This window comes from Mastacembelus armatus, chromosome 13, assembly GCF_900324485.2.
Source record: "Mastacembelus armatus chromosome 13, fMasArm1.2, whole genome shotgun sequence".
NCBI lineage: Eukaryota > Metazoa > Chordata > Actinopteri > Synbranchiformes > Mastacembelidae > Mastacembelus > Mastacembelus armatus.
In genome coordinates this window covers 16,447,241-16,590,539 of record NC_046645.1, presented here as the reverse complement: position 1 = coordinate 16,590,539, position 143,299 = coordinate 16,447,241, and the positions used below count along the sequence as shown (strand labels likewise).

Here is a 143,299-nt window from a genome sequence, read left to right as displayed (position 1 = left end):
AACAGGTCAGACAAATTTATGTGGTACAGGCTGTTGCTTCCTGATAATCCATCCCGTCGCTCCAGGGCAGGGAGGAGCTCGCAGACAGCAGAGTGAGCATCTTCCTCCTGTGGCCGCTACAGGAGTACAGATAGGAAGAAACAAATGATGAGTTCAGCACATAAACATGTTGATAATTCACCTTTAACCCTTTAATCTTCACAGCACAACATAAGGCATTCATGCCAAATGAAAATGGGGAAACCTTCTGATATTGGTCAAGGAATTCAGCATACAGCATGTCACTAGGATTTTTGATATTTTACTTTGGACTCACATATACTGGTCAAATGGGCCTTCTAATCCAGCCAGCCCAATGTTCATGTTTTGAAAATAGCTCAGATTTGAGTTGTCATTCTGCCATCACCTGTAGGAGAGGTGTATCAGCACGGGATATGGACGTAGGAGGACACTGGGACACCTTGGCTAGGTCGAGCAGCACCTCCTCATGGTGCAGGGGGTCCTGGGAGGTCCCAGGCTTCTGTAGGGTGACTACTATAGCACTGGTGTTGTCAGCACGCAGCATCCGCTGGCGCCACCGCAGAAGAGCATGGCTGACCAGCTGACGGGCGCTTGATACCCCACAGGGTGCCTGCAGGATACAAGGCTGTTATTACACTAACATGGACCAATATAAGATGCACATTACTCTGTTAGATTAGTTTTTCAAGTATTAATATAGAATATTTCCATCATGTGTGCTTCTCTAACCTTTAGTTAGAGAACAAACCTAGTTTTTCCTAATGTAACACATTCTCACCATCGCCTCATCATTGTTCTGACACATGGAGATGGCCTCTTGAGGTGGAACCATGTTCCAGAGACCATCACTGCCCAGAATGATGTAGCGGTGTTTTCTGGGGTCAAGGGTCACCACACTGGTGTCCGGCTCAGGAGAAACTACAAACTCTCCACTGTAGAAGTCATAGCTCCACAGATCACCTGTTGCAGAGAAAAGAATCTTTTCTTTTAAATAATACTTCACTGTAAAGGTCAGCACTGCACTGTCCTTAATTATGCATTTGCTGAGTACAGTTTCATGTATTGTCTCCACTCGTCCACTTTCTGTAGTTTAGGGCTCTTACTTAGTTAATTTTTAGTAAGTTAATTAGTAGATGTGTATAGTCTTGTATATTGTGTTACTGTCTTTATGTAGCAACATGGCTCTTTGAAGAACACTGTTTCACTTCAATATGTATTTTATTGATTGTACATGGTTGAAATAACAAAATCTACTTCACTTGCCTTGAGGTTGTTGGAAATTTCTGGCCTCACTATTTTGCACTTTTAATAATTCGGTGAGTCTGACAGAATATCACTACAGATATGACAGAAAACTCTAGATAAAAGTGCCTCAGTCCAGGTCTGTATTTCCAAATGGGCTACTTCTTAAAACTACAATGAAAAAAAAAAAAAAAAATTGTGTCATTGCCAACTGTAGACTAAAGCACTCTCTGGACTCTCTTCTCCAATAATAAGTGATATCTCTTAAATATTCTTTTACTAAATTGAGAGTATTAATGTTTTATATTCATTTAGTTTTTCCTGGACAGGCAAAAACAGTATTCTTCTGACCATTCAATGTGGCTGCTTTGTTAACAGGTTATTAACAAGGATTACTTCCTACCTAGAGCTCGGGCTACTGCCAAGAATGGTATCTGGTCAATGACTGTGCTTCGACGGACCGGGCCATTGTGACTTAGCCTTGGCCTCTTCCAGACAACCCTGTTCACCCCAGATTTCTTGATCACACTGTTAGCAAACAGAGGAGGGGAGAGAACAGATGAGCTGATACGTATTTCAAGCAAAGCATTCACAAATTTTAGAAAACCTGTTTTAGACATGGTGGCTGAGGAACAACAACTATAATTACATAGCTGCAAGTTTATTGGGTACACTGAGCTAAAACTACACATAATAAAACTAACAGTGGTGAAAGGAGCACCTTTCCAAATCTTACAAGACATCCCAGCATTATATCTCAGGTCTCAAAGAAATATGCATTTCCACTCAATCTCATTTTCCTATGACACCACAACTGAGTAAAAGAAAATAAAGAGATGCTCTCTGTCACATCCACAGCTAGATACAGCAAGTAATAATACTCTACTATGAATCTGACACTATTATGAATCTGGTGTCACTGCATTTTCTGTTCTAATATTCAAACTGTAAATCCAGTAAAAGATAGTGTCTATGTTCTTAGTCAGTGAGCGTGAACAGACTTTGCACACATTCTGGTTATGCTGGTTCAGTCTGCAAGTTTGCAACCTGCAAATCTACACCGATCAGGGTTATGTCCGTGACAGGTGAGTCACCAATCAGTTGCTGAAAAACTGCATGTCACAGTTTATCGACATATGACAGAAGAAAATGGTCTGCTCAGAAATGCATCACAAGAAACTATTATGAATTTACTTCACAACCATTATGCACTACATGCTGACATTTCCAACAACAAATGCACCCTCTTTACATCTTGTTATTTGTTATCATTTAAAACTGGATTATCCATATCTATATGTGTAGGGGCCACTATAATATTGTAACCACTTAAGACACAACTGTAAATACGTTTATTCTGCCATGTAAGTGCACATTTGGCAGTTGCCAAGCCACCTACGGGTCATAACCACAACAGACATACCATAGACAGAATAAATAAGGTAAGATAACATTCTGCCCTGCTGTTGCTTCTGAGATACTTCTTGGTTACATACTGTTACTAAATCGTTTTGTCTTATTTCTATAAATATCCTAATATTTCCATAGAATTTACACATCTACAGCAGTGTGTACTTAAACTTGCACCTTTAATTTAGTATCATAGTCTATGATCAACAGTTTGACAAGTTTTGACAAGACTCTAGCACTGAAAAGGTTTCATTATTTTGCAGAGTTGTGGTTATGTGTTCTGGGTAATAATGTACAGGCCAGGGTACAAGAATAGTCTTCCCAATGCAGGAAAGAGGCTCCATGAGAGAATACTACTAACATTTAAATGATATTTTAATAAAATGCAGAGACGGGGTTTCTTATGGGTTAAGGCTTACCTTCCTCCTAGACCTTCAATACGCTCCCTCTCTCTGGGTAGTTCAGGTTTGTGGTCTTGTGTAACTTCGACAGCTCTGATGAATGGGATTGAGGGGTCATCCTGCACCCCTAGAACCACTGCAGAATCACCAACGTGTGCCACATACATGCGGTTCCCCCGGATGACCACTACACTGGCCGTGGTGCCTGATGTGCTAGGGAGGCCAGTCATTGTCTTTGGCCATTCCGCTGAGTAAATGACAGTCAGAAAGTAAATGTATTGTGTAGTGAGATTACCACTTACTACTCATGAAGTGCTGCTCATGAACATCAGACTACACAATTAACAGCCAAGGAACATGACAGGAAGGAAATGCATACTCCTAATACGATTCTGTCTTTGAGCCAGGGACCTTTGATCTCACGTACTGATGATAACGTTAAAGTCAGTTCACTGGATGCAGACTGTCCCTGCAGCAAGTCTTTCCAGTCAGACATGCGCTTTACACACACTGTGTACACGCCACCTGTGTGTTTAACAGCTGATTAACAGCTGACATGCCCAGGCACATCCGGGCAGGCAGAGAAATAATATACATTAGCTACTACACAATTCAGTGGTGTTACTTGGTTAACGCCGGCTCTGCTCCCTGTGTCAAAACTATTAGTCCCATAAATGTTTTGTATTTGCACACACAGCAACACAAAGAAACGCTAAACATGGTGCTATGGCTTTTTTTTACCATTCACAGCACAGCTACGTTGCCGAACGAGAACGACTTTATTGACTCCATGTTCTGGTGAATTCGGCGCTAGCAGGACACCACGGTCCATAACAAGTAGACCTATGTAGTCTAGTCTAGTAAAGGTATGCCAAGTTAGACATTTAGAAGTGAAGATGAGGCACATGCGGGCTAAAACGGACCTAATGACAGCTGATAAGTCGTAGGTTAATATGTTAACATTAGGGTTTTAGACAAGTTAACTTACGTAGTTTTTTCCACATAGCGTGGTGGCAGGCTACAAATCCTTTGCGTATAGCAGCGCAGACCTCCCGATCACAGTCCGACCAGAACCCCCGCTGCTTCTTCATGAATTCCCACAAATAGTCTCTTGCAAACTGCGCAGCCTCGCTTCCACCGTGGCCGTCAAACACAGCGAAGAACGCTACGGACCGGCGGGAACGACTGCCCGGTTGACCTCCCGGTATAGACGTTTTCGCTGACGTACACTCGCCGTCCCTTCGGATAGATTCCAATGATGCATCTGTAACCTGCGGGGACACCACGGCTTCATCATCAGCCCGGTCTGGATGCGTATCCGCAGCTACTGAGCTCACTGTACAGTCTCCCCCTCCGCTCTCTTCTGGCTCGCCCGAAGCCGAATCATCTTCTCCCGGCTCGGGCTCTACTATGACCTCGGTCACATCTTCCATATATTTCCTGCCTCCTTGGTCGGTAAATACACTCACTCGCATCAATAATGCGTTCTCCATGGTTCCAGAAAGAGGTCGCTCCCCAGCTTTTATGTATCGTTAGCATATAAAACAACAAGAGAGGGGAGTTTATTGCAGCGACGCGTCCCGTCTTTGTTTATGTTCGATTGAAGTAGGCATGCTCAAACGTGTTGACGTCACATTCTGTCTTCTTCGAGCGCGTTGATGTGTCCACCATTACGGCTCTGTTGCCCTCTAGTGATTGGTCCCCGACCCCAAGCAGCGACTTGCAGGGATGTGTGTAAACTTATTAAAAATGTCTGTATAAACAATTGAAAAAATAATTTACGCACTTGAAATTAAATAAACAATGATTATAAGAGCGTGGTGGCATGTTGATGTCCTGCTTCAACATAGAAATTGTATCACTGATCAACAGGGGATCAAAGTGTAAAGTAGACTATGATGAAGCTGTATTATCAGGAGAAATCAATCAGATGTACAGTTAAAGTATCAGGTATCTCAAAGCTGTTAATCAACTGATATACAGTACTTTTAATAAGAGATAATACACTGGGAGGCCACAGAAGACCAGTGTTGCCAATTAATTACTGGAATGCTGAAGAAAAGGTGTAAAGTAAAATATTAGATCAAGGGATTCCCATAAGAAAATGCCTCATGAGCATAACCTCTCAGAAAAATGTGTTTTATTATATACAGTATGTTTTGAGATTTTCTGCTTCATTAACGCTGAACAAAAATAAAACCATTCATACCCACCTATTCCTATTTAGGGTCCCAGCTCTCTTTGGGTGAAATACAGGGGTACACCCTAGACAGGCCGCCAGTCCATCACAGGGCCACATATAGACAAACAACCACACTCACACTCACTCCTATGGGCAATTTAGAATCACCAATCAACCTGACATACATGCTTTTAGACTGTGGCAGGAAACCAGAGTACCTGGAGAAAACTCACGCAAGCACAGGCAGAACATGCAAACTCCACACAGAAAGGCTCCTGCTGGGTTTTGAATTAAGGACCTTCTCACTGTGAGGCAAGAGTGCTAACCACCAAGCTATAAGTAATGTTTCATTTTATCTTTTAATATGATTATATTATAATAAAGGTTTATTTTCATCTTAGTTACTAAGAACAGATCCATATGAGTGTGTTTTTTTGTTAAAAGGTCTTAATATCAGTAGCTATAATACATCTTCGGTTTATTTGTATCACACTCTTATTTTATCCCCCCAAATTAAGCTGAATTACTTAAACTTCCAAACGTGGGAGTATTTCGAACAATGTGACACAATGTAAAATTTTCAGCTTTTATTTGTCTGCATTCACATCAGATGAAGCATGAAGGAATTTTTACAATTTTTACACATAAACTCCCAATTGTAAGAAGAACTGGGCAATTTAACATACATCCATTAAATAATGTCACGTTAACTATAACAAAGAAAAATGTATGATCCCTTTGCTATGTATGATTACCTTCCTTCTTGTACATATATGCACATATGTGTGTATTTGCCCAATGAGGATATTTTAACCAAAATATCTTTTTGTTTGGATGATACATGGGTGGATAGCGTCTGTAGTGTTATGCTGCATCACTATATAAAATGACAAACATTTAAGAAGCAGAAGAGTAGAGGATGAAACACTATAACAGTGTTATGCATATATTACATGTACAGTACACAATAGAAAACAATTAAATGACTATAGCATACTGTATGTAAACATTGTGAAATCTAATGCAACTCTGTGCCACTAAAGTGAGCACTTCACTATTTAGCATCGACTGCACAAATACGTCATTGCGTCAGCGCCAGTGAATATCTGCGTCGGGAAGGGGGCACGGAACTGCTCTGGGGTCGACGAATAATCGGAGATGAAGGAGAAAGATGCAAAGCAAACAGCGGTTTTAGGGTTATAGAGGCGACACTGAGACAGTAGAATTATTTGTAACCTTACCGTAGAGCCAGTGTTATATGAGGACTCACGGAGGAAACGCTTTAATCGCGAGGTAGCGAGCGCAGACAGAGTTGGGAGGGCGGTAGCTGCTGGTTTTTGGAGAGGGAAAACAACATGGCTGCTGTGGAGCTCGAATGGATCCCAGAAACACTGTACAACACCGCTATCTCGGCCGTGGTGGACAACTACAGTCGATCAAGAAGGGACATACGCTCGCTCCCAGAAAATATACAGTTCGATGTGTATTATAAGGTAAGGTGGGTCTGATAGCTATCAGACTGTATGAGTATGTGTAGTCAGTTGCTAACGTTACCTGTTAGCTCAATGTCGACACTGTAGGCTAGCTAGCATTAGCTAAAGCTGCTTCTCCTAACACTAGCTAACCGTTAAGTTACCCCGCATGCGTTTTACATTGGAAATCTGCTGGTGTTAGTGTTTGTATGATGGACATTTGTTGAACAAGAAACCGCAAACGACACTGACTCCGTAAGCAGTTAGTTTTACCAGTGACCGTATAGCTAACGGGATTGTCAGCGTTAACATATCATGTAGCTACATTGAACTTGACAGTTTCTGTGGGTTTGCTGTTGTAAACGACTTTGTTTCGACCTACTTTATTGAAAGTATAATTTCTTCAACAGGCAGATTTACTTCTCAGCTGTCAGTTTGCCTTAGAGAGCACACACAACACAGCAAGTGTGATGTTTACGGTGCTTCTTGTTCCAATAGCTTTAATTGCCATATTCAAATAAGATGTAAAACTGTGCTGTGGTCGATCAACATCAGGGCTATAAGTAGAATTTTAGAAATATTGTTATTATGAGCCTGTCCAGGGTGTACCCCTGCCTTCCACCCGAAAGAGAGCTGGGATAGGCTCCAGCAGATCCCCATGACCCTGGTTAAGGAATAAGTGGGTATAGATGATGGATGGATGGATGACATTATGAGTGTTTCTTACTGCATTAAAGTACATTTGAGTTTGTTTACACAGTAGTCTAAATGTCATGTGAAAACAAAAAAAAAATGTAGATCTAAAAACATCACACACATACATGAATTTGTGTAATAAACATTCATGGCCTTTTCCGAAGTATGTAATAATAATAAAATATACTTTTTACCGACACAGAATATTAGCAGCAATCTCAACAACATATATCTTCCAATAAGTGTTTGAATGCAGCATTACATCTCTTTTGATGTGTATGCCGTTCCATTCACAGGTTTGGGTGTCAGTGTGAAATAATCTCCTCTAATTAAATTACGTAATAAATTCCTGCAAAAAGTGTGGTCCTGCCAAAACCTGAAAAAGTCTTAACTTAGTAAATACAACTAAAATTCCTGAAGGCTGCATATGAATTCCTATTTGTTTTTTGACTTGTCAGGATTGTCTGTCATATTAATAGTGCTGACTAGCCTGCTCTACCATATAATACTTATCACAAGGGTCCGTGTGATATAACCTAAATGTTGTTATCGGGACAAGTTTGCAAGTGTCTGCACAGATCCATTTGTGTGGATGTTTACTCTTGTGTAACACAAACTTTTAACTTGCATAAATAAATTAGTTAAGGTTACATTTTCAGTTAAAAATACATTTTCTGTTCTTTTTCTTACAATGATTTTATTGTATGATTAGCTTAACTATCGATTTCATTTGTAGCTCAGTGGGAGATGGATAGGAATAAGTGGTATGATACCCAGTGCAGTAGAGTAAGAGGCAAAATACAGTCATTTAGAATTTATTCTAAATCAAATCATGACATGAATTGAATTGTGAGTTTGTTGTAGATTCCCACCCATATTTTGTAGTGCACATATATGGGATCTTTCTGGGTATGTATACCTGAAATTGTAGTATGTACGAAACCATGTGTCTACCTCATCCATGCAGTATAATCAGGACTTTACACCAGTATTTGCAGTTATTCTGGCTGATTAGTCTTCTCGACTATCCTTTTTTGATACTGTCGTTCAGTGGAACAAGTACACAGTCATGCACTTAAAAGTAATGAGGCAGTTTTTGTAATTTTCGAATATATATCAATACTGATGCAAGTCTTGGGCTTGTGCATCTGTATGAAACTGTTAAGTGAAGCGTTTCATTTCTTTTTCTCCCATTCATGTCTGTTTTGTGATGCAAAAACCATTCTGTTGATCTTGTTTGTGGCTAAATGATAAAGCTCATGAAAAGCTCTATCACTGCTTGACTCTGAATACTGTTGATCAAAATATTGTATGAACAGGCATCTTAGAGGTAGATTTAATGGTAAATGTGTTTCCACCAAGACCCCCTTTTATATGGATCCATCCATCCATTTTCTGCCTCTTATCTGGGACCAGGTCACAGGTGCAGGTCTAAGCAAGGGTGCCCAGACTTCCCTTTCTCTAGACTCTTCCTCCAGCTCTTCTGGGAAATCATGTATAAGCTAGTAAAGTAGCCCTCTGGTATAGTAGGGCTGCATGAACTAATCGATGAAAATCAATAAAAATTGTTTAAAACAGTTGGCAATAAACATATTTATCACTTAGTTAGATCTAGTGATGTACCTGTTGACAATGGCACAGAGTGACCTGGTGAACACTTGAGGAGACAGAAAATGGCAGAGGGCCATAAAGATAAGACATTTCATGCTTAACCTCAATGTTTTTTAAGCGTATAGATTTCCCCTGGTGGTTATATATTGCCTCTTTGTCCTCCACACATATACACCATGCTGTTCTTATTAATCTGAATGCAGGTTAGAGTCTGTGTGAATTTAATGTTTTTCTTTTCACATATAAACTCCAGACAATGTCATGAGAATAACATCCAGAGATAGACCAGTTGATTTTTTATTTATTTTTTTTATTTTTAATGTTTAATTTTTTTAACTCATGTAGCACACAATGGGAGATTGTCCGGTGAGAAAATCAAACCAGGGGTTGACTGAAAACACTGATTCAGGCCAGGAATTTGACTCCATCCCATCCCAGTCCCAGACCACTCTGTAAATGCAAACACTATTGATGGACAAGCAGGTGGACCGTTGCTGTGCACTATGGCTGCTAAGTCAGAGAGACTGGGTGATGTTTTTTTTTTTTGGTGTCCAGAGTCAAAGTCTTGTTTGGTGCAAGGATTCTGAGAGGTCTATCAACTTATCTGATCTTATTTATGCTGCTATGTCACTACAGTCCACAGTAGACCAAACAACCCGCAGGTCACTGGGAAATGTCCTAATGCTCTAACAATTTGTCCACCACTGACTCGCACCATGACACTACCCAGACTTTTTACAAGGGGGCTCAAACAACGGCGTTCTTACATGCAGCTCACCAAGATAATGTCTAGTTTTCACGTGCATGTCTGAAAGCATTTCGCTTCATTTGGGTTAATAGCCCACTCACTTTTACTTGCAGTGTGAAATCCTAGTAAGCAAGTGCCTTTTGTAATGTAACAAAATTTAAGATCTGTCTAAATGTGGGCACACAAAAATAATTCAAGTTAATTTTAGCATTTGTAGCAAACTCTTTCATATTTTGACAATAAAATGTGAAAAACACAATTGATGATTAATCGATTGATATCAATTGATCGATACATTAAAGTAGTCATTTGTTGCAGCCCTTTAATATAGTTTAAGTTTTACTAAAAGGTTTCAGTCTGCATTTGAGTTAGGCTCTGGCTCTGTCACTGTCACAAAGATTTGAAGCTACAAGTGTAGTACCATGCATCTTACTAAATCTGTGTGATTTACTTGGAATTACATAGAAAATCACTATCTTAAGTTTTATTTGAAAATTCCCAATTTCACAGACTTTGATTCTTTCATACCTTTTTGCTCTCACTTTCTTTCTCTGTATTGTGCTTTTTTTCACGTTATTGGGGGATTCAGGCACTAATATGCAATATAGACATCAATAATACAATAAACACCCAATACATTTTGGACCATATTAATTTTGATTAATCGTATTAATTAGGTAGTACTTGGTTAAAACATAACTAACTTCAGAATTGGGCATCTGGACTCAGTAATTTGAACAAGATTATTTTGTTACTGTCAAACTCAATTTTCAAAACACAATTCACCACTTGAAGCTGCTTGTGAGGAACTGTAAAAGAAGTTTACCAGCTGTGGGATCAAAAATAATGTGGAACTGCAAACCTATAAAGACAAAATAAAAATGGTCAATGATTTATCAGTGGAAGTCTTTCACAGAATCTCAGATAACTCTGACATTAGAGTAGACTTAACCCTTTAGCTGCAGTTCAGCAAAAGTGGTACAAGTATTCAGATATTACTTAAGTAGCAATACTACAGTGTCAAAATACTGTTACACAGGTCCTACATTAAAAATCTGACTTGAGAAAAGTATCAAAAGTAAAAATAATACAGAATAGTTATGTTATAATTTAGAGTTGGGTTATAATTATTGATGCAGTATTGTGTTCACCCCTAATATTGCAGCTGGTGAAGTTGGAGTTAATGTTTCCTGTGTACTGTATACTTATAACTTGAAGTACTGTACTTACTGTTTGGTAGCTTGTTGTTTTTTCCATCACGGATCAGTGAAGTTCTATCATTATATTGTATTTCGCTTCTGAAAAGTCACTGAAGTTATCAGGTAAATTTAGCTGAGTAGTCAGTACGATATTTTCTTAAATATAGTGACAAAGTGTGAAGTAGCAGAAAATGGAAATATTAAAAGTACAGATACCTCAAAATTGTACTTTATACAGTGCATGAGTAAATATATTTACTTTCCACCACTGTGATTGGGAGCCAACTGAGGCTGGCTGTGTGCACCATGGACCCCCACCCTAACACCTTCCAGCTCAGTGCATTTTGGTGACAGACGACACATCAGCAGATTTTTTTTTTTTTTTTTCTGAAAAACTCCTGAACAGGAAACAGATGACAACAGCAGATTTGTTTTTTTTCTGAAAAACTGCTGAACAGGAAACAGATGACAAACACACATGTAAAACAAACTAAGCTGATGAATGGGAAAATCTAGTATTGCAGTTACAGATGGGGTTTGGTACCCCACCTGCATGTTATTCATTACAATATTTATTATCTAAGGACTCACACACACACACACACACACACTGTGCTACTAATGGAAGACTTGACATCTGTTGTCACTGTGTCATGCCCACCTCATCCCTCCATCTTTGTGTATGTCTCAGCTTTACCAGCAGGGCCGGCTCTGCCAACTCGGAGGAGAGTTCTGTGAGCTTGAGGTGTTTGCTAAAGTACTACGGGCTTCAGACAAAAGGTAAAAACATAATGGCACTTTGACACATCAGTTGAATGTGGTCTCCTAAAACACATGATTACATGCTGTTCAAACTGCATCAACAAAGTAGTAGATATGGTGGGATATTGTTTGTCTCATGGAAGGTTCTTACCAAAACTCTACCACTATTAATTAACAAAAGTACCTACACGAGAAATCCATGTAATGTTATATCAACCCCCTTATTTTGGCAGAATAAAAACATATTGCTAGACAACAACTGGACTTATGGTCACGCAGAAGTAGTATGTTCTGTGATCTTCTCACAAGGGTTTGTGAAAGTAGGCAAAAGTAACCTTGTTCAAAAATAGCCTGGTGGAGTTGAAAGCCTTATCCACGGTGATGGACCGCTTTGGTTAAGGTTCATTATGGATCTTCTTTCTATAATGTTATCTGAGTGCTGTTTGTAGTTGTTTTCAACACACATTGATAGGCTTAATGTGAATGAATACAGAATGGCAGTAGGTATCAGCACTGTAGCTCCTAATGTCCACATGTTCTGTCAATACTGCGGGCAAGTGTCTACAATGTAATAAACAATATATTAATCATCACTGAATTTATAGCTACATTCTTCATTGACATGATGCATTTCTCTGTCCTCCTCACTGTAGACACCTACTGCATCACTGCTTCCAGGCCCTAATGGACCACGGTGTCAAGGTGGCGTCAGTTCTGGCAAACTCCTTCAGTCGGCGCTGCTCTTACATTGCAGAGTCTGACGCCCATGTCAAAGAGAAAGCCATCCAGTTTGGCTTCGTGCTTGGTAAATAGTGAGCTAGGGGAGGGGGCGTGTCACCTAGAGATAGTGTGTGATATACAGGAGCAGGGAAACAATGAGTAAAGATGCTGAGGCTATTCATTCATTCATTAGAGATCCACTGGCAGTAATTGAGCCTACATCTGTAATAGGTTAATGGTGTAGAGTTGTGAGTCAAGAATTCAGAACACTAGACTTGAGACAAAAAACTACAGTAATTTCAAATATCACTGCATTTATTACTGTGAAGTATAGTTATGCATGTTCACATCAACATTTGTGCCACCAGATGATAATATTAAAAAGATTCTTTTGGGGTTTTATCCCAGCAAGTTAGGCTGAATCCCTTTTCCCATTCTGTTTACCAATTGCAGAACAGTCTGCATATACTCTGATTTTAATGCTAGAAATACGCTTCTCTCTCTTACCAGTCAGATTAGACCACATAGGATGTGTACCACATAGTTTTCCATGTGGGATTTAAGCTATTTTTGTGAATAGTCCTCCAACTGTAAAAGCATTAGACTGAAGAATCTTCCCCTTGATTTGTACACAGTTGGAGTAATCTCATAATTTTTCATCCTAGGTGGATTCTTGTCTGATGCAGGCTGGTATGGAGATGCAGAGAAAGTGTTCCTGTCATGCCTGCAGCTGTGCACGATCCACAGCGAGGTCCTTCACTGCTATCGGGCTGTGGAATGCTGTGTCAGGTCAGTCACAAAAAGCTGTGGGCATTCATTATGTGGTTCAGTATGTGTCAATAATTTCCTCAGAATTTTCTCAATCTCTTGGTTTTACTTATAGTAAAGCAAAGCTGGGACAAAGCACTGCATTTTTTTTTCTGGCACAGAACGGCAACTGGATTTAGTTGCCGGAGTTGACCAAAAGGCTTCCATAGTATGTTTTGCTACCTCTTTACAGGCTACTTCATGTCCGCAACGGTAACTGTAAGTACCACCTCGGGGAGGAGACATTCAAGCTTGCCCAGTCGTACATGGACAAATTAGCCAAACACGGCCACCAGGCCAACAAGGCAGCACTGTACGGCGAGCTCTGTGCCTTGCTCTTTGCTAAAAGTCACTATGATGAGGTACATGTCTTTCTCTTCTAGTTACTGACAATGTATTTTCTATATATCTGGTAGTACTTTTATTTTCAATAATGAACAGTAGTTTGTTTTACAATGTGGTGGCAGTGGTGTTTTGGCTACATTTTTCCTTATTTCTCAGGCGTACAGGTGGTGTATAGAAGCTATGAAGGAAATTACTCCAGGTCTGCCTGTCAAAGTAGTGGTTGATGTCCTTCGACAAGCCTCTAAGGTAACAGTCAGATTGGTTGACTATATTTAGTTACGTAAAAGCATGTTACGTGGTCACTGTTGGGGTACAATGTATGTGCAAAGTCAGACATATGATTGTGTGAAGTTTGACGGTGTCATTCTGCTGCAGGCATGTGTGGTGAAGAGAGAGTTCAGAAAAGCAGAGCAGCTGATCAAACATGCAGTGTTTCTAGCAAGGTAACCTGCTGTGTATTATAGGACTCAACATTATTCTTGTTCTTTTGCATATCATGGATTCTGATTGTTGTGTGTCTTACAGAGAACATTTTGGACATAAGCATCCCAAGTACTCCGACACACTGCTAGATTATGGATTTTACTTATTAAATGTTGACAACATATGCCAATCAGTTGCTATTTACCAGGTAAGAGTCACGTTCAACACACTTTTTTGTATTGTCATTTTCATTAATAAACTGAGAATTATGTACAGAGGCTACAGAAACAGCACAGTTTATGAATTTTAATCAGTTTACAAACATTTAAAAAAATTGCAGTTTGCCATTATGGGTTATTGAGTTTAGATTGAATGTAGAAAAATATGTACTTTATCTATTTAGAAAACCTACGATACAATAAAGTGCAAAAACGAAAGGGGTCTGTGTACTTTCTGGATCTATTGCATATCTAATTATAAGTGCTCTCTCTGTCCAAATTCCAGACAGCACTAGATATCCGACAGTCTGTGTTTGGGGGGAAGAATATCCATGTTGCAACAGCCCATGAAGACCTGGCCTACTCCTCATATGTGCACCAATACAGCTCTGGGAAATTTGACAATGCTCTGTGAGTACAATGACATTTACAAACTCAGGACTAAGCCTAGAGCAGCCAGTTGAGCACATTAGACATGTGTGCCCTTCTAGATGTAGTGATGGGCTTATACTTGACATACTGGTATCTATTGTATTATTTCTATATTATCTACAAGATTTTGTAGCTACATGTTTTAGGTATGTGATTTCATTTCACATAAGCAGTGATAATTTTTGACAATGAGATGGATTTAAAGACGTCAAAGATCCAAAGGAAAGATGTATTTTTGAATAATACACTGATACTGCTTTCTGTACAGAAAGAGCCTCATTCAAAATTGAGTATTGTTCTGACCTCAATGACCCTGACTCACTTTTGCAATGTGTGAGCTTCAAAACAACTTCCTTCAAGGGAAAGCCCTAACTTTCTTGGAAGTGTTTATCTTAAATAGAATGCATGTTTTTTTTTTTTTTGGTCAAGTGTGAGTTGTTGGGTCAGCTGCTGTATTTGTCTCTCAGATTTCATGCAGAACGTGCCATAGACATCATAACTCACATTCTGCCTGAGGACCATCTGCTGCTGGCCTCTTCTAAAAGAGTCAAAGGTAAGTAAATTTTTTGTATGGACAGCAAAATGGGGAATGTAAAGCAGGAACTCCATCTTCTTCCATCTTACCTAGTACATATGAATTGCAAACATTTTTAACTATACAGACTACCTGGGCAGTTTCTTTAAGGTGTCCACATAGTACTGTGGTAAAGGTTCTGGTGAATGGTAAATGTTTTTTTGCTGAACATGAATATGCTTGTAATAGCAATGTTAACTGGAATATATTGGCACTAAGTAAAGGTTACAAAGGTGATATGAAGTCATGTTTATATTACAGAGACTGATTGTGACTTGAGTCTCCTGTTAAAGTCCATATTTTGGTACCAAAGCTGACATGGTGCTGTGCTCCTGTCACATAAGTTTAATATTTGCACGCTGTTCTTTCTCTCTGTCAGCCCTGATCCTGGAGGAAATCGCTATTGACTGCCACAATAAAGAGACAGAGGAGCGCCTTCTGCAGGAGGCCCATGACCTGCACCTCTCCTCACTTCAGCTGGCCAAGAAGGCCTTTGGCGAGTTCAACGTCCAGACAGCCAAACACTATGGCAACCTAGGACGTCTCTACCAGTCTATGAGGAAGTTCAAGGTGTGTATGTTTATGTGCACACTGTGGTGATGCAGCTGTCCTTATGTGGACCAGATGCTGGTCTTCACTGTGTACATCACTGAATTCTAGAGTAGTGTCTTGGTTTAAGCTTAGGGTTGGTTGGGCAAGTCTCTGGGAAGGGGGGAAGTAAGTCAATCTAAAGTGTGTATGTGTGTCTCGATGCTAATTTTATAATTTTACCTGTCAAACTGACCGACACAAATAGATGGTTTATGCATTCTTATTAGAATAAATACATAACATGGGATCACGAAACAAATATCTGATCACAGTAGTGGTTTTATTATTCATTTTAATACATGGCAGATTTAAATGATAAATGTCATATTGTTGCAGTGACAGTAACATTTTAGTGTCTGCTCAAATAGCTAGAGATGTGTTAGTTCTGCCAGAATCCAAACTACCCAAATGAGAACTGAAAATGTTATTTTTGCCATCAGGGGACAAACTAGCTGGAGATTACAGATTGCAAATAAATGCATTTACTCAATGAGCCCTGCAAAAGCCAACACGTCACATGGTTCAGTGTAATAAAAAAAAGAAATGTCAGACTAGTGCTGTAATACTGATTTAGTCCTGTAAATGTTTTGTAAAATGACTCCAGAAGACCATCTAATATCTGACAGTCTCACATTATCATCATTGAAAATGTAATGGGAGCCATTTGAGTAGTATTGAAACCCTACAAGAATTATTACCAGGTTTCTCAAATTATAATCACAATCCTATGTTAAATGGCAGCCAGTGACTATAGAGAAGGAGTTAAATGTGTTCCACATTGGAAATAAAAATAAATAAATTAGTCTTTTCTTGTTCTGCTTTGTGTCTGGTTTAAATATGTGACATCTAAAAAGGAGGCAGAGGAGATGCACATCAAAGCCATCCAGATTAAGGAGCAGCTCCTGGGCCATGAGGACTATGAGGTAGCTCTGTCCGTGGGTCACCTGGCCTCCCTCTACAACTACGACATGAACCAGTATGAAGACGCAGAGAGGCTCTACCTGCGTTCCATCGCTATCGGTCAGACACAGGGAGGGACTGAACGGGCATCACTTTTTAATTGTATGGTTTTTAGAGGATAAAACATTTTATTGACTGAATGTTATGTTTTTCCATGCCCGGATGATGTACTGTAGAAATAATGTTATCTACTGAATGCTCAGTGCTGGCTTGCCTGTTCTCCATTATGTCCTATAAAGTGAACTTATTCAAGAGCACATTAACCATTCAGCACTGATACTAGTTAGAAATGAGCACGCTTCTTGATACAAGAAAGTCTAGGTTAAGCTCAATGTTAGCTGGCTGTCTTCTAATCTCCTAGATTCCAGAAAACACAACTGTTGTTGTCTATTTCCAAGAATGCTGCTCCAGAAATGAACCCAGTTCTGAGCCAAAGCTGTCAGCTGAGTCAGACTGATTTGATGTGCCTCTCTTAGGCTGACACTAGTTTGTAATGGTCCAAGGCTTGACATCCCATTGTGGAGCATTCAGTGAGCAGTCTGATTAGTTTTTATTTAACACTAAATGAATACGGACATGGTATGTGATGTTTGCTTTGTCCTCACAGGTAAGAAGCTATTTGGAGAGGGTTACAGTGGACTGGAATACGACTACAGAGGCTTGATCAAACTCTACAACTCAGTGGGAAACTACGAGAAGGTGTTTGAATACCACAATGTGCTGTCCAACTGGAACCGGCTGAGGGACCGTCAGTTTGCTGTTGCAGACGCCCTGGAGGATGTCAACACTACGCCCCAGCAGACCGAGGAGGTGGTACAAGCTTTCCTATTGGCTCAGAGCCTGGGCCCCACTCGCCCCTGTCTCGGCTGAATTTATGAGGGAAGAGAAGTAAGCAAAAATGTGATGCTTCAGTTGCACACAGTTAGTTAGTAACACAGTAAATTCAAGCATCACTGGTAAGTTAATTGGCTGTATAGTCATCTGCAACTGCCAGTGTACACAGACAGACGTTTAGTCGTGGAATGAAAAAAGTAAGGACTATCAAAGCTCATTGACCCACTCACAGAACACCAAGATGCAACTCCAGACTAGATGCAGCTTCACCCCACAGAGAAGACTATTGTATTTCTCTAAGAGAAAGAGAATGCACGACTGAGGGGGAGAAATAAAAAAACAAAACTGAAACATCCTGTAAGGATGACAAACGACCTCTCCTCTTGCCTTTTTCTTTTCAATTTGGAATTGAAGGATGTTTTTTGTGTGTATTTGAAACAGTGTAGCTGTGAATGCCATGATACTCATCACAGATTGAAACCATGTTCTCCAGGGCTATTGTACATGACCAGATCTGGACCCCTATCACATCTGTGAAAAATGTGTTTCATCCACATCCATCAACAGCATCACTTGTGGATCATAGACAGAAATTGTCAAATATTTTTGACACATGTACAGTAAAGTAATATTGCAGATTGTACACTTAAGTTTTAGTTGAAGGCTTCTCGGTTATTTTCTTGTCAAGGAAATGAAAGTGGACCCTAAGAAGATGTTTAAATTAAACTCTTGTTCTGAGCTGTTTGGCAGAGAGAGATAAACAGTGGAATGTTTTGAACCAGTAGTGAAAATGTTACAGAAATAACAGGCTTCACAGGTCTTGTTTTCAAGTTATTTTCTCTCCTTTTTCTGCTTAGTACCAACAGCATAAATAAAATGCCAATAATTTATATACAGAAGTGTATGTTTATGTAGCCCTTCCTTTGTTTTTCCTACCATATGAGTGAGCCATGCATCCTAAAGGATCAGCTCAACACTATTTATTTAAAAACAATGGACATGGATGAGAGAGAAAAGAGGAAGATGTGACATGTACAGAGGCTTGTAAGCCTCCCTTTGTTTGTCCATCTTAAGGTGTGGCTTCATGTATGGCTGTGTATGTGTGTATCAGTATACACATACAGAACCCTTGGTGCCCCAGTGCTGCACTGATGACTACCAGCCTTATACCAGCTTGCAGTTACTTGTCTATAGACAGATCTATACTGTTAAGTGCTAAATAATCTGTTAACCCTTAAGGGCACTACAATGGGGACCAATATTGTATATTTGTATGAGTGCGCATGCATGTGTTGCCAGCCTTTTACCTGTGCATTTGACTTTTTCCTCTACACTCCATCCTGCTGGGTATCCCATTAATGCACAGTTCCAAAATAGATACATTTTTCTGGACCTTGTTTTCCATCATACAGCGTTTCTGACCAAAATCTCATGTTTTGTTACACAGGATGTCTTGCTGATTTTCAAACAGAGCAGACACAGAGGAAAAACAGCACTGAAAACCTATATTTTAATCTTTTAGCACCGTGATACTCACTTTATAATTAGAGATGTCAGGGACAAATAACCTAAAGCCAGATCTTTGCTGTCTGATGCTTTGTTGACTGTGCTGATCAGTTACCCAAGTTCACTTGGCTTAGCAAAAAAAACCCAATTGACTGCAGTGCAGTGGACCCCTAACAATTATGGCACATATTAGTATTGTATTAGTGTATTTCTTTTTTACATAAACATGTAATAGCAACATTGCATCTAAATGATCTCAAATATATATTTAAATGCATCTGCCAGTGTAATTTTTGGGTTGTTTTTTTTTTTTTTTACCCTTATTAGAAAGCAATGTTTATTTACTGAGTGCATGTGCTGATGTTTGAGTCTGATTTTTACCATCTCAGACTGTTCATTATAAACAGTTTTTGAAGACTTAAGCGGTAAAACCATTGAGTTTCTTCAAAGATATATGTAGCAAAATTTTGTTTTCACTTAAATCTGGCTACAGTCTCAGCCCACAGGTTGGAAATCACTGATTGCTCAAGTGATATCTAGCCATGCAGATAGATTTGGGTTAATCATTCTAAGTTCCACTGGAACTAACAAAAATAGTCCCTGTGAAAACTGCAGTAAACTGGAGGGATACTTGTAAATGTGGCCTCTTTAGTGCCATATTCATTATATTCACATTTATTGGGGTGGGATGAGAAATGTCCAAGGTTGTTATTTCTGAATATTATTAGTGATTATGAGTAATCAGAACATAAATAAGCCTTTAAGTTGCTGCAGAATGAATAGAGATTTTGTTCTGAAATGCTGACTGATAGAAAAATAATCCAGTTTGAAAACATATATACATTCATATTCTGCAATATTACTGAAAATGTGATGCCTTCAAAAACTACCCCACTGTTTTTTTTTTTTTTTTTAATGAATAAAGAAAACAAGCTTTTGCCAAGCTGTTGCTTCAGTGCTGTCAAATGTCTCCTTCTAGCAGTGATGTGAGTGGCTCTGGCTGAGGATGTCCAGCCTTAGCCCTCTTAAAAGGATGCTCAGCAGCACTCTCAGTGCTTTGGCTTCTGCAGGTGTGCCCTCCCTCCAAACACACACCATCCATCTGTGTGACAGAGAAACTCTGTCTGTGGCGGATGTATAAATGAATGTCAATACATGAAAATTTTGGCCCAGTGGCAGAGAAGTGTGTGGTCCTCTAGAGCTGGACCTATGACAGTCGACAATACATATCGTCTTGTCTACTGAATAACTGAATATTTTCCTAGTGGAAAATCAGCCCTGAGATACTCCTGCACTGTTAGATATCATCACCTTTGGGCAGTTCTACATCTTATTTTGCTCTTTCCTGCCACTTTCTCCACAATACTGATCGCTTTTTTATTAGGCATTGGGAATTGTTGCCAATAGATTATCTCTCTACCACTTGTGAATGTTCTAGAAAAAAATCTAGCTGACTTGTCAGTATTTATCATTTTTGTTTGGCCAACAAGAAAAACATTTAAAATGGGCTAAGGGGAGTGCTATTGTTAAACCGTGTTTTAAGTGGTTTAAGGTATTTTTCCTTAAATGAAGAGTGAGAACCTAGCTGACCTAGCTGATGGAATGTAAAAGACAAGGTTTGACTTGACAGTATTGGATGGTCATCACTGTGATCTACTGGTATCTGCAAAGGAGTGTCGAAGGGCACAGGCTGGCTGAGAAAGATGGACAAATGTTCAATAAAGCTGTGAAGAGTTTAGATGATTGATGCCAAATGTTATGAGGCGATGTTTCACTGTTGTCTTGTTACTGCTTCACTGTTGGCTGCAAAAACATTAAAACTTATATCATTGATCACAGACACCACATGCATTTTTCTCTTGTGTTCACACCTTAAACCACAGTTCACTCACATCCCAGTGAAATGAATCACACTCAGACAAATACAAACATACATGATCATATGGCTGGTGCTGCAGTTACATGAAAACAATACATATACACGGTCTTCCTTTGTAGAAATACTCTTTGTAACACCATTATCAGTCAGCAGGGTCCTAACAGTGCACTCTAGTGTTGTAAGCTACATGGCAACACAAGGAATGTATTATTTGAAATACAACCATCCTGGGCAAGAACAAAAATAAGTCACAAGTAGTCAACTAGTCAAAAACCTGTGTGGTAACTGTGTAGTAGCCTACAAAGTATTTTCATACCAGCCTGCTTACATTACTGAAAGTCAGAATATTTTAGTCTTCTCTTACCTGTCTGAATTATTTAGACTCTATGTCACTGTGTCCCCTCTATATAACAACTCTTATCTGTATTCCCATGAAGAATGTCAAATCATCATCAATGTGTTGGGTAAGATCTACATACAGTACATGTTTCACAGAATAGGGATGTTGCATGGAGGCAATCAGTCTGTGGCACTGCTGAGGTGTTATGGAAGCGCAGGTTGCTCTGATAGTAGTCTTCAGCTCTTCTGTGTCGTTGGGTCTGGTGTCTCACATCTTCCTCTTCACAATGCCCCATAGAGGATCTACGTCTGGCGAGAGTGCTGGCCAATCAAGCACAGGGATACCATGGTCCTTAAACCAGGTATTGGTACTTTGGGAAGCGTGGGCAGGTGCCAAGTCCTGCTGGAAAATGAAATCAGCATCTCCATAAAGCTGGTCAGCAGAGCGAAGCATGAAGTGCTCTAAAACTTCCTGGTAGATGGCTGCGCTGACCTTAGACCTGATAAAACACAATGGACCAACACCAGCAGTTGGCATGGCTCCACAAACCACCACTGACTGTGGAAGCCTCACACTGGACCTCAAGCAACTTGAATTCTGTGCCTCTCCTCTCTTCCTCCAGACTCTGGGACCTTGACTTCCAAATGAAATGCAAAATTTACTTTCATCTGAAAAGAGGACTTTGGCCCACTGAGCAACAGTCCAGTCTTTTTTGTCCTTAGCCCAGGAAAGACGCCTGTGCGTTGTCTCTGGTTCAAGAGTGGCTTGACACAAAGAATGTGACAGTTGTAGCCCACGTCATGGATACTCTGTGTGTGGTGGCTCATGAAGCCCTGACTCCAGCTGCAGTCCACTCCTTGTGAATCTCCCCCAAATTGTTGAATGGGCTTTGTTTCACAGTCCTCTCAAGGCTGCAGTTCTCCCTGTTGCTTGTGCACCTTTTTCTACCTGAGTTTTTCCTTCCATTCAACTTTCCTTTAATGTGCATGGGTGCAGCACTCTGAACACCCAGCTTCTTTAGCAACGACCTTTTGTGTCTTACCCTCCTTGTGCAGGGTGTCAGTGATCGTCTTCTAGACAACTGTCAAGTCAGCAGTCTTCCCCATGATGGTGTGACCCACTGAACCACACAGAGTCCATTTAAAGGCTCAGGAAACCTTTGTGGGGGTTTTCAGTTAATTAGCTGGTTAGAGTGTGACACCATGAGTCTCCAATATTAAACTTTTTCACACCATTCTAATTTATTGAGATATGCGCACACACACACACACACACACACACACACATATATATATATATATATATATACTAATATATGTACTAATATGAAAAGGCTCTGGCAGGGACATCTCAGAGAGAAAATTGCATAGGAGACATGGTTGGACATTATGACAAAGTGTGGAAAATATGTAAAGGAAGCAAAGTTTACCCAATATAAAATACTGCATAGATATCATACACCATTAAGGTTACACAGAATAAAACTGATTAGCTGATCAATGATTTATGCTGGATGTGTCGAACAGCAACAGAAACTTTTCTACATTATATCTGGGAATGCTCAACGATTAGACCAGTCTGGATTAAAGTGCTAAACATGCTGAGTGAATGGCATGGTTCAAAACTTCCCCTGACTACCAGTTTGTGCCTGCTCAATTATTATGATTGGTGTAATCACAGCCACAAGGACCATCTTCAGGTATTGGAGAATAACCAAAGCTCCAGATGCGAAAGAATGGATAGATGCAATGGTGGTAACAGCAATGAATGCACTTGTGGCTTTGTAGGCTTTGCTACAATCTTTTGTCTGACTTGCTTAGACAGACATCTGCTTTTCTTTGTTCTCTTCATGTACACAATGCACACAAAAATAAGATTGTTTTTGACATCTTTGCATTTTGTTTTACTGTGAATGAAAAAAAAACATTATCAGGGTAATTATAAATCTTCTGCAGGGGTGAAAGAGAGAGGAACGGAAAAGGCTTTGGTAAGTGGTAAGTAACAGCATAAAGGAAAAGAAACCAGGGGAGAGTAGGTCTCTAGCCCTGGGTCTGCCAGTACTGCAGCACTGACTGAAGGTGCTGTACAGGTGAGCTACACTGCCAGTAGGAGAAGCTGCTGCTGTCAGTGGAACTGATGCAGCTCAGGAAAGTGCACCAACTGTCAGTGACATGGGATCCTGACCTCTGCATCCCTCAAGAACTTCATTATTTGACTGGGAACATAATCCTCCAGTTTCCACCTAGAAATTACCACCTGCACAGTGTGCAAAGACAGACAACTCCCCCTTATCATGTAATTTTAGGCACTGGGAAGTAAAAGGTTTTTCTTTAAGACCATAGCTGAAAAAACCTGCGTCTTCCTCTGAATTTCTGATACTTCTATTGTTTAAAAAGACACATTTAGCTAAACCAGCATTCAAATGGCAGGGCTAACATATGGCATAAACAAACCACCATTTCCACAAATTCATCCTGACTGCTGTAAACAAGACACTGGTGCTGGTGCAATAAGGATGATGGGATTGATTTCTTGGTGAAACTAGGCTAAATAGACTGATTTCATTTCAGTGACACTGTGTGAAACAATGGGAACGTAACTACTAAGAGGTTTGTCATAATCATATCAGGGTGTAATGTGAGCACTTAATGTGAACGTGTGTATGCAGTGCTGTATGTGTTGAATGTTCGGTAACTTATTCCAGCTATCCATCCATCCTCCATCATCTATACCCTGCTTACTCTAACCAGTGTCACAGGGATCTGCTGGAGCCTATCCCAGCTCTCTTTGGGTGGAAGGCAGGGGTACACCCTGGACAGGTCACCAGTCCATCACAGGGCCACATAGAGACAAACAACCTCACACACTCACACTCACTCCTATGGGCAATTTAGAGTCACCAATCAACCTGACATACATGTTTTTGGACTGTGGGAGGAAACCAGAGTACCTGGAGAAAACCCACGCAAGCACAGGAAGAAAATGCAAACTCCACACAGAAAGGTCCCTGCCAGGTTGCAAATACGGGACCTTATTGCTGTGAGGCAACGGTTCTAACCACTAAACCACTGTGATGCCCACCAGCTATGCATTTAGGGAAAATAACATTTCACACATTTGTCCACATTTCATAAACACTACCTTAAATGTGAAATCAGGCTGTCCACTAGAAGAAGCACATCTATTACATGAAACACTGACATATGTAGATAAGTGTTCAATAGTCAAACCTGGCATTACAGATCATACAAGGCAAATGCTACATGCCATCAAGTGCTATGGAGACAGAGTAAAGAGGTACAAATACTGCTGGCGTCTCATAGACAGCCCGTAAAGCAAATTGAGTCCTTTTACACAGTGAAAATACAATTCTACTTTCAGAAGTACATGAAGCAAAAGATTCAAAAATATATTTCTTCTTATATTAATAAACTCTCCCCAGACATTCTTAATCTTAGACAAAAGGAACAAAACCAGTGCAGGAGATGATCTGGAGTGGGGCTGCCCCCCTGTAGATCTGTCCCTGCAAACCAGTACTTAGTAATAGCCACTACTCCAAGGGATTCCTTTATTGTATAAAGGCAAATATTTTAAACTACTGAAACCTAAATAATCATCCTTGTCTTGTCGAGGTCGTCCCCACACACAAAGAGGACACCTCACCTACACTGCTACATCAATGAACGGAGTTCTGCACAATACCTCTAGCCTTTAACCTTTATAGCTGCTGTGTGCATATTAATTCAATAGCAAGTAAAACTATTACAAATATAAAACACACATTACTCGTTTCTTAATGTTTACATCGCTGTAGTGGCTGTAAGCCAGTTATTTATCAGGTCGCCACATGATGGCGCTACTCACTTACACTCACCTTGACGCACATTGACAGCGCAAAATGAATCAAAATTCAATTTTTGTAGTTTATGAGCATAAAGGAAAAAACTTTATTGAAAAAAAAAAAAAACAAGAAATGAAACGTTTCTGTCTGAGGTTCCAGTTGTGTTTACAGGCGTTTGGTCAACTGACCTGTAGATCAGATCATGTGACAGCATGGAGGCGTCGCTGGAAACGTCCACCCGTTCACCACATACACACACCACCAGGAACCCATTTCACAACAAACCAATACGGTGATAAGCACTTTCGGTCTGCTCGGCTCGTAACCTTTATTTCTTGCCATCGCAATGAAATGAAGGGACCATGGGGGCCAAAGAGTCTCGGATAGGATTCCTGTCATATGACGAGGCCGTCAGGAGAGGTAAGGCGAAACGCAAGGGGCTAAATCCGCTAGCTTAGCTGTCTGCTAGCGTGATAGCTCCGTAGGGGAGGGTGTCTTGACCACCCGCTAAAATGCAGTGGTTTATGGGTGTTCGCTGTTGTACAAGGTAGAGTCCAGCCACAAAGTAACACACGATCTCTACGAAACTATCAGGATTCATTCGGCGTATACATGTTTCGGGAAGGCTGCCCGAATTTGCACTGTATAGTGAGGTTAACACTGGCTCAGTCTGTGTTTTCCGTTGTCGCCTTCCACCAAAACACATAATGTTTGACTGGCTTGCGAAGGTTTCCCTGTAATCACAGCTTAGCAGTGTGTCGTTTTATGGATTGTGACCGTGCCGATGTGAGCTTTTCGCCTTAGCAAGATGGAAACTGCATTGACTGGTATAACTCGAAGCGTGTGCCACTGCTTGTGGGCAAGGTCACGTTCAATGCACACATTTTCTGATTGAGGCTGGTGTGACGGTCTTTCCACGGCAACCGAACCGTGGCTAGTGTTAGCAAACGAGGAGCGATGGGCTGGACAGAGGGACTGTAGGACAGTATTCACCAATGTACATCAATGCAGCCTTGAATATGTGCTAATTAGCTTCTTTTAGCTGATAGTAAATCAGTCGCTAGCGTCAACTCTCCCTGGGTAATGTTGACGTTTCTGGTGTTACTAGCCTGCCTGACTAACGCCTAGCTAGCTAGGCAGCTGGGATCGGTGCAGCTAGGTTCCCAGAGGGAAATGCCTCCAGGCTGCTGGCTCTAATCTTCGCCTGTCGGTGTTCAGACCTAGCCGTGTGACATCGGCTAACACTAATCACCAGTATTTGCGCTAGTGGTGGTAATGATCTCTGGTAAACATCAAGCAGGGGGGTTCCCAGGGTGCTGTCTACTGCAGCATCACTTTATAGACACATAGGTGCATATGGAGAATTGTATTGTCAGATCATATCTATGCAGGATGAAGTGTACATAGAACAAGCTAGGCACCCACCTTTGTTGTAATTGTTGTAAGATGTGGGTGAGCGTTTATCAGGAAGCATATAACCTCAGATCTCAGCGTGATGGCCTCCTTGTTGGACATTGCTCTCTGCGTTGGCAACAGTTGAATATTGTCAGTCTGAATTCAAGTCTATTTATAGAGACTCTTAGACCTCCATATAGAACTGTGTCATATTTCTTTACCAGGGTCCTGTAGGGTTGTTGACCGTTAAACAATTACGGTCCTTTACTCAAGTATAAGTCATTTTTAGTCAAAAATTCTTTGTTGTTGTTTTCATACAAGAGCCCAGTGGATGTTGACCTGTTCTGATTTGTTACCTAAATGGCATCTCTTCAGTATCAGCTCCTTGCCATGCCCACTGTGATGATCCCATGTGACACACACACACACACACAGACACAAGCAGAGGCAGTGGAATTATCCAGTCTTATCTGAGCAGTCACATGGCAGCATTTTTAATTCTCACAGTAAACACGACTGCAGAAATTACGGGATCGGTTTTCATGGAAGCTTGCTCCAGGACACCAGTAGTATACTGGGCATGGGGCGTTCTGTTAGAAAGGTTAGGCTTCGATGTGCTCCTGTTTTGAGCTCAGGCCAGTTGTATGCTCTCTATTCACTTTGTTTACAATTTTAAATGACACAGTGAGTGATTACTAGCATATGATTTAGCATATGCTGATAACACGTTTTAGTTAAATAAAAATAAAAATTGTTAACTCAAAATAGGTCACCAAAGTTTTTTAAATGAGATGATTGTCTCAAATGGGAAGATCACGACCGTCAAGATCAGATGTCCCAGATTGATCATTAGTGTGCAAACACAGCATGTATGATGAAGTTATTTAAAAAGAAATCAAAGGCGCAAGACTGTGTAAATGTAAGAATGTGCAAGAGAAATATCATCTGAAGACAAAATATTCAGGCAGCAATGTTTCTTATAATGGCAAAAAGGGTGTGTAAAACTTGGCCCAAGCTTTAAAAAGTGGAGTTTTTTAATTTAGACTCATTTCTGCTGCAGCGGTTGACCCTGACATTTTTAAATCGCTAGATGTTTTAATCTAATGGCTCTGGGCAGCTGATTATGCTTATTGCATCATTCAATGCACAGAGTTGACAGATAAAACACAATTGGTCATGAATCAAGATGAATCATTTATAACCTTATGGTGCTGTAAAAGGCTTGTGTGTTTCTGTGTTTAGCACAAAGAAGGTTAATATTTAATCACATTTTAAATGGCAATTTACACTGCGGAAAGAATATGCCTAGAAGTAGCAACTGACTGTAGCTCTGCAACAGATAATACCTGATAATGTTCAGTTACCACAACTCCCATGTGACCTTGCTAAGAGTGTTGACTCACCTCTGAAGCCATAGTTTGTTGCATTGCATTATTCTGTAATGCCTGGCTGTTTAAGTCCCTGTCTTCTACATGGACACGCCATTAGAACTCTGAAACTGCCTAATGATTGGCAACTTTGAGAGCTAAATGATCTCTGATTGCTTAGATATGTAAATCTTTTTGAAGCTCTTTTTCAAATGTAACCTGTTTGGCTTGTTGTGACAGCCCCAAGGTGAAAAGTGTATGTGCATTTGTTTTGGAGTATGAATAAGAACATATAAATGCTTTCAAAACATGCTTGTTTTCTCTACATTTATAATGTTCTAATGAAATAGCCTCTGGTTCATAGTTGTCCTCCGAAAGCTCATGGTACGTCTTTTTGCGCCACATGGAACGTTTGTTGTTGACCACCATATAATTTAGTAATGCAGCGACCACAGTCATTGCTCTAAATACTGTCAACAGTCACCTGAGGATTGTCTTGCATTTCTGGTCGACATCAGTCTGCATGATAAACTGATGCTTTGCATTCTTACCTGGTTTGTGGGTGTAGATTTGTCTACTGCTACCACAGTCTTCCAGCGTAACGTTTGCTGTGGAAACAGGGGCAGGTTATTGTTTAGATGAATTTGCATGATACCTTACTGTATCGCTAAGGTATATCTTTAGCTTTTGGCTCTCAGTGGTGGTTTTATCTACTGATACAGTTAAACACTTTGCATATTATATGTGATCTACAAGGTGTGGAGATGACATTTGCTGAGATCAGGAATTGGCAATTCGAGCTAAAATGCTACTCAATATTTGCTGAGAACTGTTTGACAGTTATTCAAGATCACGTTCATGCCACCTGCAGTCAAAGCACACACTACATATCCAGCACACCAAGAAAATGCTGTATTGTTTCTTGCACTTGTGTGCAACTGCAAATGAACTTCAGTCCACAACTGATTGTTTGATCAGCACGGGCGACAAAGCTAAGGGGAAGCATGTTTTTTCCTGTCATGGCTATGATCAGACTGACTTCTTTGGGTGACAACGTTAGCCACTGACGGCCGATCGGGGGACGGAATACTAAACGTTTTTTTAAATTTAATGACTTTTTGAGTATTTGAAAATCATTGCCCATTCCTCGCTGAGATATTCAAAAACTTGAAAGAAATCACACGGGGCATGTTCTGAGTAATACAATACATACATATATACTTTTCTATGTAATTTGAATGGTTTTCCTCATGCTAAATAATATATTGCGCTATTGTTTTTCAGTTTGACAGGTTGTTGATCTCCTTGATCTGAGAATTGCTCAGTCATTCTTGTTCTAGACATCCTGTACCTGGTACACTAAATCAATAAAACATAGCCTTAATCCTTTAGTATTAGCAAAGGTACACAACAAGGGTGTGTGTTGTCACCTCCCCTTTTATCCCTTTACAACAATGCAGTGCCCTCAAATCAGTGTGCTAGAATTACTAACTTTGATTAAAAAAAACATACAAAAAAACTAAATACAGTATATAATAACGTTAAAATCTCAAAGAAATCCTGTGTAGAAGCTATGACAATACAGCATCTGCTTCAGTGCTCATATTTGCCTAAACAACAGTCTCCTCAGTGCAGACTAAAGTAGGTCTGAGCTGTGGAAGTACAAAGGTACTATCAAGAGAATGAGGAACTTAAAGATGTTATAAAACCTTGTAAGCCCATGGATGGGGACTGTAACGTCATGATGGTAGGTCATACCATGGTTCAGAAACCTTGTATTACAATAAAAGCCAACATTTTACCGACAACAGTGTTGGGCGTTTGATAAACGTTCACGTTTTTGTTTTTTTTTTTCCCCTTCATCTTCATTTTCAACTCCAGTTTCTCTCAGCTGTCTCTACTTTTCTCAAATTATACAGTGACCATTAGGGGGGTCGAACCTTTTCTTCAGGGTGCAGATATCACCTGGACACTACACAGCAGATGCATGCTTCAGTGAACTGAAGACTGACTTAACTATTGTAATCACACATGACAAGTTTACAGCACATGTAGCTGTCAGTCCTCTTGCTCATGTTGAATCTGAGCCTGCGATGACACAATAAGTGTGATCACCTGAGGCCCTAGCTGCCAGAGGGATACAGAAACTGGACTACCCACATTTCCAGACAGGAGCAGGTAGCTTTGCTTGCTCATCAAGTTACAATGAGGTACTCATTAATAACGTAGTCCTTCCAAACCAAGCATACTGACATTATGAAAATGAGTGAAATGAAGACAGTTATGAATTAGGCACAGTCATTTCTAGCCAGATGGATAGCTAACCACTTACACAGTGGCTCTATTGTACACTTGTGCATTTTCAATGCAAGTGTTTTGGTGGTTTATATTATGGAGTAGAAATGGTATGATCCACTTCAAGGGAGTCTGATATTTTGTATTGTGTGTAAAAATTGTAAGCAATGCAGTCTCTCAAAGACTTGTATTATCTGACTATGGTTGGCAGTTATTTTTCTGTCCATCAACTAACTGATTAATTGAGTAGTAATTGTAGCTCTGGTTGTGAATGGCATCAGCAATAGCAGGGCGTAATGGAATTCAGCCATCATAGTTTTATTTTTAAATACCTGTGACATGTCAGAATGGCTTTGCTAAAAAAAAAAACAACATGACTGTGAATGTGAATATTTTTAAATTTCTTTTGAAAGGCTTGATTGTACCCAGTTGCCCATCCCAGACATTGCTGTCTCTGCTCTAGAGCTTGCAGCAGAAAATAAAGGTTATGGCAGACAGAGGGAATTACAATGTCTTTATCAGGATTTGCAGAATCAATTTGATATGAAAATAAAAAGAAATTGCTGTTTAATGTTTTTCCTTTCTCTTTCCAAGCCCATTAAACAGAATGACAGGATGCTGTTTATTGCTGAATGTTTGGTTGCATGCCCGCAGGTGGAATGTACTTTTTAAGAGCAGCGCAGCATGTTTCTGCCTGCAGGCATTTCTGTTGACAGTTCACCATGAATAAAAGGTCACCAGGGCATATGTGGGTTGAGTTTCTCCAGAAGCCTCAGGGCTCTGTTGGGGTGTTTCCAGTGTGGCTGGTAGCACAGGACTACCTAGCCACAGCTCATTTCATAGGACAACAAATGTTGAGTCACTGCAGGAGGGCTCTGGTGCTCGCTGCTCTGCTGCCATCATTATTTAGTAAGGTGGTGTGGCACCCAAAACCTGCTGTGAATGTCTGTGTACAGAGAAGCTAAGGATGCAGGATTGTATTTTATTGTCCCAGGCTCTCTCCGAAGACCGTGTCTGTATTTGTGCAAAGTGTGTTGGGGTTTGCACTAATAAGACCCATTGTTTACTGTGAAGTGAATGGTAACCATTGCAGCTAATGCAACCCAGTGTTCACCCCTTGCATCACAGCTGTACAATAAACAAAGTGTTCTCCATAATGTGGACTGCTTTGTTTCCCTTCCCGTTTGCTTAGTTGTAACAGTTTTGGTATTATCTGGCAGTGCTATTTTGTCATCATGTTAGCTCAGTAGTATAGTAGAACGTTTCTCTGTAATTCACAAACTAGACATTTTCTTTCACAGGCCGTGTTAAGATACGCTGCTGTCGTACTTAACTTCACGGAACAGACGGTTATGGCCACATGAATAAAAAAGAAATATGAGCCAGTACAGTTTATAGCTGAAATTCATTGATTTAATAGAGTTACTATGGCACCCATCCCTACCTGTAATGTGCTCGGTCTCTATAATGTTACAATTCCAAAATAGTCTATGGTTAATTCATATTTTTCTTAATAGAAGAAACGTTTTATATCTAACTAATTAATATGGTGCATTGAAAAATAAGAATTTAAATCTTACCATTTTCTCTCCCAATGTTTGAGGTCTTAGAAAAGGGCAAATTGATTGAAACAAGAGCCAGTGCCACCAGCTCAACTTCAATCTTTACAATTTCCGAAATTCCAAGTTGCTAAAATTAAGATAGCTAGATCATCTAAATTTCCGATGATATGGAGTCTATTATACATTAAGAAAATATTATTTTTAATTATTATTACATAACATTTTTAGATTGGAGCTATTTGGTGTTCCGACCATGAATATATATATATATATATATATATAACATCAAGAGAATGCCAAGAGTGTGCAAAGCAGTAATCAAAGCAAAAGGTGGCTACTTTGAAGAACCTAGAATATGTATATATATTTTTTATGTACATATTTTCAGTTGTTTCACACTTTTTTGTTATGTATATAATTCCAGATGTGTTAATTCATAGTTTTGATGCCTTCAGTGTGAATCTACAGTTTTCATAGTCATGAAAATAAAGAAAACTCTTTGAATGAGACGGTGTGTCCAAACTTTTGGTCTGTACTGTATATATTACTTTGGTTTGGTTCAGTTCAGAGTCTAACATCTTAGAAGCTGCTTGAAACAAAAAAAGTCCTCTCAACAACTTGAGGCAAATCTATATAAAGGGAGAATCCATGTTGACTTTCCCGATTGCTGCATCAAAAAGCAGAGTGTAAGAGATTACACCCACCAGCTGGACAGGTGGCCATTGTGCGTTGTATTACGTGCTCCATTGCTTTAGCAGAAGTGCTAGATGCTGATCGAAGGTCTGTTGGTGTGAAAACAGCAGTCTCTCTACAGTTATGGAAGTCTTCCACAGGCCCAATGAAAAGGACTAATCAGACAAAGGAAAACTTTGGGACTTGTTTAATGCAGTTCACCAAGATGAAATAAGACAGTTAAGACTGGGAAAAAAAAACCTACTTGAAAAGCTATTCTATAAGTGTAGTAAAGATGGATATAAGTTTTTGTTTTGTAAAGTTTGGATGTTTGACTGCAGACAGACAGCTTTAGAGAGGAGGGCGAAGTGATGAGCAGCTGATATTTGTGTTTGTAGAGCCTCAGCAGAAGTGCTTCTGGTCTTCTGAATAGCTTTTAGTTTTGACTTAGGTCACAGTATATATTTGGTATGCTCTTTAGCCACAGATACACTGTTTGTTTTACAACATGTACGTGTAGGCAGCTGTGGCAGCAGGTGCTTGTGTGTACTGTGGAGGACTAAAAGGTATAACCACTCGACCAAAGGTTAAGGTTTGCACAGCAGAGACTATGACCACACTCAAGGATATTGCGATGTTGTACAGTATCTGCTGAGACCGCTGCAGAGAAAATGATTGCTGTCATACTGCAGAAGGTTTGTCAGGTGGACTGAGAGTTTCCCTTTAAAACTACCCACCACTATTGAAGTCAGTCACAACTGCTGTGGGCCCATGCGGGTGTTCCCCAGAGAATGAGAGAGGTATGCAGTTATAGGTCACAATTATCTCTTAGCCACAGGTTTTTTTTTTTTTAGTGGGTGAGAAAAGACTGCTGATGTAACCACATGTGCTGCAGAATTGCAATCATGACCCATGAGTTTATGCTTTGCTCTTCATCACTGTGCATCAAAAAACCTTTTCTGTGTTTTAATTAAAGCACAAGGAGATACATATATACATTAAATTGGAATTGCTGATGTCTTCTGCTTTAAAAAAAAATCCTTTATTCCTGATCAGTTTCCCTGTTCTGTGGAGAATCTCAGGACATCTCAAGATGATGTATGGCTGCTATGTATGGGCAGGTCTCCCTTAAAAAAAAACAAAATGTGATCTTGAATGGGATCTCCTGATAAAATGAAGTTAAAATATCAAATAATTGTCTTTTATTATTACTACATGAAAAAATAAGAAAAACATTTCAGTTAAAACAAACTTGTTAGGTACATCAGCAATAGCCTGTGCTGATTTTTTTTTTTTCTTTTTCCCCTGTCCATTTTGCTGCAGACTGTCCTTACTCAGCACTTATCTGGTCAGCCTTGGTTTACATTGTACTTTGTTTCTGACCTTTCTAATTAAGATTTCTCCCCAAAAGCCATCTTTAGACACAGCACTGAAGACAATTTCCCTGTAATTTACTTGTGTCTATTGGCCTGTGTCTTGCGTTTTATATGCACATAACTGTTCTCATGTGTCATCATAGAAGCCAAAACAGATTTATGCTGGATTTGAAATTTGGAAAGAAATCTATGCCTCTTATGAGCCCATAGAGAATTTAAACAATGTGTGTAACAATTGTGATCGATATGATTTTAGAATCAGCTTCATTGCAAAGTATGGACACACAAGGATTGTCTACCCCTGTAGAGTGGCTCTTAGTGTGCTTGTCACAATGAAGTACCACAGTATGTACATAGTGCAAAATGAGAATTAAAAACAATAAATCAACTGTTAATACAATTATTTACCTCAAGGAATAGTTCAACATTTTGGGAAAATTTGCTAATTTGCTTTGTACCACTGCTTATACAGAAAATATGAAGCTAGAGCCAGCAGATCTTATTTTAGATCAGGCTGTAGCTAGCTCTGTCCAAAGGTAACAAGACCCACCTGCCAGCACCTGTGAACCTCACTGATCAACACGTCATATCAGTGTCTGTACTGTGTACAAACACATGGGTATATGCGGGGCTGTTTCTTTGCTGAATGCAATGATTTCTTGGAGTCTTGTCACTGTGGAAGTGGAAACTCCAGTACTCCACATGTCAATGAAATAACCCTGCAGATTACCTCCCGAGTAAAACCATAACTTCTTACACTTCCCCTTTTTCTACTTCAGCTACTTTTCAATAATAGTATTTATACAAATGTTGAGCCCTTTTAATGCAGTATAGCAAGTGACTGGGGGTGGCAAGTCCCCCAGAGACCGAGTTCAGTCCCCTGCAGAGGTTTTACTGTCGATCTTTATTTAAACATCTTGGAGTTTTCCTGAGCAGCCCTCAAAATCTCCCATAGTACATGCAAGAAAATGCAGACATTTGGAAATTGATGTAAAGCTGTATTGTTGAAATAAATGAAATGAAGATGCAGTTAATACCCTGATCACCAGCTGATCCTTTTTTTTGTCAGTTCCGTTTGGTTAAATTACCCGAACTTGTTCCTCATTAATCCCCAGGTGTACCATTTCTGCATTTCTGGTATTACCATCAACAAATTGAGCTTAGTTGCTTCATCTGCTTCTTTTTGTTTTGTACAGTAAGTGGCAGAGTTGGCAATAGGTTAGATTAGACACGGCTCATGGGTTTGTTGTGTTTTGATAGCAGTCACAGAGAAAACTGTGTTCAGTGTCTGCTAGAAAAACACTGTTGCCGTGGAGACAAAAAGAGTAACAAGGCCAAACAAAATATACTTTTGTTTTTTAAAAGAGCCGGGTTAAGTCTATATAAACCATTTAGGAGAAGCTGTAATAGTTGTAATGAAGTAGGGTGCTCCTGCTGTAATAGTTGAATATTTGGGGTCTTTGTTATCACAGCTTTCAGCGTTTAAGGTTTACAGTTATAACTGTCTATATGGCTGTGCAATTAATCGAATTTTGTTTTCGGGTCTCAACGATCACAAAAACTATGTAATTGAGAAAAAACGATTATTCCGTTTTTCAACTTATTTTGGCCTGTATTCTGAATGACTCTCATGCGCACTTTCGCCCCTCCAGAAGCCCAAGCTCTCTTAACATATTTCCAAAATCAATGAGTAATCATGTAAAATATTGTGATTTCAATAATGATTAAAATAATCATGATTAGGATTTCTTCCATAATCGAGCAGCCCTAACTGTCTATATCTGTTCTACTAGAAGAAATAGATAATTCCAATATGCAGAACTTTGCTGCACAGTGTGTCTGTCAAAGGTGTGCATATCTTTACCATCTGCATAATGTTCAAACCTGAACAAGGGTGTTAAACTCCAGTCCTCGAGGGCCACTGTCCTGCTTCTTTTCCAACTATGCCTGCCCTTGCAGCTTCTGAATGGCTGAACACACCTGAGCCAGGTAATCAGCAGTGGGAGTTTGACACCTGTGAAAGACTCTAGTGCCCTCTACAGTAACTGATCTAAGGATGGCATGAATTTGTTTGGTAAGAATTTTTCAGCAACTTTACACCCCTGCTCTATCTCCTTAGTCAAGATCTATGATGAGACTTTATTCGTAAGCACTTTTCTTGGCTTTCCTGTTATCAGATACCACTCTGATGGATGTAGTCCCGGTGTCAATCCCTTTCTAAAAGGTACAATATCAAAAATATACAACACCTTATTTTCAAGTTTAGGCCTAACATCTGAAAATCTCCACATCATCTGGTCTGAGGACCTCAACTTAGAGATCCACCATGAATTATGGCAGTCTATTCTGAAGCGCGTGCACTGATCGTCTATTTGTGCTCAACATGGCATCCTCCAGTGCATAGTAGTCCACACAACCCACTCGTCCAAAAGTAAACTGGCTCGATTTTACCCTGGCATTGATCCAAATTGCGCAAGATGTAACTTAGGCCCAGCTAATCTCACTCATGTTTTGGACATGTCCTGCCTTATCTCAGTTTTGGCAGGCTGTTTTTGACTCTATATGCCATCACCTCTGCCAATGTCCAGCCCTCGCCTCTGATGGCTTTGTCCTACAGACCACTCTCTGTTTCATCCTGTTTTGTTGAACTTGTTACTTTTCTGATATTACTGGCCAGGCATGTTATCCTGATGCACTGGAAGAGTCCCCGCCCACCTGCTCACACTCACCAGATAAAAGATGTCCTTTCCTTCATGAAATTAGAAAAAATGAAGCACTCTGTCAGAGATTCGGCTGTAAAATTTTCTCAAATCTGGTCACCATAACTAGATCACATTGTCTCTGAGACTTGAGTTGACCCCATGAGTTGCACTGCTCACTTCTTAATATACTATATTACCTGCATAATCATTGTGTCCTGCTCCTTACATAATGACTGTAGCACATGGCTTGTTATGTGTGTGTGTGTGTGTGTGTGTGTGTGTGTGTGTGTGTGTGTGTGTGTGTGTGTGTGTGTGTGTGTGTGTGTGTATGTGTATATATATATATATATATATATATACATATATTTGTTTGTTTTGTTTTTAGGGGGTTGTCGGTGTGTGGTATACTTGTGTGAATGTCAGATTTTGTTCCAAGATGTCACAGTTGTTACTGTTTGGGTTACTAATTTGGAAATTTGCTGCTGTGTCCAGAAAGCTCCATCAGTGATCTGGATGTAGTGACAATGGTGTTATGTGTTTCAGCAGAGCAAGCAAGGTAACTGTTGGTGTTGGGACTCCATCTCTGTATCAAACAGTCTGTGACATTGCTTTGACCTTAAGTGGAGGCCTTTCCTAAAGTGCAGCTGAGGACACTTGGAATGTGTATTACATGAAGTGCTGCATGGCTGATGCTGCTGATTTTTTTACAGCTCTGTACTAGCCCAAGTTATCGCAGGAGGAGACCCAGGGCTTGGTTTTAAACACAGTGTTTTCTGCCTATTACAATTTGATGACCAGTAACGCTGATTGGTCAGTATTGGTGTCAGTTGAATGGAATCTTAATTACATCATCCAAAACATTATAGCTTCAAAAACATTTGCAAACATCTGAACTAGTTTTATGGTAACCCACAGACCTTTGTCAGTAGATATTTGTTTTGTTTTTCTTCGTTATACTTCACCATTTAAAGTTAGGTAAACATAGAGTTTTGGCTTTTGCTCATGACACTTTTCATTTTTGTGGATTTTTTTTTTTATATAGTTTTCTCTCAAAGAACCAAACTACAGGGGTTCTGAACATTTGTGGAATACTCCTACATTTATTCTCTCTCTTTCTGTGCCCTGCAGTCACTGATGTGGAATTAAAACGCCTCAAGGATGCCTTCAAGAGAACCAGTGGCCTTTCCTGTTACATGACCCAGCAGTGCTTCTACAGGGAAGTTCTGGGTGATGGAGTTCCCCCTAAAGTCGCAGAGGTATGCCACAGTGATTTCACACAAGAACTGTCACTCAACTAAAGAGCCACAATGGAAAGATAGCTATAATAATATAGCTATAATAATAAAATAATATCCAAATAGCCACTAGAAAAAGTCTTAATCATGCTCCCAGAGTTCTGAGATATATGTGAGGTAAAAGTCCAAAATAGATATCTTTTTGTAGAAATGAGTAAGCCTTTAATTTTAGAAGCACAATTGGAGAAGACTGTGGTTGTTTTATAGGACATAAGGAACACTATTGGCCAGGATAACATTACAGCTATGGGTTCCTAGCAGAGAGTACAATACTAATTGGAGTCAGTCACAACAGACGAGGAGACCCAGGGCTTGGTCTCCTCGTCAGGTTCTCCCGTGTCCTCCTCCCTTCCTCATACATCTATGCATAGCTCTAGCTTAGGTATATGGGTGGGTCCACCGTAATTGAAAAGAGCTGATAATAGCTGATTTTCTTTTCAGTCTTCTTCTGATTGTCTTACCCAGCACAAAGTCCACTTGTGCATACCATTAGCAAACTTAGAGATCCCATGAAAAGGCACCATTTCTTCCCTAATGTTATGCATGAAAACCAGTCCACAAGTGGCCATCACTTATGGGGAGTGGCAATATATACATACACATACATAAACAGATATGTGGTGCACACTTGGTGACAGTAGAGACAAGGCTCAAAATCTGATTTGTGTGAATTTCTTTTTTGGATGTTGCAAGTATTGTTTGAAAATACATTGTTTGAAGAGAATACTTACATGCTTAGAAAAATATAAACAATTCTTTGTAAAATGTGATTTGTAAGAAAAAAATCCTGCACATTATGTCACGCGGCTCTTGTTAAATGAGTGCAAAGTGGTGTCATCCGTCAGTCACTTTCACCTGCTAAGATCTGAGAGATCTTTGTTACTAGCACAGTGTAAGTGGTGGCCTCACTCATAAATTATGAGTTTTGTGGTGTGATTCAGCACCTCTGCTGTTTTTATTTGTAGGTTCATTTCTAGTTCATAATGTCTTCTTTTGTAGAGGAGTGCTGAATTTCAGGCAAGGTATTTCATCTCTGCTTTAATACACGGCGGCAATGCCTGCTGTTGTAGCACTTGTTGGTTGTCTGTGATAACAAAAGTCTTTTCCTTTGTCACCATGGCAGCAGTTACTGCGGTGATAGTGGCCCAGATGTAAGGATACTACTGGCCTCAGAAACATGGCTGATGCACATTCAGTTTAAAGAAAGCATCACGGTAGAACATTATTCAAAAAACTGAAATATCTTGTCCTTAAAAACACTCTTAGATATTTGTCTTCAGATGATAGAACAGAGATGTGCTTACACAAGAAATATATTTGGCTGCAGTCCCATAGTGCTGCACAGTATACCGATACTAGAAACATGGTTTCACCGGTAAAAATGAGGCATGGCTGCAACTACAAGTGCTCTTCCTGACTTTCTATGGCTTCTAGACAAAGCAGACTCACAAAGTGAAATATGGCATTATTTCCTTTATTTAGCCAAAAGTCAGGGTAAGCCCATGGATGCTGCAAAGCCTGCCCATAAAAGAGGTTTATCACCATCATTATTATTCTAGAGCAGGGGTGCCCAATATGTCGATCGCGATCTACCGGTCGATCGCAAAGGTAGTGTGGGTAGACCGCATGGCATTAAAAAAAAAAAATAGATGTCAGCCTATCATCCATCCTCACTATTACATTTGTCACTTGATTGACATAGAGGGCAGCCAGTCTGACATCTGATCTTTTCTGACACATGGATCATCACGCATGCGTGTTTCCGCGCCAGGTGCTGCAAATCTCTAGCAAGCTACCGAGTTGCCTAATTAGTCTCCAATTTATTTATTTATGGGTTCATGCATATATGCAAGGTACACCAACATACAGTGGGTACGGAAAGTATTCAGACCCCTTTAAATTTTTCACTCTTTGTGTCATTGCAGCCATTTGCCAAAATCAAAAAAGTTCATTTTATTTCTCATTAATGTACACTCAGCACCCCATCTTGACAGAAAAAACCAGAAATGTAGAAATTTTTGCAAATTTATTAAAAAAGAAAAACTGAAATATCACATGGTCATAAGTATTCAGACCCTTTGCAGTGACACTCATATTTAACTCACATGCTGTCCATTTCTTCTGATCCTCCTTGAGATGGTTCTGCTCCTTCATTGGAGTCCAGCTGTGTTTAATTAAACTGATTGGACTTGATTAGGAAAGGCACACACCTGTCTATATAAGACCTTACAGCTCACAGTGCATGTCAGAGCAAATGAGAATCATGAGGTCGAAGGAACTGCCCAAGGAGCTCAGAGACAGAATTGTGGCAAGGCACAGATCTGGCCAAGGTTACAAAAGAATTTCTGCAGCACTCAAGGTTCCTAAGAGCACAGTGGCCTCCATAATCCTCAAATGGAAAAAGTTTGGGACGACCAGAACTCTTCCTAGACCGGGCTGTCCAGCCAAACTGAGCAATCCTGGGAGAAGAGCCTTGGTGAGAGAGGTAAAGAAGAACCCAAAGATCACTGTGGCTGAGCTCCAGAGATGCAGTAGGGAGATGGGAGAAAGTTCCACAGAGTCAACTATCACTGCAGCCCTCCACCAGTCGGGGCTTTATGGCAGAGTGGCCCGACGGAAGCCTCTCCTCAGTGCAAGACACATGAAAGCCTGCATAGAGTTTGCCAAAAACCACATGAAGGACTCCCAGACTATGAGAAATAAGATTCTCTGGTCTGATGAGACCAAGATTGAACTTTTTGGCCTTAATTCTAAGCGGCATGTGTGGAGAAAACCAGGCACTGCTCATCATCTGCTCAATACAATCCCTACAGTGAAACATGGTGGTGGGAGCATCATGTTGTGGGGGTGTTTTTCAGCTGCAGGGACAGGACGACTGGTTGCAATTGAAGGAAAGATGAATGTGGCCAAGTACAGAGATATCCTGGAAGAAAACCTCTTCCAGAGTGCTCAGGACCTCAGACTGGGCCGAAGGTTCACCTTTCAACAGGACAATGACCCTAAGCACACAGCTAAAATAACAAAGGAGGGGCTTCGGAACAACTCTGTGACCGTTCTTGACTGGCCCAGCCAGAGCCCTGACCTAAACCCTAGTGAGCATCTCTGGAGAGACCTGAAAATGGCTGTCCACCAACGTTCACCATCCAACCTGACAGAACTGGAGAGGATCTGCAAGGAAGAATGGCAGAGGATCCCCAAATCCAGGTGTGAAAAACTTGTTGCATCATTCCCAAGAAGACTCATGGCTGTACTAGCTCAAAAGGGTCTGAATACTTATGACCATGTGATATTTCAGTTTTTCTTTTTTAATAAATTTGCAAAAATTTCTACATTTCTGTTTTTTTCTGTCAAGATGGGATGCCGAGTGTACATTAATGAGAAATAAAATGAACTTTTTTGATTTTGGCAAATGGCTGCAATGACACAAAGAGTGAAAAATTTAAAGGGGTCTGAATACTTTCCGTACCCACTGTACACACCAGGAGTGATGTGAATAAACATCACAAGAAAACGGAAAATTCTGAGGGGAATTAAACGCACTGCTGATGTTCACATTAAATGCGAATATGTGACTATGGCTTCTAAAAAGTCGTGGAGTGGAGTGGAGTGCTCCTAATAAAACACACAATAACAGTCACTTTGTTTGACCCAGTCACACTCATCATGTAGTGTTTAATGCCAATAAATATAGTCCCTCTGTTTTGGCAGGATAATAGAAAATGTGCTGTCCAAATTCTGTGATGATTCAGATAAATAGTTGTAAACTATAACATTATGTTTTACATTGCTCGTTATTGTATATTATTTATGATATAAAATGTTGACTGGCTGGCAAAAGATTTCACGTAGTCACTGTTGTCCTCAAAAAACAATTCCGCTTTTTCGCTCAGGGAAATTCTGTTGTTGATGTGAAATGGTCTATTGTAATTCTTGGTTCAAAAATCATTACTGACACACAGAATAATCCCGTGAGAAATTTGCTTCTGTTGTGTAAAGGCCCTGAGACTCAAGGTTATACATGCAATAGATCCCCTGCAGTTTGCTTACAGAGAACACATTGGTGTGGATGGTGCTGTCCTCTACATCAGTGTTTTGCGTCATCTGGAAGAACCTGAAAGTTATGTGAGGATTATGTTCTTTGATTGAAGTGCATTCAATACCATCCAACCATTCATCCTCAGAGACATGCTTGAAGGAATGAGGGTGAACACCTCCTGGATTCCTGGTTTCCTGGATCACAGATTACCTGACAGAGAGGCCATAGTTCATTACGCTGGGAAACTGGTTCTGTGGTAGCGTTTTGAGTAGCACAGGGGACTGTTCTGGCTCCATTCCTGTACACACTGTACACACCAGACTTCACATACAATTCTGTGTGTTGCCACATTCAAAAGTATTCTGATGATACTGATTGTTGCATGTATCAGGAATGGACAGGAAGAGGATTACAGAGGCCTGATAAAATCCTTCAGGGACTGGACTGACTAAAAACTGCCTCCTACTGAACACCTGAACACAGGTCTAAACCCCCTCCTGATCAAGTCAACATCTGTGGTGCGGACATTGAAGTGGTGCCAGCCTACAAATTTCTAGGTGCACACCTGGACAATAACTTGGACTGGTCACTGAACACAGACGTTCTATATAAAAAAGGACAGAGACAAGCTGCTTTGATGTCTGCAGGAAGATGCTGCACATGTTTTACCAAACTATTGTAGCAGGATAGCTGTTTTATGCTACAGTCTGCTGGGGAGGCAGCATAAAGCAGAAGGATGCAAGGTGGTGGGACAAACTGGAGCAAAAAGCTGGTTCAGTGACTGGAATGAGGCTGGACTCACTGGAAGCTGTGGTGGAGAGATGCACACAGAAAAAGGTAGAAGCGATCCTGGAATACACTGACCATCCCCTTCACAACATTCTGATGGACCAGAGAAGCAGCTGCAGTGGACGACTCACCTGACTGAACCATACAGGAGATCCTTCATCTCCACTGTCACCCAGAGGTGACAAAAGTACTCACATTCTATACTTAAGTAGAAGTACAGATACTTGTGTGAAAAGACTCTGGTAAAAGTAGAAGTACTGACTCAACTCCTTTACTCAAGTAAGAAAGTACTGGGTTTGAATGTAAAGTAAAAAGTAAAAATGTTTTTTTGCCATCATTAATACACAATACATCTTTTGATAATTCCGCAAAACTAAAAAAGTTCGACACAAAAAAGGAAATGAATCATTCTTGGAGCTGACAACATTGAACAGTTCTTTTAAATACGGCCATGGATGGGGAATGTCTTGTTTTTCTGCTGCATCGTCGTCAGACAATACTCTCTGGATCCCTTTCTTCTTTCACGTTTGCACTGCAAGTTTTCTCTCTATCATAACCTGTACACTCACTCAATTTCCCTCTCTAGTTAGTTACGTCTTTTACATCGTGTCGTCATCCGTGGAGGTTGAAAAAATAACAAGCCTGTTTTGATAATATAAGGAGTAGAAAGTTGAGATATTTGTGTTTAAATATAGGGAGTAAAAATCGTCGTCAGAAAAACAAATACTCATGTAAAGTGCAGATATCTAAAAAAAATCCAAAAAATCCATGCAATAATATAGTCATGAATAGAGGTAATTAATTTATTGATCAATAAACTTGTTGTGATAGTTTTAATTTGGCATGTCGAAGTGGAGTTGCAAATTCCCAGCATGCTTTTTGTTGCCTGTCAGCTCATGCATAAATCTGAATAAGGTAGGTTGTTTCATGAAAAGCTGTAGCATCACCAAACACCACATAAATATGTATTATGGTAAAATGTAATTATAAATGAATAAAGCAAATAAGAATGGTGTTCACAAGTAGGTCCTCTTCAACTTTATTGGTACAATAGTGTAAACCACCAATAAGAAGTAGGCTACAGTACAAAGCATTGGTGCACCCAATAATATGTTGGAATCACTGTGGAATGTACAGATCAGTTTGTAAAGCAGTCTCATTAACAGTGTCATAATTGATTAACCACAAATTTATAATTTTATTTACCATTTTTTCTGGACGATAAGTCACACTTTATTTATTTTTTTATTTATTTTTTAAACTCCACTCCACTACTACAGTGAAGCTGGTGTTAGTTGTCACTCTTGACTTAAATGAAGATAATATTGTACCACCAAAAAGGTAAAAACATTTATGTTCACACCAAACTACATCTCCTCGATATTGGGGCAGTTGTTTAACGATACTTAACACAGATGGATGAATTTTGTAATTTAATTTCTAAATACAGTATTTCTTAAAATTAGATTAGATTACAGATTACATGCCTTAGATTTTTACTGTTGTTGGGTAATAATGCCCTGCAATGTTTACTTATCATATGAATAAATGCTACTTTCAAATTAATTTGGGGTAAATTCATTTATATTGATCAAGTAAAAAAAAAAAATCATTAATGTAAAAATAATCGATAGCTCAATTGATTAATCATAAAATATATGAATGGGAGCAAGTCAGCAATGAAGATCCACTTCAGTGGCTTTTCCATCTCAAGCCATTAAGCCCGTTTTCTATGTTAGCTCACTCTGGGAGTTGAGACGTCAACATTAATGTGTCTGATGATAGTAAAGACGGGGGGGCAGAGAGCATGTAGTGTGTCTTTACATAAGTGAAACCTGACCAGACTGAAACTAGACCACATTGAACACAAGATGAAACCTACTAAGCGTTTAGCATGTATATCAAATAACACACAATCAGATTAAATAACTGTGCCCAAATGCCAGTCTTACTCAGGCTTTGTTGCTGCAGCTCAGTATTTCTCTTAGTGAACTCAGTGATATGGACACGTAAAAGATTATCACAACTGTAGTTTGCTTATAGTTAGGGTAGCGGCATGTAGGCCAGAAAGGCCTTTGTTTTCTATCTGCTGTAGTGGAGAAAGTGTCATCTATTAACCACTGTGATGTTGCAGTTCAGTTCAGGGAGAATTTTCAGTCTTCCTGCTGGTTGTATTGGTTACATCATCGAGATGATTTAATGCACAATGTACTAAACAACAGGAGCAAAGAGCACACGTCATCAACTTAAGACTCAACATCAGAGGTTCTCCAAACTGGATCATAGTCTTAGTAACCTGTAAGGAAATATCTGGTGGACTAATCACATAGTGTATAACATTACTCTATTTTTTTTTTTTTTTTTTTTTTTGGGAAACCTCCTTTGCAGAGCAGTATAAAAAAATCTTTGTTTATAGATTATTATATATATTATAAAATAAGGAAATTTGGATTCACTTCAAATAAGTCCATTGGTCAGCTACTATAGCTGAAAGGACCCACATAAACTACTACTTCAGCCAAATCCACTATATAAACCATACCCTCCCTTATCAGCCAGTCCTGCAGAAGTTGGCCAGGTCAAGCTCTAAAACAGTGGGAGGATCCATCACAGTATGCAGCGAGGACAGGGAGGTTTGGTAGTGACTTTAGAACTTTGCATAGTGTAACACATTTCCTTTTAAAAAAAAAAAAAAAAAACTTGCTCCACTGCTCTGTGTGACCCACTGAAATGGACACATTTCATTAGCTCACTTATTGCAGAATCATTTCTTTATGGTTGTCATACATATCACAAATATTCTTGTATAACCTACTTGTTTTCCAATGGCAACAGCATTTCTTGCATGAGAGAGAGGGAGGGAGAGAGAGGGTGACTGGGACTTTTGACTGCTGATACTAATATTTTGTACTGATGAAGGTATTAAATATGTATAAATATGTGCTTTTGTCTGGATATTCCTGTACTGTGTGATTTATCACTGAGATATGTGTGTGTCATTATCCAGAAAAGTTACTTTACCTCCACTATGATTCTAACTCTAAAAGGACTGGTTCCTATAGGTTGCAAATTTGCTCATGTTTCTTTGCATGTAGCGTGGGAGAAGAAAAAACAGAGATGAATCAGAACACAATTCCATAATACCATTTGATACCCTGTATCATAGCTCATCTACCTACATGCACACTTTTCTTCTGTCCAAGTGGAATTTACAATTGGGAAATGGGACACACAGCATCTAACAGCCCATGTTTAAAAATGCTTTTCACAAATATTTTATACTCCTCACTTGCTTTATTAGGTTATAGTATATGTGGTAATGATATTGTGTCTAATTTTACTGATTGCGAAACACAGCTACTTTCAACTGATATGGAAATGACAGGCTGTAAGTTAATGGTGATGGCTGACGACTTTGGTCGCTCATCTATATATTAGCTTACCTTTTTCTATTTCTTTTGTGTTCTAGGTTATCTACACCTCCTTTGGAGGCTCATCTAAAGGGCTGCACTTCAACAATCTGATCGTTGGCCTGGTGCTTCTGACCAGAGGACGCAATGAGGAGAAGGCCAAGTGTAAGTAGTTAATCAAGACTAAATGGTCTATGTTGTGTTGGTTTTATGTTTTTCTCTTGATTATCTCCATATGTCAAATGTGTCAGAGTTTTATGATGTTTACAATCAGTTACATTGTTTGAAAAGAATTATCTCATCAATCAGACTTCAACAAATTGAATCCAGGGAGTGACTTGGTTTTCATGTGAATTTTGAAGGGGGTCACAAAGACTCATTGTGTTCCTGATGATCAAAGATCTGGCTGTCAAACGGTTTGGGTTTCTGGCTGGTCAGAGATTTTGGTCCGCTGTCTCCAGATTAAGCAGTTCCCACATTTCTGCAATCAGGAGGTGTAATCTGAACTAGTATGCTTGTTTTACAATTTGTGGCTAGAACTGTAACAGACACCTTTTTGTCTTTATTTTACAGCTGTGTTTTTTCCCCCTTACTTGGATGCTTACATTATTTTACTTTGCACACAGAGAAAAATTATTTCACAAAATTCAAAAACTACCAGGGTCAAAATGATCAGTCCCCCTGATGCTAATAGTCAACTGTGTGTCCTTTTTGCTGGATAACAGCATGCAGTTGTTTGTTATAGTTTGAAAAAAGTCTCTGACACATCTCCTGATGAATCCCAGCCTATTCTTCTTTGGCAAATCTCTCAAGCTCCTCCCGATTTGATGGTCTTCTGGCATGGACCCTGGTCTTCAGTTCACCCCACAGATTTTCAATGGGATTCAGGTCGGGGCTTTGTGCAGGCCGGTCAATAATGTTCATTCTTGTCTTCTGGAGGTAGTTCTTCACCAGGAGCGATGTATGTTTTGGGTTGTTATCATGTTGGAAGACAAAGTGACGACCCAGACCCAGTTTTGCTGCTGACCGCTTGAGGTTCTCTGGATTATACGCCTCTTCATTCTTTCTTCAAACATAAGCAACATCTGTATGGCCAAAGAGCTGCAGTTTGGTCTCATCTGACCAAAGGACATGCTTCCAGTATGCATAATCTTTCTCCTGATTGTCTTTAGCATACTTCAGTCTGGCTTGAAGGTGTCTCTTTTGTAGCCCTGTATCCTCGCAGTCCACTTCTGTGCAGGGCTCCAGTGGCTGTCGTCTTTGACACTACTATTCCTGACTTGGCTAAGTCATAACGTAGTGTTTTGGTAGTTGTTCTATCGTCTTCAGACACATCTCTCACTAGTTGTCTTTCTAGAGTCTTTGAAATCTTTCACTTCCCATCTCTGCCAGACTTGTTCTGTAGTGTGTGGGTCTCTTTGAATTCCTCGATGATACTTCTCGCTCCACTTCTTGACATTAGGAAAAGCTGTAATAACTTTGTATATCCTTCTCCTGTTTTGTAAGCATCAGCAGCTCTTTTTATCAAGTCTAAACTGACAAACAGTTTTTGGCATGATGCTTCATATCTGTATATATGCTTGCACCGGACACCAAGACAAATTCCTAGTATTGTAAAGTGTTCTTTGCTGTACCTGGCAATAAAACTGATTCTGATTCTTTCTCAAGTGACAGCTCAAACTCTTAATGAAGTTTTTATACTGTGTGTAAAGTGTAGGACAAGCCTCAGTTTTAACTTGATCGATGGATTACAAGCTGTGAGCATTACAAAGTGAAAGCACATGATTGCACCACAGTGGTTTGTGCTTTGGCTCAATAAAAAGGTCAGTTCTTAAGGGGGCTAATAATATTGACCCTTGTCATTTTTCTCTTTTTTAAAAAATAATCGTGTTATTGTGTGCAAATACAATTAATTCATGCTTTCTAAAGAAGGCTATTATGTTCAGAAGTGCTATGTTGAAAATCCCCTGCTCTGTTAAAAACACACTTGGGAATATTTTGAAAAAAACTTAACATTTCATCGGAGAGATCAAAACATTTGGTTATATGCTGTCACACTCTTTGACGCCTGTACTGACATGAGGTTTGAAACCATGTTAGCTGATCACATATTTCAGCTACAGTAACAGCTGTGTTGACCTATCTGAAACAGTGAGTCAGCATATTTACATAACACATTTGCATTGAGAGTCCATTCTACAGTATATTTAGTGCAGTGTTTATCAGGGTTGTTTCTGAAAAGGTTTCTGTAAACTTGCCACCACACTCTGCAATGCTCTCTGTTTCTGATTAGACATCTATGTCTAACGAAAACTATTTCTCTGTACACCAGGAGCAACAGGGACTTTTTAGTAGTGTTATGAATAAAAGCCCTTTTTTTTTTAAATTAAGTTTTATTTAACTTTTAAAATATTTTTTATTTATTATATTTTTTTTCAATGACAATACATTAAAATCAGAAATGTAAATATATACAAGAATGCAAAAAACACAAAAACAATGCACAAGGCAAATAAAAATAGAACAACAAAATTAAAGGATACCCCATTTATTTTTAGTTCAGTTCACCATAGTTAGAATATAATCCTTCAGTGAGAGCCTGTAGTGCAGTCATTGGGTCCCCAAGGCCTGCAGGTCGAGAAAGTGAGACCCTTTGACAGCAGATCAGCACTCTCTGCTAGGAGATAATCCATCAGTGGTGAGTAAATCCTATTTGGTACAGCAAACCTCTTGTTTTCTGCTAGCTTTGCTAACGAGAGGACACAGTTACAGTACAGCAGATTTCAAATAGTGTTTTCCCCCTACTCCACTTCAAGGTGCACTGCTGTTCCATCCAGCTCATTGTCTGTGGAATTGTTACTGTTGGGGTCCTCCACATGTAACAAACAGCACAACAGGAATAGCATAGGCTGCAACAAAGTGAACAATAAAGTGCATGTGTCATTTCCACTCATGTGTAACTGCATGAACACAGTTATACAAGAAACCTGTAAACACCACAGCTTTCTCAGTTTTGGTCTGGGTTGAGTCTAACACAACATGATAAGGAATTTTCTCAACAAATAAAATACTTGATTGTGAGGTTTGATAAAGATGGCAGAGGGTAAAGAACATCATTAGGCTACAGGGCATAAGCTGAAACACAGTTGCACAGTGGTTAGGAGGTACAGGAAGAGCCAAACTAATAATAACATAAGGTGCAGTGGATGAATGTAAAAGATGTGTCATAGATATAGTGTGTTATTAATAATGCTATTTAGAAACTGAGAGTGAATTGTTGTTGCAGTTGACCTGTCAGTGTAGTTTAGATATGTCATTCTCAGGAAAGCTGGTTTCATAGATTTCGACCAGGACAATTTAGAAAAACATAAATGAGGTCATTTTCTTCTGAGGCATAAAAAACAAGATCTTGGGTAATCGGGATTATCTCAAAATATATAGAGGCAATATATCAGGTTTTAATTTCTTTTAATCAAACACCTTATTGAAAAATCTATTTACTTTTACCACAACTATTTAAAATGCCAAAAACATTGGGAAAACAAATAATTTGTATTTTTGAAAATTAATTACTTACAGACATGTACGAAGTTACAAGAAACTATGGAAAAACTTTTTTTTTTTTTACGTATTTGACATTCATACATATGTATATAACAATCAGAACAGAAACAACCATCAATTTTATAATTCAATCAATACGAAAAATAAAGCAGAAATGTGGAACTTTGAACCTTGATGCAAATCTGTCGACCCTACATGGCATTTCACATAGGCTGGTTCTTTTTCTGTTTATTTGTCCTTCTTTTATCTTTAGATTATACATTTTTCTGACCTTGATTTCAAGTTTGTTTTGGGTCTCCCTCAGTTTTGATTTGTTTCAATGCCTTGAATGGCAGTCATGCCTGTACATTTTGGTCTGTAAAAATGAGCATGTGTGCCACTTCTGATTTACCTTATTAGTGAAACTGTGTAATGCATCATGTTTTACTTTACTGCAAGACACAATAAACAATAGGTATTTTATTTTAGTGAAAAGCTTTGAGATTGTATGTCGGTGTGGCACAGCTAATGCTTCTAAATATTGCCCATGATGCCGTTGCTGTTGAGAAAAATCCAGTCAGAGAGCAAAACACTGTATTGTCACTGCTACATTGTTCAAAAATTGAATTTGACATTTAACTGATTAAAGCTGAGTGTTCTTGTTTTCTTGTTTGAGTATAATCTTTAGCTTTAATTCACTGTCAGAACCTCTCACAATAGAATCTGAAAATAAATACAGATTCAGATAAAGACCAAATACTCCTTTGATTAATTGCATTTTTCACCATTATGAAATTAAAGTATTTTTCCTGTCCACATTTCTTTCCTATTGTTTAACCCTCATCTTTGTCTTGTTCTCATTCTTATTCTGGTAGTTGTGTCTAATTTGTTGCAGGCCAGGCAGTCTAATCCGTCAGGAAGATATTCACATTGTAGAGCTGATTGTCCTTACTGTTCCCTCAAGGGACTGTAAGAGGCCTGCCTTCTTGTGATGAAACTGAACTCTTCTGTGACCCTTTGCTTATGTGTGTCTGCTCACAGACCTCTTCAGCCTGTTTGCCAGTGATCTGGGTGGATATGCTGCCAGGGAAGATATCGAAGCAGTTCTGCAAATCCTGGATGGAGAAGTCCCAGCCTCCCTTAAGAAGTGCTTCAATGAGGTCAGCACACCACACTGTGTACTGTCCCTGAAGAAATAAATACATAAATTAAATGTATTATACCAGCACTATTAAAGACTTGCATATCACCCACATTATCTTCTTGGATCAAACCATAGTGTTTGTTTTTATAATTACAGAGATGTTTGTCACGTGGTCATAGATAGAAAAGCTATTGTTACTAGTTGCCCACCACTGAGACAACTTCACAGGGATGATACAAAGTTTGGCATTACAGCGAGTTATTGTGTGGGTTATTAGGATACAAAAGCAATTTTCAAATCACAATCCACTGCAAGCAGCTCAGAACACAATAACATAGGAAATAAAAAATTCTACCCTGACTTAATCCCACACTGTTAACATAACATTAATTATTGTTATCTAATATAATATATAGTTTTAGAAGAACTCTCCTGGTTTTGCAGTTTGATCAATTACAGTACTTTTCTGCTTCTTCAGTTTTCCACATTTCCAATGTAATTTTTATGCCCTAAACCACATTTTCACTACAGCTATGTCCTCACTCACTTTTCATGTCAGCTTCTCTGACATTTTGCAAACACTCCAATACACTTCATCTAAATGGAGTTTCAGCTGTGATGATTGGAGCATTTATATTTGTTAAGAATCCACTTTCCAGTTCGGTAATCACCGGATAAGGAGGGTGTAATATCTTTGGAACAACCTGCTGTTACTGGTTATTTTACCATAACCGTGGTGACACATTCACTGAATTTCCTGTGACTGCTTCATAATAAAAGCCACCTTGTGCTGGATTGCATGCTGTGAAGGTTTTTGTGTTTGGAAGCAACTGAAGACTGCACAGGCATGGCAATGACGGTGAAAACTCTCACACGCTAGAGTGTAATGTGATTACAAAATCAAAATACATGGATGGAGCATTACTTAAAATATGCAGACAACAATTAGTATTAAACATGGAGAAAAGGATGCTAATATGATGACTCTGATTACCCAAAGTGGGTCTTCATCGTAGTGCAGAGATACAGTGCATTCAGAAAGCGTTCAGACTCCTTTCACCGTTTTCAATTTTATGTTGCAGCCTGATACAATTGTTTACATACGTTTTTTTCTCATAAATCTACTCAGTGTCACACAATGACAAACTGAAAACAGAATTTTAGGAATGTTTATAAATGTATTAAAAAGCATAAACTGAAATATCACATTTACATAAGTATTCAGACCCTTTACTCAGTACTTAGTTGAAGCACCTTTGGCAGCAAATACAGCCTCAAGTCTTTCTGGGTATGACACAACAAACTTTGCAGACCTGGATTGGGGTATTTTCTGCCATTCTTCTTTGTGGATCCTATCAAGCTTGGTCAGGCTGGATGGGGACCGTCAGTGGACAGCCATTTTCAGGGTTCCTCAGAGATCTTCAACTGGGTTCAAGTCAGGGCTCTGGCTGGGCCCCTTTATCATTCACAGTTATCCATAAGCCACTCCTATATCGTCTTGGCTGTGTGATTAGGGTTGTTGTCATGTTGGAAGGTGAACCTTTGAGGTCCTGAGTGCTGGGGAGCAGGTTGGGTGACCAGCTCTTGGAAGAGTCCTTGTTATGCCAAACTTCTTTCATTTGAATATTATGGAGGCCACTATGCTCCTGAGAACCTTCAGTGCAGCAGAAATTTTTTGAAGCTTCCCCCAGCTCTGTGCCTATCAACAACCCAGTGTCTGAGGTCTGAAGGCAGTACCTTTGACCTCATGGCTTGGTTTTTGCTCTGATATGCATTGCAAGCTGTGGGGCCTTCTATAGGTGTGTGCCTTTCCAAATTAAGTGTTGTTGCAAAGGGCCTGAATTCTTATGTAAATGGGATATTTTCATTTTTCCTTTTTAATACATTCACAGACATTTCTAAAATTTTGTTTTCAGTTTGTCATTATGTGGCACTATGTGTAGACTAATCAGGAAAAAAACGCAATGTATTATCAGGCTCCAACATGACAAAATTGTAAAAGGGGTCTGAATACTTTCTGAATACTTTCTGAATGCACTGTATGTTTGTTTCTCTGTTGCAACAATCTATGCCTGTTTATTCTGTAAAACAGCTTAGCTAATTTTTCATGTTCCATTTTTCTGTTGAATTTGGAGGCATCCAGAGTTTGAAAGCATGTAGGACAGCCCTTCATAGTACTTTCTTTGTGCCACTAACAGTCTCAAACTTTAAGATCTTAGGATTACAGTGATATTAAACAGAAAAAGGCAGAAACAGTAACATTTAAGAGCCTGGAAACAAAGAAAGTTTTGTTTGATGAGCATCATGACCAGAAGAAAATGGTCATACTGGTGACAGATATAGATGATCTTTTGCTTTACACTGGCTAACAGCCTAATTTTGTTTGTGTTTGTTGTTCCAGGGTGACAAGGTGAACTATGAACGTTTCAGGAACTGGCTCCTACAAAACAAGGAGGCCTTCACTTTGTCCAGATGGCTCCTGTCTGGAGGGGTGTGTGTTACACTCACTGACGACAGTGACACACCCACCTTCTACCAGACCCTGGCTGGTGTCACACATTGTAAGTTCCAATAACACTCTAAATCAGTCTTATTGTGTATTCTGTGTCCACATACTGTGGGCAAATACGGATATCAAGATATTAACTTGTATTTGAGTCCTACGTAAATAGACTTCCCACTTGACCCACAGCTTTTATATAATTGACTCCACATTTATAAATAAAGGCTTGTGAATGTTAAGTCTTTCAACATTTGTGTAGTAGGAAAGTTTCACAACACTCTGATTCTTTTACCACATCACAGCCTGCATCTGACAACTGCAGGCATTTGGTACACGAACAGAAACCATACCAAGCTGTGCCTGTTGGCTATAGAAGTTTTTTTTTTGGTCTCTTTATTCAATTGACAATTCAATATGCAATTCACTTTGAAATATTTTGGTTAAAATTTTAAATGAAAACTAAATGTGTCACGTCATATTGCCGTCTTTATTCTTTATTCAATTTGTTGTTTTTTTTGTTTTTTTTTTTGCAATCGGCAATTCAATAAGTAATTTGGTCATTCAATTTGAAAGTCCGTTTTACAATTGATGCAGTTCACTTGAAATTATTCTGGTTAAAATTTTAAATGGAAGCAGAATTAATTGCCATGGGTTTTTGGTCTGTTTATTCACATGTGCCCATGAAACAGCACCCCCCGTGGATTGTTATTTCATTTCATTGTCACCATGCTCAGTTTGTGTCGAAATTCAACCCAAAATGCATACTGTCACCCCCTCATTAAGGTGTGTCCCTGCCTGAATCTGCTATGTCCCGCCCCTATCCTGCCTGTGATTGGCTAACTCAAATTTAAGCTTGTGCAATCGAGGCAAAAAGTCCAAAATAATTCAAAGTGAACTGCATATTGCATTGCCACTTTGCAGACTGAATTGTCAGTTGCAAACTGCATTTTCAAATTGCATGTTTAAATTGCATATTTAATTGCCAATTGTAAAATAAATTGCAAATGGAATAAAGAGACCGACCTTCCACAGTTGTCATTCATGATAAATTATGCAATGTTGATAATACTAATTACAGTTATACAGAAGTCAGTTTATTAAGTGCACAAAGCTAGTGTCTGTATTTATCTTCAGGTTCATAGAATTTAACAAGGCCAGGCAAATTTATTCGTATAGCACCATTCATACACTACGCAATTCAAAGTGCTTTACAAGGCATATAATTACATTAAGAGCATGGAAAAGAGCATTTAAAAACAAAGACATTTAAAATAATATAAATTTAAATACAATAAAGTAAATTAAAATAAGATGTAAAAGCACTTTAAGAAAACAAGGATGAACAATTATTTGATTAACAAAGGAAAAGTTTGATGGTGTGTGGCAGCTCAGTGTTAATCTGCTATAAATTTAGTAGTAATTACTCTGCCTACAATTCAAAAAGTGAAAATGCTCTTAAAATAAACATAAATAGTTGGAAATATTAAAGACTTGAGACTTGACTCAGACTCCTACTCCAGAGACTTCAAACTTGGCTCAGAGATTTTATGACTTGTGACCATCTCTGAGCAAATGTGCTTACTTGTTGTTTATTCTAGTCCCATTTATAACCTTTCAGATAACTTCTAATTGGTTGCCATGTAGTATGTTGTTAAATGTTTTTTTGTTCTATACCGTACCTAAATAACAGCCAGTTTTCAGATACAAACAATCACGGATATACTTTTATTATAAAAGCTCACATGGTAAATTCATTATAATGTACAGTTTCACAGCTGTAATTCCAATAGTACAACAGAACCATGTCATAGTAGCCTGTCTGTACTACAGCAGAAGTCATTATTCTCATTCAGTAATGAAGTCCAGTCACTTTGAGTTTATACTCTTGCGAGTTAAAAATCTCCCAGAATGTGGTACAGTTGTGCCCTTTAAGCCACCAGAAAGCTTTTAATGTGGAACTGTAAAACATGGCTTCATTTAAAGTTGCAGGGAGTGTTGAGTTTCATTAGGAGTTGCTAAACCACGGTCAAAAATAGTAGAGTGGAACAGACTGCAATTCTTTAAAATATTTCTGTGAAAAACTCTGGCTGTACTGACAGAACTAGTGCAGTGAAAATGCAAATTATACTGAAATTATTCAACACATGGCGGAAGTATTTCCAGGAATAACAGTTAGATCAGGAAAAAAAAATTCTTAATATCAAATATACCCATAAAAACTTGAAAAATTGAAATAAATGCCTGTTTTTATTGTGCCAATTTCAAATAAAGGTCTATTTCTTCTTGAAAGGAAATAAAATAGTGGCTGCTGTCTGAGAATAATAAAATAGCTCCTTAATGAATGCTACTTTAATGTTGTGGCTTTACTTGTGAAATTTTGCTCTTGCTTGCCTTTGGCATTTTCAGTTCTCTTTAGATAATCTGCAGTCCAAGTGTGTGCTCCACGCTGCCTTGTCTTTGTGCTGTGATATTTCTCCTGTTGCATCCTCCTCCCTCCCTTTGCCTCCTTTGTAGAGTGCATACCATGACTGGCTCAGAACAGTTATTTGCTGTCATTACATCACTGGCAGAGAGTGCCTGACTCAACATATCACTCTTATTCATTCACTCTCCTACTTCACTTCCTGTTTAGTTATTCTAACACTCCTTCACTCGCCCAGGTTTGTCTCCTCCCACTGCTGCCTTTTATATTTGTGTCTTCTCTGTCGCACTCAGCCCTGCACCATGCAGTTTGCACAAGTTATTGTGATTGTAGATGCATGATAGCTGTGATATTTTTTGACAACTACAGCTGTATTTGAGTGTGTTGTGTTATTCTTGATTAAAATTAATGTTCGGTTTAGATTTTGGGGTATTCAGTAGTGTTGTTGATTGATTCAGGCCCAAATCCTGACATTTTAGTGCAAACTATTTTAATTCTGCATATTGTGTTGCAGTATGCATAGGAACTACCCTCTACTGGTTGAAACGTGGTTATTGCAATTCAGTTTTGCTATTGGGCTGACATGGTGGCAGGTGCTGTGTATGGTGGGAGGTTTTGTCACAAACACCCCAGCTCCCGCCCACCTAACTCTGATGCAGGAGAGATAGGACTTGGAGTTTTCTAAATTGAGTACAGTGACAGAGTAGTGAGATTGTTAGCATAGATTATTTTAGTGGAAATCTGTAATACTTAGATTGATAGCAATTTTATACAATTAGAAGTTAATTCCAGCTTCAGATGTTGTACGTTAGCTTTAGCTCTTAGTTTAACCTGTCTATTAGATAGCTTAGAGTTAGGGTATTTGCACACTCCAGCTTGCTTGAATCACTTTATAAGTTTGAAGCATTTTCGTCTTGGTTCAGTTTCTTTTCACAAAGAGAAAACTTCAGGCGTACTAGCCTGGCCAGCCAGACTAACTCTTCTATTGTGTACAAAGAATTAGTCTGGAATTTCTTCGGTTGAGCTCAGTTTCCAGGGGTCAGGCCAATGGATGCAGAATAAACCAGCTCTGCATATTTTTGAACGGAGTAAACAGCAAAAGCCAGTTATAGAAAGGTTTGCTTACTTGGTAATGGCATTGAGAAACTTTACGAACGAGTCTGTGTGTATGCGCAAGGCTTGTTTAGATCTTATTGGACGACTGGAGTTTAAAGCCCATCCCGCTGCAGATAAACGGCTGTGATTGGCCCAGCTCTTTTGAGGCCAGAGGAAAAACCTATCCATGGCAGGGGTTCCAGACCCAGAGTCTTTCGCTAAGAAAGGAGTGGGTGTGGCTGGCCAGGCTACACGCGTACCAAAATGCATCACTTCAAACCACATCAGAATGTCCTCTCAGCTTATTGGTCAGATGTGTTGGCCATGGGAATGCAAATTAAATAAGGTTAACTGAAGCAGGTTGGTCATCGCCCTGGTGATTGTTTACTTTGCCCAGTTTAGGCAAATCATACTGCCTCCACATTAAAATATCTTTTTGTAGCATATGTGCAGTGTGACTCTGTATCACTGTCCATGTTTCTCTGGACAGGAGATGTCACCATTTCCAAGTCCTTCCTCTCACATTCACAATCCACCACCACTGAGCCCCTCACCTCTCCCCCCTCCCAGCCCTATGCTGACATTGTTGGTATTTCTCATAATGATGCAATGGGTAGAGTTGGGCTTAGACCTGGGAGCTTAATAACTCTTGACCTGAAAAATTGTCTATATATTTATTTTTTTTCCAAAGTTGTTCCATTGTTCTAATTAAATGTCCAGAAAATGATGAAAAAAAAAACTGCTTAGTGAAAAATTCATCTCGGTATACGATGAATTAGCTTGCAGAATACCCTTTCAAAGCAACACATTTTGGTTAAATGGGTTCTGTGTAGTTCCAGTCATGACAGAAAATGCTCATAAAATTACTTGAGAGTGGAAACTACTGGTGATAATAGACCCAGGGTTAATGTTCAAACATGCTACAGTTTTAAAAGTTACCTCATTTGTGCCTTTATGTAAAACCCATTAGTCTTACACAGTTTCCTGGTACTGAAAAAAAAAAAACACTGTGGTGCAGTAGGTTTTGCCAGCACTTCAAAAAGTCATTCAAATATCCAACAGTGGTTACATAACCCTATTTTGTCTGTATGTGTGTATGTACACTGCCTGGAAACACCAACAGGGTCCCTGGAAGTCTATGGGTGCCTACTTTAAAACTTTAATGTCCCAGATGGAACTTTGTTGCATGTTATAAACCACTCAGCACAGTGTTTCCTGACTATATCTTACACTGTCATGGTCCAAAGAAGGCAAATACATATATCTGTATCTTCAGGGGAAATAACAAAGTCAAAATAGAAAAACTTTTATTAGCTTGTTGTATGTTATTTTCTTATTAACCTGGACCGTTTACATTTCTGGTAAGTTTAAACTTTGCTTACCTGGGTCTGTATCATCTTCAGTGAATAAATGTAATGCGTTGATAAAAGAACAAAAATGCAAATCTCATCAAAAAGGACATGAGAGGTTTATCTTTTATCTATTTTACCATCACCAGTACCTGTAGAAAGAAATTCAAAGGATATGCAGCCTCAGCAGGTGCATATTTTAGGTGGTTGGCCTATGTGCTGTTTACTTTAGGTTATTTTTTTTCATGAATTCAGTTCAGAAATAGTTTGTAATATTTGTAATTATCTTGCAGTCTTCTTTTTGTTTTACCGCACTATGTATATAGGACAAGTCAGAAATAAATTGTAATTTTAAATATGTCTTTGTCATTTGACCGTTAACAACAGAAATTCTTATTTTTAAATGTGATGCATATTTTCAGGTTGACACATGGAAACTAAACATCTCTAAAGTTGCAGGCCAGGTAATTTTAGCCTGGGTTTATTTTGTTAATTAAGGACACATGGCTGGAAAGAACCTGTCTTGTCCAAAGAACCTGGACTCTGCATTTAATCTGCCTCGTCCAAGCTTATCCTCTTAACTTTGTGTGTGTGTGTTGAAGAGAGAGAGTGACTGACTCTCCTTTTTCCAGAACAACAGTGTAAAGCTTGAATCATGGCTTATCACCGTGAATCCTCTGCTAACGTGCTAGACTTTGACACTCTCACAGCATTATTGAAGTAGAAATCCTTAGGAATATTAGCCTTCCAGCCAAAATGATGTATTTTCTGTTTACGGCTGTTGTGGGGACTTTACTATGCTACATGGTGGCTGTGGCAGCACCTCTCTAAGGATGGTCCCTGGATAATGGTATGGTATCTCTGCTGCCACTCGGAGAGAGTCGCACCTCTAGGTGGGTATAAGGACAGTAAGGGACCTGCGGCAGAGGCATGAGTAGCAAACTGACAGAATAGGTTGTGTCTGATGGAAGAGCCATTGTTGCAAGAGTTTGCACCTGATTAATTTTGTCTTTAGTTAAAGAAATCGATATTGACAACTGAAGTGTGTGACATAGTTCAAAGTCTGCCACATCATCGTTAATATTTGAAATCCAGACAAAGAATGACACTGATTTAGACTTAACCAATGCACTGATGTTTGTGGAAGCAGGGAGTGACCCTGGGCGCCGGATGGATAGGAGATGTGCAGGAGGCAATCCATAGTCAGGATAATGAGTTTTATAGATTAGCAGTCAGACGATTGCATAGACGTCATGAGAAATGTTCAGCAAGACGAGTACAAGTTTTTATTTTCTTCTTGTCTAGATGGACTTATCAGTGCCAATTCAAAAAGAACCTGCTATCATTCCCTCCCATTCATTTATGTTTAGAGCTTTGCACATGCTTTTCAGCCTTAGCTGGTCTTTAGCACCAAAGTAAGTGGGTTAATTTGTGCAAAGTGTTTCTGTCTGTTTTTTGTTAAGTCAGCACTGCCCAGAGCTTTGGGATGAAAAGGTAGTCTTGCTCCCTGCCTTCGTTCATAAGCCTCAATAATTTATCAGTCACATGCAGTATTAGTTCCTCCATACCATCTCCATGCAGTCCCCTTCAGATTCTAAATCATTTATTTCACACTCAGTGCTCCCTTTTAGTCTGAGTCTGTTCAAGTTAACACATGTGAGTCAGCTGCACAGTGGCAATAAAAAGGTGATTGAGTGCTTTCCACTGTGGCCAAGGTCAGTGCTCACCCCTGGACTTCAGGCAATCAGAACCTCAAGGAGAAGGGAACACCCCTCCATGTCAGTCCATTAATCAGAGTGCTGCTTCACCAGCAGCCAGCCACAACCAGCAACATCCCATCTGAGCACCTGTGCCCAATAGCTGCTGAAAACATGCTTTCAGCAAGGTTGTTGTAATAGCCCACCTGGGAAGCCACAGTCTATATCTGCCAGAAATTGACTGTGGCTTGATTTGTGCGTCTGTGTTTTGACCTGTCATATGTATCAGTTCCATGTCAAAGACAGGCTGGCTAGCTGCTAAATCCTATTACCTTAAGCTGTGGATTAGCATGTTGAAAGGAGGAGGCTGGTTCAGTGACCCTGGCACAGCTTCAAATACTATATTGAGTCAAACACCATTCCATACAATTACATATCCCCAGCTTGGGTTGGTAGTGGTATCGTGACTGTTGTCTTGTTTACGCCACCACTCACCACTACTCCACAACATGGAAGTGCTTTAATTAACAGTAATACAAATAGGTTATATTAGGTCATTTAACTCATTTATGGAAACACCCTGGCAGAGGAGAATGATGATAATTGTGGTAAGAATTATCTTTGTTATTAGTTGTTTACAGGGAATTATTAAATTTTGTCATATTTATTTAGAAGAAGAAGAAGTACTTTATTAATCCCCAAGGGGAAATTCAATTGCTACAGCAGTTATTCTAATTTAAAGTTATTAAATTTAATATTATTAAATTATATTAATTAATAGTAATTAATAAAGTAATAAAGTATTTAACTTGTATGTAGAAAAGTAATAAAGTAATTATTTATTTTGGGGGGTTTTTGTGTGTGTGTGTGTGTGCGCGTGTGCATGTGGTGTGTGTGTGTGCGCGTGTGTTAATGTTTATATTGTGGAATTATAGAGTCTTATGGCCGTGGACACAAAAGACTTCCTGAATCTCTCTTTAATGTGTTAATCTAAATTTTCAGACATTTGCAAGTTCCACCCACCTCTGAGGTTTTTCTGTTTTCTATTATTCTAAACTGAACTTCTGGGTTTTGGACTGATGATTGGACAAATAAGCTGTTGCAGCTGATTGTACTTATCCATACCTAATTCCTCTCATTCTTGTTTGCAGTGGAGGAGTCGGACATTATAGATTTAGAGAAGCGCTACTGGCTGCTGAAAGCCCAGTCCAGAACTGGCCGCTTTGACCTAGAAACCTTTGTCCCTCTGGTCTCTCCTCCCATCCATGCCTCATTAAGTGAAGGTTAGACAGTGTTCTAAGCTTACTATTTCAAATGTATTTTGAATTCTGCTGTTAATGAATGCCCACACCAGTGAATACAACCCTCTTCAAATAAATGTTTTGTGTAATGTTAACATGTGTTATTGATCTTGTTTTCCAGGCTTGTTTCACGCCTTTGATGAGAATCGGGACAATCACATTGACTTTAAAGAGATCTCTTGTGGTCTCTCAGCATGCTGCAGGGGTCCCGTTGCTGAAAGGCAGAAATGTAAGACGTGCTGTGGTTTTGACACATTACGGCTAAATAAAGCCGAGAGGTATACTCAGTATATGAGTATTATGCTTCTTAATAATATTTGTATTTCACCACTGCAACGCTTTCTTTCGCTGACAGTTTGCTTCAAAGTGTTTGATGTGGACCGTGATGGGGTTCTGTCTCGAGATGAGCTTCATGAAATGGTGGTGGCATTGCTGGAGGTGTGGAAGGACAATCGCACAGACACACTCCCTGTGAGTTCAAAGTGAAACCTCACTATGTTTTCATTAAAATCTTATGACTGTCTCTTGCTTGCATTTTTGGCTTTGAAGGCAACTGTGTTGTTTTAATAAATAGGTTAAGTTTAAGCCTATAAAGCCCATGTCAAATAGGAGAATAAAGGTTGATTTTTACTCTTGTGAATGTGCACTTACAGACAGCAGTGGTCTGGCTGTTCCCTAGGAAACAGCTGAGTAAAATAGTAGGTGTTTGTTGTTTCCTGTTGTTAGCCTACCAATACCTCAAAAAATGATGTCTTTACACTATATATTTTAGTTTTCAAAGATTTACTCTGAGAAATATAAAAACGACCACTCGTGATTTTAGGGGGTGTTAAGTGTTGGAATTCTAATTTAATAAACAGCAGTTTATCCATCTGAACCCCAGATGTGTGCAATGTCTGTGGCTGCAGCTGAGGCCCCAGTGGACAAGACAGTAGAGAACTGCAGTCGCTATTTCTCGCTATTTATATATAAGCAATGCCTAGAAATACCTAAGGCTGCTCTCTTATAATCGTAGCTAGGCTGTCAGTGTCCAGGATACAGCAATAGAAATATCCACGCACTATAAATGTTCATTATTTAGAGGCGATTGATATCAATCTAGTACATTGGAATATATCTCCTAAACTACAACTCAACTAACTTAATTGCAGCTTAACCAGCTTGAGCTGATTCTTGATCATGGCAGTTTATTTAAAAGCAGCACACTGAGAGATGAAAAATTGTGCAGTCTCACACAACAGTGCAGGGTTTGCGGCAGAAGTTGAAACTTGAAATACTATATCATTGTAATACTTATTGCATAACAAACTATGGTTATGATCAGTGATTGACAAATTATTGATAATCATCTCAGAATCTTACTAATTACTGTTCTCACATTTTTCTATCCAGCGCTGTTGTGTTGCATTGTTGTTGACTGCTTCATGCTGATATTGGGTTTGGTGTTTTGCAGGAGCTGCATAGTAGTGTGTCAGACATAGTAGAGGGCATCCTCAAGATGCATGACACAACCAAGGTGAGGCACGAACCCTGTTGACAGAATATTTGATATAGTTGTCATGGAGCTATTCCTTTGATTCTATCCCATAATATAATTTGTTTTGATATACATCAATTCAGTGAAAGCCACCATAAGATCACATTCAACTTCTGCTTCAGTTGCCTTGCAGTTGTATAGTTACAATATATTACCGCTGGGATCTGTCCAGTACACAGGCATTTTCCAGTAACAAGGACACAAAGTAGTGTAGATAATCATGAATCTGGACATGCTGCTGACCTTTGTGGTGTTTTACTTTCTAGCTGGGTCACCTTACCCTTGAGGACTACCAGATCTGGAGTGTGAAGAGTGCCTTGGCCAATGAGTTTCTAAACCTGCTTTTCCAGGTAAATACACCCACACAGTTGTGTAAGTTTGGCTGATATTGTTTTTGAAATGCTATATTACATTTTCATTTTCTGTGCATTTTCTGCATCTTTCGTTGTTCAGGTCTGCCACATAGTCCTGGGGCTCAGGCCTGCTACTCCTGAAGAAGAGGGACAAATTATAAGGTACGTATGTGGGCTCATTATTGCCACATTACTTGTCCATTACTTGTTAAGGAATAAGATTTTGGACCAAATTATCCTTGGCCATTTGTGTTTCTCTGTATGCGTGTGGTGGTGTTTGCAGAGGTTGGTTAGAGAGAGAAAGCAGACATGGGCTGCAACAAGGTCAGAACTGGTTCCTCATCTCCATGCAGTGGTGGCAGCAGTGGAAGGACTATGTCAAATATGTAAGTCCATTTAAAGATGATCAGTTGGACAGATTATATGCACTGAAACAAACATAACTTTATGACACAGTCACAGCCAGTGTTCCCTGTTATGCAATTTATATTGCAAGGTTTCAAGAATTTTGAAATATAATTATACTTGCTAAAAGAAGTGTGAATCAAATTTATTGGATAGTATTATGGTAATTCTTAACACTACACGCAAAGTTCACTGAATAAATTACAGTTGTGGGCAGTAATTAAGATCATTTATTTTTTTTAAATTATGAATAAAAACTTCCTAGCTTCATAGGTTCTGAATGGAATGCTATGTGGCAGCTGAATGGAGGAGATTATCAGACCTTGACCTCCGGACATCAGTGCACCGTTAGGAATAATTCACAGATCATTCCACCATTTTAATACTATTTAACATTAAAATTAACTTCATCAAAAACAACATCCCTGGAAATCTGTGGAAAGTTAAGTTAACCTAGTTAAAATTCACAGAGCTTCTTGCATTAATTGTGAAATAGCTGAAGTTTCAGTTTTTAAAACACAGGATTTACTACTAAAGCACCAGAATTATCCTTTAATCTCATATCATTTTAATGAATGACAGTGCAATCCCTTCTATTGTCTTTCTGTCCAGGAACATAAGGGCATTGTGGTGGAGCAGCCATCCATCCTGAGCTCACTGCGAAATCCAATGGCCTCATCAATAATAGAGCCTGCTCCTCCTGACAGACTGGGAGGACTGGGAAACTTCAGCCCTGTCAGCCCTAATGATGAGAGGTCTCCTGATGCTGTGTCCAGTGCCTCAGAGGCTACAGAGACTGGTCAGTTAACACACTTTACAGAACAGTAGACGACATGTAAAGAAATATAAAACCTACTCTGGAGTTTTTTTAAGTACACAACAGCAGTAGTCAGTGTCTCCACTGGTTTAATTCATTTTTTACCAGGCGTTCTGACCAGTACAAAATAACAGTTTCCTTCCTTCAGGTTTTCTCCAGAGAATGGAAGCTTTCTGGACTCTATTCGATTTGCATTTCATTTTGTAATTGGCAATTCAATATGCAGTTTGGTCATTCGATTTGAAAATGCAATTTGCAATTGATAATTCAGTGTGCACAGTGACAATTCAGTTCTCAATTCACTTAGAATTATTTTGGATTTTATATTTTTACAAAGGCAAAACAACAGCAGTTTAACAATAGATGAGAATGAGAATGGAATTAAAACACCTCAACCTGACAACTGAGTAAATGTAACATACTGTTATTGTGTTGAAATTGCATGTCCTTTTCCTCTTTTTTTTACAATTTTCCTGTGTCCCAGCAGCCTTGAGCCCACAGGTAGCTCCCTCTGCTACAGAGAGCTGTTTTGCTCGTCAGCACAATGTATCAGACAACAACAATCAATGTTTTTCTGGAGCCAACGGCCACCTCCCCTCACCGCTTACAGCACAAAGACCTGGAGCCATTGATAACCAGCCTCTGGTTACCACAGACCCCATGAAGGCAAGGACGGTGTGCATGTGTGTGTGTCTACGTGTGTGTGGGACCCCAGTCACTATGAACAACTAAAAACTGAAGCTTCTGTGCATTGTACAGATTGTTCCTGTATACAGGATTCAAATAGCAGTTGTTCAAAGCCATGCATTCAACAGACCCTTCACAATAACTAAATGAATTTCACAGTCTGATTTTCGTTACAGCATTTGCAGTGTTCAGTTTACATAAAGTGCTTTTTTATTTTTTTAGAAGAAGAAGAAGAAGAGTAGCATTGGCAGCTTTTTTGTGGTTTGACATTAGAAATGATCTGTGATTACCACTGTAATTAGGAGGCACTGCTCCTCAGCTCTCATTGACCAGGTGGTGCTTTCTTCGCAGTTTCTAATCCCTACATTTTGCAGTAAAGATAGCAGGCTGCAAGACTGTGCACAGCATCAGGATACTGCCTCTGTCTATTATCTGTAATTCAAGAAGACAGAATAGTGTTTTTTTTTTTTTGTACACATATGGTATTTAAATGCTGATGTCTGTACTGTGCCCCTGTAGGCCCCTACATTAACCATGGAGGGTGGCAGACTGAAGCGCTCCCTGCAGTTGGTGTCTGGTAGAGATTTTGAGACGGTGCCAGAGCCGGTGTGGCGGGCACTCTACCACTGGTATGGTGCCAACCTCAGTCTGCCACGACCTGTGAGTAAAAACAGTACATCTACTCAGCTAATGAACCTTGCCATCTCTATCATGCACTACTGGCAGATTTGTAAGTCTACAAAGGTGTGAACAAATCAGACTTAAATTAAATCAATAATCATTTTGTAAAATACAAAAGCTTATTTTAAAAAAGAAGTTATTTTTTCACATAATAAGACTCTGACCTGGACTTCTTCAAAAAGACTTAAAACCAAGCTGTAATATGGAAAGGATATTTGGAACAGTCTGGGACATTGAATTTTTCTTGCATGGACATTTTGGACATTAAAACTATGTTTTACAATATCTGCTATGTAAGGCTCGTTCTTTACAATGATGCCATTATTTAGTAAATATAAGGGATCAAATAATATGGAACATCTTGGAACCTGGACTAATCAGCAATATGCCCATCTGTTGGGATTTTGAAAATTACAGTTACTTGTTTTGCAACAGAAATATTGAACCATATTCCAGTCTTAGATAAGAAGTCTAAAGGTCACACCAGAGGTGAATTTCTTAGCAATTATTTCACATCAGTAATATTTTTTTTTTACCAAAAACTTGCCAATCAACCATTTCACATCAATGGCAGAATTTTGCTGTGACTTGAAACTTTCACCTCCTACCCTGCAGGTCATCCTGGAGAGCAAGACCGGCCAAGCAGAGCTGGAGCTCTTCCCGCGCTACCTCCTGTTTCTCCGCCAGCAGCCGGCAACACGCTCCCCACAGTCTAACATCTGGGTCAATATGGGTATGACGAGCCTGCGAATGTTCCCACCGTATTTACCCCCACCAAGAGGTAACGTAAGCCTGCAGCAAGAACAGAGCAAGCTGTTGAAAAATGCTTCTTTGAGCAAACCTGCATCCCCAGCATATCCCCATTTAATCCTCCTTTAATGGACTAAACCAGTCCACACAGTGCTCTGGAGTGGGCAGTGGAATGAACCAATGGAACATGAAGGGGAATGACTGACTTTTTTCTCACACTAAAAGACAGACCTTGCCATTCAAGTATTTGTTTTGACAAGGCTTGTAGTGCTTTACACTGATAGCATTATTTTACTAGATACACTGAATCAAATAATATAGAAAATTGAAACATTTGGAATAGTCTGGAACCTGAACTTTTCAGCGATGCATTTATTCGATAGGGTTTTGGAAGTTACAACTACTGGTAATTATTTTGTGAAATACTCAATAGGACTCATGCTTATCCAGTGTTAGACAAAAATACGGAAGCAAGGTTAGACTTGCAGAGAGTGGACCAAATAAGAAAAAAATGAGGAAACGCTCTTATCAAGTAGGTTACATTTAGACAAAAACTCTTCTAGTAACCAAAGACATGCAAAATAAAATACTGATTTACCAAACTGGCAGTCCATACATCAACAGAAGAAATTCTGAAGTTAAATTACCATAATGAACATACCAGAAATTTGTAAAAGGCTAGGTTCAGGCAAGTGTTCAGATACCAGGAGCACTGGGCGTGTGAGATGTGTACGCCCTGCTCAAACTGTTATAGATTTCAGTGTTAAGCTTATTAGTAATAAATCTAGCACTTTTAAAGCTGTCGTAGATGTCTCATTGCAGAAGATCGTTACTGCTTGTTCGGTATTACGTTTAAATCTGCCTGCTGTTGAGCATCAATTTCCTGTCACATTGTTTTATCATTTATGCCAAAATGTAGGCGCCACCAAATTAGAATATTTACTGTTTTTTCACAGTTAATCTTCTATATATGTTCTAGACCAACCGACCCATACACAATAAATAAAACTAGATTTTACTGCAGTGTGTAATCTCTTTGGATTATGTCTAAATGGATATTATAGAAAAGTGGAAATGCCTCTGTGAAGGAAGAAACAAGATGACACAGCATAAAGTGAAGACATACAGTTTCTACAGTATAATCAGGTTGGGATAACATCAGCACTCAGCAGGAGATGGCTGGTCCAAATCAAGTCAACATATCAGGTTTCAGGCCACAGCGCAGACCTGAGTCCTCAAGGGAAGCTTTGGCTTCCATCATGAGTCATACTCTGTCTGAGCAGCAGCTTGTCATAGCTGCATATTAAGACCATCTGCTGACATGTGATCAGAATATTGGAATATTATACCATATTCATCATAATATGGACAAACCAAAACAAATGAAAATATGAAATTTACACAGCAAATGGGGAAGGAAGGCAGCATCTAAAGTATACATAATTATATGGTGAACCTGTACACTGTCTAGTTGAACAAGACATGGCTTGTTCTTCCAACCAATTCCAGGAGTCTTCACTCCTTTCCTCTTCATCTAGTGAATGCGAATTAGTACAAATAGATATCTGTTACACCACAACCCCTTTACCTGTGGGGAGTGCCATCTTTTTATAGTTAATTCTAGTTTTTTTTCCCCTTTCTACAAAAATATAGAAAACAGTTTATTTATTTTATAACACAAGTTGGAGGTACTAACGTTGGAATGGATGAAAATAAAAAGGTAAACATTGTGAGACAAGGTCTTAACTCTGACCTGTAAGTATAAGGAAGGGTGGACAGCTATTCAAATCTTCTTTAATGGGTTTCAGCCAGACCTGGTAGATTCAAGTCAAATGTTGTATTCACACGAGCTTTAAAAGTCACAGCCAAAGATCTCAGTCCTTCTTGTTTCTAGAAAACAGGGGATGGATTAATGTCCTTGTCAAATATCTAAAATCTAATTATGCCAAAAGTGAAGCACTCAGTCAAACATAGAGCATGGTTTATTTTGTGGTATACTTGAATGGCAATTCTGCTGTATTGGATAAAACAGCAGTATGGTGATTCCATTTTGTGCCATTAAAATTCAATAATCAACATCAATGAACTGAAGCTCTTTATTGATTTAACAGGACTAATACTGATTGGTTTGTATTTGATTTCATTACATCTGAATCCACTAAATCCACTAAGTTGATCGACCAATCAAGTTTGCATTGCCCTTTCTTGCTGCTTCCTTACAACTAATACTCAGCAGAATCCCGTTGATGAGTTTTATAAACATGTTGGTAAATTATAGATGAGAGTGATTGCATTGTGAAGCTTGTGATAAGTCTGGTTACCATAGCAACAAATCAGCTTTTAGGGGTGATGATTTCAGTCAGTTTTAAAATACAAACATATGTTAAATTACAGTTATTAACTTCACATTAAACACAAAAACAACTGAAGTGAATGTGGAATAATTGTTTTTAAAGGGCTCTGGTTTTCTTTGGTCTTCTTTGTACAACCTAGCAGGCAATGTGCCATCCCCCAACGCACCTTTGAAGAGAGTGTTGGCCTACACAGGCTGCTTCAGCCGCATGGGCACCATCAAGGACATCCACCTCTACCTGTCTCAGAGACTCCGCATCAAGGAGGAGGACATGAGACTGTGGCTCTACAACAGTGAGGTGGGCCACGAAGCTTTTAGAGTCCCAGTTCTTTCATACACGAGTGTGACATGCAGATATGTTTTGTGATATATTGGGCCAAAATGAGGCTCTAATGAAATATATGAAAATATATGAAATATATGAAAATAATAACTGGCTCTAATTCCACTTTTGCGTTGTGGTGTTATTGTACATAGTATGTCTTTTAGCCTGGTTAAAGTGGACAAATTCTAGAGCTTTAGAAGACCCAGGCATATTACATGTCAGCTTCCCATGTGGTTTGAGGAAATTCAATGAAAATACAGTTTGACTATATACCACCAAATCACAATACCAGCTGGAGGGACTTAAGAGGTCTTAACATTAAAAAGGGCCTCCATGTCAAAATCTATTTGTAAAGTGCTTTCATGGATTTTTGTGTCATCAAGTTACCACAGAGCAAAACATGAGCCAGATACAATTCCAGCACAGAAGGGAAGAACTTTTACAGGCGTTCATTAAATTATGTTTTTCATTAGCATGCTGTAGAGGGTTAATGTGTCTGATTTTAAAAGAACAGGATAGTAATTATTTCATAGTTCTAATCAGTCAAATGTCATAAAAATGTGGGATGAGTAACTGAGTTTCAACAAGCTTTGTTCTCTCTGGCAGAACTACCTCACCCTCCTGGATGATGAAGATCATACACTGGAAAGTCTGAAGATCCAGGATGAGCAGCAGTTAGTTATTGAAGGTATGAAACACCCCCTTTTCCTACATCATTTCTTTTCAAAATTAATCAAATTCTATATAACTGTCATTGCATTCATTTGAATAGGAATTGTGAGTGATGGAACAAGAAAATGGGAGACAAATGGTTTAATCAATGAAATGTCTTTCTCATCCACAGTCAGGAACAAAGACATGAGCTGGCCTGAGGAAATGTCGTTTATTGCCAATAGCAGTAAGATGGACAGACACAAAGGTAAGTTGGAAGACACTGCATGAACTCACTGTGCATGTGTACACATTTCAACAAGAAGGCATTGTCTCAAGCAGCATGCTGTGATCTATGGTAACTGTGCTCTGTTACACTCAGATATTACATTTGAACTAAAGTCTTTGAGCTTCACATATACTCATAGTAGAATGTGGCATTGGGAGAATGTGAGACCTAATGATCACACCAAACATGACTGGAAGGATTATTACAAATTCCAAAATTCAGCTCAGCTGTCATACAACAGCAGAGTCAGGACTGGGCACCTTTGGGTTAGTACTCAAGAGTCACTTATTTTGTAACAGTCTGTCCCTCTTTGTATGTTCCGTGTTCTTGTATTCTTGACAGTTTCTCACATCTGCAGCAGCAAAAGATATTCTGCTTATCGGTCATAGTCAGTTAATAACATTTGGTATCCTCAGTCAGGTGATTATTTAGATCTGATTAGTACATGATTGTTTTCCAATCCAGTTCCTACAGAGAAAGGAGCCACTGGCCTCAGCAACCTTGGCAACACCTGCTTCATGAACTCCAGTATCCAGTGTGTGAGCAACACCAAGCCTCTTACAGACTACTTCCTCTCAGGGAGACACCTCTATGAGCTCAACAGGTACCACTTAAGTGTAGTACTTTGGTAGAAATCTTTCCAGCATTACTCAGAATTTGAAAGTATGATTTAACTTGGACATTCACAGAACTAACCCTATTGGGATGCGAGGTCACATGGCCAAGTGTTATGGAGACCTAGTGATGGAGCTTTGGAGCGGCACACAGAAGAATGTGGCTCCGCTTAAACTAAGGGTGAGCAGGTTCATCACCGTCTTATATATGAAATGTTTAAGTCTAACAGTCTGCAGTGGGAAGATACAGTGACGTGAGCCTTCATTTCATATTTTCATTTTCACTTTATTTGTATGTGTTTTTGCACAGTTTGTAGAGTTGTATGACAACTGATGTATAACAGGCTCATTGCAGCAACTGATACTGAAAATCTTTTTTGTTTTTGAAAATACTTAACTTTGTTGTTATAATCATAATTGCACTTTTCATATTTTTAGTTTTAAAAGTATTGTCTGAGCAATTACAACAGTTTTTTTTTGTTTTTTTTTTTTTTTGTCGTTGTTTTGCATTGTTTAGGCAAAAAATTGTTTTTAATTTGCACAGAAAATTATTCACAGATAAGTGAAAAGAACGGTTAAAATATTGATGTTGCAGTTTTACTGGGGTTGGAGGCCCCAGAAATTTTTCGTTCTCCAACGGGGGGCCCGACAGAAAAAGTTTGAGAACCACTGATGTGGTATCTGTGTAAACTACACAATAACTTTCCTTACTAGTTAGTAATTTATTGGTTTGGTCAGGGTTTGTCACCTTTGATCCATAAGCTGATGGTCTGTTTCTAAACTGCAAGATAATTTGCTTTTTAAAGGTTTTATGGAAGTAAATTTTATGTTGCCATAATTTCCTCTTCAGTGGACGATAGCAAAGTATGCCCCGCGCTTCAATGGCTTCCAGCAGCAGGATTCCCAGGAGCTGCTAGCCTTCCTGCTCGATGGTCTTCATGAAGATCTGAACCGAGTCCATGAGAAACCATACGTGGAGCTGAAGGACAGTGATGGTCGGCCTGACTGGGAGGTGGCCTCTGAGGTCAGAGATCTGCTCATCAAATACTGTTATACACAGATGAAATTATTGCTATATATCTCACTGTGGCATGAGTTCTGGGATGAAGATCAAAGTGTGAGGGAGATGTGAAGGGAGGTGCAAGGGTAGATCGATGCCATTCACTCATACATTCATTCATTATCTACACCTGCTTATTACTTATAAGCTTATACACAAACAGCCAAAGGGATGAACAGTTTACTTGTCTTTATTGTATGTTGCTAGTTAGTTCAGTCCATTTCAGTACTTTCCTCCACCTTCTGCTTCTCTGCCCAGTAAGTCATGCCACCAGTAGCTCTCCTGCTCTGGCAGAGCCTGCTCCACTCCACAGGGTTTCTGCTTTATCAGCTGCTTCCTCATCAGCACAGTCCCCCTGCCAGTCTCTGACTGGTACCAGGAGGGAAGAGAGGGACCTGTTGGCCTTCTGCACCTAAACAATCGGAGCCTAGTTGTCTGATTAGTCCCAGCTGTGACAGTCACACTCACACAGACACACCCACATGCACCTGATGCATCCACTACAATCCATCTGCTACACATCTCCCAGCCTACAGACTGCTCCACCTGCACAGAATCAGACTCTCCTTATAACTCCTTAACTTGCCTGAAAATTATCATGTTTTTTCACAGGATTTCATGGTACGCTACAGACCAAGAGTGCTTATAGCTAATTTGGCATACTTTTAGTAGTGCTTGTATGGCAAAATGTGACACAGCCCACAACTGCCCCCACAGGAATGTTACACTTCAGTTTATATCCACCAGAGACCCCAGGTTATTCAGCAAGACCAGTAAAGACAAAATAATGTTGTTAGGAAATCCATTAATAATAACTTTTATCTCTGGTTAACAGTTTATGTCAACAGGTAGCTGAAATGTTATGCAGGATTAAAGGGATCACTATTAATCTAGTGAATAATAGACCTTCAGAGTAATTGCCTGTATGTGTAGCTCCCCTCAGCTTTACAGAGCTTTATAGTGTATTTTGAGCTCATTATTTAGTGCGCAGACCACAACTTTGTTTTGTTTGCAGCAGGAAGCTGTTTCAGAGGAAAATCTCTATAAGGTCACTGTAACTACCCGCCCAGCAGCAAACAGCAGACAGACACAGGGTGAGAGCAGCTAATGAACACAGTGGAGCATTTAGCAGCTAGAGAGCCAGAGATTTTCCTCAGGAACTGGTATAGATGAAAATCCCAGATAGATGAGAATGCAAATGGGTTTACATTGATCAGATGATGAGATGAGATGAGAGATCATGTTGCTCTGTGTATACTGGATGGTTAAAGCTGAAACTGTTAACTTCATGTCAGTTTTAAAGGTGATAATGTATCAGAGTTGTGTTCACCACTGCCCCCAAGTGGCAAAAAAAAAGTTAGTTCATTTTAAATATTTATGAGTAGTTAAAAACATCGTAATTATTTTTTGGCCGTTCAACCATGATACACTGAGTAATGTACGTCATCAAGACTCTGTGTGTGGTTTGATCAGATTTGATAGATAGCAGCTAAGCAAACCCTTCAGCTTGTCAATTTGATTCAAATGTTGCATGTTTCCCAACTGAGCCCCACCCACTTCAAATCACGATCATTTAAAAACTACTACTGATTCTCAGTTGAAAAAGTAATTATAAATTGTTATGGTCTTCTTACATTTAGCCCCATATATCATCTCAGACTTTACTATGAAGGTCAGTTGACACACATTATGAGGGGAAACGTAGACTGTATCATTTGCTGTCATCCATTACCTCCATCAAGGGAAGAACAAATGAATATGCTTGTGCTTTTCCATGCTTGTGTTAGTCTGGTTGGAAATGTATGGGATGGGAAGACAGGGCCTTTGATGACTTCAGGCTTGTCTGCTTTTTTATGGCATCATCCAAGCTGTTACATCCTTTAGCGTCCATTCTGAAAGTCAAAGGAAGAGGATAAAAACAGAGCAGTCAATACCAGTCAGTCCATCATCTAAGCTTTTTATTTAAATAGTTAATGTGCTCTAGTCATGTTCTGTATGTTTGCTGTTTGTCCTGAGGAGGGACTTGTAGGAATAATTGTATATTATCTCAGTACTGTGAGTATGTTTGTTTGTGTTGCCTCATAGGCGTGGGAGAACCACCTGCGCAGGAACCGCTCCATTGTGGTGGACCTGTTCCATGGTCAGCTCAAGTCCCAGGTGAAGTGTAAGACCTGTGGTCACATTAGCGCTCGGTTTGATCCCTTCAACTTCCTGTCTCTACCCCTACCCATGGATAGCTCCATGCATCTTGAGATCACTGGTAAGGAGCCTGGAGGACAGACACAAACTTAATTTTCTTTTAATAACAAAACCTGATTCCTGTGTCATGTTGTGTGTTTGTAGTGATTAAACTGGATGGTTCCACACCTGTGCGCTATGGCCTGAGGTTGAATATGGATGAAAAGTACACAGGACTGAAGAAACAGCTGAGTGAATTGTGCAGTCTGAAGCCTGAGCAGATCCTTCTCGCTGAGGTCCATACCTCTAACATCAAGGTACTGGACTGCTCCACTGGTCTTGCCACACACCACGTCACTTATAAAAATATAGCTGGGGAAAAAAAGGGCAAGGACATCATTCCTGGCACTGTACAGCAAAATTAGGTTTCCAGGATCAAATACTAATTATTTGCCACTAGAAAGTTTAGAATTTGAAAACATGTTCACAAAATGAAGCACTCAATTTAAACTACTTTTCAAAAAAGTATATCCTTGTGGATATCCTGCTCCAACAGCGCTGTTTCCAGCCATCACAGTCCCATGACCTATAGAGCTCACTTACTATGTGTGTAAGACAACCTCAAAATGACTCTGAACTTGCAGTGGTCTGAAGGAGGAGTGGCTGAAAATTCCTCAGTCAAGAACAGAAAGACTCTTAGCTGCTACAAAAGATATTTATGGTTATGATATCTGTCCAACAGAAAAGTTACCAAGTACTGACATAGTCAGGGAGCCAAAATATACGACATTTAGCCTAATGTTTGTTTGTGCCTTATTTGCAGGCCAGGTGTAACAATCTGAAAGTCAATCTGGCTAATGAAACACTGCAGTGTGTCTTTAGTATAAAAAACAATAGTTATCATCTGAGAGCTGGTGCGAGTTTGCAAATTGATAGTTGCAGGTGGGATTGCTACAGTTCCACTGCTTTTTTTTCCCCTAGTTTCAGTGTCAAAAAGGCCCTTTACACAGCATCACGTTTTTATTTTTAAAACTGCATATTGCCAGTTGCTCAGTATACTGGCAATTGTTGACACTGCTGCTGTGAAGTACTGCAGTCTGATGTGCAAATGCTTTGTTTTCAGAACTTCCCTCAGGACAACCAGAAGGTCCGCCTGTCTGTTAATGGCTTTCTTTGTGCTTTTGAGATCCCGGTGCCTGGTTCACCAACATCACTGAGCTCACCCACACTCACAGGTGAGCTCAGCCACTTGCACTTTGTGTTTGCCTTCACTGTAGGTCTGTCTGAGGAAGCACAATTACCTACGGTATTGTTTCATATCCTTATGCGTCTGTCTTCTCCACTCCATTAGACATTACCCCAGTAGCTAATGGCTCAGTTGGTAATGGGCACCTCGGCAATAAGCCTATCCTCATCCCTAATGGGGGGCCGTGCACCATGGTTCCCTGCAGCCCAGAGACACCACTGGTCAATGGGGTCAGCAATGGACACATCACACCAATGCAGGAGAGCCCCTTCATTGGATACATCATCGCAATGCACAGGAAAATGGTGAGAATAGCGCAATATGTATTTAAGGTTATTGTCTACAATTTTAAGGAGAAATTGATGATGTTAAAAAACACTGCATCACTAAGAGGCTTAAATCAAATCAATTTTATCAAATTATGCAACAGTGCTTTACTGTGATTGTATAAACACGTTTCTGTCCCCTTTCAGATGCGTACGGAGCTGTACTTTCTGTCATCTCAGAAGAACCGGCCCAGTCTGTTCGGCATGCCACTTATAGTTCCCTGCACTGTCCACACCAGTAAGAAAGACCTGTATGATGCCGTATGGATCCAAGTGTCCCGGCTGGCCAGCCCAGTGCCCCCACAGGAAGCTAGCAACCATGCCCAGGACTGGTAGGCTGACGGTCTTCTGCTTTCAGTTCTGAAATTGTTTCTGTATTGAATTTTTTCTTTTATTTTTGAAGGAGCCATGTGTAGGTCACCATTATCCCCCTCCTTCCACTCGTGTAAGCTAGCCAATGTTTTCTTTTAACCTGCAGTGATGACAGTATGGGCTACCAGTACCCCTTCACTTTACGGGTCGTGAGTAAGGATGGCAACTCATGTGCCTGGTGTCCGTGGTACAGGTATCAGTATTTCATATACACTCTGTATAAAGTAGTAACTAATGCATGTGGTGGTATTGGGATGTTCAGATTTGGATGTAAGATATACTTTTATTCAAGGCACTAACACTGTTTGAGAAACAGAAAAGCCAAGGAATAAAACCCAAGGAAGCTACTTCTTGTCTTCACAGAGAATTATAGTCATTTATAGAATCCAAGTTTGTTTTCCTGGCCTGTGTATGTGTTGCAGCTGGACCTGTGCATGTCTGTGTCTCTAGGTTCTGTAGAGGCTGTACAATAGAGTGCACAGAAGACAGAGCCTCTGTTGGAAATGCTTATATAGCTGTGGACTGGGACCCCACTGCCCTACACCTCCGCTACCAGACCTCCCAGGAGAGGGTGGGACACACACACACACACACACACACACACACACATACACACATACACACATCATTGTACTGATGACTGAAGCAGGTTGGAGTCGTTGTGGAATAAATGTTTCTGTTTTCACATATAAACTCCAGACTGTCATGACATATCTCCCGTTTTCAAAAAAATAAAATACACCAGAGGAAATATAGACATGAAACCTAAAAAACATGGAGGTTCATGGTGACATGGGTCAACAGAACCATGATCAATTTACTGAATGACTGATTGTCTGACCACATAACAGAGTAATAATTGTTTATTTATGGAAAACGTGACTCTCACGCTTCTCTACTTCTGGTATCATCTCTGCAGCTGCTCAGTGTCACTGCCAACTATTTTAATAATCAAATGTTCTCAATAATATCGACTAGATGTTGCAGCCCTAAATGAAATACAGAATTATTTCTGTGCGAGTGGTGTTTTGTCAGTCTTTGTTTGGGAAACACTCTCACTGTTTAAATGCGTATATAGCTTCACAGTGCAGATGGTCAAGTTTATGACTTCCTCAGTGATGCACTTGGTCCTTGTATTCTTCTTCTTCTTTACCTTTCGGCTTACTCCCATTCGGGGTGACCACAGCAGATCAATTGATCCGCATTGTGGATTTGGCACAAGTTTTATGCCGGATGCCCTTCCTGTTGCAGCCTCAGTGTCTGAGGATAGCGGCCCCTGGACTTCCATGTTCCATCCAAATACTAACCAGGCACAGCCCTGCTTAGCTTCCAAGAGCAGACGCTATTGAGCACTCGAATTCCTGTGTGGCAGCATTCGCTCGGTCCTTGTATTATTGATTAATATTTGAGAGAAGTGAGATAAGTCTCCTCAACAGAAATTCCTGTAGTTCTGGACTTACCCACACGGAGTCACCAGTGAGCTGGTAAATTAGCTACAGAGTGAAATTCAATAGAGGGTTCAACTGTAAAGATCCAGGAATGTATGAGCTACAGTGTGTCATTAAAATTTATGAAGTTACTTCAAGTTTGTGACCGTGCACAAGTCAGGATGCATGATGTGGTTATGTATACTGTAGGTATTATTACTTCCCTGTTGAATTCTGCAACTGCATTACTTTGTTATATAAAAATGCTGCTTCAGCAGCATGAGGAATAGTGCACACTTAACACTGGACAACAAAGATTTCGCTTCTTGAACACTTCTTCATGTATCTTACAGATTTGTGACTGCTGATCATAATAAGGGCATTAAACCTATCATGTATTCTCTTTTTGAGTGGCCGCACCTGAGTGAGAGTGCCCGATAGTGTCCGATCTCTGAAGCTAAGCAGGGCCATGCCTGGTTAGTACTTAGATAGGAGACCATCTTGGAAGTCCAGGGGCCGCTAGCCTCAGCCACTGAGGTTGCGTCAGGAAGGGTATCCAATGTAAAACTTGTGCCAAATTGAGTACGTGGATCAAAATTGATCCTCTGTGGCCACCTTGAACAAGAGCAGCTGAAAGAAAAAAAAATAGTTCTCTTTTTGAAATCTTGGAGTGCAGTGCACCAGACACTGAGTACTTTTAGTTCTGTTAAAGCTTTACTAAAGGAACATGAGTTAGACAACACTATTAAATAAAGTGTATGCATGATATACAATACCTTCACCTCATACAGCGTCATGGTGTTCCCTGTAGATAGTGGAGGAGCACTGCAGTGTGGAGCAGTCCCGTCGGGCTCAGGCTGAGCCCATCAGCTTGGACAGCTGTCTGAAGGCCTTCACCAGTGAGGAGGAGCTGGGAGAGGATGAGCTCTACTACTGCTCCAAGTGCAAGACCCACCGACTGGCCACCAAGAAGCTGGACCTCTGGAGGCTGCCACCCATTCTGGTCAGTGGCACCTTTTTATGATCATGTGAGCCCTGAGCTCTGGGCCCAACGATAGTTTTTTGTTAGCGCAAATGTTTCCATGTGATTTTTCTATAGTATTTACTGTTTTTCTTGACAGTATTTAGCTGGACAACCCAGTATGTGTGATTTGTGTTGCCCTCTCCAGATTGTCCACCTAAAACGCTTCCAGTTTGTCAATGGTCGCTGGATCAAATCCCAGAAGATTGTCAAGTTCCCACGGGAGAATTTTGATCCCAGCGCCTTCCTGGCTCCTCGAGACCTGGAGCAACACTGTCTCCACTCCCGCAGTGAGAGTGAGGATCTGCTGAGGGTCCGAGAAGACAACCTCTCCTCCATCTCTGCTCCAGCTGGCTTCTGCAACCTTCACAAAGGTACCACCTGTTTAGTTTTATGTTGGGAGCATGACATAATGTGAAACAAAATAAACTCAGCCACAGAGGAAGTGTCTTTAATCCTGTGTTTTTCCTGACAGCCTCCCCTGCCTCTAGCAGAAAGTCCGCACCTTCACTCAGCCGCAGCAGCAGCCCCTCCAGCAGCCCTAAGGCCAGCAGCGGAGGACGCAGGCCAGGACGGCTACGCCTGCCCCAGCTGGGCAGCAGACACCGCCTCTCTAACAGCAAGGAGAACTTGGATGGAGCTGCTGATCCAGGGGATAGTGTGCCTCAGGCAGACACAGAGGGGAATGCAGTATCAGGAGAGGCGATCACTTCAGAATCATCATATGGTACTGAGGCGTCCAGCAGTCACTGCGACGTGGTGCTCGTGAACGGTGACAGCAATGGGCTAAATTCAGACTGCAGCACAGAGAGCAACATGGACCCTGACAACTCACTGCCACAGCACAGAGACAACATGTGCCTGGACGCCATCTACAACCTCTATGCAATATCAGTAAGTCACTGTCACACAAGTCCCTCAATAGGGTGTCTGCTTAGAAACTATTCTAAAATGTGTTTCTGATTTTGTCCTTAGTGCCATTCAGGAATAATGGGAGGAGGCCACTATGTGACATATGCCAAAAACCCCAATGAGAAATGGTACTGTTACAATGACAGCAGCTGTAAGGTAAGACAGCAGAACAGTTCATATCTCCATATCTAACAGCATGTTTGTTACATACAGTATCACACCCAGGTCGTATAAAAAGTATTCTCCTGGAACTTAAGTAGTGTTTACTAACAGTTAGAAACAGCAGCTAGACAAGGCCTTCACTCCTGCTATGAATGATACCTGCTAAATGATTGGTCTGTCTTTTTAAATATATTTAAATCGATATAGCCTTAAATATCAGGAGCCAAATTGTTTGCTACTTGATTTCAGTTGCTTTGTTGCAATTTATTAAAAACATGTCCAGGCACAGAAAACACATATAAGTTCCTGAAAAACACTTTATATCACATCATTTTCAGGAAGTGCACTCGGAGGAGATCGACACCGACTCGGCCTACATCCTTTTCTATGAGCAGCAGGGAGTCGACTACTCCCAGTTCCTGCCAAAGATCGATGGCAAGAAGATGGCTGACACCAGTAGCATGGATGAAGACTTTGAATCAGACTACAAGAAGTACTGTGTCCTCCAGTGATTGCACCTTGTCTTCCGTCAGCCAGCACTACGCCTGCTCTTTGCTCTCTTGTGCTGCTGGAGCAGGAAGCACCAGACATTTAGATCATTTTTGAAGATTTCTCATTGCTAATGACTAGAATCAGACTTGTTGCAGCACTTTCTACACTTGATCACAAACATGGATTTAGTGCAAAGGTTTGCCAAGACAGCAACAAAGCCCCGGTGAAAGCACTATACTGGTGCACTTTGCTGAGCCCCACAAAAACAAATCCCTGCTCCCTTCCTCATGTGAACTCAACAACATACATGTAACGTGTACTTGCATACTGACACATCTCGGAATGTATGCCATCAAAAGGCCAAGTAATGAAGTGATGTTGTTTCGTTATTGTGCATTTATCACTTGTGATGTCAGAATAAAAATTAAAAAAAAAACATTTACACCTGGAGTTAGCATGTGATCTGAGCTTGGATTTAAAAAAAAAAAAAAGAGATCACATGATGTAGTCCAGGCGTAAAGCTCAAGGCCAATGATTGGATACAGACTGAGTTTTAATGCCAGGTGTGACCAGGGCCCAAGAGTTAAAACAAATGACTTTGCTGGTGTCATATATGATGCCACAGGTCAACATATGATGTTGAAATTTGGTATCTAGTACACAGGATAATGTGATGAGCTTTTAAATAGTTCTCCAAAGGTTTTATTAGCGATAGTGTCACTAAGAAAAAAATATGTCATTCGCTACCTCATCGCTTCTTGCTGCTTCCTGCAGTCTGTTGGCCGGCTGTAAAAGTGTATAACAGTATTAATAATAATGAAATGCTTCCTTCCTGTATAGGACACAAGGTACCCATATTTAGGATTACACCCCTAATTTAAAAAAATAAATAAAATAAAAATGTCCTTCCCCTTAGGACACTCACACAGGTCTTCATGTCCACGTGGAATTAGGCATTTTTGCCAAAACTGTATTTCATCCTGCAGCTGCCAAATATCAGTGGTGATTTGTGCGATGTTGACCTGTGTGTATCCAAAACTTCTCCGAGTATGAGTCTGGGTTTGTTTAGGACAGGTGCCATGGTTTCAAAAGAGAAATGCTTAGAGAAAAAAAAAAATATATATATATATAGAATATGTGTTGTTTCTCTTTTTTTTGATTCTACAAATGCATTGTTTTTATGAAAGATTTATTTTATTGTTGTATCTTAATGCAAGGTTCAGGACCCACTTCATGTCAGGTATTAATGTTTATCTCCAAGACACATTGAGAGGGGTCACAGTGCTGTCACAACATGCGCTTTTCATTTGCTGCAATTGTCAGCTGTTGGGATTCCAACTCATTTGAAATACTAATGTTTGTACCCACCCATAAGAAACCCGAAAAAAGCCGAGACCTTATGGATCACTTAATTGTAGTCAAAAAAAATTTTACTTTTATATTTAAATTATATTATTTAAAGAGTACTCCACTTATTTACTTACTACATCATTAGACTCACAAAGGTACAAAATCAGTGCAACAGAACTGACGATATTCCTTTGTTTGTTCCAGGGATGCATTAATTATACAATGCAACTCAACTACCAACAGTTTAGTCTCAGACTCAAGTGCCTGGAGCCTGCAGCCTGCAACTGAGATGAATGAGGAGCAGGCTGCAGAGGTCTGGGAAAACTCACTTTTTCCTAATTCCACACCCACAGATTTTTTTTTTTCTTGTCAAACTTGTAGTCTTATAGACCCAACTAAAATCGACTTGACTAACATCACTTATTGACATTTACCAAACGTCACATATCTCTCTCTGGAGAGACAAATGGTTTTATAAAATCTTTTTGACATGTGCAGTAGTATTCCCCAACACCTGGAAACAGTTTTGATGTATGAAATCAGTGCAGTTCTCCTGTAGGTGTACCTGTACATCACTGCAGTAAGATGAGATGTTCACCTAAAGTCAACACGAAGATTATTAGTGGGTGTTACTCTTTGAAAGCACTTATAAACGTTGCCATAAATGGGAGTGCTAATTTACACAGTGTAGTGTTTGTCATTGAAGCCTGGTTTTGTAGATGCCACTGCATGTCTGTGGATGCTTACAGGTGCTATCAGACTGTCATCATCCCTCGAGCTGATTTGATAAATAGTGAATTTGTTAAAAGTCAACATGAACTAAAATGATATGGGCCTAGATGCAGCTCGTATATTTTGTGGCCCTGTCTATATAGTTGTAACACCGTTAGTATTTCACTTGATTTCAATTATACAATCAAATGATATTATGTATATGTATATAAAATATTATGTATACCTAAATGAAATGTCACTAAAACAAAATTGAATTCATTCATCAAAAGCTAACCCATGGGTCCCTTAGTGGGCTAATCTGGCCCTGTCATGTCCCATAGACCCAATCATTTCCTCAAAGCAAGTTATAATTGGAGAGTAAATTAATGGGATGTTCAGTTTTTTAAATGTATTGGTGATTTAAGGCTGTTTTGTTGACATTGTGGTTGAAAACGAAAAACCCTGAAAAACTTAGCTCAGTTCACTCTTTCAGAGCTTTTTCTCCATTTTGCAAGTGATAGCTTCCTGTTTCCATGAAAGTTCCTGGAAAATTGTTAGTGTTACCAAAATGTCAGACCCTGTAAACAGATGTGCTTATATCAGATGGTAGTCTAATCTTTAAAAAGCTCCCTACATCACTGGACCCAACATTTAGATTTTTTTTTTTATTTTGCTGAATCTAAATACTAGTTTCATGTAAATTTTAAGTTCTGTTCCTCTTTATAGCTGAGGATTTGGTTACTTGATGTGACTATTGAGGTTAGTTTGAAACAAACTCACATTTGGCTGTGTGCAGTCCTTTCAGTAGAGCTTTCTGTTTGCTGTGTAGCATGTGTGGAGCTCCTCCTGCCCTGAGCTCAGTCTCATCACTGTGAATGGACAGCAGTCAGTCAGCACTACCCTGCCTTCCCCCCCTCCCCTTTTTATCTCACTAGATAACAGAGAGATGCATCTCTGATCGCCCCTTTTGAGCTGCTGGGACTATGGCGAGAAGGTGTCTTTATGGATGCATTTGGCAAGATACTCTGTCACTGAATGAAATGTATTTTCCTTTGCAAATAGTACACTTGTTGAACAAATGGAAATGTACAGATGAGTGCTATTTATATTTGCTTTCTCAGCTTTTTTTTTTTTATTTGTTTGTTTGTTTCCTGCACCCTCCTGCCTTTGCACCAGCTGTAGTTGGAGTCTGTGTTTGTCATCACATGGCCCAAAGGGAAAATTTTACAAAGGATTTGTTTTTTTTGAGTAGTAATGTTGGTAATGTTTGGCATCATTTAAAGGTGAAATTGGCTGACAGCTTTTTTGTTTTCTGGCTATGAATGTGCCCTCAAACGACTATGTGTGTGACGCTAAGCTTACCACACCTGTAACTTAAACTGTATTAGCAAAAACACAATGTTTTGTGTGGGGGTTAATTTTAGCACAATTTTCATAATCCAGAAAAAAAAAAAACTGGGCAGACACTGATCCTGTAAACCAGAAGACTGATGTAAACCCCCTCCCCTTGCTATATAATCCCTCCCCCAGGTTACACCCACAGAAGAATAAGTCATTCAGTTTTTGCAGGCAGTGCAATCTACTACTGAGCTGTCTGTGTCTGTAGCGTCTTTTTATTTAAATGTGTCTGTCCGATCTGAACTAGACGTGTTTATTTAAAGAACTTTTTTTGTAAGGCGTTCGTTCAAAGAAAGTGACATTGCACTGACATAAAAACATGTACATATAAAATGAGTTTTGTAAATAAGCCAATGAAAGCTATGTATTTGAATATGAACTGTACAAAATACCGTTCTTGTAGCTGTATATGGAGTGATACTGTTGATCTGTAACAAAATACTGAAGCGACAAATTAAATTCTGCAGAGGAAATGGCAATGTGGTTGGATTTTTAGCAATGCTGTTGGTGTCGATCAAGGAATGCTAGTCACTTGGTTAATAACTATTATTGAAATGTGATTTAATATGTTTGGGTTTGTTAAGGGCAGGCTTAGACTTTATAACCAGAAATTCTGTGTAACTTGCATTTAAAACTTATCTATTCTATTTAGTAAAACTGTCTATCTATTAAAACGTATCTATTCCTGCCTGACATATTAACACTTTCTTGAAGTGTGTTAACAACAGCAGTACAGTAAACACCAGACGGACTGCTTCAACATAACTGTTCCAGCTGGTTTCTGATAAACATCCCATTAAAGTAAGCTGTTGTTCAACAGAAAACACAGGTAAAGCTGCTTTCTATTGGAATGCATATTGTTTATATGCATATTTGCAGCATGATATAAGAATAGCTCTGTTTAAAATTTAAGAGCCTTACATTCTGATCATGGAGGATTTGAGGTCTGTCACCTTCCTGCAGACCAACAGAGAGCACCTGAGTGTAGATCCTGAACTGCAGAGCCTCCTCACCCATCACCGCTTATCACATTGCTCTGGCTCTGCAGCATCTGCACTCCAAAATGGTAACAACATCACAGGCTGGTACTATATCCAGCTGTGTGAAAATCAGTCACATAGTACCATTGATCGACACTGCCCAAACCTGTATCCATTGAAAGTTTGGAAAATTACTAGAAAATTACTTTTTAAAACTCATGCTAATCACAGTGTGGTCTTCTCTGAAGACCATGCACTTTGACTTGCCTCAGGAATCAATAGGTTTCCCCTGGGAAGTGAAGGTGACAGAGGCCTGGCTCAAGTCTTAACACTCATGAAAAGTTGTTACAGCATCTGGTGGAGAAACCAACAGGTAAGACAATGTTAACCACACAATAATTTCTACTGTACTGAGGTTGTTAAAGTTGGGATTTTAGATTTCCTAACAAGTTCAAGTCGTCATGTCCTGCAGCCCCAGTAACTAACAGTAACTAAGCATGGCACAATATTTGGGTTCACTCTTCTGTGATCCTGGTTGGAAACCTTATTAATTGTTACCGGTGCTTTTGGGCTCTTCTGCTACTGAAAACAAATCTATATCCTCTATTTATTGTATGTGCGTTCGTGTGTGATGAGGAGGAGTGAACGTCCTCTGAACAGGAAAAACACTTTCAGAGTGAGATGTTGAAAAAGTGATGAAAAAGACCAACAGTCACATTGTCTGACACCAAGTTTACTCCATCCAACCATCCCTGCCCTTTCAACTTCTGATAGGATGAACCTTCTTCTGATGCAGGTCATCACCTGCTTGAATCCACATTACTGATCAAAGAGTGATAAGTCTGTATTCACTCAAAATTTGTCAGTCACTCTAAATTCTGCAGCTGAGTCTTCTCCCTGTTGTATTATTACATCTGCAAATTATATATTGAGCATGCTGCTATTTTTATATGATAGAAATGTCAGTGTCAAGCATGATAGTTGGTTCCCAGTAGTTTATAACATGGTGAATTACTTCAATGTCCTACAGACAGTCATGCAAGACTGGAGCCAACATTTTCAAAACATTTGCCAGATACTGGAGAACATCAAGGAAAAGGATAGAGTAAGAAACAGTTTGCTATACCAGCAGTCATGACATTGATTTAAGTTTTTCTATTCTATTCTGATGTAATGTGATTTTTTTTTTTAATACATCCTATCAAAATTATTTTTATGTGCATCTTTTTTGCCACACAGCAGTGCAAAAGCACAAAAGCAGTGGAGGTTGTATTCCTTTGTAGTTAGCTGAAAGCCGCCTTTCTGTCCAGGATGATGTGGAACTTGAGAGTCCACAGGTTGATTTCACAGATAAGGATGAATATCATGAGGCTAAATGTCTGCGAGCAGTCACCATCACCTTGAATGATAAAAACCCCAGCTAATTCAAGTATCATATTGAGCATGTTAAATCAGTGCACAGACATTTTAGGTTATATTTAACCACTCAGGGCAGGTTTTCAAATGCTGTCCCAAATATGATCATCACACATAAGCATCAATTCTGACAGTAAAAATGTTGCAATATATCATGAATAGGAATAAAATGTAAATACAGTATTGTACATAAACAGTTCTTCATTTATCAGTTAACTTCACACACCACTCCCATTTGACCTTAAACCAGCAGCAGTTTCTCCTGGTACCTTGCAGCACCTTGGAGAAGCTGCTGCAGTTCATCTGTAGATTCAGGCTGTCCCACTGTTTCTGTCTCCTTATGTCTGACTCCACACTGGGGTCAGACTATCTGCTGGTTCTTCTTGCCTTTGAAAATAGTTCTTCATCAACTCTAGTGGGTTCTTTATGGACTTGTTGTCCTGCACAATGAACCTGGGATCAATCAGAAGCATGATGATGGTGTGTGATGAAAATCTAAAACATGCAAAGTGCCTAAAACGTCTGCGCAGTACTGTATATGTTTGTTACTGTAAGATAGGTAGTCGTGTTTTTAACTAGAACATATTTCTTTTTTTTACCTTTTCTGTCTGTCTGAGTAATCAGTAATTATGAGAAGAAAGAAAAAAAAACTGTGAACAGCAGCATCCAGTGTTGCGTTCAGGAACACGCCTACCTCCATGTGCGAGCCAATGACATTCATGCTGGGAACACGTGTTTCTACGACATAGTCTAAACTGGGCCGAGTTTAGACTATCTGTCGTCTGTGTGAAGTGCGTTAGAGATTATGGCTATCCGTGTGCTAGAAATCATCTTTTTCTTTTATTTTGCCTCTCACATTCCTATCACATTATTTATTGACTTACAAGCCCTGCTGCCGGGACATGTGTACCCCCAGCCGGTAAGTCTCAGTCCCAGTTAAAATACCGCCGTCTTGCATAAAGAAAAAACGGTAATAAGAAAACTGCTGTGTGGGTATAACTCTTGCTTTGGATTCTTCTTTCCACCAGCTGAAAGATCTCCTGAAGTGGTATGCAGAGGAGTTTAAAGACCCAATGGTGCTGGATCCACCAGAGTGGTTCAAGTCTTTCATTTTCTGCGAGGCTTTGCTTCAGACGCCTTTCTTTCCTGTCGCAGCGTATGCTTTCCTCAAAGGTCAGGTACCACCAAAAGTGCACAGGCTGAATACTTCTTTAAAATGTGGGACAGTGTCTTGCTGAATCGCAGTGACACTTTGACGTACTTTGGCCTTTTGATCGAGACCGCAATAAATGAACAGTTTGTCCAGTGGACTTCGGCATGTCGCGTCACTTTGGATGGGACGGTGCCCAGGACACATACAGGTGTATCTCAATAAATTCGAAAGTCATTAAAAGGTTGATTGACTTCAGTAATTAAATTCAAAAAGTGAAACTCATATATTATATAGATTCAGCACACACAGACTGATATATATATATATTTGATTATTAAAACTTACTGCTTAATGAAAACCCAAAATTCAGTATCTCAGAAAATTAGAATATTGTGAAAAAGTTTAATATTGGAGACTCATGGTGTCACACTCTAACCAGCTAGTTAACTGAAAACCCCCACAAAGGTTTCCTGAGCCTTTAAATGGACTCTGTGTGGTTCAGTGGGTCACACCATCATGGGGAAGACTGCTGACTTGACAGTTGTCCAGAAGACGATCACTGACACCCTGCACAAGGAGGGTAAGACACAAAAGGTCGTTGCTAAAGAAGCTGGGTGTTCAGAGTGCTGCACCCATGCACATTAAAGGAAAGTTGAATGGAAGGAAAAACTCAGGTAGAAAAAGGTGCACAAGCAACAGGGAGAACTGCAGCCTTGAGAGGACTGTGAAACAAAGCCCATTCAACAATTTGGGGGAGATTCACAAGGAGTGGACTGCAGCTGGAGTCAGGGCTTCATGAGCCACCACACACAGAGTATCCATGACGTGGGCTACAACTGTCACATTCTTTGTGTCAAGCCACTCTTGAACCAGAGACAACGCACAGGCGTCTTTCCTGGGCTAAGGACAAAAAAGACTGGACTGTTGCTCAGTGGGCCAAAGTCCTCTTTTCAGGTGAAAGTAAATTTTGCATTTCATTTGGAAGTCAAGGTCCCAGAGTCTGGAGGAAGAGAGGAGAGGCACAGAATTCAAGTTGCTTGAGGTCCAGTGTGAGGCTTCCACAGTCAGTGGTGGTTTGTGGAGCCATGCCAACTGCTGGTGTTGGTCCATTGTGTTTTATCAGGTCCAAGGTCAGCGCAACCATCTACCAGGAAGTTTTAGAGCACTTCATGCTTCGCTCTGCTGACCAGCTTTATGGAGATGCTGATTTCAGAAGAAAGAAAAAACAATCCATAAAATTAGATAAACTTTAAAGGCCACTATACCCACAACACCAGCTATGAAGTCATTCCACTTCTCCACCTGAGGAGTGAGGAGTCAGGCCTGAGGAGGCTGCCCGGGAGGAAACCGGCATACCCGGAGAAAACCCATGCAAGCACAGGGAGAACATGCAAACTGCACGCAGAAAGGCCCTCGACGAATAATTTCTAGTCTCAGTGATGTAATGGAGCTACTGATCCATGATTAGCTTTCATATTGTAATAGGCTGTAGCAGTCTGCTCATGCTGAACAGCTGCCTTATGTTGTGCAGTGAATGCTGTTTGGCCTACATAAGCAATGCCACATGGGCAACTGAGCAGATAAAAGACATTGGCATATTACAGTTCATAAAACTTTTGATTGGAATAGTTTTATCAGTCTACAATTATAAACACGTCTTGTTTCTTGTCTTCCAGGTAACTGTAAATGGATCAGGATTCCTGCCATAGTGTATTCCACACACGTGGCCACCACACTGATCCCAATCCTAGCCCACATTCTTTTCTATCAGTTCCCTCTGAAACCCCACCCTGGTCCCCAAACCCCGCAGGAGCGCTGGCTGTTAGTCTCCATATACGCTCCATACCTGATGGTGCCTGTGCTGCTGCTCCTCACCATGGTGCTGTCCTCCACATACAAGTCCACCTCCAACTCTGGACAGGCATCAGCCAAAACCAAGAAGAAGAACTGAAACATTACCTCACTTGCAGCTTTCTAATTTAATCTGATTTTAGTAGATACTCTTCTTCCACATGTCTGAATGTACTGTTTCTGTGTGATGTACAGTGCATAAATGTGAACAGGCTGTGTTAAACCCTTGTTTGTATTTTTTTCAAAACTAAAGAGAAATGAATAGACTTATAAATCAATCTGTAGGAAAAAACAGGTGGCTCACTGGGCACTGGTGGTTAGCCAGCATGTTTAGCTATATTGGTGACACTGCTCATATTTATTCAATTAGGTCTGAAAAAGATTTTATCACATTTTCTAATGCAATTTTTACATTTTCACCATTTAAAATGTATATCTTTTGGTTTATGTTACTTTGCTTTCAGCAGATAATGTGTTACTACTGCCCTTATGCAACATCAGAATCAGATTTATTGCCAAGTATGTTGGACACACAATATGTACATAAGTGAAGGTTAAATAAATAGAAGTGGAAGGAATAGAATAGGAATAGAAATAGGTCAGGTCCAGAGAGTAGAAGAGCTTCTGAGTTACTGTTGTATATTTATGGTTCTTATTCACAGATATTGCACCAATTATAGTAAAATAAGACATTAAGGTGAATAACTGACCAATCAGGTGCCTCCTTTAATCCAAGTCACCTCATTAAACCCCTCCACAGGGAAATTAACAGGTTTGATTGACAGGTTGTTTTACCCATACCCATTATGGCTTTAAGCTAACCACCCCTCTGTGGTAGAAATGGATTTGCTGCTGCTTGGACATTTAAGAACAGTGTGGAAATATCGCTGACGCCCGCCATTTTACACATGTGGACAAGATTGTTGGTACCCTTCCATTGAGAAAAGAAAAACCCACAATGGTCACTGAAATAAGTTGAAGCTGACAAAAGTAATAAACAAAAATTTACTGAAAACTAATGAAAATCAGACAATGCTTTTAACTGTGGTCCAACAGAAGCATTTAAAAAAACAAAGTAATGAAAGTGTCCTGGATAAAAATGATGGTACCCCTAGAAAAGATTGAAAATAATTTGAACATAGGGACATGTTCAAATAAAGTGTGTCCTGTAATTAGCATCACAGGTGTCTTCAAACTTGTAATCAGTCAGTTTGCCTATTTAGGGGGTGAAAAGTAGTCACTGTGCTGTTTGGTATCATGGTGTGTACCACATTGAACATGGACCACAGCAAGCTAAGGAGAGAATTGCATGTTACAGGTAAAGGCTATAAGACCATCTCCAAGCAGCTTGATGTTCCTGTGACTACAGTCGCACATATTATTCAGAGGTTTAAGGTCCACGGGACTGTAGCCAACCTCCCTGAACATGCCCACCACAGGAAAATTGATGACAAACTGAAGAGATGGATTATACAAACAGTAACAAAAGAATGTGCCAACCTTTTCCGTGGGCGGTGTTTGGGCAGAGCCGGAGGAGGGATATATCTTTTGTGTACATATAGAAGAGAAAGAAGTGGATAAACTATCATTTCCCTAGTGCTCTTCAAAAAACAAGAAAACGGGAAAAAAAAAAGGAGGCGGCACACCTCTATCTTGCTTGGTGTGTTTACAGCAATGGCTATATACATTGTCAGTAGTCTACAGACACCAAACAGCCCAAATGGACCAAAATGGCCACACATGGTCAAAAACCCAGTGTTAGGTCATCCCAGAGTCAATGATCCCTGTTGTCACAACCTTAGTCACCTTTGTTCCTTATCAACTTTAGAACAGCACAAGGTGCAGCAGGTGCGGTTGCCCAATGGTGTGAAAAAAGCCTGCAATACAAATGTATGAATAGTGATTACCTAATTAGGTTCTCCAGAACTGGCATGACCTATAGACATAAACAAGTACATGAAAACATAAGTACAAATCCTGCAAAAGATCACATTCCATCCTATATATCAGCAAGTTACTGTGATGCTAGCTTGGAGTTCCTCATGACACCTAGGTGGCTATTAGACACGGCTGTTAGGGCTCACTTTACTGTATATTCTGGCTTAGACGGCTCAAGCCCATGGTGCCAAGGTAGAACTGATACTAGCCCTGGTGTAGAGGAGAAGTCAAGAAGTAACCTGTTTAAAAGATGAAAACACTAAGCAGAAATTAATTAATCTATGTGCCTATTTCTTTCTCAGACAATGTTTGTATTGATATTAAAATGGATTTCTTCATTGAGTGATTTTTTGGCAATTTAGGTTCATTATTCACCTCAGAGGGAGCAAATTATTTTCCCTATTTAGTTTGTGTTCTGTGTTTTACTTGGTTGTGAAACATAAATTAAAGTTGTAGAAGAAAGCCAAGAGCCCTGCAATAGACTGGTGATCTTTCTGGGGTGTACCTGTGCAGAACTATAGAATACTAACAGTGGAATATAGAGTAACATGTTCATGTTAGGAGTCTCTCACAAATAGCCTTTCTCCAGTTTGGTTATTGTCCGCTGTGTGTAGACTGTGTCTGCTGGGTAATAGTTAAGGCACATACCATTTAGGCCTACCCCAACATCCCCAGTTCCAGCTGCAGACCGTGGTTGTATAGTCATATCGCTCTGTGTTCTTACCTTCCTGTCTGTCTCTCTACTATAATTTGTCCAAAATTTAGAAAAACAAAACAAAAACATAACATATAACATAACACAACATAACACACGTAGTAAAGAGAGGACCCCAAACAGCTCTCACATTTATAACAAAACATTTCTTGAGTAAACCATTGAAAATATATACTCAAATATACGTTATGTATGTTGTTGTATGTGTGTGCAAAAACAGTTTTCGTCATAATTTCTTATATCAGTAACTTGTTTTATGTGTTAATTAACCACGTCACATTTTCAAAAATGTAAAGAAATACACCAGCTGAATATGATGAAAGTAGATTATGCTCCTCTTCTATACCAGGTCTATTTGTTTCAAAAGAAAACGAAAAAAATAGCCTAAAGTAAGTGTCTGAAATATTGATTTACGAATCTGACATTTTCATGAAATACGCAACCAGAAACTCCAAATTTACATACATCACTAAAGTAAACCTTAACTAAATAGTTCTTACCATTGTGGTTCGTTTCTAGCAGTGTCAAACACCCAACGTCAATGGATGAACTAACTATTGCAGCGGAAGAACAGCTGGCCTCGGCGGAAGGATAGCATATAAAGATGGAACACGGCACTAGCTTCTAGTATTGTTAAGTAGACAGCAGAGAGGGTGGACCTCACGTCTCTGGTGATAAGACAATGCTGGACAGTGAGCTCAAACTACAGTAACTGTTAACGGACAGTTGCGTAACTGAAGGCAACAGCAACCTCCAGTGCTAACGTTAGCTGCTCAGACTCGACGACGAAGGAACTAGCGCAGTGTTATCATTTACCCGAACAACATTAATGCGCTGCGAGGAAACGTCAGTGTTTTTCGGAAGGACAAGGATGTGTCATTTGGACTCGGACGTCTTGTGGAGAAATGAGGATTGACGCTTTCAGATAAACAACTGTTCTGTGTTGACATTTGTGCTGTATCTATAAAATTGAACGTTATGCTAACATCGTCTCCGTGTTAGCTCGCTGACGTTAGATTTTTAGCTTTCAACATCGTGTGTGTTTTATATAGCAGATTAAATCATTCGGTTTCACCTAACCAGGTAACGTTAAGTAGCTAAGAGCGTTAGTTAGGATGTTTGCAGAGACATACTGTGAGCAGCAGCAGCTATGAGGCTAGGTGCAGCCACAGGGTTATGTCACTGTCAGGCTAACAGATAGCTCGGTGTATGCAGCAGCTTCACTCTGCATGGTCATGTCCAGCAGGCTTGGCATCATGTAGACTGCCTTTCTGAAGAGGTTAGGTGACTGGGGACACATCATGTGTTAGTGAGCCTCCTTGGACAGTAATGCAAAGCTGGATTGCAACTATCCAAATGGGTCAAAGACTGACAGCTGCCACTGATACAGTTTAGCTTAAGATTGTTGTTAGCCATGCTCAAAGCCGTCTACTCTGTGATATCATAAACATCCCAACCTAGTGAGAGGGCATGTGAATGCACCATGTCTGACTGCATCTCCTTTTTATGCAATAACATACACTGCAACAGCCTGCCATGAAATAAATCCGCAGCGAAACAGTCGCCATCACCAGGCTGAGTGGATAATTTGCTGCAGGATTGTTTTCTGAGGAGGAGAGCAATATTGAAATCTATTCAACGGTGCCCAACATCAGTTGGACAATTAGCCCGTCACAATGGAGACTGTGGGGGATTTTGAGTACAGCAGAAAAGACCTGGTTGGACATGGAGCCTTTGCTGTGGTGTTCAGAGGAAGGCACAGGAAGGTAAATAAATACATTTCACCCCTTCTCTGTCTTGCAGGAAAATGAAGGGGGCACATAGAGTACTTCATTTGAAAATCTGGGTCAGTCCTGGCAGTGCAGAATGCAGATGTGTAGCATGTGGACTGTCACCTTTTTTGGGGTAGTAATATTACATCACCATCCAATTTAATGTAATGTACAGTCATGCTGGTCCAGGTGCTTTAAGTGTTATTTCATAAGCCTGATGTAAATTGTGTGTATTTATGTCATTTGGTTCATTCATGAAATGGATGAGTCAGGCATCAGTGAATGACTTGCTGACGTACTGAGTCAGGAGGGAGGATGGGGCGCAGTGTTTTTCCTTGGCTTTTTTAAGGATTTAGGCTTTTCTTATGTAAGAGCTGCACAGGTTTCATTGATGCTGAAGCAGTAAGATCTATTAGGTTAGTAACATAATGCTCAGAAATTGAACTCATTACAGTTTACTGGGGTGTGGTTGTTTTTTTTTTTCTTTTTTTTTTTTGGACACTGATGTTAGGTTTGTTTGTGTATATGTGAAAGATATGCAGGAGATGACATCATATAGCCCCCATTGCTACTGGTGTTTAACAGATGGTCCTGAATGAAAGCCACATGAATGCACCCCCCATACTCCCTGCTGTAGCGTGATCACAGTGCAGGTTCTGTCTTTCTCTATGAATCAATAACAAACTCAGATCTGAAGCATGAACTATATGTATGCTTGAAAACAATCACCTGGTCATCACTAGTAGCTGTTTAACCACATCTGTTCACTGTTCACATGCATTCCTGTTGTGTTAAAATGGATCTAGCATGTGATCAGTGTATGTACTGTTTAAGTCCTATCATCTGCCTGCTCTTTAGCCTATTTATAGGATTATTTCAACCTCAGAGAAACAGGAAGATTAGAGTCACCTGCATGCAGCAGACGTGATGGATGGCTCTATTGCTTAGACAGTGTTGGATGTTACATAGCAGCTCTTGTTACAGGGTCATATCAACCGATTATGCAAAGGCTCATTGGTGATAGGACAAATAAACTGGCTAATTGCATTAGCAGTTGTGTTTGGAGAATAGAAATGACTTTGGTGGATAATTTCTCAATTCCTTATTTAACAGTTGCTGCCACACCAAAAAACAAAGCTCTGTAATTGTACAACCTCATAGATTTTTGCTGCACCAGACTCTGCAGTTCTGGAAAAAACGTATAAAACTTTCAGAATGAATGTACACGTGGCTAAAATGTATTCATTGTGAATAATCAAGACTTTAAAAGGATGTGTACTAGGGCTGCTACTAGCAGTTCTTTTCAGTGTTAATCTACTGGATGTATTTTCAGTTAATTAATAGTATGATGTACAAAATGTCAAAAAATGTGATGAAATGCCCATCACAGTTTGTCACAGCCAAGATGGCATCTGCACATTTTATTTTGCCTGACCAACAGTCCAAAACCTCAATATATTTATTTTGCAGATTCAGATAAACTGGATTACTGTGTGTTATATTGGGATGTGAAATAATCTAATTATATTTTTCTCGTGTCTTTTAAATTCTCAACCTGCTGTCTTCTTGGGCTATAAGGAAATTGGAGAATGGAAACATATAAACTGACATAGAAAAAGAAAAACATCTTGGAATACAGTCATAGATGCACTCCATCCCAGACTGCATGGTTTCTGGACTAGCAAATTTGAAGCTTTTTGAGGATCATATGGGCTAAAATGACAGTTTTTGCATTGCTAAACTATAACATAAAGTATGTTCATGCTCCTTTGGTGTTATAGTCTTCTGCTCCCAGTCTCAGCCTTCCACTGTCTATCAAAACACCTTGGGCCAACATCCTTCTGCCATATACAATGGTGTGAAAAAGTGTTGGCCCGGTTCCTGATTTCTTATTTTTTTGCATGTTTGTCACACTTTAATGTTTCAGATCATCAAACAAATTTAAATATTAGTCAAAGATAACAGAAGTAAACACATCATGCAGTTTAAAAAAAAACAAAATCCAAAACTACATGGCCCTGTGTGAAAAAGTGTTTGCCCCCTAAACCTAATAACTGGTTGGGCCACCCTTAGCAGCAACAACTGCAATCAAGCGTTTGCGATAACTTGCAATGAGTCTGAGGAATTTCGGCCCACTCATCTTTGTAGAATTGTTGTAATTCAGCCACATTGGAGGGCTTTCGAGCATGAACCACCTTTTTAAGGTCATGCCACAGCATCTCAATCGGATTCAGGTCAGGACTTTGACTATGTCATTCCAAAGTGTTCATTTTGTTTTTCTTCAGCCATTCAGAGGTGGACTTACTGGTGTGTTTTGGATCATTGTCCTGCTGCAGAACCCAAGTTCGCTTCAGATTGAGGTCACGAACAGATGGCCAGACATTCTCCTTCAGGATTTTTTGGTAGACAGCAGAATTCATGGTTCCATTTATCACAGCAAGTCTTCCAGGTCCTGAAGCCGCAAAACAGCTCCAGACCATCACACTACCACCACCATATTTTACTGTTGGTATGATGTTCTTTTTCTGAAATGTGGTGTTACTTTTATGCCAGACGTAATGGGACACACACCTTCCAAAAAGTTCACCTTTTGTCTTGTCAGTCCAGAGTATTTTCCCAAAAGTCTTAGGGATCATCAAGATGTTTTCTGTCAAAACTGAGATGAACCTTAATGTTCTTTTTGCTCAGCAGCGGGTGTCATCTTGGAACTCTGCCATGCAGACCATTTTTGCCCAGTCTCTTTCTCATGGTAGAGTCATGAACAGTGACCTTAACTGAGGCAAGTGAGGCCTGCAGTTCTTTGGATGATGTTGTGGGGATTTTGTGACCTCTTGGATGAGTCGTCGCTGCGCTCTTGGGGTAATTTTGGTCGGCCGTCCACTCCTGGGAAGGTTCTCCACTGTGCCATGTTTTCGCCATTTGTAGATAATGGCTCTCACTGTGGTTCGCTGCAGTCCCAAAGCTTTAGAAATGGCTTTATAACCTTTTCCAGACTGATAGATCTCAATTACTTTCTTTCTCATTTGTTTTTGAATTTCTTTGGATCTTGGCATGATGTCTAGCTTTTGAGGATCTTTTGGTCTACTTCACTTTGTCAGGCAGGTCCTATTTAAGTGATTTCTTGATTGCGAACAGGTGTGGCAGTAATCAGGCCAGGGTGTGGCTAGAGGAATTGATCTCAGGTGTGATAAACCACAGTTAAGTTATGTTTTAATGGGGGGGGCAAACACTTTTTCACACAGGGCCAAGTAGTTTTGGGTTTTGTTTTCCCTTAATAATAAAAACCTTCATTTAAAAACTGCATAATGTGTTTACTTGTTATCTTTGACTAATATTTAAATTAGTTTGATGATCTCAAACATTAAAGTGTGACAAACATGGAAAAAAATAAGAAATCAGGAAGCGGGCCAACACTTTCTCACACCACTGTAGCTGGTTTCTTTGTTGCTCACATCTCTGTTTTCAGCTGTGATTCATAAATGACATCATGCATTATTTTGTTAAATGAAAACATGCTGCTACCTTTACAGCATGACTGCTCACTCTGCAATGCACAACTCTCCATTATGTGGCAAATTGCGTACAGTCTTGTCATCCACTAGGATTTTTTTTTTTTTTAAACTATGGGTGTAGATTTCACACTTGGCTGAACAGGCTGCCAGTGAGCTGCAAATGGATGCAGTTCAATTGGCCATGTATCACATACACAGGTCAATCACATGCAGTCTCACTCAAGAGCTGGATTCTATGCCAGCCTCTAGGCAGTGTGTACCCACAGAAAAAGAACATCTCACATTAACCTAGATTCATTTGGAAAGCTTTTTTTTTTTTATTCATAGAATTTCTTCCCGTTCTTCCTAATATGTGTTTATTTTTCTTAAGGCCATAGAAACAGTAAAGCAGTCTTCTGGGTGTCCTTAGTAGGACATTATTCTGTTAGTATAAGCTAACATATGTAAAATAAGTACTGTGGAGACAGTATCCTATCAGAAATGTCAATACATTTATCAGCTAACCCTACATTTCATTCATTTTCTAACAATTATTAAGGAGGTTGTGTAAGATGGCAAGTTTTTCTGTCATAAGTTTCTTAATAGGCCAGAATGCAATACAGCCACTACATATGTAATGACCAAGGGGACAGACTACAATCGTATTTAAATACTCAAATCCTTCCATTTATATTTGCTACTTATTAAAGGCTTATTTTAAAGGAACAAAATAATTAATTTGTCAGATGAAACCCGTGCACTGTTTTTAAAGATTTTTTTTCTCTCCATCTCATTCTCCATGTTTAGAAGACCGACTGGGAGGTGGCAATCAAGAGCATTAATAAGAAGAACTTATCTAAGTCCCAGATTCTGCTTGGCAAGGAAATCAAAATCCTGAAGGTGTGCATTAGAATCACGTATAGTGCCTCTGAGATTAAAGAATGATATGACACTGACCTTGTGTGAGTCTGCACTTTCGACAGAGTAGAGCCTTGACCTATCTGATAGAAATATCAATGAAGGTCAGTCCAATAGCTCTTAGTAACTATTTAACATTTTTCTGCTCTATTTTTACTCAGGAGTTGCAGCATGAAAACATTGTGGCGCTTTATGATGTGCAGGTAAGTTTGTTTTTTTTTTTTTGTTTTTTTTTTAAACGTTGAATTAGACAAGTTTAATGGTAAATTAAGGAATTTGACTTTTACTATTCAGTAGTATTTCAGTATTTATCTCTGTTGAGTGGCTGTATTAGTGGCTTACAGGCACTTATGTCAGGCATGATATGTTACAGGATACACAGGCTGCAAATGTTAAAAAAAACAAACAAACTTGAAACTAGTAAAAATTACTCTACTCACACATATCTTTCATTTGTCAGGAGAACAAATGCTACCATCGGCACATTCTGTTTAATGCTGAAGAATGTCTTATAACTGTTCAGTTACGTTCATTTCTTTAAAATTGCAACATAAAGTAACATGGTGATAATTCAGCCATGCTCAGCTGGAAACAACAGCAATTTGGATAACGTCACTGACGTGACTTACCAGATGTTTGTCATTATTACCATACCTTGAGTTCTACATAGCATTTACCATTAATTATAATTCCACTTCTTACTGTAATGAAAAACAAAAGTGCATTGTTTTTGAATCTTAAAGACCATACTGTCTGTACACTGTCACATAGACAGGATGTTGGTTAACACTAGAACCGCCAGCATTCCAGCACCCCCTACAAGCGCCGTGGCCATCTCCCAGACCGTCAGATATAATTTCATTGTTTCATAAAGCTGTTCTTGAAATGGAAGAATTTGTTTTAACACTTTTTCTTCATGTTTTGTCTGTATGCGTGTGTGTGTGCGTGTGTGTGTGTGTGTGTGTGTGTGTGTGTGTGTACAAAATAGTAACAACGAAATATATATGAAACACAATATAGTTCCGCCTGGTTCAACTGGGCCAAACTCCACAGCTGGGGCAAAAGCCCTCTACCCTCGCACTACATTTCCTACCCACGGGCCACTTGCATTCCTTACAGGAGATATGTTTACATATACTAAATCAATTTACATTCACAAATTGAACTATGTAGTAACCCTCCCTACCTGGTGTGGACTTAGTAACAGCCTTTTGGTTTTTTTCCACGGAGGTTCAAGCTCAGAGTCTGAGTTTTCCTCTTCAACCCACCCCTCATCCCTGAAGTCTGAAACCTTTTCTCCATCAGACCCGCCCCCTTGCTCAGGTCTTGGAAAACTTTCAAAGTCCTGTCCACAATGTACATTGTCTTACTTTTTTCTCTATCTGTGTTTGTTTTGTTTTGCTAACTTACAAATTTGACCTGTAAAATGGCGAATTGTCTCCCTCTTCTTCTGTCTCATATACAGTTATACATTGTAATATTAAAAGGAAAACAACAATAGAATTTAAAAAAATGCAGACCTGTGAAAATATCCCCCAAAATTGAAATGTAACAATTTCTAATATGGAAATAATTCTGCAGCTGGGACCAGCTCTGGTCGAAATGACAGCAGTCTACAGGACGGCTGTGGCAGTCCGAGGAATAAGTGCTCAGAACTTGTATTTTATTTTAATCTGCTCAAGACTTCAGAAAATATAAAACAGACATATTTAGGAAAAGTCACAGAGTCAGACCGTCTTGGCAGTTCTATTGTCATTGCGCATCTGAGTGGCCCATGCTCACATTTTAAATGCAGACATACAGAGTACCATGTCTAGTCCACCTTCAGGCCCTGTTTTGAAAATAAACGTTGCCAGAGGCACAATATTAGACTATAATTTTTCAAAGCTTGATGTCTTCAGCATTTTTAATTGGTCCTAGTGTTGCATTAGTGTTGTTATGAGTCTTGTAGATGAGTCGCTTGTTCCTGAGTGATGGTGGGTGTTGTGAGAGGCTCTGTCTGTATTATTGCAGTAGATTGCACCTACACAACTTAAGCAGATGTTTGAGTTTGTTGCTTTATAGAGAACAGAGACTCTCAGTAGATGCAACCAGCAATAAATGATTTACTCTGTAAGGATCTACACAGACCCATTAATTATGTTTCTATAATAAAATCTAGCTATTGAAAAAAATCAGAAAATGAGGAATCGCATTATTTAAACTGTTGTTTTTTTAAATTTTTTGTCACAAATGTCTTCACCAACAGGAGTAAGTGAAATTATGTTAAGTGGGTGTTAAAGCCCTTTACATTTGATTGTACTTCTGTTGAGAGGAGATATAAATGAAAGAAATGGGGAGCGAGGCAAAAGCAGTTGAAATGATGATGAAGTACTTCCCACATAGTAGTGGTACTGCCTGTGTTTGCATAAGCCTCCTACTAGGATCCTGTTGATCAGTCTCTCCACCGTTACATTCCATCCCTCCTTCTCCTCATCTCTCCATCAGGGAGGACCAGTCCTCATGTTATAACCTATCCAGAGGCAGATGGTTGAGGACCCTGTTTAGAGCTCTTAAAAAATGTAATTATTTCAAATATCCAAAATAATTAGCTCCATAAGAACTGTTGAGTGACTGTGAAAACAACACATTGCAGTTTTATGGGGAGGAGGGACTTTCTGTTCTCTTGCCTTAAGACAGATCCAGGCTAGCTGTTTCCCTGGCTTCAGCTGTTTCCCTATGTTGCCCTTTATTATGACTTCTTTCTGCATCCCCAGTTTCCTTCTCATCCAGTACTGGCCATCTTACCATGTGCTGTATGACTAAGGTTAGCCAACAGGAAATGTAATTTGAGCTGGTTGCTGCAACTGTCTAGTCATACGTAGCCCCTATATTTGATTAGCATAAACGAAGAAATATCTTGTAGTTATTGTCATTTTTAGACTTTATACAGCAGGCATGAAACACTTGGTATACTGAAACAGTTGATTTAAACAGTGGGAAGTTGTGTTGAAAAAAATGTATGTTCATTTATTTATTTTAGTTGAGAGCCATGTGTTTTACACTGTTTTGAAGAGCTGATGTTTTAACAACTGACACTTACAAATCTGCTGAATTTTACATCCATCTGCCAGTGTAATAGTTGATCTGAGGTTCTGGACTGCAGTCACACTAGGCTGTAGGTTGAGAGCAAGGAAATAGAGTTCAGATTAATACCAAGACCATATCTCGTTGACTAGGTCCAGACAGGTCTAGAGATTGAGTCGATGTTCAGATCGTTAAATTTGCATAAGAGCAAAACTAAAATACGCTGGGTACAGTACTCACTGTTTCTTAAGATATAAAATCAATGCTACTCCATAATTGTCTAATGCATAGGTTAATTTACTGGCTCTTAATGACTGATAATGATAAACCTAACTCTAATCCTAAATAGGCTATAACTTGGTCAGAATAAGCCTACATTAAACACATGCAGGACATTTAACTCTTCAACTAGTGTGTCTATCTGCTGATTGGTCTTCCAGCATTTTGGTGAAGACTGTAATATGTTATATGGGTTGTCATGACATTTTGTGAAAGTATGGTTCTCTCTAGCTATCCTAGAGATAGGATAGGATTATGCTTTAAGGCCAAACTAAGTTGAGAAGGATTGTAAACATTATACCATCTAAGCATAAGCATTGTAGTTGTGATCATATTAGCATGCTAATATTAGCATTTGCCTCAAAGCAAACCCACCAATGTGTCTGTAGTATCAGTAGTAGCTAGCATGGTGCCAAGTATTTGACAGATGGCAATATGCAGGAGGGGGGCAGGGTGGTCAACCCAAACAAAGACTGGATTTTCATTGATTTTCATTACATTATTATAAGTCTTCCAAACAATTTTTGAATACATTTCATGCTAATCAAGCAGATTTTGATGTTGCTCTTCTTTTTCAGTGTTGGTTATACGAACAACTGTCCTACAGATCAGCAGTTGAATTTAAGCAGTTTTGCAGCTGTAGTTAAACTGTACTATTAACAACCATTTACCTGAAACCCAATCCTAAATTATAATCTTGACTCTGTAATTTCATCTGTAAACCCACTGAAGCTCATGTCACAGAGATGTCCACACTACTGTGTTTACACCAGCATCATATAATCTAGATATCATTGTGTTGCACTGGGCTGAAAAAGTAGTAGACTACCTTCGTAGACTTCCTTATGTCCTTTTACTGCCCTACCTCAGCACAATGTATGACCGTAATATATCTTGAAAATAGTTATTAGAGTTCACAAAGCAGTGACCACTATATTTTAAGATACAAATAGTATATTAAGGTAATTTATATTGAGCCAGTGGGTTGAAGCATTAAAAAGGTTTAAATATGTTGTAAATGCGTATAAATGTTGTGTAATGCGTGTATGATCTCTGCCTGCTTTTGTGAATGCATTAAACCACAGGCTCGTTGTGTGTGAATCACCAACTGCTTCAGAGGGATAGAAGTACAATACCAGCTACCTGCCTGCCTCTCAGAATAGCTATTCATTGACTAAAGACTGCAGGGCTGGATGTAGGAGTATGCACACCCATGACAGATTGCAGATCCTCATTCACTGTAGTTTGGAGAGCCTCTGCTTGTTTGCTGCTTTTAACGTTTAGTGTCTTAGTACACAGCTGAGAGGCTCCCAGTCCTCTTTCATGGAGTTGTTAATGTTAACCAATCTGCAGCAGTGTTTGGTAGACAGGTCTAATTATAAGGTGTCTTGTGTCAGGCCTCTGCAGCGCATAGCCTCTTCTCTCTTTCACCCTTGCTGCATTGTACAAGCCTTACGGTTCAAATTCTCATGACCTGGCACCAGAGATGTGCTTGTTTTTATTTTGCATTATAATGTCATTTTGCATTGAAGCCGATGTGGTCAGAAATGCAAACGCTCTACTGTCAAATTCTGCAATGTGGAGTGGAGGTTTGTTTAAGTGTTTTGGTTTGACAGCCAGTATTTACAAAAGCTGATATTGCTCCTTAGTAATACTGTAGCCTGGAGAGGGGACCCCCTGGTGTGTGTGCGTGTGGTTGTATGTGCGGGCGTGTGTGTGTGCATAGATATGTTTGGAGGGGCCTGAAACCTGTTTCCACAGTAACATGTGAGTACTTGGCTTCCTTATTGGGACCAGAGCCAGGTCTCTTCCAGGGCGCATGAGGCAGAACACATGAAGAATGCTGAAAAAAAGGGGGGCAGTACATGTTCTTGAGTGTTTTGACAGGGGGTTTTTGGTAGTCTTCCACTTCTGCTAGTTTTCCTAGAGAGCCTGAAGTCTGAATCTTCCTGGCCTTTGTTCACATTATTTTAGAGTTTTGATTTTCAGATATTTCGTTGGCTGGGATAGAAGGTCAGAAACACTGTTACGGTTTATGGAAGGCCATGAGCATACACAGCCAGTCATGTGAACATGCATTAAGTATATGTGACTGTAGCAGCAGATAAACATAAGCAAACAATCACATGATTATCATTACACATGTGCTTATTGGCTAATACCTGAAGTATAACAAAACTGGACCTCAGTGTCAGGCATGACTAAAGTAGTAGTGCTTTTGTGTGTTTAACAATTGTGGGCCATATCAGTAGGACATATCAGGACATAGTGTGTTCTGCTGTCAGTCACAATTATCTTTCACTGCGTGTTGAGGTTATGTCATAGCACAGACTGAATTCCAAAGTTATACCAGTTTACTTATGATGCTTGCCACTTGCGTGCCAAAAGCCCTGCTTAACCTCCTCCCTCCCCAGTATACACAGTCATTTACTCTCCTCTCCACACTCTCCAGTTTGTCCATATCCTCTCCCCCACACTGTTACATAACCTTGTACTTCAGGAGTGTGTCAGGAATGTGACGCAATAACTGAATGCTTAACCAGGCACTGTTGTTTTGACTCATATTGACTCTTAGCAGTTCTGAGGATTTTTGTTTGTGTGCCACCTGTTTTTCTGTACCTGTATATTGAGCATTTGTTGGGCATTTTTGAATCTCAGGATATTAAAGTCCTCTCATCTTTCCATCCTGCCTGTGGATATGCTGTTGAAACCCTTTCTAAAGTGTTACATGCATGTGACAAGGTTTCAGATGCAGCCAATGTGTGAACTTTACCTTCTAAAAACAATTGTTCATTTAAATAGTTCAGGCAGTCATTACTTTCATAACTGTGAGCTATTACTTCCTCTAAGCCCCCAACAACAAAGGATGCCTTATGTGCAGCTGTGACCACCTGCCTCTTGAAATTCATCTTGCTTCGTAGCAATTAAACAGCAAATCAAACTGCAGTAGCAGGAAACAACATGTAAAAGTACCAAACCATAAACAGAATACAATAGATGTTTCTCCACCTTTTCTTAGAAGTACCCTTTGGTCCCTTCTGTTGATCAGTTTTATCTGACATTATGTCCTTGGACACTGTGTTTTGTAAGAATGTTCTTCTGGCTTTCTCAAACATTTTCGTCAGCGAGTGTGTCTGTGTACTGTGTGATAGGACGGTGACGGATCAGTTACCGTCACTCCCCTGCGTTCATGGTAACTTTGGCCCTCAACACACTGATCCCTCCGCCCCCCATTTTCCTGATTGAATAGCATCCTCATTGTGTAATCCCTCTAACCCCTCAGCACACACATACAGTCAGAATGGTTACTTGTGGCCCATCCCCCATCAACACCTGCCTCAGTGCTGTATAGGATTGGAAAAGACTGAGCCACTTAGCAACCATTAGCATGGAGTTACACATCACTTGATTTGCTTAGTGGCACAGTGCTGTAGCTAGTAGTCAGCCCATGGTCACCTACTATTTATTTGCATATAGAATGTATTTGAAACTGTGAGAAATACTGCATTATTTTGTTGTTGCATATTGCTAATAAGTACAAAAATGAATCCGCTTTGTCAGTGATTCATTTCTGTTCATAGGCTAGACAGGAAAAGTAGGATTCTGTATGTATGGTAGAAATTCAATTATTAAAACTTGTGATTAAACATTTTAAGCTGTACCACTCTGCACTACCTGGCATTCCATTAAGACGAAGCTACAACTTCATATTCTTTGTAAATACCTATACTAAGTTTAGATGTCCAAATTTGAAACATTACAATACTTAATAGGTGTTTAGTTTTAGGATATTTAGTTATTTAACTGTATTTTCATTGGTTTTGTAATGAAACATTTTCAGATGCTGCTGAACTGATGCCACACACAAGGACAGTAGTTGCAAATTACCTACGGCTATAGTTTTTTTGTGCAGAACATTAGTCGGATACATTATATTGTAACTATGTCAACTACATTGTCCCTATTAAATAATTGAATATAGGCTTTTTATTTAATAAAGTACATTTACACTACAAAAACATAAAAATATGCAGTGTACATTTATATTACATTTGGTAGATTCTAGATTCTTCCATTAAGAGGCAAAAAAGAAGTATTTACCTAAAACACATTTCCTTAGTTTCTATGCCTACCATCCATCCCCACACCAGTTTTACAATGAACCATGTTCTGTAATCAATTTGTTGTTTTTCATATCTTTTTAGTGTTTTATATTGACATAGAGGTGTATGTCATTTTATGCTATGAATTTTACCTAGTGGCTGTTTTCTTATGGCTGTGTGGTGAAACTGACAGCTGGTTCATGATAGATGACTTCTGTAACTGATTCTGTGTCTGCTCTCTTCTAGGAAACACCCAACTCTGTTTTCCTGGTCATGGAGGTAAGTATAGAACTGAGTGTCTGAATATTTCAAGTCAGAACTCACATCCTCTTCTCATATGGTGTCACTCATATTTAGAAAAGTTTTTTTCAGCTTCCTTTGTTAGTTAGTTGAAACATAAGTGATGACATATAGTGTTCTGCATGTGCCCATTACCACAAAAAAAAACCTACTCCAAGCAATCATTATGGAGTAATAATTTTCCCTCATCACTGCCTGTCAGCATAAGTTCTTGCCCTAATGGCAGTTTTTACTGCTGTTGTCCCCTCGTGACTGTCAGGCTTCTATGTTGTTTTCTTCTCTTTTTTTCATGTTGTGTCCAAATTTCCTCTCTTAACTTGCTGACAGTCTCACTCTTGGCATCGTCTCCAACATTCTTCGCTTGTTTCGTAACATACTCAGCTGGCTGCGTAGTAGAAAACAAACCATAACTGCATCTCAGGTTACTCACTTAAAATACACCCCTTTTGTTTTCTAGGAATCATGTTCCAAGAAAGTCTTGGAACTTAAAAATCTTAAAATCTTGTTTTGGTGTAGGTGGCTAATTAATAATAATTAATAAGAATAAATATTGCAAGGATTATTTCTGTGCTGCACTTTATAACATGAACCTAAGACTAGTTAAATCACCTTAGCTGGAAGTATCAGATTGTTAGGATGGTTAGGATCAGAAGTGTTAGGATGAGAAGAGTTTACTGAGCTAGGTGTGATCATAGCTTCATTTGTAGGAACAATCTTTGAAGCGAAGGAGGTTGTTTTGTAATGTAGATTTAGTACAGTGCTCTGCCAACCTATGGTAGCGGATAGTTTGAACTGGACCCTGAGAACTTGCATGCAAATTGTAAGCAAGCCCAACAACAAGCTAGATAGAGCTTTAGATAGCTTGATAACTAGCTGCATACTTTTGTATGGTCTGACACTTTCTTTAAATTCAGTTACCATGTAAGTTTAGAACTGTTCTAATTAATTGAGTTGCTCATACTAATATGAACTTGACCAATGCTTTAATACACACTATCATCAAAGCACAAAATATGGGAATTTTTTTTTTTTTTTTTGGAAGGATGCTGGTCATGCCTCTAACGGAGTTCAGAGACTGAGAATATATGACAAGGGGCACTTGGTTCGAACAACAGCAAAACTTAATTTTGCTTTTCTTTTAAAATTTCACACACCTCCTCGTGACATTAAGCTCAGAAGCAGAAACACCAGGATAGAGACACTGGCTGTCTCCATGCAGGGAATGTAGACTGTAACTTTATCCAGTCTTGCTTGTCTCTACTAATCCATTCAGCACTTCAATTTCTCTTAACTTACCAAACCAACCTCATCAGTCTGTTCTTTTCCCTCTGCTTGAGTGCAATTACTTCTCTAGAGGTTGTCAGCACAGATAAAGCAACAGCCATTCAGCAGATTATTTCATGCTGCTGTCTGGGCTAAGATTTCAACAGGCATTCACATATACACAGATACAACCAAATGCATACGCACCCTTAACAACTAAATACAATTCTCTGCTTAACATTGTTGAACCTGAGTTTAATAGTTGCTGACAGTAATTGTTTGTTTCCCTACACACAGTACTGTAATGGAGGTGATCTTGCTGACTATCTGCAAGGTAAGCATCACACTAATCTGGCTTATAGCCTCACACTTTAAGACACACACACACACACAGACAGACTACTGTTCATCAAAACAAAGTTACCAATGGCTCTAAGAGAGAAAAAGAGAGTGAGGACAGAAGAGCAGAAACTGCAGGAGAGAGAATGCACAAAGTTCAGTTGTGACATATAAAGAGTAGAGAAGAGTGGAAAGAGGAGTCGAGAGATCAGACAGGAGGGAAGAGAAGAGGAGAGAGGAAAGGAGAGACACGGTGCGGGGAGGAGAGGAGAGAAGAGCATGATGGGAAGTTCCCTGGCAGTCTAGGCCTATACTAGCATAGCTAAAGGAGGGTTCAGGGTCACCTGAGACAGCCTGGACTATAAACTTTGTCAAAAAAGAAAGTTGTAACTCTAATTTTAAGAGTATAGAGTGTGATAATATGGTACTACAATGTATAGATGAGCCTGATTATTCTGGATTTTACAAAGAGCTAATGAAGATGAGCTAATATAGGAAAAATATGATCTCTTCTGCTAATTGCTGTCAGAATGCTAACTATAGAATTTCACTAGACCAAACTAATTGAGAAATGTGTTCATTGCTAACTGTTTTAGTAATTGATTTTCATTGATTTTTAGCAATTTGTTGTACCTACCTACCTACTTACAAAAAGTAAAGACGGGCACACACTGCGATTTATAATAGTCCTTTGTGATTGTCACTTGTCAGACTGTACGGATGTGATAAAGTGTGTCACACTTTAGGACACAGTTGTCACAAAAACAACAAGTTCTGGGCTATCAACATGTCCTGCTTCTCATCAGATACCCAAAAGAGATGTGGCCAAAAGAGGAGGTAGAGGTAGAGAGAAAACACTATTTTAAAAAGATATGTCTTTTATGCCACTGGGGGACCCACATCAGCTTTGACACCCACCACATCACTATCCAGCACAACTGCTGAAGTTGTCTCTGTATTATTTTGCAGATGGCAAAAAAAAAAAATCTTCCAGCATGCATATTTCAGCGTTCTTCTTCAGAGATTTGGCGCTATCACAGGGCGCACGCAGGTAGTGAGGGTGGTGAAAATAATGACGCAACCTTTCTTTCCTTAAAGTGCTACCAAACATATTTTGAGATTGCGCTTTGGTCGCATGTGCGACTAAAATGGTCACAATTTCGAGCCCTGCAGTAAGCATCAGAACCACTATCAGGGATGAAACACCTCAGATAATGGGAACCTGAGAAGGCAGAAAAGGAAGAGCAAGAACCATCATAGAAGGACAAACACCTGCATGGTATGAATGACTGGCAGATAGAAAAAATGGTAACTGAAATGATACTGAAAAAAGGCTGGACAAAGCTGGACTCAAAAGACACCAGGCAGAACCCCATATGCAGACTGTGCAAAGAGGCCCCTGAGACAATCCAGCACTTAACAGCAGGATGTAAGAAGCTAGCAGGGAGGGCATACATGGAACACCACAACCCAAGTGGCTGGCATAGTGTACAGAAACATCCATGTATGAATATGAGCTAGAAATCTCAAGGTTGAAATGGAAACACCTGTGGAAAAACCAGGTTAAGATTCAGTGGGACTCCTAGATACCGACTGATAAATTGGTAATGGATAACTGACTGGACATAGGACCGATTTATTGCCATTGGAATGAAATGAATAAATTGACCAAGTCTAAAATAGATATGCTGATTAAAGGCAGGACATCTTTGAACAGTCTAATTGTGATGGGGTTTAAGAAACATGTTGGTGATCTAAAATTAATGGAAACACTCTTGGGAAATGCTTTCGCTTTCATCTGTTGTGCGCCGATCCACAGTTTTCACCTCTAGCAGCACAATACAAACACCCCTGGTCTTCACTCTTCACCATGGCCCCAGTTAAGAGAGAAAACCAAAAAAATAGAACCCGAGTTCAGTTCCATTATTACTGTGTATTCAGGCAACCAAGCCTGCTTTGAACACTATATTTTTCAAAGTAAACGCTTTGTACACCGCAAGGACCTAAGAGTATCAAGGGGCGCCCAGAGGCAGGGGCTTCACATGTCAACTACGAGCTTTTTAACTGTAACAACTTTAAGACACTTCTTGGAGCTGGTATTACCGTGGCTGCTGGCACCAGACTCCATTTAATCCAAATGATTTCATGTGTACTCATTCTAGTTAGGGGGCCTCAAATGGGTCCTGTCGTTATTATCATGTGTTCATATGATTGTGCATTTATTATCAGTGTAGGATGGTTAGTGATATAATGCAAGCCTGTGTTGTGGGGATGTTAAAGAGCATGTGTGTGTTCATCTATGAGTGTTTGTATGTTGCACTGCTTTCTGTGGGGTTGGCTGTGTGTGTGAGAGCCACTGCAGCTTTGTACAAAGACTTTCTTGTCCAGTTCAGAGCCAGTCAGCACAGTGTTTACACCATTGTGATAGTTTGTAACAAAAGTCAGCATTTCTGGTTGTAGAGTAATATGTCAGTCTAAGCTGAAATGATTCGTGGACACATAATAGTCATAACACAGATACTAGTGCTTCCTTCACCTTGGCCTTGTTTGTGAAATTGCAACAAAAATGTCATGTCATCAGTTTGTGATGTACCATGCTAATAATAGAGAGTGTAGTGAATTTAAATATATACATATAACGAACATGTAGGTTTATTATGTCTGGTTTATGAATTATGAATATCATAAAGCATCTTAATAATTTGGGGCACCAGATCCTTTTTTGGTGGATCAACCAGTCAGGACCAACCATACAGGATATCAGTCTACAATCTGAGGGAGCGTTCTCCTGATTCAGTGACTTATTTACTGTGTGAAATAACATTAATGATGCCAGTCACAGTTGTCTTTTTAAGATTTAGTCAGCTATTTACAATATTTACACAGGAGGGAGAACTGGTCAGAGAAATTAGCTGAATTAAGGAATAAAACATAACAGTCTAACAGTAAGTTGTTTACAGTGGTGGAAAAGAAATCTTGAGATTAATTTAAGAGCTACTAACTCAAGTATAAGAATAATCCACTCAGAGATATGGCTCCTTTCACTATACTGTTTCAACTACCAGTTACATAATACCAATTTGGTTTAGCGATCTTTATGTTGTCTGTGATAAGTGAGTGAGTTATTAAATCAGTGCCACTAGTAAACCTGACAGTATAGGACATAATTACAGAGACTTAAAACCACCCTACCTGCTGGAATCTCATAACTTATTCAAACAAATGGTAGCTTGCCAAAACTTTTTATATATCCAGAAATTTTTGAAAACACCGATTGTGTTAGATTGTGCTACAGGAGTCAGTAGTGGTCACCACCAGGGAAGTGAGTAGGGCTGGTAAGCAATTGTTGTTGAACTTTTTTAGTGTATTAATATAGTTAAATTTATATTGTATAATTTGTCAGTAGTCTTGCCTCACGAGTGCAGTTCAAGGAAACTGGGTAGAAGTGTCTGAGTGAAATCAATGTGTGCCTTAAGGCAGTCATCCAGAGACACGATAGGACAGTATGGGCAGATCAATCATGGGTAATGTTTTTTATTTTTTTTTATCTTACATAGCTAAGGGGACGCTGAGAGAAGAAACACTGAGGGTTTTCCTTCAGCAGATTGCTGCTGCCATGCGCATCCTCAACAGCAAAGGAATTATACACCGTGATCTGAAGCCTCAGAATATCCTGCTGTCATATGCAGGTCGCAAGAAGTCCAACATCAGTGGCATTCGCATCAAAATAGGTAACAGAGTCGGACAAAAAAAACACGAAAAAAAAAAAACTACTACTAAGAATACTACTAAGCTGTCTGCTCTCAAAACATCTTATTTGGGAGTGTTGATATTTATGTATGGAGTGCTTCTCCACCATCTCAGTCTTTGTTTTGAGTTCAATACTGTTTTATGCATGTTACTGTTCCCAACAATGTTTTCTAGACTCTAGTGAAAGTGATTGGTTTATTTCATACTTCTCTTCTGCAGCTGATTTTGGCTTTGCACGGTACCTCCAGAGCAACATGATGGCTGCCACACTATGCGGGTCACCAATGTACATGGTCAGTGTGTTTTCCTGCATGTGTTTAGAGTGTGTCTGGAATTGACATGGTTTCTTAACAGTCTATTGCGTATCTCTCCCTGCTGTGAATCTTAACTTGTGACCTTTCCTCCCTCAGGCCCCAGAGGTTATCATGTCCCAGAACTATGATGCCAAGGCCGACCTGTGGAGCATAGGAACAGTCATCTACCAGTGTCTGATTGGCAAACCGCCGTTCCAGGTTAATAATGTGCTCAAAAAAAACAGTGACAGAAATATTCATAGATGTATGAATGCATCTAATTTTATATAAATCTTTTTAGGCAAATAGTCCCCAAGACCTGAGGATGTTCTATGAAAAGAACAAGAATCTACAACCCATGTAAGTTACAAAACCTCTTGTCTTTTGGTTTAATGGTCCTTTACATAGTTTGTTTTTGCTGTCCCAGAAGAAGGCAGCAGCTGTGATGAAATAATTGTGGATGATGCCAGTTGATGTCGTCTCCATTTTAGCCATGTTAGGCATGAGGCTCAGGATGGCAATAACAGTCTGTTCTCTTGATGCACCACTTTGGTCCAGATCAAAATATCTCAGTAAATACATGGATTCCTATGAAATTTTGTACAGACATGCATCATGCACACATAATGCATCTTTGGGATCCTCTGACTTTTCCCTTAGTCCTACCACCACTTGGCATTTCTGGTTTTTAGGGACTTATCTGTACAATAATAGATGAATAATCATGAAATTTGGTGTATTTATCCATATTCCCCAAAGTCCATTGACTTTGCTTTCCTTTAGCACCACCAGCCACTCTAAAATTTTACTTATCCTGTGAAATATTTCACATCTTCTGTATATATTGGGCCAAATTTTGATTTAGACATGTGCAGTCCCTAGTAGAGGTGTGCGATATGGCAAAATTTGGTATCAAACCTATTCGAAGTAAATACAGGACTTATATTGCTGATGCCAATAGTTATTACTTGCAAGACAAGGTTATGTACTTACATGTAGAGGATAGCAATGTTATGTCATGATTTATTTGGTGAATGCAGTGGCGTCTTTAGGCATAATCATTTGGGGTTTCAGACCCAAATATTTTGAGGTCAGCCCCAAACATATTCGGTCCTGTCAAAGGTTCACACTAACACAAGTAAACACTAGGTAAGCTCTAAGGCCACAGACTGATCTTGGAGCAAGCAGAACTAATAACAGCGTTGAAAATCGTTTCTATTTACATCACACTGTTCCAGTTCTGGCACAGTGTGACATGCATTGAACTTGTGAGATTTTGTTTGGCGCTGTATCTAAGCATCCTAACAGAAATAAGATATTAAAGTTCTCATGCTCTTGTTACCCAGTATCCCAAGAGAGACATCCCCACAACTTAGTGACCTTTTGCTTGGGCTGCTGCAGAGAAATCAGAAAGACAGAATAGACTTTGGTAAGTGCTGACAAAATAGTAATGTGTTTGAACATTATGTTACATTTATTGTTTGTGTTTAATTTTACATTCTTGGAGATTTATTTTGATGTTTGGATAAAATGTGTCTGGTCTGTTCTGTCCTTCTAACCCCTCACCCTTTAGACACATTTTTCAGCCATCCTTTCCTGGAGCCATCATCCACCATCAAAAAATGTAAGTACAGAGAGCAGGTTCATAAGTATCATGACATACTGTACTACTGTATATTGACATACTGTACTTAATGTTCATTCTCCAACCAGAAAACATGATTGTTTATTTATTCGCCTTAGCATGTCCTGTGCCGGTCCCCAGTGCCTCCAACACAGTGACAGACGGTTCCTGTGGCAGCTCTCCATGCATCCGTTACAATTCTCCACCTGTGAGTCTGATATTACTTCATAAATCCTCATTCAGACAAAATTACTCTTACACTGTAACAAAGCAGTACAGTATTCTCCCTGGTGTTGTGCTCCTATTGTTCCTGTCTTCTGTACACAGTACTGACATATACTGTAGTTGTAATGTAGTTGTAGTAATGTTATAAGCTTCAACCAACTGTCAAATCCTTCTAAAAGTCATTTTCATGAGTAGGTTTACTGGTAATTTTACACTCTTAATGTTCTTGCTGTGGGATAATCAGCCATCTACTACCTCTGTGACCACTGCTGACAAGTGCTGCTGCTTCTAAGTCAGTTCCCCACGATATCATTGTTCTTTGTAATGCTGTGGTTAAATTAGTTTAACAGTCAACACTCCCCTGGCATTTAGAAGCCACTTCAACTTCATCCTCATTTTCTCTTCCTTCTCTCGCTCTTTCTGTGGACAGTCTCTCCCAGACATGCAGACTCTAGTAGAAGATGGTCTGTCTTCACCTCCGCTTGGTCCGCCCAACTTCCTGCAGCTTTCCAAAGAGTCTGGAGGAAGCACCAGCAGTAAAAATTCATCCTGTGACACTGATGACTTTGTTCTGGTGCCTCACATCTCTACTGACAGCTGTAAGTGATATTACACTGTACAGACACATTCCTACAGCTGTATGTCCCCTAAATTCATTCACGTGTAACTTGTTGCATATTTTGAGCAGTAGATTAATTCTTGGGCTTTTGAGTAGATCACCTGCTTCTATTTCTGTCATTCTACTTCTTGATACTTATATACACTTACAGCCAGGTTATTAGGTACACCAAATTGAAACTAAGTCATTCACTCAGTCTTTCCAACTTGCAATCAATCCTCCTTGATGTGAAAAAGACCACAAACCGAGTAAGCTATAGAATATCTGTTTGAATAAATAAGGTATGCTTGTATGAATTTAAAAAAACGCTTTAACCTCGTCAGTCTACACTCAAATGTAGTCTACACACTAAATCCCACAGTGTAAAATGTTCCAACCGGGAAGCCTAATGGTTATCTTCACCAGTTAACCATTAGCTAACCGTGTACATTACTTGTTTCTTTTTAGATCTTACATAACATTAGGCCGGACATTCATACATACAGTGCATTGATTATACACTCAGAGATGATGTCTTTATACAGATCAACAGATACAACATGGCTGCAATATATATAATGATGTTGCATTCGACACACTCCAGAACATGCCACCAAATCCACAGCCAGTACATTAGACAGCTGCTAAGCATTTCATGTTGTAATTGTAGACAACCGTCCACATAAAGCAGGCACACACACTTACCCTTTTGACTGGTGAAATGAACCCTCATGCTCTGCACCTGCTGCATTACACAAAAACCCACCCACATTCTAGTCCTCCACTCAAACAATGAACAAAGTGCAAAGCACTGGGAGTATCAAATAGCGTTTTGATAGGCATTTAATCACCTTATTGCTGCTGCTGTATTCACCAGTTATGAATCTTGGACCTTCACAAGTCTTTTCTATACTTTCCTTTTCCTCCTCAGATGACCAAACAATGGGAGCATGCCGTCGACCATCCAGCGAGTTCCTTGTGTGTGGAGGGTTAGTACAATGCAATAGACTAGATATCTTGAAGAAAGTCTTTGAAAGAGTGTTTAGTTTTTGGCACTTGAATGCAGTTGTATAGGCTTGATGTTCAGAAATACAAATGTCATGAAAAACTCATACAATATTTGTTAAGCGTAAATCATAATAACCCTGTGCCAAAAGCTATAAACAAGAAAGTAAGTTCTAGAAAGAGATATTAAAAGGAACTCTGCTTTATTAAGTGTGCAAACACACACAAATTTGCCACACAACTGTGTGCTTTTCTCAACTATGTCCATCCATCCATTATCTATACCCGCTTATTCCTAATCAGGGTCACAGGGATCTGCTGGAGCCTATCCCAGCTCTCTTTGGGTGGAAGGCAGGGGTACACCCTGGACAGGTCACCAGAGTTAAATCTGCTAGACAAAAAAGTGTCCAAATAGTAAAAGAGTCTGAATATTGTCTGATGTTTTAGTATTATACATATTGTATTAAAAATTACAGCAGATATAGTCTGTTAAACTCTTCGGTGCTACAGAATGTACTGAATATTGGCTAAAGTCAGAGTAAAATATCAGCTAACTGCAATAGAACTGTGACATGATACTGTGCCTCAGGTTCCATTTCACACCCAGCCTTAACGTCACATGCATGTATGTAAGGTTAAAATCATTTGTTCTTAATGTGTATTCATCTAAACAAGGCTTCCATTGTGTTTTCATGTCAGTGTTTTTTTTTTTTTTTATCATTAGAAAAACAATTTGGTCTCTGCTTTAGACCAGATACCACACACACTCTGTCCATGTGTCACAAGAGTTTTCGTCTGCCCATCCCAAAATCTACATGATTAGTGACTAGCCAAACTACAAGGTGGTGCTGTGCTAAATAAAGCACCTGACGCACTAAAGGCTCTGGGATAAAAACACCTCACACCAAAACATGTCTTCAATAACAATCTGTCACTGTTATTATGGTGCTTTAACTGTGCATTTAAACATCAACAACATGTACACAACCATATTCTCTTAACATAGTAACATTTAATTTCTTCTTCAGGTTTAAATCTACTTAGTAGAGCTTACCATTAATGCTCACAATTTGACCATTCTATTGCACAGTTCACAGTTCTATTGCAATATGAATGTTCAGCTATTTCCCTGCTGTTCCACTTACATTTTCCCTACTTTTACTAGCAATGTTTAATCAGGGAAATATGTTTCTTATTTCTCTCATTAGATCAGTCTTAAATTGAGTTTTAGGTAAAATTTAATACCTGTATTAGACTTTGATATTTGAATGTCCTGCTGTTACTTGTTTATGTTCTGTTGCCTCACTGTGTGGAAAAGGGTAAAGCTGGGGCTAAAACACCCAGTGTCTTAGTCTATTTCTTGATACATTTGGACTTCTCTGCCTCTCTGAAATATCCAGCCCCAACCCCATTGGCTCCTCCCAAAGATATAAATCTCTAATGACTCAAAAATCCATTTTTAATGTAGTCTGTCATTTTCTGAAACAGTCTGGCACTGTAGTTTTAAGCAAACATTACTCAAACAGGAGGAAGTAGTGCATTTAGGGTCTATTTTCAGCAGCAGAATAACGTTCAATACTTTAGTGTGTGGGGCTGTGTATGTGGGATTGACTCAAAATAAACTGCAGTGTCAGTTCTTCACCCGCTGCAACAGTGTGACTCATTGATGTGTTTTCATAGTTTTGAGGCAACAATGGACACTGTGACACAGAGGAATATCAATAATAAATTATCAATCAGCTTTGTTTTCTAACTCATGGGTAAAATCTAATTGTTAAATATATCATCATAAATCATTTTTCTCTCTAAAACTAACCTCCTTCTCCTCCTTCCTTTAATACCCTTTTTCTATCTTCCTGATTTTCTGCTTACATGTGCAAACAAGTTCTCTCCTCCTGGTTCCCCTTTTTCATTTCTCTTTTCTTTATTGCTGTTCTGCCTGTCTCATCCTCCAGTCTGTTCATGCTGCCAGCTTTATGACCTCACTCTCTTGTCCCCTTAACAGTTTTCTTCATAGCTTACATAAATTAGTAAACCATTTACACAGGAGGAAGCTCGAGCCACACTATCAGAGAGCTCCTAAATCACAGCCCTGTTTATCCTCTGTGTGTCTTCAATTGATTGGAGTTGAAGAAGAAAATAGGAGAGAGGGGAACAGATGGAAAGAAAAGCAGGATGCTTTGTTGTAATGAAAGCAGGAGATTAGAAAAAGGACAAGTAAGACAAAGACAAGCATATGATGGATGGATAGGAGAAACACATGTGACAAATTAATAAATGCTAGTCGGTAGAGAGAAAAATGACTTGCCACTTCAGCCTCTCTTCTTTTACTCTCGTCTCTCTTAAAAAGCAGCCATTCGCTGACATATACATTCTCTCTCTGTCTTTTTTAATGAGAGGACATTTCTCTTCATGGTAAGCCTTGGCTGGGATCAATAAAGCTTTTAGCAATATGGAGAAATGAGCTTTTATCATGAGTTACTGTATCAAATGTTTTTTTTAATCGGTGTTAAGTGTGTGGAGAAGGACTGCACATGTTCAGGTTTACATTCAGAAATACAGAAATCCCACACAGTAACTGCTCTCTAGTTCTTTGTCTGGACGTGTCTTTGCCTCACGTGTCCTCGTTTCTTTCCCCTGTAGACACTCCCAGGCTTCACATTATTACATAATTCTGGTTTCCAGCTGGTGCCACTCTCTAACAGCCATTTCCTCCACTTCTTCTCTTTTTTGTTGTAATCTGTATGTAAACAAAGGCCCTCTGTGGGTAACTTGGTCATGACTTTATGTTTGAGAACATTTTGTCTCCTTTTGAATAACAAAACAATGCAAATGAACTGTGCCTTGCTGCACTATCCCTACTGTGTCTGCTGCATACAGAAGATCAGCCTTGCACGTGCCATTGGCTGGCCCTCCCTCTAGACCTGCCCCCAACATGATGGGCTTGAAGCTGATTGGTCCTGTCTTTGTGTTTATATGGAAGCCAGGCCCCTTTTTTTTTTTTTTTCACTGTCTCCCCTCATGATCAGCCAGGCTGAACTTAAAGTTCCTTAATCTCTCCTCACAATGAAGTAAACAAAGACCTTGGAGCTGCGGAAACAAGTCTTTTACGTTAGAATCGTCTTCCTTCAGGTTTCACTTATTACACACAACTAGTAGCCTTTTAGATATTGAAGTTATTTTGGGTGTTGACACCTCTGAAGATGTCCTGCACATATGGAAGCAGCAGCAGCCTTAACTGGACTGGCTAACCGCACTTCTTCCTTTCAACCCTGCCAGGCAGCCGCAGCCTACCCCAGGACAGACCCCTATGGTATCCCCCAGGGCTGAGACAACCCCCATTCCTGTTCCTACCCAGGTTCGCAACTACCAGCGCATAAAGCAGAACCTCTCCAGCAGCCCAACCACCACCCTCTACAGCTCCCCCAGGTAAGAGTTGCCTCTGCTGGTCTGCAGGAGATGGAAATTATCTCTGTATAATTTATTTATATTTCTTAGAGATTAGGAATGAAACACCTGGAGTGGACACCTGTTTGTTGCTATCAACTTTATTAATGTTTAACTCAATAACTGTGAATTAGGTAATGAAATAAGAGGACATTATTTAATCAGTGTAATTACATCAGCTTGAGTTTGTGGCCTCCAAACCTGTTTTTGGCAGTTGTATGTGAAAACAAAGCAGAGGGAGCAGAGAAAAAGAGAAGGGCGCCCTTCACAGAAAGATTAGTTCTATTGTTCCTATTTGCAATATGTTGTCTGAGGTATTGCAGACTTTAATCCGCCGTATTGGATTGCTAATGGTTATTAAGTGGGTGTTTTGTTGTGCTGGCTCATATATGTGCTTGTGTTCATCTGGTGGTTTGCTTTGTCATTTATTTTTTTGTTAAATTCTTCCTGTTGTGATCACAGCTGTGAAGGTTAGGATTGGTTTAATATTTCTGGAGTGGCAGCTTGTTCAGTCTGCCTTCCCAGGAGTTAGATCCTGGAGGACAGGTACACATTTGTTAGCCACTGAGGATAAATCTTGTATTTAAATATAATTTTGTTAAGAAGAACACTTCACACGATGCCTTTCAATGAAATATTTTCCTTTTGCTGTTTGTACCCAGGGCATTTGATTTAACTTTTTTGTGATTCCCTGGTCTTAAATTATGTAGTCTGTTACATCAGGTCCCTACAAAATACCACTCCCTACTGCAATTATACCAAATGTTTTGTGTGATAGATTTGAGTTGTACAAATGAGCAGTCTGCACAGCAAATGCTCTCACAGCTGCTTCATTTCTATGTGATTCAGATCTGTGTCAAGGTCTTGCACAGTACTGTGAAATAATGGGTTGTCTCAGCAGCCAAACACCAGCAGAACTGCCTGAAATTATTAGGAGGATGGAGAGGAAATAGAGAAAAAAAAAGGTCATTTGTTGAGTGTTGAATTACTTGAACACTTGATAAAAATATATATATATATTTTTTTTTTTCATGGTTCCAACAACAGAATGACTTTTACTGGCACTTAATGTCTTTTTTGATGTCTTTGTTTTCTAGATCTGGCACAGTGAGGCGCTCGAACACCAGTCCTATGGGGTTTCCCAAAGTGGGCTCAGGGTCCCCAAGCTCTGCAGATGTGCCTCAGACAGTGGGCCGACGTCTCTCTACTGGCAGCTCCAGGCCCTATTCTCCCTCGCCTCTTGGTAAGGATATGTCCAGACATGTCTCAAAGACCATCAGCCACTTATTAACAATTTCCAGACATGATTTGAACATGTTTAGAAACATACACAATGTTTGTGCTTGCAGTGGGCACAATTCCTGAGCAGCTGGGTCACTGTTGCTGTCACCTACAGAACCAAGAGCCTCGTGGCCGGAGCTCCACTGGAGGTCAGTTTATGAACAAAATTTCAGCTGCTCTGCCCAGAGCCTGGACACTGCCAAATTTAACTCATTCACTTAGATAGGATTCCAGTATTATGGTGCTGTTGAGAATGTAGTTTTATTGAAATAGCAAATAGTAATCAGTTAAAGGTCACATGTATTTGTAGTTTGTTGTATGTAGCAGACCACTTTTGTGCCGGAAGGTAATGCCAGCCTGTTCCTCTGGCTACCATTGCAAGTATATTTGAGATCTATGGGAAACACGTACAACCTCTGACGAAAAGCGAGTTAAAAAATGCTCCATAGGATAATATATTGTAACTTGTATTTAATTAGACAGCGTTAACTGCAGTAGGGAGTAGTTGTTTTGATCCTGCCTTGTCCCTTTGTCCTGTGTCATGGCATGTTGACAAAGTACATGATTCACTATGAGTCACAGTCCTTTAAAAAGGATCTAACATTGCTGTTGTATGAACATTGTAGATGTCTTACAACTTCTTCACTATTTGTGCCAAGAGAGCTGTTTTCATGGCCACCACTTTTTAGAAGAAGGAGGCTACAGTGGACAGTCTGAAGTGATGCCAACATTTTTTTCCTTATATGCAGTCACACAAACAGAACAATGGAAAGTTTGAGTCTATTCTTTTGTTGATTGTAAAATCATATTGTTTGTTTATGGTAAGTGATTGTAATCCAGTACTTTTACCTTTACTAGGTTCGCCTGTCCCGTCCTCTCAGCTCCTGGGGGCTCGGCTTCAGAGTGCCCCCACCCTAACTGAGGTTTACCAGACCAGGCAGAAGCTCCACAAACAGCTCTCAGATCCCGTTCAGCCTTCCTCCTCCTGCAGTCACTCCCCTCAGCTCAGTCGACCAGCCAACCTCGGCTCCTCCCCCACCAAGCTGCTGGGCTCCTCCCCTCGCATGTCCGACTGGCTGCAGAAGTCCCCACTGCCCACCATCATTGGTTCTCCTACTAAGGTGAGTGGAGTTATTAGTAAATCACCAGATGGTCAATACTCAATCGCCTATGATAGTGGTTATTAGAGTTTCTGTTTTTTGCATTCAGAGCATTTCGGCACCATTCAAGATTCCCAAAACACAGGCATCCTGTAACTTGATGGCACTGGCAGACAGCCCAGTGCCAACCAAGACCCTTGGAGAAGGACGTGATGTTTGTGGTCATCACTGCAGCCCATACCTTACTGGAAGGCCAACTTTCCCTGAGGCCAGTCGGACCTTTGGGAGGTAGGAGTCATAGGAAGAAACACAACCTTCTTCTCTTCTCTCTCTGTTGTCTACAGAACTATAGCCTGCCCTGCTTTCGTTAGCACTCAACTCAACTTCTACTTTCCACTTTCTCATTCAATTCAATGGTAAAGTGTGCCAAACTTTTGACTGGTAGTGTATATGTCCATCGATTGTCATCAGTTCTGGTCCAGCCAGTCCAGTGACAGACGTGATGCTATTCAGCTGACATGTTTATTTATAATGTGATCACACTTGTACACACTTGTACTGTGGAAGCCTTTAACCTGAATAAAATCTTATGTGCCACTTTGTGCTTGACACAAGTTTCTGTCAGTATCATTTTATTAATGTTTTAAGATATGGTCAGTTGCATATACTTGATTTTTCCACTTGTCATGCATATTGACATTGTAGTGACAGTTTTAAAGTAAAGTGCATGAGCAGGTATTGTCTGTTCAAGCTTAGTGTTTGATAGAAACGTGAGAATGATGTAATTACAAAAGTGCTGTCTCTACCACATGACACTGATGTTGCCTTTGGTTTCCCTGCAGGTCTGTTAGTACAGGTCGTCTGTCTGAGCAGCCAATCAGAATCACTCTGGGTGGACAGGCCTGTCAAGGCAGTACTGACAGTCTGAATACAGAGCGTCCCATGGACACAGGTATAAGTACACTGCTACACATACTCCTGACTCTGTTTACCATCAGTTGTTGAAGTTTAACTTAAATGTCAATAACATTTATAACAGAAAATAACATTTCCTTTTTCCAAAGCCCCTGCAGGTCCTAGTGGGCTGTCTCAGGGTGGGTCAGCAAGTCCCCGTACTGTTGTTTTCACTGTGGGCTCCCCACCCAACAGCAGCACTCCTCCTACCTGTAGCCATCTAGGCACCCGACCACGCACCACCTCAGGTGAGGACCCTTCACATGAGCCAGATGTTGTGCAAGCAAATCAAAATAGTTAGAGAGGTTGTCTGGGTGAGTGTATTTGACCTTTTTATATATATATGTGTCATGGCTTCTGTGTTGCTCTCACTGATTTGAACCAAACCTTTTTAGCAAACATTGAGAGACAACACTTTAGAAATGCGACATAGATTTGAACATAAGTTGCAGTTTCCTCATCTTTCATTTTCTATTTTGTCAGTGGGCTCCAATAGTTCAGCCGGCTCCCTGTGCTCCACCAGTGGTCGGGCCTATGTTGGATCTCCCCCAGGTATGGCCATGGGCTCTTCTCCTCCAGGAGGTTTTGGTGGAGGGCACGGGGTAGAGGGAGCACCCAGCAGTCTACGCTATGTTCCCTATGGGACCTCCCCTCCAAGCTTGGAAGGATTCATCACCTTTGAAGCCCCAGAGCTGCCTGAGGAGACACTCATGGAGGTAAGAGTGAGGGTCTGTCTCCATTCAGGTCAGTTGGATAGATTTTTGAATGACTGATTTGTTGCTTTATATTTAATCTTGGTAAATTCTGGTGCAGCGTGAACATACAGACACACTGATGCACCTGCGGATGATGCTTTCCTTCACTGATTGCGTGCTGGAAATGGCAGCAGTTCGAGCTGGAGGGACGGAGCTTGGGGTGTCAGCCGCCTCCCTCTACCCTCCCCAGGAAAGTGTGGTTGTGGACCAGATCAGCCAGCTCAGCAAAGAATGGGGGTAAGGAATGACCCAACTGTAGTCAAACCTTTGAAAAATCTGGTAATAGTATTTCATAATCTCTGGAGGCCTTTTGTGTTGCTGCAATGGTTAAGATTTTCCATCCCTCTTATATACTGTGGATGTGCTGCCCCCTACAGGCAGGTGGAGCAGCTGGTGCTCTACATGAAGGCAGCTCAGCTTTTGGCTTCTTCTCTCCATCTTGCCAAGGCTCAGATTAAATCAGCCAAACTGAATCCATCCTCTGCTGTCAAACAGGGTAACTACTGTTCCTTCTTAAGTTACCTTTAACAATGTCCAGTGCAGTTAACTGTGTGTGAAAACTGCTGTCCACACATATCATTAGGAGAGAGGTTCTCTATCTATGTCAGGTTTAATGTCTGTTTGTTAATAGAAGGACACAGCATCTAAATATATAATATATATGTATGTGTGTGTGTGTGTGTGTATATATATAATTATCAAAATATAAAAAAGTACAATCAAAAATACAAAACCCCCTCCACTTCTCCTCTCAGTGGTGAAGAACCTGAATGAGCGTTACAAAAGCTGCATCTCCCTCTGCCGGCAGCTGACCGACAAACTCAATCACTTCTTCTCTGATAAGCAGCGTTTTGTGGACGAGATCAACAGCGTAACTGCAGAGAAACTCATCTACAATCACGCCGTGGAGATGGTGAGTCTCAGACACACAGCTTAGAAAAACAAAAAATCTTCAGCGCTAAGAGAGTAAAAGAATTTAGTCTGATATTGACTATTGTCATTTCCACCAGTTTTTTAAATATGTTCAGAGACATGCAACTACAATCTGTGTTATTCAGCCCATTGTCATGTTATGTCTGTGTATGTTTCAGGTTCAGTCAGCAGCTCTGGATGAGATGTTCAAGCAGACAGAAGATATAGCCTACCGCTATAGCAAGGCTGCCATGCTGTTAGATGGCCTGTCCAAGATCCTACAGGACCCCACTGACATTGAGAATGTGGTCAAATGTGAGTACGAACTACACTCTGTTATATATGCTTAATATTACACAGTGGGCCTTAAGCAGGAACCAGATGCTCACAAGTCATTTTTTAGAAGTGCCAGTCAAATCTCAAGTCTCTGGTCACAACTTCCAAGTGAAGTCTGAAGTCCCTGGTCACAAGTCGAATGGATTATGCTCACTGCCAATAGAGGCTAGCACCTTTGCTGCGTCTATTCTGCCACTTTTTAAAATCTTTTTAGCAGAAGAAAAAAAAAAGATAACATACTCCTTGTCAGAAATGCACGTTAATGTGCTAAAATAAAATAATTAACTATATAAACATTGTTCATGAGTCCTAAAGATCAAGTCCGAGTCAAGTCTCAATGTTTTGAGGACGAGTTTCAAGTTACTGTGTGTTTGACTTAAGTGTGACTCAAGCCTAAGTCAGAGTCACCATCTCTGGCAGGAACCACTCACATGAACAGAGGGGGCACATATGAGCAATTTAAGAGTGTGTTGTATTCAGTAGTACCACAGTGTAAGATTTACTCTTAGGTACCAAGAAAACTTGTGAGTGGTCCAGACCTGTCATAAAAATTATGCACACTTGTTTAACTTATCTACTTTATCTAATAACTTCCTGCTACTTACTTTACTTATGTTAGCTTTAACAGCTTATATTAATAATGTGTTGTTGTGTGTATTTTTCTTACAGACAAGGCCAGTGTGGACCGCAGAATTTCAGCCCTCTGCTACTGTACTGTCACACTGTATGAGTAGCCCTCGCATAAACACATCTACACACACACACACACATATAGGGACCACGTCCTAAGACTGTTGATTACCATTGCCACAAACAGCTGTTCACACCTGTAGCAGTTCAAGCACTTTTCATGTGATAGGTTTTATCTGTATTTATTATCACTTAATTTTACTGACTGCATCACGGACTCAAGTGTGAGGCAACTGATGCACAAAAACCCAACCAAAGATGACCATGGATCCAGAAACAAAAGGCTAAAACCAGACATATATCCATGCACATTCATGTGCTTTTTTGATTTGTATGTTTTGATGGTAAAATACCATCTCATCTTGCTTACTGTGTGATGTCATTGGTTATTTACTCTGTGTTTAAGTTGTTATTGTTCTTATTTATTGGTTTAGAAGAACATGGATATTTTAGTCTCCTGCCTGTCTTGAAAATCGCAAGTATTATAGTAAAAATAAATGAAAAATATTAGCAAAAGGGTTAGGGCCACTCACTGGAAAAGATCAGATTCACAAACAAGGACATTTAGACAAAACACAAACTCATGTTACAGTAATAAGAGAGCCATGAGAGCAAAGGAACCTGTGGACATTTAATTGCTTTGTTTTTATTTTTTGTGTCGTTAGCTCAAGCACTTTATTGTGGATAAAGAGAAGGAGATGTATCTGTGTAAGTTCTGAAGATAGAAGCGTGAAAACAGGAGGATGGGTTTTTAATCACTCCTGCCTCCCTTACCCTGAAAATATACCTGATCTGTGTGCATGATCAACAAGTTGACAGAATGCATATGTTTCCCATAAGGCAGCGCAATTGGAGAAAACAGGCAAGACAAATGTATAATAGCTCAGTTTAGCAAAGTGTTTTACAGAACCACTTATCTGTAGTTCACTTAAACCAGATTGTTAAAGGGGCTGTCTGCAGGTTTGATATACAAGATGAGTTTATTCATCACAAGGAATACTACTTCTGTGAAAAAAGAAGGTAGCTTTCTAAATTGAATAAATTGATCTGAAGTGGTAAATTAGTGGAATTATCCTTCTTATTCTGCATGCAGTAGTTGTCTGGCCTGTGAAACAATGCCTTCAATTTCAATGTAGCTTGCTTTCCTATTTTCTACTATGAACAGAATATATGGCAACAATACAGGGGAGCTTTGATTGGCTAGCATCGACTTGTGGTTCATTTTGCCCATTCCATGCAGAGGTGTTGCTTATGAAAACTGTGAAAAATTCAGACAGGCTCTGGTCACATTGTTTCTTTTGTTTCTCAGGTGTGTAGGAATCTTAACAGACCCATGGTGACTTGTTGATCATGTTCACATGAGGAGGGTAAAGGTGAATTTGGAGTGAAGGTGGCTCACTCTGCTCACAGTGTCACAAGGTGTGTAGGTTCAGATTTTCAGAAGAAACCAGAACTTTAGAACTTAACAGCTGATCAGGTGTTCATTTTAAACCCTGACTTCATTATGAAACTGAATGGTCATATTACTTGACAAGTTACCTTGATAGGTTTCCATTTACTACAAATACTGCACCTTATTTTGTCAGTATCTGTAGCTTATTTTTAAAGAACTTGATGTTTGCAAACTTGCATATATTTGTATGTGGCTCATTTACCCCTTTTTAAGAGGGGAGTGAGTGTGTATGAGATCACAGTTTGTGTTTTGGGAGTGTCACTGATGCCATCCGGCACCCTGCCTGTCAAACAAAAAGGCAAAGAGCACAAATCTGTATATGTACATAGATGACTTTGATACATTTTATTCACATCTGCCAAGGGTTTGATAAGAAAACCTATTTTGGCACAACAGGGGTGTGCCAAAAAATAAAAAAAAAAACAAAATAAAATTCATGGCAGCTCCAAAACTTTCCACAGAACTCTTTCTACCAGGACTGTTCATTGTCAAGATCAACACATCTACAGTCAATCTCATGAAGTTTACTGAAAAAAAAGCATAGTCTCAACATTTCCCAAAATTTTGTGACTTGATTTATCACAACCTACACTGCCTAGTTTCCACTCAGTCCCTCTACTTCTCCTCTTTCAAGTCATCTGCTGTCCATCCAATGGTGTATGTACTGTATGTATGAGTGTATTACATATGTACACTTGCCAGGCGTGCATTAAGGCCAGTAGTGTACAGTTAATAATGGAAAAGGAGGTGCCTTCTTCTTGTGAAAGCAGACATAGGCCTACTCCTCTGTACAGGTGTGAATAAATTCTTTTTCAGTGTAAAAATGTGTACAGATGCACTCACAGGCAATTGCGCCTGTTTCTCTGATGTACTGTTCTTTTTCTAGACATATCTGGATTTCAGTTTCCCTCATCCTTGTCATGAGCACTCTGAACCACAGGAAGCCTTTTACTGCACACAGAGTGAAGAGGAGAAAATAAAGCTTATAGAAACCCACCTGAATCTTTGCTATATACCATTTTGTCCATGGACTATAACTGAAGATGGGTGGTTTTAGATAAAGCATAGGTACATTTTACTCTGCATTTTACCCTGTAGAACCTCTCTAGAATCTTGAATGTATGTACCCTGTTGTTTGCGCCTCTCCAGCTTGATCTGAATGCATTTTGAAAAACTCTTCCACTAGTCTCAACTCTAAAAGTACAAGTTTGAAGCACCAATGTTTTTTTTTTTTTTCAAAGAAAAATGCTAATGTTATACTTGTCTATCATCAAGGGGTGTCTCTCCTTGTTCTTTCTGGAACTCAGATACAGTCTTTAATATTAAAAAGACATAAATCAAGATGTCTTTGCTGAGTTTTATTTCTCTGTAGATTTTTCCAACGACAGGATGAAAAGGTCTCCACTGAAAAAGGTAATGCATAATAACACTGTTTGGACTGTAGACAATTTGTAATACATTACAGACAAAAAACAGTGCTTGGCCAACAAAAAAAATACAAATGAGTGTAAATCATTCGTCTAAATCATTCAAAGTTATAATTCCTAGAAATTCTATATAAAGACAGTGAATCAGTGAAGTTCTTGTTCTTTGCTTTTATAATATAAGTCAGTACCTCCAGAGCAAGATGGACTCATAGGAGGCATGATGTGTTTACATGTTTCCAGGAGTGCTACAGCAGCCTACAGGAGCCCTAAATCAACAACTGCTGCAAAGTAACACCAGGAGTAATTGCTCAATGTGTCTGGCTTCCCCTTGAGACATCCAGTGTGTTGCCTAAAACAATACCGGTACTGAAATGGCAATTCTTCAGGCATGTGTTAACACTTCTGTTCTGCCTGAGTCAAAACGCACATAGCCCTGCAAATGCAGATATATTGGTGCTGTTAGGGAGGAGGTCCAATAGCGTTGTGCTGATTGGTGCTTGTCTTGATTGACGTTTCGACACGCCAATCGCTGTAGCCGTTCCCGTAGCACTTTAAGCCCGTACGGGTGTAATTTTGTAGTTTAGAGAGAAAGTGACTAAAAGGTAAGACGCAATTGCTAATTTATAGTTTTCCTATCTTAATCAGCTGTTTGCTGCTCTAATAACAGTATCCAGTGCTATTAGTTAGCCTCAGCGCTATTAGCAAACAAGCTAATAATGAGCTAAGATCGTGTCTGTCTGTGTGACAGTGGCTATTAGCTATACCTGTTTCAATAAATGCACAGTTCACACTTGCTAAAATGCATCCAACGTCACGATAGCATGCGGCTTTACTGTAGGAATAGTTAGCTACTAGCTAGCTAAGCTAGTTGGTTGTTGTGACACAACGTAACTTAGCAGGCTTCTTCTCGTTGCTGACCCAACTAAACGCTAGATAATTAATAGGTAACTCCTTATTGAGCATTAAATAACGTTAAAGTGACCCGGTAAACACGACATTTTCTCACCGTTCTTTCTGTTCAGGATGTCTCGGGAGCAGATGGTTGTAGATGGGGCCAGAAAGTCCTTCCAGACAGGAAAAACCAAACCTCTGGACTACAGGACTCACCAGCTGAAGAGCCTGCTCCGCTTCATCACCGAGAGACGGAAGGATATTGCAGACGCTGTCAAAAGGGACCTGGGCAAGGTGAGCCTGTCCAGACATCCATTCACTTCTAGGAAATCTGATATCTTGTACTTTACACACGTGTACAAGCAGTGTCCTACACTGGTCAAACACTTACTGCCCTAGAGTATTTTCTGTCACAGTACAGATGTGTGGATGGGTTCGTTTCTGCTTACCAAACAAATGAATGAACCCACTGAGGCTGAGAGATTGAATTGGATCCATCCCTGCTTCTGCCTTTAGAGTGAACATGGGACAGAGCTGTTTGAGACTCTAGGACTGGAAGGAGAGATCAAGCTTGCGATAGAGAAGCTGGCAGAGTGGGCAGCTCCTCGGCCTGTGGAGAAGAACCTCCTCACAATATTAGATGATGTTTACATTCAACCAGAACCCCTGGGAGTGGTGCTCATCATCGGGGCCTGGAACTACCCCTGGGCTGTCACCCTTCAACCACTGGTTGGAGCTATTGCTGCAGGTACTGTAGATGTTCAGGAGTTATTAAAGTGATGGAAGTTCATTTACAAGTATAAATTTGCACTAGTATTCGGACGTTATACAGAGAAACGTTTATCACAATACATATGTAGGAGACAGAAATGATCATTCTCCGCTGATGCAAGATTCTACACCAAAATGTAATGCAACAGAATTATAAATAAGACGTGTGAGTGTCCTATCCTAGTTTTTTAGTCAGGCAAGCCAGTATTTCTTAGGTTAAGCAGGATTTGAACCAGGAACCTTCTTGCTGTGAGGCAACAGTGCTGATCAGTGCAATAGAATCACTCCCGACCAAATGGTCACCTTATAACATTACAACAATCTGAGTGTGTCAATGCTCATGTCTGATCTGTGACTTCTCATTCACCTTTAAGGTAATGCAGCAGTAATAAAGCCATCGGAGGTCAGCTCACACTCTGCCAAGGTCATGGAGGAATTTCTCCCTCAGTATCTAGATAAAGTAAGCCTTTGTCTGCTATTATGCATAAACTCGGTTTGACCTTCATCTACCTTTAGTGTATATGGATAAGGAGCTGTAATGCCTGGATATACTCTCCCAGGATCTGTACCCGGTGGTGATAGGTGGAGTGTCAGAGACTCAGGAGCTGCTGAAGCAGAGATTTGACCACATTTTCTACACAGGAAACAGCACAGTTGGAAAACTGGTGATGGAGGCAGCAGCTCGCCACCTCACCCCAGTGACCCTGGAGCTGGGAGGGAAGAGCCCCTGCTACATCGACAAGAACTGTGATATCACTGTCGCATGCCGGTCAGTCTTGTCTTTAATATGTTAGGGTTTTATAACTCCCAACCAATCTCACACTCAGCACACTTCCTAGTTTCAGGGTTTAGAGACACTATATTAATTAAATATGTATCTTCAACAAGATGTTATGAATTTTTTTTTTTTTTTTTCCTCTTTCAATTCAGTCGTATCACGTGGGGAAAGTTTGTCAACTGTGGTCAGACATGCATCGCTCCAGACTACATTCTGTGTGAACCCTGCATCCAGAGCAGAGTAGTCAAAGAGATCGAGAAGAACATCAAGGTTTGTCTGAAATCAGTAACTCAATATTAGTTATTTTTAAAATGAGAACATGATAAGTCATTGAAAAAATGTCAGCAGATCAAAGATAAAATGAGAAAGAGAGAGGTTGTAATTTTCTTGGAACAATCTGCAATGTAAAAGAGGACAGTTTGAATCCTGGGTATCATTCTCAACACTGAACACTGTGTATACCCATAGTCATAGTTTCTCAGATGAAAGACCTCTTTGTGGCCCATGTGTGTATTAGTTTGCAGGTTCCCATTGCAACATTTCTTGTACAATGTTGAGGCACAGGAGACCATTGTAGTGCTTTATTTGTAAGATTGACCTTCACACTACAAACTCTCATTAGCTGAGTTTCCCTTTGAATCCTAAAGCATTTTCTGTTCCATATTTCTTATTCTCTGATATAATTGCTGTTTGCAAGTACTCAGGACTTTTAGTGATGGACTGATTTTGATACACCTGTTCTCTTTCAGTTTTAGGATTTTGTTTCTCTGTGTTTTTCTGTAAATGTGAAGGCTTTTTATGCTGTGGTCTTGATTAAACATACAGCACATTCAGAAAATATTTTATGTTTTCCTTTTACAAACATTCGTAAAATTCTGTTTTCACTTTGTCATTATGTGCCACTGAGTGTAGATTGGCATCAGGCTGCAAGATAACGAAATAGAAAAGTGAAGGGGGTCTGAATACTTTCTGAATGCACTGTAATTCCAGTTTCATTGTTAAAACTTGATTCTCAGATTATAAGTGGTCTGTAGATGCTGTAATATGTATTTTATGTGATACATTGCAGGAGTTTTACACAGATAATCCAAAGACCTTTGAGGATTATGGACGTATTATCAACCAGCAACACTTTAAGAGGGTTATGGCTCTGATGGACGGGAGCACAGTTGCTGTTGGTGGAGATAGTGATGAATCCCAGTGCTACATAGGTAGGTGATGTGAATGAGCTGTTGGCTGGCCTTAAATGCATTTGTACTATTTGTTGGGCCACTGCTGGCATGCACCTGGACTTAAGTAAACTGAACTGATTGTGATTTGTGATTTCATTAGTGGTTGTAAGCTTTCCTGGCATACATGTGGTGTTGAGTAGCTTCCTGAAAAGATGCTGCAGCTCAACATCGCCACCAAGACATGTGGAGTATCATTACCCATGGCCTCGGAAGTTGGTTATAAGTAGAAATGGATGTTTGGAAATATTTTATTTCTTGCCAAGATACTTTATGCTGTATCTTGGTTTTCCTCTGTATGTAAAGTAGTATCACAGCATCTTGGCCTGTACTCTTAGAATGACCCCCTGCTTCCTGTATGCTGGTAGCCCCAACGGTGTTGAAGGATGTTGCGGGGGATTCTAAAGTGATGAAGGAGGAGATCTTTGGACCGCTGCTGCCCATCATCACAGTGAGCAGTGTAGATGAAGCCATCCAGTTTATTAAAGAAAGAGAGAAGCCGCTGGTTGTCTATGTTTTCTCCCATGACAAGAAGGTAAAGCACACCAGAAGAGGCATTTTGTTTATACCACATTTAGAGAGTGTTTGTGATTTTGTTGTTTCATTTTTGATGAGGTTTTTCCATCATCATGTTTGATTGACTTCTTCTGACACTTTTTGATAAGTAGCTGATCAAAAGGGTGATTGCTGAGACATCCAGTGGAGCTCTGCTGGCCAATGACTGTCTGGTCCACTATACTGTCAGTGCTCTGCCCTTTGGAGGAGTTGGTGAGTGTGTGGCCCTGAAATTTAACCACAGCTGTTTAACCCCCTTTGTATTTGCAGGGAAAAAGCTGACACACCTCTTTCCTGTCCTCCGATGCTTTCCACAGGTAACAGTGGTATGGGCTGCTACCACGGACAGCACAGCTTCGATCAGGTCAGCCACATGCGCAGCTGTTTGATTAAGCAGCTGAAGATGGAGGGAGTGAACAGCATGCGTTACCCACCGCACACCGCCAGGAAACTGGGCTGGGCTCGATTCTTGCTGCTCAAGTCAGTCAATGTGTCCAGGCTGCGTCGCGTGGTTCTGCTGGCCTTGTTGGCTGGCATGGCAGCATTTGTGGTGCAGGTAAAGACACAAAAATATTATCAGTCTATCCAAATAGGGATACAGAGTTTAGCTTGGTATCAATAATTCTTTAACTGTAATTTCCTGGGATGATTCTTAGAAATGACTGCATTATTTACACATTTATTTATGTTACTTTATTCTCTATATTGTTTAAATTCTATTCTTCACTGATTTCACTTTCTTCCATGTCTATCTGACATGTCTCAATTTTTTTATATAATTAGTACCAGATTATATTAAGTGAAATATAAATGCATCTGAATATTTGTGGTGAAGCAGTGTGACTTTTGAAATGCTTAATGAAATGAGATGAACATATGCCAGCTGTGCTCTACTTCAGAAATGACACCTGGTGTTAGTGCTCTTGTCAGAGCTCAGGCACGTGTGTGAGCCCACTCACTAAACTATCCATCCATCCATCCATCCATCCATTCATTATCTATACCTGCTTATTCCTTAACCAGGGTCACAGGGATCTGCTGGAGCCTATCCCAGCTCTCTTTGGGTGAAAGGCAGGGGTACACCCTGGACAGGTCACCAGTCCATCACAGGGCCACATAGAGACACACAACCTCACACACTCACACTCACTCCTATGGGCAATTTAGAGTCAGCAGTAAACCTGACATACATGTTTTTGGACTGTGGGAGGAAACCAGAGTACCTGGAGAAAACCCACGCAAGCATGGGGAGAACATGTAAACTCCACACAGAACCCAGGACCTTCTTGCTGCGAGGCAACAGTGCTAACCAGCCACCATGCTGCCTCACTAAACTATATCTGTGTATATTTATCACCTGAAACCACCTAAGGCAGTGCCATTCTCTAGAGCACATAAAATACAAGACTGCAGGCAGGTCAGTTAAGCACCCGGACTCTCCATGCTGTTGTCATAGATGCAGTATGTGGTTTATCATTGTCCTGCTGAAATATGCAAGGCCTTGAAAAAGACGTCATCTGGATGGAAGCATATGCTCCTCTAAAACCTGCATATATCTTTCAGCATTGATGATGCCTTTCCAGATGTGCAAGCTGCCCATTCCATAGGCACTAATGCACCCCATACCATCAGAGATGCAGGCTTTTGAACTGAGCTCTGATAACAAGCAGGAGGGTCCGTCTCCTCTTTAATTGGAGGATGCGGCGCCCGCTTTTTGACAAAACTAATCTCAAATTTTGATTCATCTGACCACAGAACAGTTTTCCACTTTGCCACAGACCATTTTAAATGAGCTTTGGCCCAGAGAAGACTTTGTTCTGGCTTATGTTCATATATGTCTTCTTTGCATGACAGAGCTTGAACTTTTAGTTTTGGATGAACTGTGTGTGACTGATTTTTGGAAGCATTCCTGAGCCCATGCAGTGATGCCCATCACAGAATCCTGCCTGCTTTCAATGCAGTGCTGTCTGAGGACCTGAAGACCACAGACATCCAGTACTGCATGTCGGCCTTGTCTTTACATGTCACTTAGGAGTAAAAAGGAACCTTTAAGTTTGACTGAAATAGTGCTTTGGTTTACATCGTGATATATATCCTCATTGACTGAAATGAAAAAAAATCATAAGATTTTTTTTTTTTCCACATTACCCAGTCCTACCTGAAAGCCTGAAGATCTGATCTGCCTTTTGTTGTTTTTCAAAAATACTCAAAAATACAGCAAATATATCTGTTTTCTCATCCATATGTTTATTTAATAATAATCTGCCAGCATGACACAAGAATGACTGACTGGACCATGTCCAGCCCAATAGCAGGGGATATTTATGCTTTGCATTATAGTTACATTTATGTAACAAGAGAAATAAGCTTTGAAATTAGCTTTTGAAGGGAAACATGTTTTTTTTTAACAGTGGACTTGATTGTTTGGTGATGTTTACATGTTTCTAAATGATGGCAAATACATTTCCCAAGATAACAGATATGAGTACTCTGCCCCCCCACATACCAACAGCCCCGTGGGCCTGAATCCTCATACAGCAATGGCTTTGTCCAGTGCAGACAATGTGTGGTGTTGTCTAGAAAATCTAACCACAGAATGCCCCCTCATCTACCCTCTCTTTAATTACCCACTTTTTCTGCTAAATGGCCTCCTTTGTTTTGGTCAGTAACACCACCTTTGTTGACATCCACACTTGTTGTGCCCCTGCGAACAGTTAAATGATCTGTTATCTCTGTATTTCAAACCTTGATCTGTTTCTTTACACTTTGTGTTTCGTGTTACCGCAGAGGTTTCTGCGTAGAGGGTGAAAAGAAGAAGAAATCCTGGCATGAGTTGGTCACTGTGCTCCTGGAGCAACAGCAACACAGACTTCTGTAGTGAAATATAGTGCTGATCCATTTCATTTCTCATTAATGTAGACAGATTCCACTGAAATATATATATATGTCCTTTTAAAGAAATCTTTTCTGTTACAATTTCAACTGACAGTGTTTGTCTTACATCAGTTTCATAAAAAATAGAATCTCAATGGCTTTTATTCAGAAGTAATAAAATCCTGAAATATTGCTTTGCACTGGTTTGAATTCCCTGTGTCATTTTTATTGTCTGCAATGAAACACCAACCTAAACCTTTATTATTGTGTTCTTTTGTTTTTCACAGTCACTGATGTCTTACTCTAAGCAGTGGCATATCATTAACCACATTCCAAGGTTATTGTAATTTATGGCATGTTTCAGTAGGACTGATATGCTGTTATTAAAACATAGGGACCTTGGGTGATTGGGCTAAGGGAAGAACTGCCCACGCTGTAAATGAAGACACGGGCTAGTGAGGTCTGGGAAATCACATGGAATGGGCTCATTGAAAACGTGGTGCTCTGAATGAGTGGGCGTGTTTGTGTGTGGGTCCGAGGCTATCACTGATTCCAGTGTTGGGATCTTAATGAAGCTCCTGGCTACAGAGACCAGACTTCCCGGTAAACTGACCCTAGAGCAGCGCGACTAGTGTACAGTTTCCAAAGAGAGTCAGTGGGTCGGTCATCTGAGCCGCTTTAAGCTGCACCTTCACTTCATCGAGTCCACTGGATGTGTATGTCACTAACGCGTCCCTGACTCCGGTAAGTCTTCAGTCCTGATACGTTGAGGGGGGGGGGGGGGGCTGCGACCTGCTGCTGAGACGTTAGATACTAAACGTGCTGAAAAACTTATAAACACGCTCTTTCTGTTCTGCAGTCAAGTGACGCACGCTCCTTTTATCATGATGGGCGCGGGTGATTTTAGTTGCAAGTACGTTGGAAACGTTCTGCGAGGATGATTGTGTGATTTGGAAAGAAAGAAAGAAAGAAGGATGGATGGCCAAGTGAGACATTTGACAGGGCTCCCATCGAGCAACTGAATTTTAAGCAGAGGTCTTTTCTATTCTTTGAGATGTCTGCAGTGACACACACATTTAACATGCAAATAGCCCTTCAGATAACACCAAAGTATGGAGTGAGTAATAGTGGAAAAGAAATGAAGTGCATTTACGCAACTACTTTGAGGTATCTGTATTTTGCTTGAGTATTTGCATTTTCTGCTACTGCATACTTTGAGACAAATCTGGCACCTTTACTCCAATACATTCAGTTATTTAAAGTAGCCTACTTCATATTATAAATACTTAAGTTAGTGTACTGTACTTCTATTTGTTGTATTTATACTTTTACTTAAGTAAAGGGTGAGAGTACTCCTTCCCCCGCTGGGAGTGAACATGGTAGAAGTGGAAGGTGCTTGATTATTTTATTTGGCATTTGAAAGTGGAAAAGGCTTTGGTGCGTTTTGATCATTTCAAAAATAAAACACCAAAATCCCAATATTACTTGTGTAATTTGTGAAATCTTTCATGTTGATGAATATGGCAGTCATTTACAGTGCTCGTGCTGGTCTTTGAATTGCTGTTCTGTAACAATATAATGGAGAGTTAATTAAATACACACAAGTAGGAGGGGCCGGGGGAGGTCAAAGGTCAGCATTCCTGCTGAGATACACAGTTTATTCCAGTGCGTTTGGCTTCATTTTGAAATTTTTCTATGTCACCTCAAACGGTTTATCCGACACAGCGTGTCCTGATATAACATGTGCTTATATGTACAGATCGACCAGCATCTTTCAGCCCCGCGGGCGTCTGTATGGAGAGGCAGGCAGTGAAGCGGGCCAGGGAGGCCTTCCTCAGCGGCAGGACTCGGCCTCTGGAGTTCAGACTGCAGCAGCTTCACGCCCTGCAGAGTTTGATCACTGAGAAAGAGACTGAGATCTCCACTGCTCTCAAACAGGATATCAACAGGGTGAGTAAAAACTCAGACAAGGCTGCACATAATGTTTATGTTGCTAACCACTTGCTTCTCAAATTGACAGTGTGCTGGGTTTCCTACAGAGTCAGTACGACACTCCACTGTTGGAGCTGATTGGCATTGAGAATGAGATCAAGCTTGCGATAGAGAAGCTGGCAGAGTGGGCAGCTCCTCAGCCTGTGGAGAAGAACCTCCTCACTATATCGGATGAGGTTTACGTTCAGCCAGAGCCCCTGGGAGTGGTGCTCATCATCGGGGCCTGGAACTACCCCTGGGCTGTCACCCTCCTCCCGCTGGTTGGAGCTATTGCTGCAGGTAGGGAACCCACTCCAGTCCTTCAATACCTGCCTATTAGGATACTGCAACAACAGTCTGAAATTCACGCAGGAATGAGATTTAAAAATCCTGCATAGCCACACAGGCAGTTTCAGATCTTTTAGATTAGACTTCTGCTCAGATTGAGGGTGGATAGAGCTCTGCTAGAGGTTATTTGAAGTCACCGCAAACAATGTCCTGACAAAAGTCCACGTACTGATAAAAGTGATAAAGGTGTAATTGTCACATACTAATATGCAACAAATCTTGCAGGAGAGTATTAGACTGTTCATCCTGTCAGTCTGTACACACCCAAAGTGTCCTCAGCAGAGGTCTCATTAGGTACATGTATCAGTAAGTAGAGCACAGGTCTTAGGGTGTTGCATGAAAATGGAGGTTTCAAAGTGTCCACAAATATCAAATATCTCAGCTGGAGCTAATGGTTAAACTAAGTATCAAAAGATGGCCACTTAGACAGATATTCACTTTTACATAATGATGGTGTAACCTTAGAAACACCGGGAGGGAATATTAGACTTCTATTTACCAGGTAACCAGAAAAAAACCCATACAATCTAGTCCTTTTTCATACTCTTAACTCAAAGTGAAATGCCTAAATGACATTAAAGGGTTTAAACAATGACATGTGATTCTAAATCATCTCATTCTCAATCTCATTTCTGCCCAAGCTACTCGTGTCCTCTACCATAAAAATTAAGAGGCATTATTACATGAATGTGGCAGTAAGTGACAGCAGCATCTTCATCCATAGTCAGTCTGTTATGGACAAACACACTTATATGTACCATTATGCCATACTGGGAAATGAAGGTATACACCTCTATTAAAAATATCAGTCAGTGGTTTTACATATTCATGTTGATCAAACTTCTGTAAAACCTACAAGCTTGAATGAAACATCCTACTGTGTGCCTCATCTGACAACCCTCTCCAGCTCTGCATCGTCAGCCTCTGCTTGTCTGCCCTCTGTGACTCAGTGATCTCATCCCTTTTATAGAAACCCGTGTTCTCTCTGTGCAGGCAACGCAGCTGTGGTGAAGCCGTCAGAGCTCAGCGAGTATTCCAGCCTCCTCCTCCGGGCGCTGCTGCCTCGCTATCTGGACAAGGTCTAAACAGCAGCTGCTATTGTTTGTGGAATAATGTTGCGGGCTGCTGAAACGTCAAAGCCTCGTGCCAGTACAGTGCACTACATCACAGACTGGATAGCATTAGTACCATTAGACACAACAGAAGGAATGCAAAACGTTACAGCGAAGCACAGTGCTGCTAATTTTAACATGTGACTAACACCTTGCATCACTGACAGAAAAGCAAGAGTATGTGGCTGAATTTGATCTCTTTAAACCCATTGTCCGTTGTGAATGAGTTGCAGTACCTGTTATATAACAAAATGTCAGTATCAGTTTTCAGAATGGCTCATTTTCACTGTAGGTCAGTTGAGCTGAAGACAATTTAGGCACACACTTGATATAAATACTCATGATGGATGGTAAAATGGACTTAATGTCATCACAGGGGAATTTTGATTATATGAAGGAGGGAGATTTTGATTGGGTGATATTACCTGAATTTCCCATCAGGGATGAATAAACTTTATCTTATATAAACTGAACTGAACTTGACTTGACTTGACTTGACTCATCTTATCCTAAACAAACTGTTTATTTACAGGATCTGTACCCAGTGGTGACAGGTGGAGTGTCAGAGACTCAGGAGCTGCTGAAGCAGAGATTTGACCACATTTTCTACACAGGAAACAGCACAGTTGGAAAACTGGTGATGGAGGCGGCAGCTCGCCACCTCGCCCCAGTGACCCTGGAGCTGGGAGGGAAGAGCCCCTGCTACATCGACAAGAACTGTGACATCAGAATCGCCTGCCGGTAACACACTCACCAGAGTAGCCCATAATACCGACAGTCATACACAGAGCTGAGCGTGTTGTACAAGATTCTGATGACTACGTTCCAACAACATCTGCCGGGTTTGCAGCACTTAAAAGCCCACACTGATGTTTTAGTCAATACATTAGGTTTTAGACAGATACCTTACCTTCTGTGGTTTAATAGGACAGAACAAGCAAACCTTTAGTTTGATACCTCAGCTCTAATTGGTGTATTCTTTTTTGTACAGCTACACAAATGTGAATGGGACCTCTCCAAAGCATTAAATCACGTTTTCACAGTGTACATTAAAGTATAAAGTGATCAAAACTGTTCATTTGTACTTACATGCCTTGTTTGTGTACAGTCGTATCACGTGGGGAAAGTTCATCAACTGCGGTCAGACGTGCATCGCTCCAGACTACATCCTTTGTGAACCCTGCATCCAGGGGCGAGTGGTGGAATGCATCCGACAGACTCTACTGGTAACATCTAAACTGTAATCTTCTCTGACCTGGATCATAAATGAAATTCTGCCAGCAGGGCTTTTTTCACAAACTTTTGATTCACCCCTCCCAGGAATTTTATGGTGCCGATCCAAAATCCTCACCCGACTATGGCCGAATCATCAACCAGCGTCACTTCAACAGGATCATGAGTCTGATGGAGGGTTACACTCCTGTGGTGGGAGGCCAGAGTGATGCCCCACAGCGCTACATTGGTACACTAGGAAGATCACACAGTCAGATCATACAAAATACAGGAATGTCTGGTCTATATTTTTGTTTAATGAACACTGATGTTTCACTCTAAGCCCCAACAGTGCTAAAGGATGTGCCTCCCCACTCCAGACTGATGCAGGAAGAGATCTTTGGCCCTCTGCTGCCTATAGTCACTGTGAGTGACATGGATGATGCCATTCACTTCATCAATGAGAGAGAGAAACCGCTGGCTCTGTACATCTTCTGCACTGATAAGAAGGTGGGAGAAAACAACAGGAAGGTGGGGATTAAAAACATGTTTGAAACTCTTTATTTTACCTCTTTATTTTTCTCCTCCTGTCTTGTGAAGGCTACAAAGAGGATGATTGAGGAGACGACGAGTGGAGGAGTGACGGTCAATGACGTAATGATGCACTACACACTCAGCTCTCTCCCATTTGGTGGTGTTGGTAAGACTGACTCTAAGTGCATTATTGTCTATGTGTACGTGGATGGACTTTATCCTGGGGGCAAAACAGAAAGACAATAACACGTCTAAATGTAAAACGCCCTCATTTTGAAAGAATTCTTAACTATCGCAAACAAATTTGGCTAGGATGTAAAATTGTGTGTAATCATAAAAGGTAATGAAAGGTGATGGAATATGGAATAAGTGATCATCTGTTGCCAGTTAATAATTTGACACTTGATGCTTTTGTTGTGTGCACCTGAATTAAGTGACGTCTGCAAAAATCAAATAGAAGGAAAATAGGCTAAGGCTAATTAGAATTACGCTTACTGAGAGTACTAGTTTAGGCTAAATAAGAGGAGTACTAACATCAGTTTACAGCACACAGTCCTCACACACTTGTCTCTTTGAGAACAACATTTGACTGCCCGTGTTTAACTGTGTCTCCTCCAGGGCAGAGCGGTATGGGCTGTTACCATGGCAAACACACTTTTAACCAGCTGAGCCACCAGAGGGCGTGTCTGGTCCGCTCTCTGGGAATGGAGAGTGTTAACCTGGCTAGGTACCCTCCACAGGACCGTAGGCGGGCACGCAGGGTGCGAATGGCCCTCAAGTCCCCCCTGATTGACATGTCCAAGAGAACGTTGGTTTGGGCCGTTGTCGCCACCATCATCGGCTTCGGCCTCTTCATCGCCCTGCTGATCATCCTGCTCATAGCTGCAGGTCTCAATTGTACTTGCTGGTACTGGAGAGGCTTTTATAACTAGAGATACTGCAGCTTCTTTTTGAGTGCATACAAGATGTGTTCAGCACTAAGAACACTGAATTCTCTTTTATATTCAGATATTTAAAAAAACAGGATCTTCTTCTCCTTTCAGCTGCTCCCTTCAGGGGTCGCCACAGCGAATCATCTGCCTCCATTCAACCCTATCCTCTGTATCCTCCTCTCCCACACCAACTATCCTCATGTCCTCCTTCACTACATCCAAGAACCTCCTCTTTGGTCTTCCTCTAGGCCTCCTTCCTGGCAGCTCTAACCTCAGCATCCTTTTACCAATGTATTCACTGTCCCTCCTCTGAACATGTCCAAACCATCTCAATCTGGCTTCCCTGGCTTTTTCTCCAAAACATCTAACATGAGCTGTCCCTCTGATGTCCTCATTCCTGATCCTATCCATCCTCGTCACTCCCAGAGAGAACCTCAACATCTTCAGCTCTGCTACCTCCAGCTCTGCCTCCTGTCTTTTTCTCAGTGCCACTGTCTCTAAACCAGACAACATTGCTGGTCTCACCACTGTCTTGTCCACCTTTCCTTTCATTCTTGCTGACACTCTTTTGTTACACATCACACCTGACACTTTCCTCCACCAGTTCCAACCTGCTTGCTCACGTCTCTTCACTTCTTTTCCACACTCTCCGTTGCTCTGGACTGTTGACCCTATGTACTTAAAATCCTCCACCTTCTTCACCTCTACTCCCTGTAACCTCACCGTTCTACTTGAGTCCCTCTCATTTACACACATGTACTCTGTCTTACTGCAGCTCAGCTTCATTCCTCTCCTTTCCAGATTTTTTGAATTTAAAAAAACAGGATAACCCCTTTAATTTTAAGTATATTTTGTATCAGACCACATTCTTGAGCAGTGAGACGAACATCACCAGTTTACTTACAATATTCAAAAGATAAAGCATTTATGTATTTTTTGCCTTTTTTGTTCCCAAATAAAATGATTGTTGATAGATGTCTTATTGTATTTAGCAGACTTTATTTATCAAATAACGTCACATAAAATGTCTGCCTGTTGACAGCGTGGGTCTGGATCAGACTGATACATCAGGCACATGGAGTATCAAGTCTTTCATGTCATTTTTGTCCTTTTTATTAAACTCATTTTACCAAAGATAAACAGAACAAGCAGAATGTTTGGTTTTCTTCCTGAATATAATGTCAGTGAAGACAAAATGAGGTCCTAACTTTTCAGTATTTCTTTAGTGGTGCAGCCTGCGCAGCATATTTACAGTGTGGAGCCATTAGGACTGAAAAAACAGAAAGGAAGACTGACACTAGCCTTTTGAGCTCCTACTATCTGCCTCCTCAAGAAAATAATTATCAACTAATTTTAAATTACAACAGAGGTATCTTTTATCCAATAGATAATTTCACAGTAAAACATTTAAATACACAATGTATATTTATTGATCCGAATTGCTTAAAATCAGTTTTCTTGCTAAATGCATCCCAACACCACCTCCATCAATTAAGGTACACAAGCTGAATATGTAAACAAATGACAATTTTAGATGATAAATTCCATACAGTGCAGCCGGTTATTATAGGGTTGTAACAAAGGGGGCAGTCTGAACATGTCCTTATATATGTTCCTTATATACATACCTTATATGTTCAGTTTATAAAAATTCTGTTTCTAACTGTATTTTTTCATTGTACACTGTCCCTAAACCCTTTAACATTCTCACTAAAAAAAAAGCAGGGAAAAAAAATCTAAAATAACCACTAAGATTAACAAATATTTCCTCCCCTTAAGTTAAGCACATTTTTTTAACAAAAACATAGCCACAGTTGAGCAGACTGTTAAAGGGTTAATGACACAATATGATACACAACATGTCAGTGCAGGTGTGTTGCGTTCCATACTGTTGATTCTTTACACTTACAGTATGCTGTGTGGCTACCAGATGGCAGCAGAGAGCTAAAGGACAGTGTTCAGGGTCCAACTCATTAGAGAAACTAAAAAATATATACGCATCAACCCTGAATTACAGCAATGTCAAGAGGAGATCTGATACAGTCAAAGGCGGAAGTGTTGAGTCTTTCCTGTTGGTGTAAAGGTTCTGCAGCTGTGGTAAAAAAGGCAATTACACTGTCTCAAAACAACACATCATGACTAATGTGTTGCAGTTTGCTCCTTTCCAATTTGGCTAAAGTAAGTTCATGCCCTTCTGAATCATTTAAGCTCCTCTGAGATTCCCTGCTAAGCTCTAAACTAGCTGTTTTATCACTTAATGGGCATGTGGATACCCAGGCCTTCAGCTTGGAAACCAGGAAGAGGAAACAGCTGCCATGTCAGCATTCTGCTGTAGAGTCATATTGTTGACTGGGCCTGGATGATAGATCAGTCAGAGACCCCCTTCCAAGACTTCCCCAGGAAAACAATGTCCTGCTGCTATCTACATATACACTTTTACTTTTTGGTAGTGACTTTAAAATCCGGTCAGCAAAGACTTGTAATGCCTGGCACCACAGAGTGACTGTAATAAATCAGCGATAGTCTTGATGAACCATTAACAAATAACCTGACAATGAGACCACAAGTGCAGCACCACATTTTAACTTTGAAGGTCAAACTGTCAGTCATTTGTATAGACACAGTTTACGACAGGTGCACACTGCTGACTGCTCTAATTAACTGGATGTGTCAATGAGAGTTTATTTGGGTCAGTTAGCGGCCATAGCCCAGGGCTAAGACTGTCGGTGCTGCTGAAGTTCCTGCTGATTTTACTGGCTGCTTCTGGTTGGGTAGGACCCACTGAAGCTGCTTTAAGAACAGCTTCAGCCCTTCGAGGTAATGCTTAAGGACAGTGCTGAAATGTTGCAGAGACTTTGATCCTCATACGGGCAGCATATCATCATTTAGTTACATTACATTTTATCAGTCACACAGTCAATCTCCAAACACTGACATGAAAAAAAAACTGAAATCTCAAAAACGCTTCACTTGGCAGCAAACAATCTAAATCTGTTAAGGCAGGGGCTGATCCTATATCAGGCAGAGGTCAGATCCAAATAAACAACACAGGTTAGATATCCAGAAAAGGGCAGGATAAAGATTTGGTCCAAAAATAGAAACTTGATCTAGGAAAAAAAATCTTTCAGTGAAAAAAGCTTTGAGAATCAAGGCAGTTAGAACGGTGCTGTAGCACAAAACGTTCTGGCAGGAGAGTGGCTGTCTAATAGTGTCTGCCAACAAGCTGCAGGTGAAAACAAGCAAGGATAATAATGGCTGTGAAGTTGCTTGTGGTAAAGAAATACAAAACAGGAAATACTATAATATCACAATAAATTTGCATCATAGTTTTTTTCCTTCCCCCCTTCCTGTCTACCTATATATTAAGCAGT

General features: G+C 40.0%; 7 protein-coding genes across 18 annotated transcripts in view; 6 read left to right on the top strand and 1 right to left on the bottom strand.

Moving 5' to 3' along the window:
• The window catches only part of ppm1da (protein phosphatase, Mg2+/Mn2+ dependent, 1Da), a 6,961-nt gene extending 2,282 nt beyond the window's left edge, over positions 1-4,679 (bottom strand). The window contains exons 1-6 of the mRNA XM_026299294.1: positions 4,063-4,679; positions 3,093-3,321; positions 1,667-1,791; positions 800-981; positions 407-631; positions 1-116 (exon numbers count right to left, since the gene is read on the bottom strand). The exon at positions 1-116 is cut by the window's left edge and continues 2,282 nt beyond it. Coding sequence (XP_026155079.1) covers positions 1-116; positions 407-631; positions 800-981; positions 1,667-1,791; positions 3,093-3,321; positions 4,063-4,567 — 1,382 coding nt within the window. The 5' untranslated portion in view covers positions 4,568-4,679. The remainder of the gene's footprint in view (positions 117-406; positions 632-799; positions 982-1,666; positions 1,792-3,092; positions 3,322-4,062) is intronic.
• Positions 4,680-6,363: 1,684 nt separating this feature from the next.
• On the top strand, positions 6,364-20,996 carry appbp2 (amyloid beta precursor protein (cytoplasmic tail) binding protein 2). 2 transcript variants are annotated; one of them, XM_026291867.1, is made up of 13 exons: positions 6,364-6,749; positions 11,674-11,762; positions 12,398-12,549; positions 13,130-13,253; positions 13,465-13,633; positions 13,773-13,862; positions 13,992-14,059; positions 14,142-14,247; positions 14,544-14,668; positions 15,157-15,242; positions 15,643-15,833; positions 16,709-16,874; positions 17,422-20,996. In XM_026291867.1, exons 1-13 carry the CDS (start codon positions 6,612-6,614, stop codon positions 17,682-17,684), a joined length of 1,767 nt encoding a protein of 588 aa, XP_026147652.1. In that variant the 5' UTR covers positions 6,364-6,611; the 3' UTR covers positions 17,685-20,996. The 2 variants fall into 2 exon arrangements, with proteins under 2 accessions (XP_026147652.1, XP_026147642.1); XM_026291857.1 differs by having other exon boundaries at positions 16,709-16,916.
• A 4,459-nt stretch (positions 20,997-25,455) lies between these two features.
• On the top strand, positions 25,456-83,766 carry usp32 (ubiquitin specific peptidase 32). 6 transcript variants are annotated; one of them, XM_026319767.1, is made up of 34 exons: positions 25,456-25,634; positions 37,712-37,839; positions 46,173-46,278; positions 50,698-50,816; positions 53,202-53,361; positions 61,018-61,149; positions 61,289-61,396; positions 61,523-61,638; positions 62,621-62,683; positions 62,971-63,054; positions 63,158-63,219; positions 63,341-63,443; positions 64,075-64,261; positions 64,767-64,945; positions 65,486-65,626; positions 66,263-66,428; positions 68,894-69,048; positions 69,682-69,763; positions 69,920-69,994; positions 70,481-70,619; positions 70,705-70,810; positions 71,480-71,653; positions 73,775-73,949; positions 74,033-74,184; positions 74,991-75,102; positions 75,219-75,418; positions 75,587-75,771; positions 75,918-76,004; positions 76,262-76,382; positions 78,050-78,241; positions 78,408-78,633; positions 78,735-79,153; positions 79,235-79,327; positions 79,672-83,766. In XM_026319767.1, the coding sequence occupies exons 1-34, from the start codon at positions 25,577-25,579 to the stop codon at positions 79,843-79,845; spliced, it is 4,779 nt and encodes a 1,592-aa protein (XP_026175552.1). In that variant the 5' UTR covers positions 25,456-25,576; the 3' UTR covers positions 79,846-83,766. The 6 variants fall into 6 exon arrangements, with proteins under 6 accessions (XP_026175552.1, XP_026175533.1, XP_026175569.1 ...); XM_026319748.1 differs by having other exon boundaries at positions 68,891-69,048; XM_026319784.1 differs by having other exon boundaries at positions 64,764-64,945; positions 66,263-66,380.
• Positions 83,767-86,453: 2,687 nt separating this feature from the next.
• tmem97 (transmembrane protein 97) lies at positions 86,454-89,511 on the top strand. The gene is made up of 3 exons (XM_026295779.1): positions 86,454-86,602; positions 86,712-86,856; positions 88,513-89,511. The coding sequence occupies exons 1-3, from the start codon at positions 86,489-86,491 to the stop codon at positions 88,785-88,787; spliced, it is 534 nt and encodes a 177-aa protein (XP_026151564.1). The 5' UTR covers positions 86,454-86,488; the 3' UTR covers positions 88,788-89,511.
• A 2,418-nt stretch (positions 89,512-91,929) lies between these two features.
• On the top strand, positions 91,930-126,635 carry ulk2 (unc-51 like autophagy activating kinase 2). Its single transcript, XM_026327083.2, has 27 exons — positions 91,930-93,106; positions 97,411-97,503; positions 97,683-97,724; positions 105,216-105,248; positions 106,830-106,866; positions 110,429-110,602; positions 110,841-110,914; positions 111,032-111,133; positions 111,216-111,274; positions 112,261-112,343; positions 112,488-112,538; positions 112,658-112,746; positions 113,194-113,362; positions 114,293-114,350; positions 117,646-117,795; positions 118,911-119,056; positions 119,163-119,243; positions 119,953-120,215; positions 120,304-120,482; positions 121,037-121,146; positions 121,259-121,396; positions 121,632-121,864; positions 121,962-122,140; positions 122,281-122,399; positions 122,659-122,816; positions 122,995-123,130; positions 123,821-126,635. The coding sequence occupies exons 1-27, from the start codon at positions 93,017-93,019 to the stop codon at positions 123,883-123,885; spliced, it is 3,111 nt and encodes a 1,036-aa protein (XP_026182868.1). The 5' UTR covers positions 91,930-93,016; the 3' UTR covers positions 123,886-126,635.
• Positions 126,636-127,137: 502 nt separating this feature from the next.
• Positions 127,138-134,011, top strand: LOC113122823 (aldehyde dehydrogenase family 3 member A2-like). Of its 4 annotated transcripts, XM_026294432.1 has the most exons (11): positions 127,138-127,323; positions 127,744-127,906; positions 128,129-128,360; positions 128,758-128,843; positions 128,944-129,152; positions 129,314-129,431; positions 130,231-130,372; positions 130,759-130,925; positions 131,059-131,158; positions 131,263-131,501; positions 133,733-134,011. In XM_026294432.1, exons 2-11 carry the CDS (start codon positions 127,745-127,747, stop codon positions 133,751-133,753), a joined length of 1,476 nt encoding a protein of 491 aa, XP_026150217.1. In that variant the 5' UTR covers positions 127,138-127,323; position 127,744; the 3' UTR covers positions 133,754-134,011. The 4 variants fall into 4 exon arrangements, with proteins under 4 accessions (XP_026150217.1, XP_026150196.1, XP_026150206.1 ...); XM_026294411.1 differs by lacking the exon at positions 133,733-134,011 and having other exon boundaries at positions 131,263-132,030; XM_026294421.1 differs by lacking the exons at positions 127,138-127,323; positions 133,733-134,011 and adding an exon at positions 127,467-127,665 and having other exon boundaries at positions 131,263-132,030.
• Positions 128,762-140,124, top strand: LOC113122804 (aldehyde dehydrogenase, dimeric NADP-preferring-like). Of its 3 annotated transcripts, XM_026294382.1 has the most exons (10): positions 134,294-134,563; positions 135,579-135,769; positions 135,859-136,090; positions 137,132-137,217; positions 137,783-137,991; positions 138,359-138,476; positions 138,571-138,712; positions 138,806-138,972; positions 139,063-139,162; positions 139,615-140,124. In XM_026294382.1, the coding sequence occupies exons 2-10, from the start codon at positions 135,614-135,616 to the stop codon at positions 139,926-139,928; spliced, it is 1,524 nt and encodes a 507-aa protein (XP_026150167.1). In that variant the 5' UTR covers positions 134,294-134,563; positions 135,579-135,613; the 3' UTR covers positions 139,929-140,124. The 3 variants fall into 3 exon arrangements, with proteins under 3 accessions (XP_026150176.1, XP_026150167.1, XP_026150184.1); XM_026294391.1 differs by lacking the exons at positions 134,294-134,563; positions 135,579-135,769; positions 135,859-136,090; positions 137,132-137,217 and adding an exon at positions 128,762-128,843 and having other exon boundaries at positions 137,865-137,991; XM_026294399.1 differs by lacking the exons at positions 134,294-134,563; positions 135,579-135,769; positions 135,859-136,090 and having other exon boundaries at positions 137,865-137,991.
• Positions 140,125-143,299: the final 3,175 nt, after the last annotated feature.

What these genes read in the sequence shown, in the direction of transcription:
- LOC113122804 (XM_026294382.1), top strand. Translation starts at nt 135,614, where the DNA reads ATGGAGAGGCAGGCAGTGAAGCGGGCCAGGGAGGCCTTCCTCAGCGGC. An exon ending in TGCCCCACAGCGCTACATTG is followed by an intron (nt 138,713 to 138,805) that starts GTACACTAGGAA and finishes TTTCACTCTAAG; the next exon opens with CCCCAACAGTGCTAAAGGAT. An exon ending in TCTCCCATTTGGTGGTGTTG is followed by an intron (nt 139,163 to 139,614) that starts GTAAGACTGACT and finishes TGTCTCCTCCAG; the next exon opens with GGCAGAGCGGTATGGGCTGT.
- LOC113122823 (XM_026294411.1), top strand. Translation starts at nt 127,745, where the DNA reads ATGTCTCGGGAGCAGATGGTTGTAGATGGGGCCAGAAAGTCCTTCCAG. An exon ending in TGAATCCCAGTGCTACATAG is followed by an intron (nt 130,373 to 130,758) that starts GTAGGTGATGTG and finishes GTATGCTGGTAG; the next exon opens with CCCCAACGGTGTTGAAGGAT. An exon ending in TCTGCCCTTTGGAGGAGTTG is followed by an intron (nt 131,159 to 131,262) that starts GTGAGTGTGTGG and finishes TGCTTTCCACAG; the next exon opens with GTAACAGTGGTATGGGCTGC.
- tmem97 (XM_026295779.1), top strand. Translation starts at nt 86,489, where the DNA reads ATGGCTATCCGTGTGCTAGAAATCATCTTTTTCTTTTATTTTGCCTCT. An exon ending in GACATGTGTACCCCCAGCCG is followed by an intron (nt 86,603 to 86,711) that starts GTAAGTCTCAGT and finishes TCTTTCCACCAG; the next exon opens with CTGAAAGATCTCCTGAAGTG. An exon ending in AGCGTATGCTTTCCTCAAAG is followed by an intron (nt 86,857 to 88,512) that starts GTCAGGTACCAC and finishes CTTGTCTTCCAG; the next exon opens with GTAACTGTAAATGGATCAGG.
- ulk2 (XM_026327083.2), top strand. Translation starts at nt 93,017, where the DNA reads ATGGAGACTGTGGGGGATTTTGAGTACAGCAGAAAAGACCTGGTTGGA. An exon ending in TCACATCTCTACTGACAGCT is followed by an intron (nt 113,363 to 114,292) that starts GTAAGTGATATT and finishes TTTCCTCCTCAG; the next exon opens with ATGACCAAACAATGGGAGCA. An exon ending in CCGACCACGCACCACCTCAG is followed by an intron (nt 121,397 to 121,631) that starts GTGAGGACCCTT and finishes CTATTTTGTCAG; the next exon opens with TGGGCTCCAATAGTTCAGCC.
- usp32 (XM_026319738.1), top strand. Translation starts at nt 25,577, where the DNA reads ATGGGGGCCAAAGAGTCTCGGATAGGATTCCTGTCATATGACGAGGCC. An exon ending in CGTTGCTGAAAGGCAGAAAT is followed by an intron (nt 61,397 to 61,522) that starts GTAAGACGTGCT and finishes TTTCGCTGACAG; the next exon opens with TTTGCTTCAAAGTGTTTGAT. An exon ending in GTATTTACCCCCACCAAGAG is followed by an intron (nt 66,429 to 68,890) that starts GTAACGTAAGCC and finishes TGTACAACCTAG; the next exon opens with CAGGCAATGTGCCATCCCCC.
- appbp2 (XM_026291857.1), top strand. Translation starts at nt 6,612, where the DNA reads ATGGCTGCTGTGGAGCTCGAATGGATCCCAGAAACACTGTACAACACC. An exon ending in AATCAGTTGCTATTTACCAG is followed by an intron (nt 14,248 to 14,543) that starts GTAAGAGTCACG and finishes TCCAAATTCCAG; the next exon opens with ACAGCACTAGATATCCGACA. An exon ending in CTCTTCTAAAAGAGTCAAAG is followed by an intron (nt 15,243 to 15,642) that starts GTAAGTAAATTT and finishes TCTCTCTGTCAG; the next exon opens with CCCTGATCCTGGAGGAAATC.